The sequence below is a fragment of the Peromyscus maniculatus genome, chromosome 11 (assembly GCF_049852395.1).
Source record: "Peromyscus maniculatus bairdii isolate BWxNUB_F1_BW_parent chromosome 11, HU_Pman_BW_mat_3.1, whole genome shotgun sequence".
Taxonomy (NCBI): Eukaryota; Metazoa; Chordata; class Mammalia; order Rodentia; family Cricetidae; genus Peromyscus; species Peromyscus maniculatus.
In genome coordinates, this window is record NC_134862.1 from 20,486,264 (window position 1) to 20,587,528 (window position 101,265).

At 45.9% G+C, this 101,265-nt stretch overlaps 1 protein-coding gene across 3 annotated transcripts; it reads left to right on the plus strand.

The window, feature by feature from the left end:
• Window positions 1-1,859: 1,859 nt before the first annotated feature.
• Tnfrsf11a (TNF receptor superfamily member 11a) lies at window positions 1,860-70,888 on the plus strand. 3 transcript variants are annotated; one of them, XM_076547196.1, is made up of 10 exons: window positions 1,860-1,982; window positions 35,403-35,484; window positions 36,728-36,853; window positions 41,415-41,558; window positions 45,655-45,743; window positions 47,685-47,779; window positions 49,315-49,428; window positions 52,905-52,957; window positions 55,413-56,154; window positions 68,442-70,888. In XM_076547196.1, the coding sequence occupies exons 2-10, from the start codon at window positions 35,446-35,448 to the stop codon at window positions 68,792-68,794; spliced, it is 1,755 nt and encodes a 584-aa protein (XP_076403311.1). In that variant the 5' UTR covers window positions 1,860-1,982; window positions 35,403-35,445; the 3' UTR covers window positions 68,795-70,888. The 3 variants fall into 3 exon arrangements, with proteins under 3 accessions (XP_076403311.1, XP_042113838.2, XP_076403310.1); XM_042257904.2 differs by having other exon boundaries at window positions 1,866-1,982; window positions 41,415-41,573; window positions 45,650-45,743; XM_076547195.1 differs by having other exon boundaries at window positions 1,866-1,982; window positions 45,650-45,743.
• Window positions 70,889-101,265: the final 30,377 nt, after the last annotated feature.

The following is a 101,265-nucleotide window of genomic DNA, read 5'->3' on the forward strand; positions in this document are numbered from 1 at the left end:
AATTTTTTAAGGTGACACACAGAGATTAATTTCCAGGAAATGTAAAAGCTACTGGATAGTGAACCAACTAAGCTACACAGCAGAGAATTTAAAAATCAAGCAAGTATTGTGAGGAGATAGAGGATATCCCTAGGGCTCACTGGCCAGTCAGTCTAGCAGAATTAGTGAGGTGCTGGTTCAGTGAAAGACCACGTCTCAAAAATAAATAAATAAATAAATAAATAAATAAATAAATAAATAAATAAATAAATAAATAAAAATAAAAAAGACACTCAACATTGACCTCTGGCCTCCAATATGCACACAGCACACGAACACATAGGCACACGCGCGCGCGCACACACACACACACACACACACACACACAATTAAACAAGGAACAAGGATAAGCATAAAGTATGCTAATGATGGGAAACAAAATAGAAACCTTAAAAGTAACCCAAAAGATTGTTCTCTGGGAAAGGGTTTTGTAACCTGAAAATTTTCCCCTTCTCTTCTGTCTGAAAATCATATCAAATCGTTCTACTGTATTATTATTTAACACACGATTTGTATTGCTATGCAGAAATAGGACTGTTTTAAAGTAACCTAAAGGAATTCAAGAATAAAAATGGAATAAAGATGTAACAAATAGAAAAAATTAGCAATTCCAATTCACCATATATGGTGGTCACAAATGTCCGTGGCGTAAATGCTCGGATAGGATGGTGCTGACGGCCATCCCTGGATCTGTCCTCGCGAGCAGGCTTCCGTGGAAGAGAATCGGGTGTGCTGTTTCAATACTGTTCACAAGAAAGGTCACATGGCTACACCGACGTGTAAAGTGGACCAGAATGTGGAATTCTGCCTTGGATCAAGAAGGACTTGTAGTAGTGATAAAAGGTCAATTTACCAAGACATAATCCTAAATCTCTATGCCCTAAGGAGCCTCAGGGCGTGAAAAGCTGACAGAACTGAAAGCAATAGCAGACGAATCCAGTCTTCTGGTTAGAAATGTCCAGTTTTCTCAGAAGTGCACAGAAAGGCATTAACATGGTGGGCAATAGCTGGCAGAGATGGTTCTGGCACCCAAGGAGTTGAAAACGGTGTTTCTATTGACTGGAGGCAAGTATCTTTGTCTCACAGTTCTACACGGGGGCAGGGGTGTACCAGAGTAGCCAACACTGACCTGGAATTTGGAGGAACATAACCCCGAAACTAGTAATAAGAAGCCACAAACACAACAGGATCGCTGCATCCCAGACTTTAAACTAGTCCTGTATTAGAGACAGGCGGATCCGGTGAAGGGCTTCATCAAGCATGGTGCCAAGGGTCTAGCTGGGAAGCTTGCTCAGGGTGGCAGAGGGGGCGAGGGTCGGAGACAGGCGCGGTGACCTCGAGGAGAGCCAAGAGGACGCTGCTGTTGGAGGCAGCCAGGATAAGAGAAAGACTATGGCTGTGTAAAGGAGGTCTCGGGGAACCCTGGACACTACAGTGTGTAGATTCTTTAACTATAGTCAAGGGAACCCCAACGGGGATGCACCTTCTGCAGACCTGGTCAGGCCTGGCCGGGCTCAGCGCAACGCCCAAAGCGGCAACCTTGGCGGGGTTATCTAGGGCCTGCTCGCGGGAGGCTGCACCCCGAGAGTTCAGTTCCTGAGGACACCGGGGCGGAGCCCAGAGCTTGTCTGGAGCGAGCGTGGAATGTCAAAGCCATGCCCGCCCTGCGCCCCACGCCCCGCGCCGCGCGCCCCAGCAGCCCACGCTCCGGCACCCCCTGGTGGACGCGGGCGCGGGGCGGGAGGGGCGGGGCGGGGCGGGAGGGGCGGGGCCTGGCGAGCGGGCGGGGCGGGGCCGGGCGGGCGGAGGGCGGTGGCGCCCGCGGGGCCACAGAGGCCGCGCGCCCAGCCGGCCCGCACCGCGCCATGGCCCCGCGCGCCCGGCGGCGCCGCCCGCTATCCGCGCTGCTGCTGGCGATCTGCGTGCTGCTCGTCCCGCTGCAGGTAAGGACTCGCACCGCCATCTCCCGCCGCCCCTCAAGGTTCAGTTCTCCTGGCCAGCCGAGACTAGGGGGTCGGGGATGGGGGTGGGGACAGGTGCGGGGACCCCCGCTGGAACGTGGAGAGAGGGAAAGACAACTGGAGGGATTCTGGGGCTTGGAAGGAAGAGGTTTGCGGAACCCCGACACCCGGACAGGGGGTCTGCGGAGCGCGGAGCTCTGGTGGTACCTTGGTTCTCACCTACTAAGGTGCACCTAGTAGGCACCTCCGCCTGTAGCTAACCCGGATGGATCTCTGTGACACTCAGTGAGATCGTACCCACCACAGACCTTGTTAGTGATCCCTTCCTAAAGACTGCTCCCCTGGGGGGTCTGCTTTCAATTCGTGTGAGTCCCTGGGAGAGCAGAGTTCCTGACTTGGCCTTCACACCTTCCCCTATCTTAGTTTGCCTTCCATCTCCCCTGCGAGGGTGAAGAGGTGTAGGACGGATGTCCCGAGTGTGCAGAAGGGTAGAATTTGGAAGTTTCTTCGGCAAAGGTGACAGACACACTTTGCTTTTCGTGTCTTCCTTTTCCTCCCTCCTCTGTACAAACAGCTCGTGGACCGGCAGGAATTGCTTGTGCTTAGAAACCTTTGACCATGTTAGGATGAAATATGTCCTTGTAATGGGAGAAACTAGGATAGTGGTGCGCCTCGAGCCATTATTGGTGCCAGGAACAAGCCTTGCAGTCCTCCTGTGATGGGTCTGGGGCATGGTGATGGAAACAGAGGTTACAGGAGTACGCAGTACTGAGGGGCCAGGGTCTTTCTGGGGCTCCTCAGGCACCATCAACAGTCTAGAGGAGGAGGCGAAAGTTAGTTGTGGAGAATCCCCTCCTCACAGCCAAATCCCCACTCGTGAAGCGCTCCCAGGTCCCTGAACCCCCTCAGGGTCCATCCTCTGCCCCTTCACTAAGGAGCCCGCTGGTGTGTGATGAAGAGCTTGGGCTGTTGGAAACTTAGGGCTTCTATTGGTGTTCCCAGGAGTGATTTCTTTACCACATCATTCAGTGTGGTAGCCATCCAAAGCGTGCAGCCAAATGTTCTTTTCTATCCTGGTGGACCCAGCTGTTCAGAGCAGCGGAACCCGTACATCGAACGCTTCACTGGAAATGTCTAGTGCGTTTGGGAGTGCCTCTGAGGGAAGGGAAAAGGTCAGTGAGGTTTCTTGGCTCAACAGTTTTAGATTCTCTTTCTCCTGTTAAAACAGTCTTAGGCTTCTGTGAATGTCACTGCCCTGGGAGACCTAGCTGTGTTTGGGGTGAGGAGAGAGGAAGAAGCCCGCTTAGCTGAATCAGAACAGAAACGGTGCAAATGTGTTCGAGGTTGGAGCAGAACTTCAGTAAAGGTTCCCAGCAGAATGGGTCTCTTCACGTGGCTGAGGTCGAAGGCACAAGGACCTAAAGGAATTGATTGCTTTAAGTACTTCAGTTGTTGCTTAATGAAGTGTTCAACAGGTCAGACAGATGCCTCATTTGAATTAAAAAACTGGGTCTTCAGTGAACAGCTAGCTGCCTAGGAAAAACCCACCTGACCACACAGTGAAAAGGAAAAAAGAGAAAAAGCGCACACATTTGATTCCAGTAACAAAAGAGCAGAGCACTTGGGACGAGCCGGCACCTCCCATATTTTGTATGTATGTTTGTATGCATGCATGTGCTGGATGTGTTCTTGACTGTGCTGGGGATGGAACCCAGAGCCCAGTACATGAAAAGCCAGCATTCCACCACTGAGCTATCTCCCCAACCTCAGACGCTTTTCTCATCCGATGACAAGTGTGCATGCTGCATGGGTTGCTTGCTCTGCTGTCTTACTTAGTGAATAATAACATAAAAGTTGCTTCATGTTCAGCATGGTTACAGGTTTTAAATTGTGTCTTTGATCAGCAGTTGCTTGAATTGTGTGCAAAATTTGTGGGCACAATGGGCCGAGCGTATGTGGTATAAGTTGATCTCTCAGATCATCCTGTCTAATGTCTATTTCCCTTCTGCTTTTCTTAAGCCATTTTAATTACATACAATTTTTATTTGTAACGCAAAACATTAAAAAAACTATTTGTGAGGTATGGGTTAGAGGTCAGACTCACAGGGAGCAGTTCTCAGCTTGTGGGCCTCAACCCTTTTGTGGGGGTTGCATATCTGATGTCCTGCACATTAGATATCCCACATATCAAATATTTACATTACGATTCAAAACAGCAGCAAAATTACAGTTATGAAGTAGCAATGAAAATAATTTTATGGTTGGGGTCAGCACATGAGGAATTGTGTTAAAGGGCAGCAGTATTGGGAAGGTCGAGCACCACTGGGTCAGAGGATAAACCACCCAGGAGTCAGCTCTGTCCTTCCACCTGGTGGGTCCGCAGAGGGAGACCACTCAGATCAGCAAGCATAGTGGCAGGTATGTTTGCCTGATGAGCCATTTCACTGCCCAAGAGGACATTTTATTGTTTCCTAATAAGTCTCCTGGCAATATGTGCTACTAAAATTCAAGTTATCATGGCACTACAACAATGAAGATTCACACTGAGCATTAATTGTATGCATTTGGATCATACACAGACTTCTGCATCAACCATTTCCACTCCGGTGACCCTGGGTGCTCTTGGGTGCCTTGGTTGTGTCCAGCCTCCCCAGCAGAAGTCCCTGCTGTCTTATATCTGTCGGCCTGTGATTGCAACTGAATTTGTTTTCAGAGCTAATGAAAATGTGCCTTTAGAAAGCTTTAAGTTCCTATGTTGATAGTTTGGCTATTCAGTTGTCATTGAGATAACTATGCATACATACATCAGGTTACCTAAGCCTTCAGAGCTGTTACCTTCAGTGGACATTTCCAGGGTAAAGCATGCTGTTTGGAAACAGGGCAAATGCATAACTGGATCTGCGCGGGTTAGAGCCGGAGGGCAAAGGCAGTGGGAGACTCTGTGGTGGTGGTGGTGGTAAAGAAGTATGGGATAAAAGGTGTGGTGGGGGAGAAGGGAGCCAGCTGCTTGGGGAAGAAGAGTTTTCTCAAGCAGTCTTTGAAGGACAGGGAAAGCAAGCTTCAGAGAAGAAACGATCCAAGGGGTGGGTGAGGAAGAAAGCTTTCTAGGTCAGGGGACGGTGTGTGTGGTTTAGACATAAAGGGATCTTGCCAATGAGAAACCACCAGTGTTTATGACCTTACAGATTAGCACAAGGCCCTGAGTTCAGGAAACGTGCCAAACAGATGAGGCACTAAACTTTTATAGTTTTGAGATAACTCAGACATGGCCCTTACTGAGGTGGTAAAGCAGACTAATGAGCAAGTAGGCCCTGGAAAAGCCTATGGGGGACCCCTCCAAGGAAATCCCCTAGGGTGCGGCTACGTTTGTGCTCCATGCCACACCTTCTCATTTTAGCTGCGAGACCTGGGTATGGATTAGCTTTTGTTTGAGAACATGGACACACACTCACAAGCTTGCAGATCTTGGGTTTATAGGATTTAAGATGCTTCTCCTCACCCTTCCTTTTGGTCTCCTAGACTGTGATAGGATCATTGTCTGCTTCCATCGGGTTGTGAGCTTGCCTCTTTATTATCTACCCGGCAGTTGTTCCTACACCAGGAAAATGATACCAATAAAGTTGTGTCTCTGAAGGTCAATAAATCACTGTTTTATGAGGCCCTGGAAAGGGGAGTTCCAGACTCAGGTCTCTTGTAGAGAGTGCTGTTTTGAGAAGGTGTAGAGTGAGTTTTATCTGCAGTGGAACTGTCAGAAAATAAGTCCCTCGTTGAATTTTCTTGTTTTTGGAGTGCACGGGGGAAAACTGAGCGATTTTCCCACCTCGGATGTCTGGTGCACTGTAAACGCCTGTACTGTTTGTCCCCGACGTGTGTCTGTGCCTACCCTGCTAGCCCTCGGCTGTCCAGCTATTTCATGCCCTAGGCATTTCCCCTGGCCTCCCAAGAGCTGGTGGCTTCTCTCCTGCTTCCTGCAGCTTCCTGTCTTCACCTACAAGGGCATCCAGTTGCCTTTGAGCCCCGGGCCCCTAGCTCTGCCACTGCGGATCGCTGGCTGGGGGTAGGCTTCTGTCCCGGGCAGTTTTTTCTTCCTGAAGTTGTACACTTGCCCAAGTCTGCTGTAGGATTCTCTCTGGGTGCTTGAGTATCCACCGCTAGCCGTCTAGAAAGACAGTTTTAAACTTGGCTCATATTGTCTGCCCACAAACACTGAGGCTGGAGGAACCAGGAAGGAGCTGTGTGCTTCTGCCAACAGGCTGCGTTCTCCGAAGCTGGTCAGGTGCTTTGAAGTTGGAAGTCCTGTGGGTGTTTTCTGTCCTGATTCTGAGAGATGAACAAAGTGTGTTTCCTGCCAGCGCTGCCTTCCAGGCCCTATCCCCCTACCCCTACTGCTCCTCAGCTCCACCCCTCCCCACCTCCCTCTCCCAGCACTCCCAGCCTGCCTGTGTCACCAGAGGGCCGGCTGACACTGCTGTGCCCGCAGCAGCGTGTTCCCATTCCCTCTGGACAAGCAGCCCAAAGAAGCCCCAGTCAGCAGGTGGGAACACATTCTTTTCTGCTGCGTGATGACAGCTTGATGTCTGCTTTGTTCTGTTGGCTGCCATCAATCTTCAGCCTTTGGTTGCTGGGGGCTGCGACATGCAACACAGGGTCCTCGTCTGTGGGCAGTGAGGGGGAAAAGTGTTAAATGCAAGCACTTATTACAGCAAGATCAACACCCCTACCATTTTGACACATAACAGACTAAAAGAGAGTGAACAGGGGCCAAAGTCCCCAACCTTAAATTCTAGTCACCTGAAAACAGCGGGGCATTTTCAGTGTGGAGTTTCAGAGTGCCCAGAGAGATGGCCTGAGGGGCCAGGGAGGAGAGGTGGCAGTCAGCCTGTCCATTAGTGGGGTGTTCACCATTGGGGACTCGAGGGTGAGAGCAGGCAGGCAGGCTTTAAGTACAGGGTAGTTCAGATATAATCCTGCTAACACGTGATCTGGAGAGAGACGTGATCAGATTTGGTGTCAAGGGGAGGAGTAGCCAGGGCTGGTGTGGGCCAGCAAAGAGGCCTGCCTCTGCCTTGGTTCAAGGAAGAGCCAGAAAAGGCTCAAATCAGGTCAGGGCAATAGTGAGAGGAGCTGAACGCAGGGGCAGGGGCAGCTTCCGAGCTGCTGGCCATGCCTGAGGCGCGCATGGCAAAGGAGGCGACCCTCAGAGCTACTGAAACAGCAGAGAGGCAGAGCTGAGGCCAGGGCAACACGGTGCCACTTGGATTATATATTTCACAATTTACTAAGGAAATTGCTTGGTTCAAATCAAAGTCGTTTTCAGGTTCGTGTGAAAACAGACTTTTCCTTAAAAAGGGGGAGGGAAGGGCTGAAGTTTAAGTGTTGAATTGTAGCTTACTCAAATTAGAACTGAGTTTCCCCAGTGTGGAGGTAAACATTCTAAAGGCCCAGGGGCTGGTCTGGGGCACATGGGTGTTCTGGAATTGACAGAGCCATTTCCTGCCCTAGAGGTATTTTGTGATGAGACAACCAGGATGAAAGCCCTGCTCTGAAACCGGCTGGAGAGACAGAGATAAGCAGCAGCACATGATCTCCCAAGGGCACAGCATCCCAGCAGGTGTGACCTGACCCATGGCCTCCCTCGCCAGCCTCAGGGAGATCGCCTGCCTCCTAAAGACGCAGTGTTTATGTTGGACCCGAGCTTCTGGATTGTGTAATCACTTTCCTGGCAGGTTGCTGTTGCTTTCCTCTCTGCCTAGCCTCTCCTAGATTCCACCAAGAAAAGAGTTCCCAGGCCAGCAGGTATCATGGAAGTCCTTGGCAAAGTCTGAGCCATCGGGTTTCCAAGCTTCAGGAAGAACTGACTACGGAGGGGGGGAGCACAGGGCCGCTTCCATGCCCCAGCAGACATCTGAAGGCTTTCCATCAAGAATGAGGAAGAAAAACTAGCGTTTGGTGAATGTGCAGCCTAAACTGAGCAAGTAGGGAAATGGGGTGTGGCATGGCCTGCAGCCTGAAGTCTGCAAGCGCAGCAGGCTTGGCCTGGCCAGGGTTTTTGTCCTGTCTTCCAAGTGGGAACTGGACCACTTCCCTATAGTCTTGATAATTTTATTCCTATTTTACTTTATTTAGTTTTCCTTTTTGTGTGAGTGTGATGTATGTGTATGTAGTATACACACACATATATGTGCGTGTGCAGGCGAGAGGAGAACATTGAATGTCCTATTCTATCAGTCTCCACCTTATGCTTTTGAAACAAGAGTTTCTCGGGTAACCTGGAGCTGGGTTGGTTAGAAAGCCCAGGCAGTTCTTCGTCTTCTCAGCTCACACAGGGCTGAAGGCACAGACAGCTAAGGCCCTGCCTGGCTTTGTTATTTGGTGCTGAGCTCTGAACCCTGGTCTTCATGCTTCCGTGGCAAGCACTGACCCACCGAGCCATCTCCCAGAACCTCTTTTACTCCTAATGTAGTTCACACCCAACTTGGAAGGTCTGGCTTATAACACAGCAGTTGCCAAACCCGTTTCCAAGCCACTTAGCTTCAGACTCAGACAAGCTGTTTAAACTTGGTGAAGTTCTTCACATCCGCCCCCACTAACCCGCGACATTGTTTAACCATTCCCAGTGCCGGGAACTTCCCTAAAGCATGCCTAGCTCCAACACATTTCCATTTGATCCCTCTTCCTCAAATTTGTTTTTTAACAGGTGCAAAGGCTGGTGGGTCAGCGTCTTCTTTATGTTAATATTTTTACTGTTCAAGGTTATTCACCCACAACTTCCCTACCCCCAGGTTGGCCATGCTGGGTTTTTGAACCTCTTGGTAAGCTTTTTTCCCCTTCCAGGTAGTTGACACTCAATGAATACTGGCAGAACTAAAGCTCCCCAGGGTATTGCAGAAAGGATGGGAATCAGGGTGCAGCCACTTTTGAACCCCCACCCCGGAACCCAGGACCACCCTGCTGTTCTTCCTCCCCGTCTGAGAAACACCAGGAGCACAGAGAAGGGCGGCTTTGAAGCAGAGACTTGGGGTTTGGTGTGGGCTTCTCCTAGTTTGGTTGCTCTTGCTGTGATAGGACAGTTGGACCAAAAGCACCTTGGAGAAGAAAGGGTTTATTTGACATACCCGCCCAGCCACGGTCATTGAGGGAAGGAGTCACGGCTTACTTGGAGGAGTGCTGCTTCCTGGCTTGCTAGCGGAGGCTTGCTCACCCTGCCCAGGGGCGACACCATCCACGGAGAGCTGGGTCCTCCCACATCCATCATTAATCGAGAAGATGTCCCCACAGACATGCCACAGGCCACGCTGAGGAAAGCAAGTCCTCACTGAGGCTCCGGGATGACTCCAGTTTGGGTCAAGTAGACAAAATCTAACCAAGCGGCACACTGACCCAGTTCTCAGGCATGGCTTCTGAGGGGTCGGGGAGGGAGAAGGGATGGGGAGGGTTGTAGCTAGAGTTTTCCTGTCTTGCCCACAGTCAGGACAAATCTCTGTCACCCGCCAGTCCCACAGCCGCTCAGACCCAACCAAGTAAACACAGAGACTTATATTGCATACAAACTGTATGGCCGTGGCAGGCTTCTTGCTAACTGTTCTTATAGCTTAAATTAATCCATTTCCATAAATCTATACCTTGCCACGTGGCTGGTGGCTTACCAGCGTCTTCACATGCTGCTGGTCATGGTGGTGGCTGCAGTGTCTCTCCGCCTCAGCCTTCTGCTTCCCACAATTCTCCTCTCTCCTTGTCCCACCTACTTCCTGCCTGGCCACTGGCCAATCAGTGTTTTATTTATTGACCAATCAGAGCAATTTGACATACAGACTGTCCCACAGCACTTCCCCTTTCTTTTTTTTAAAAGGAAGGTTTTAACTTTTACACATCTCCAAAGTCAGCTTGGTATATTTGGGAATTTGGGCGTAGCTTCTCTTACTACTTCCTGCTGGAGGGGGGCGCTGTATCTTATGGGGACACAAAGAAAATTTTAGGATCATGGTGTAGTCCGTGAGACCGTATCGTCTGAGCCAGTTGCCTTGAAACAATTCTGGATGTTGGATCATCTGGACCATGGTGTCATCGGAGACCTTTCAGGTGGTCTTGGCTGGTCAAACCTGATGTATCTTAATCTGGAACAAATCCATAGCCTCTGGCTTTCTGTGGAAACAAAAGCAGAGCCTCCTTTCCAAAGCAACATATCCTTACATCCAAATTTTGAAGTTAAGGTACCTTTAAAACACACATTTTGGCATAACTCAACAGCTTTTGCAATCAAATGTTTCTCTTTAGTTACGAATATCAAAGAGAACATAATCCAGATTCTCTGTGTGGTAGCCATCTTTATGTGGCTTATTTTTTATATTACCTTGAGCCTATTGCTTTAAACTGCAGCCTTCTAAGCCTGAAACGGCGCTGTGGCTGCTGGCTCCGCCCACTTCAGCTTCCCAACATGGCGGTGGTAAGTTTTCCGCCAGCTCTGGGAGCCATCGTGGGTCTGTGCTTTTATCCAAGCAGCATGTAGCCCAGAAACCTCTTTTTTTTGTGTGTGTGTGCTAGCAAAGGCTAAATCCACCATGCAGCTTAATGTGCCACTTGCAGAGGCCTCATTCCCGCCATACTGCAGATCGAGTGCACACGCCAGGAACCCGCCAGGAACTCAAACCGGCAGCTGCTGGTCATTTGAGAGAGACAATTAGGAAGCTGTTTTTAGCTCCGTTTTAGAATCTTTTCTCAGGTTTTAGGTAGAAACTCTTGCCCTCTCGTTGGGCGCCATTTGTAGCTAGAGTTTTCCTGTCTTGCCCACAGTCAGGACAAATCTCTGTCACCCGCCAGTCCCACAGCCGCTCAGACCCAACCAAGTAAACACAGAGACTTATATTGCATACAAACTGTATGGCCGTGGCAGGCTTCTTGCTAACTGTTCTTATAGCTTAAATTAATCCATTTCCATAAATCTATACCTTGCCACGTGGCTGGTGGCTTACCAGCGTCTTCACATGCTGCTGGTCATGGTGGTGGCTGCAGTGTCTCTCCGCCTCAGCCTTCTGCTTCCCACAATTCTCCTCTCTCCTTGTCCCACCTACTTCCTGCCTGGCCACTGGCCAATCAGTGTTTTATTTATTGACCAATCAGAGCAATTTGACATACAGACTGTCCCACAGCAGAGGGTGGAGGTGAGGCCAGCAGAGCACACCTGAGAAATGTCTAGTCTGGTGTCTGACTGCCTAGTCAGAGAGAGGGACTGGTTTTGGTAGGCGCTAGACAGTGGAGAAGGACTGTGGGTCCGAGTTCTAGCAGGTTGTACGCTCCACGCAGGGGATTCTGCCTGGGTAAAAAGAATTCTCCCAACTGTGTTCCTCCTGAACCTCACACCTGACTCAGAAGCTGTAGGGTGGGTTCCAGCCACCTGTGCTTCATCACTTTCTTCTAGCGATTCTGATCAAGGTAGGGAGCTGCTGTGATAGACCATGGCTTTCCTGAAAAGGTTTGTGCTCACACCAGGATGTGACCACTGAACTAACTGGAAGCACTTGCCACTTCTGACCCCTCCTCCCTGCCACTCATGTACTGGCTTTCTCTGTCTCACCCACTCACTTGCCAGGAAGATAAGGAAACTGAGGCATACACAGGTTAAGAAACTGGCAAGGAGCAAAGGTAGAACTCCTCTCAGGGAAGTGGCCATGAGTTTAACCCCTCAGGTGATGCAGAGAGAGGCCTCCCGGAGTGGTGCAAGCTCACAGAGGACCTAAGTTCTGACCCCCTGGCCCCATATACAAAGCAGAGTGTGGTGGCATTTGCCTGTAACCTAACTTCTAGGGAGGCAGAGAGAAGGATCCCAGGGGTGGGCTGGTGATCTAGTCAACCAGTGAGCTTCAGGATCTGTGAGGGATCCTGTCTCAGAAACTCAGGGTGGGAACGGGAGAGATGACTCCAGGAGTCCTTCCTGAGTAATCATGAGGACCAGTACCACATAACCAGCCAGATATCTCATGCACACCTCTGACCTCAGCCGCACTGTGGCCCTGGACTCAGGAGGATAGTCAGAACTTGCTGCCTTCCAGTCTGGCTGAGAAAATGTGAGTCTGGGGTTCAGGGAAAGACATACCCAAGGAATAGGTGGAGATGATGGAAGAACACGTACGACACCTTCTTCTTGCCTCTGTGCATACATATAAGTGTGTGTGCCCACATGCACACTCACACTCATGTGGTAACATATATACACAAACAAATCTTTAATCAAAATTAAATAAAAATGGAAAGTGATCAAGGAAGACATCCAATGTGAACCTCTGGCTTCCACATGCACCTGTGTATACACACACACACACACACACACACACACACACACACACACACACACACACACCTCTCCCAGAATGACCAGACAGAATCGAGCTTGTCAGTTCTGGAAGATACTACCACCTGTCTGCATTTGTGGGATCTTGTTGTCTAGTAGAGAATGTGTTTATTGAAGGTTTTCTGGATGTGTTGATGAGCAGAAATGAAAATGCCCTGTTATGGCAGAAGGTACGTAAAAGACATAAGACATGGAGACAGAGGACGCAGTGTGCCTTCAGCCCAGGCTCTGTGTTCCAGTCTATCCCTGACTCAGAAGGAAAAGAAGTGTGACTCACTGAATCCTCCCTGCTACTTCCTCAGGCAAGGGACCCCGATTCCTCTCTGCCCCCCAATCCCAGAAGCAGCTGTGCTGAACCATAATGACTTTGCCCGTCTGCCACGGCCAGCACCTGCCACATTCCCTCCACTCTCAGAGACCAAGTCACCTGGGCGACGCTGCATGAGCCCTGTGCCTCCCTCCCCCACCCCACCCACACACACACACACGCTTGCAGTTATCCACTGCCACTGCTTGGGGTTGGATCTGGGACCTCAGCCCAGCCTCCTGTCAGAGGGTAAATGCTTGGGCTCGTGAGCTTCTGGAGGAAGTTAAATTACATTTTCCTTTGTCTTATAATTGCAGTGAATTTGAGTGCACAGCCTGAGGTCACTGCTCGTCATTGACAGTCTGACTGGGTTTAGAATGCCAGGCCTGTTGATAGCCACTAGGACTAGAGAAGTTCCAGAGAGACAGCAGAGGAAGGGCACACCCTGAAAGTGCAACACATTCTACGTGGGGAACCACAGTCCCTGTCCCATCACAAGCCGGACTGACAGCTGTGTTGCACCATGCCTTCCCAGCCTCAAAGGACCTCTGAACTGTGAGGGAAAAAGAATCTTTCCTCCCTTGAGTTGTTCTGTAAGATATTTTGTTCAAAACAATGATAAAACGTAACTAATATATCTCTCTTGACCCAAACCTCTAGGCTCTGTTTTGATGTCTCTGTACCGTGTACACTGTCATCCATCACTGACATTTTGTTTTAGTTCCTTGAAAGGCATTTCACAGGTAGTAGGAGTGTGTGTGTGTGTGTGTGTGTGTGTGTGTGTGTGTGTGTGTGTGAGAGAGAGACAGAGAGAGAGAGACAGAGAGACAGAGAGAGAGAGACAGAGAGAGAGACAGAGAGAGAGACAGAGAGAGAGAGACAGAGAGAGAGACAGACAGACAGACAGACACAGAGAATATTCTGGGTCACTCTGTCTTAAGCTCAGCTCTCTGGGTAACAGGTGATGCCCATGAGGATGATAATGGGTGTTACAAAGTGACTGGAAACCTAATGGTGAAGGGTGAGATGTAGACAGAGCAATCAAGTTCACTGGGGCCATATCTGGACTCGAACACAACTGTGCCTCAAAACTCAACCATTCATGTCTAATGGTCACAGAATCTAAAATTGAAAAGACAAGACTACAAAAATGTTGCCTCCTTCCCAACAGCCAGGTTTTACCTGAGAGAATCCGATGACCAAGATATTGGGGCACAATCTATGTGTAAAAATTATAAATGGCCAAAGTCCCAGGACACATAGTGAGCTTAACTGTACAGAGCTGTCCTTTTGGGTGAGGGGGGCGGAACTGGAGACGCAGCTCCTCTGTGCTAAGAGTAAGTGTGTGGCGTACAGGTTACAGTCGGAGCCAGGGGCTGGCTGTCCATTCCTGGCCCATGTGACACGCACAGAAGGCCCAGTAGCTGTGCAGTGTGTCAGACAGCCCATTACAAAGGAGACTGCAGGCCCTAGAAGAGAGTGCTAAACTGAATTTTGTAGCTCTCTTCCCAAAGTTGATGACTCTTTGCAAGTTTATGCTTGGGATGTGAACTTGATGCGAAGCGGACACCATTAGGGTTTCTGTAAAGGAAGATGGGAGCCCGCAGTGAAGCTTTGGAGAGGCATTCATCAATTGGCTACTTGAGCACTGTCCAGTCCAGGAATTACTCACCGTATGAGCAAGTTGCCGTCTTGCTTGTGAAGATGCAGAAGACTGAGGAAACCTGTCTTTAACATACTGCCTCGCCAATTCATTCTTAGTCCTGTTCAATGTAAAGGATGCCTGCATCCAAGGATGGTAGAAGTCTCTCAGCAGCTATTACATCAGTGGTCCTCAACCTGTGGGTCATGACCCTTTTGGGGGGTTGAATGAGCCTTTCACAGGATTGCATATCAGATATCTGCATTTTGATTCCTAACAGTAGCAAAATTACAGTTATGAAGTAGCAATGAAAATAATTTTATGGCTGGGGGTTATCACATGAGGAACTGTGTTAAAGGGTCTCAGCATTAGGAAGTTGAGAACCACGGTATTACATGGATGCTTGGTCCTTTATTTCAGCAGACATGTACATACCCAGATTCTGGGGGCTTTGGGGTGGCCGGTATGGTGTGAAGTGAGGATGTGAGTAGGAGCGACCCAGGGAGAATACTTTGGGGCCTTGGGGCTATCTTAATGGCTTCAGGAGAAATGGAGTGCTGAGGGGCTAGCCCAGGCTCACAGTTTACCAGGAGGGGTAAACAGATGAAAAGCAGTTGTAGACTTGGAAATGAACTACAGCAGGAGAAATCCCAGTGGGTTAGACCACCAGCCCTAGCATACAACAAGCTAGGTTCGGGGAGAGCCGAGTTAAACACAATGATGAAGATGAGCAATGTCACAGCTCAGCTCAGAAGCTGATATGAACCTGGAAGGCTGAGAAAGGCAGGAGAAATGTCGGGGTGAGAGGCCAGTCTGTGTTCTAGATCAAGAGCCCTGGCCAGGCTGCTAGGACAAAGTGAAAGGACTGACTAGAGCAGGTGTGCGTGGCGCTAGGAGTCTGGAGAGGCTGGCCTTTGTGTTTTCTTTGATGTCACCCTGACCTTGCCATTCAGACCATCAGTTTAGAAACACAGAGTCTCAGATCTCCCCCAAACCTACTGGATCAGAATCTACAGCTTCGTGATTTTCATGTACCATCCACACATTGGAGGAGATCTGAATTTCACCCCAGGTCAGGAGCGGCAGCAGTGGTGGACCGGTGGGACAGCCCTTTCCTTGGCCCCTTTGAGAGCCTGTGGCCTCAGCAATTGATGCATTTCCTAGAATGGAAGCAAAGCCTAGATGTGTCCTGGGCATCAGCAGGCCAGTGAGCTCCCAAAAGCCAACCATAGAAGACATTGCTTTTTACTGCACAGGAAAAACAGTCTTAATCTCAAATAAAATGTTAAAGAAAACAACTGAAGAATGGAAGGAAAGGAAAGGTAGGCTCTTAACTGGGAGAATAAAGGCGCACTCATGAAGCCATGGAAATCATGTTTAGAGAAACTCAAGTCCAGGTCCCTGATCACCATGCTTAGGAAACCCCTCCACGAACTGTCTTTTCAGGTATCACACAACTGCAATCTTTTCCACTCATTGTCTCTCTTGAAGACAAAGAACTTACATTGAAAGTTTGGAACTGCAAGGATTTCTTCATTTTCCCTTGAGCCATTTATTTTATTTGTGAGGAGCAGAGATAATAAAAGCATTGTAAAGAGTATAAGGCAGAAAGAAAGAGCCAAATCAATAGATCTTCAATGAGGTCCTGTCACTCTTTTCTTTAAAGAAGCATATTTGGAGTCAGAGTAGTCCAGGGCAAGGATGCTGATGGGTCCAAAAAATGCAACTCTCAAAGTAATGTATAAAGCCAGTAAGTTAGCAAAATGTCAACTGTGTGTCTTAGCTACTTTTCTACTACTGTGATAAAGCACCATGACCAAGACTTATAAAGGAAAGCATTTAACTGGGAGCTTGCTGACAGTTTCAGAGGATGAGTCCATGACCATCACGGTGGGGAGCATGGCAGCAGGTAGACAGGCATGGTGCTGGAGCAGTAGCTGAGAGCTTACATGATGATTCAACAACCATGAGGCAGAGAGAAAGCCAAACGGAATGGGTATGCTTCAGAAATCTCAGAGTCCACCTCAGTGACACACCACCTCCAATAAGTCCACACCTCCTAATCCTTCCCAAACAGTTCTGCCCACTGGGAACCAGGCATTCAAACATGAGCCTATGGAAGTCATTCTCACTCAGACCACCACACTATGTCAAGACCTTTAGTGGGCTGCAGTAACTCTTGGTAAGGATTTATTTTTTAAGTCAAATATGATCTTTTTTTTTTTTTTTTTTTGTTTTTTTGTTTTTGTTTTTTCGAGACAGGGTTTCTCTGTGTAGCTTTGCGCCTTTCCTGGAACTCACTTGGTAGCCCAGGCTGGCCTCGAACTCACAAAGATCCGCCTGCCTCTGCCTCCCGAGTGCTGGGATTAAAGGCGTGCGCCACCACCGCCCGGCATCAAATATGATCTTTATCAGATTTTTTTCTGTGCATGTTATATATTTCATGAAAACATTTTGGCAAAATAGTTGCGATAAAAGATTTTGTGTTATGTGTTTTGTCATGATTATTAATAATATTTTAAAATTTCGTGGCAAATCATCTTAGTCTATTTTGTGTTGTTCCAAGGAAATGCTTGAGGCTGGGAACCTTATAAGGAAAAAGATTCACTTGGTTCATGGTTTTGGTTGCTAGAAAGTCTCACTAGCATGACAAGTGCCCCCTGGTGTATCCCAGCCATGTAGATGGCATCCCCCAGCCAGGAGTGCTCCAAGGCAGTGAATGTCAAGTGACTTCAGAGGAGGCTCACAGCAGGAAGGGAACTGAGAGACCCAGAAGAGGCAGCCTTTGCTTTTGTAACAGCCTTCTCACTTGAGAACTAATCTGTTCCCATAAGACCCAAACCACTTATGAAACCAGTGTTAACATCTTCACAAACGCTGCCAGGACTCACCCTCCTCCAGGAGGGGAGTTGTATTGGAGAATTAAGCCTCAAATGACTTTTGGCAGGAACCAAGCACCTTCAAACCAGTGATTCCCTGCCTGGTGATGAAAAAGACCCGACTTGCCTGTGATATGCAGGGTGATGGCAACAGCTAGTATGATCTAAAGTCAAAAGCATACATTCCTGATACACTGTCAATGAAGAGAGGTCAGGGGAGGCCTCTGGTGAAGGTGCAGCCTTGGCCATAGTGGAGACCCCAGGATACTGAAGATGCCAGGATCATGGGTTATCTGCTAAGGATGGTGGATGGAGTAGAGCAGAGCTGAGCCTGTGAGCCAAGCTGTGTGTCCTGCAGTAGGAAGTGGTGGAGAACTGAGGCATCTGCCCTTTGCAGCCCAGAAGGTCATGAGTGAGTTCCAGATGTTGGAGTTTTAGTTTACACTGCTGGATTATGGTTTTGCTTAAATCTAATCATTTTTATGCCTTTTTTTTCCATTTTGGAATAAGAAAGTATGTGAATTGTTTGTTTTGATTTGTTTTTTAATTTTAAGAAGCCCTCAAATGAGAGACTTTGGATTCTTAAAGAGATTTTTAGACATTTCTAAATGTTGAATTTTTTAAAGACTGTGAGACTTCCAAAGTTGTGTTGCATTTGTATTCGGATATCAACATGAGGTCTTGAGGTCACAAAAGGAAAGGTGTAGTTAACAGTGGTGTGCATGTGTGTCAAGCTGACAAAGCGTGGGTGCTGCTGCTTAGTTGTATTGTCTAATTTACATGATCTGGAGTCAGCTGGGGAGGAGAGCCTCAACAGAAGAATTGGCTGGATTAGGTTGTCTGTGACTGTGTCTGTGAGGGATTGTTTTGACTGGTGATTAAGTGCCACCATGGGTGACACCATCTCTAAGCTGCTGGGCTGCATAACAAAGGCAGCGGAGGATAAGCTTGTGGGTGAGCCAGAGAGCAAGCCGTAAACAGCATTATTCTTCTCTGCCTTGAGTGCCTGCCTTGGCTTCTCTTGATGATGGACTGTGACTTCAGGAGCTATAAGCTGAAATAAACTCCCTTCCTCCCCCAAGTTGCTTTTGATCGTGGTGTTTATCACAGCAACAAAAGCAGACCAGAACAACACATATGGCTGTTATAAAACAATAGCAGAAGGTAACAAAAACAAATCGTTGAAGCCGTGGGAAACTGGGACTGTTGAACCTTGCTGGTGTGATGGAAAGTGGGATAGTCCCTGTGGGAACTCTTCAGAAATCTAAACCGAGACTCACCACGTGATGTCCAGGTATACTCCCAAAAGATTTCAAACACACTGGACTATACTTGTGTGCCATTGTTCTTCAGAGTGTTGCTGACTCTAGCCAAAATGTAGAAACAGCCCAAATATCCATCAGCAGATAGGTGGGTAAACAGAATGTGGTATATCCACTTGGTAGAATATTATTCAGTCACTAACATGAAGTTACATACGTGATACAATGTGGACAAGCCTTGAAAATATGCTGAGTGGCACAAGGCACACACAAAAGGACAGACATTGTGTGTTTCCACTTCTATGGAGGTCAGCCAGATGTTCCGAGGCAGGTAGAAAAGGAATGAGGAAGCGTTACTTTATGGTTACAGTGGTTCTGTTTGGGAAGATGAGAATGTTCTAGGAAAAGTCAAAAGTAATAGTTGCACACTGTTGGGGTTATAATTTGTGACAATAACTGTGCACTTCAAATGGTTAAAAATGACAATTCAAATAATTTATTTCATCATGATAAACTTTTAAAAAAAACTTTATTTGCATTTACTTTATGCTGAGTTTATTCCCATGCCTTTTTTGTTTTTTCCAGTTTCTCTGGAATGTATTTTTCTTCTGTGCAACCCATCTCATGGCTTAGGAACACGTGTTCCTTTCCAGTAGGATTGGCTCTCTGTGGCAGGGGAGGGCACGGGTGGGTCAATCCTGCTGTGAGCTCTGTAAGTTCACCTACGTAGAGACTGCAGAAGCTACATCCAAACCTTTAAGTTCCGCGTCATTCTCTGCATTCTTAAACACATGCAGCAATTCAGCATGCTTTTGGGGCCAGCAGCCCTGTGTCTAGCCTCACTGCTTGGTGTGGTCACACACATTCCAGCTCCACCATTGTTAACACCGGATCGACACACTTTGCTTTTGAGTAGCTTTGGCCATCCTGGAACTCATGTTGTAGCCCAGGCTGGCCTGGAACTCACAGAGATCCACCTGACTCTGCCTCCCGAGTGATGGGATTAAAGGCATGCGCCACCAAGCCTAGCTACACATTAATTTTTTTAAGTCACATCTTACAGATTTTTGGTGGCTTTTCAGATAACCATACCCTTGATAGTCTGAGCAGTTTCATGGGTGTTCTTAACGTGAACGTGAAGATTCATGGTGTTTGCATGATTTTGTAGGGTTTTCTTAGGGTCAAGAGAGTAGTGACCCGTCTTTATAAGTAGTGATGCCAATGGATGGGCAAACATGAAGAGCCGACTCCTGCACTTCACAGTGGGAGGCAGCCATTACTGCTGCAATGTTTGCTCTGTCCAGCCGTCCTCTCTGTTGGAGCTCGTGATCCCAGTTCCACTTGTCCGGGAGGACTGGCCACCTTCCTCCTGCCTGCTGCGTCCTGAATCCCTCCCTGTGATTCATGGAGTCACTCAAAGAGGAGACTCTCCCTCCCCGACATGTTGCCTTTGCTGCCCCTCCCTGGAGTAGCCTGTGCATTCTCTTCCCCGGTGAGAGCTCGCTGGTCCAGGCTAAGCCCTGTGTCTGTCTTCCTGTGCCACATCTCATTCTTCTTTCCTTCTCCTTCTTCCCTCTGCCCCAGCCCTTCCTCTCCCCGTCCAGGGTGTGGGTGGCCTCTTCTGTGAGTCCTTCTCCATCAGCATCCACTTCTGTCCTCTGGCTTCCAGCACTTACGTACCAGGGAAGGTTTGGATTCCAATCAGGTGCCTGGACCATGCTTCTCCTCCTTCCCCTGTACCCTTAGTAGGAACTGAACTTGGGGACCTTTGCAGTGTCCGGCTATTGTGAAGGCTGTATACTAGCTTTCTTTTCTGCCCTTGTGCCAGTGTCTGTCCGGTGCTAATTGTTTTGGGAGAGCAGAGACAGGCCTGTTATTTGATCACAATTCCAGTCAACACTGGGAGCTCAGCACAGACGCCTTTGATGGTGTGATGGTAACAATTTTAAGAGAGGGTGATCTCTGGTTAGACCCAGACGAGACCAACCTCAGACAGGAAAAACAAAATTAAATGAAAAAACAAAAACAAAAACAAAGCAACCATAACAACAAAACGGCCTTTTCCTGTTACTGCAGAAAAAGTATGTAAAGAGTGCCCAGGCCCTCTACAGAATGGTGGGGGGGTGGGGGTGGTTCACCTTTAGGGTCAGTGCCACCAGTAGGAGCTGCCCAGCTGGGCTGCAACACCTTCAAGCTGGAGTCTTGAAGGTCAGCCCTGGATACACATTCCTCAAAGGCATTTCCAAGTGCCCAAGTCTTTTAGGATCAGGGTAATTACAGGGTTTGTGAGGGTCATGACCCTCTTCACAACTATCAAGCAAACTAAACCTATCTGTTCATATTGTACTTAACACAAATACGTGAGTTACCCTCGGGTAGGAGATTGTCATCCAAGAGCTAGCTGTGTGTAGAAATGTGCTTATTTGAAATGGATTATATTTGAATACTCTGGGAGCAGTTCAGTTCTCGATTGCTTTGGTGTTTGTCGTACTGTGGATGGAAGCCAGGTTTGTAGCGTTAGGCAAGCGCACTCCTACCACTGTGCCAGTCACAGCCCAGCTCTCTCTTTCTGAATCCGCTTTTCTGTGGTTTCTCCCCTGCACCAGCTGGTATGACCTGGGGCTCCATGTTCCCGAAGGTCTCTCAGGTGGGCGCAACACTCGCAGAGCGGTACATGGGGTGCACTGGTGATCTCCAAATGCTTCCTGTCCTCACGGTGTCTTAGGTTCATGGCATGGTTTCAATGGACGCCTCTTCAATGCTCTTTGGAAATGTGAAATGCAGTTTTTTGTTTGTACAAAAGAAAAGTGAGTCTTCTATTTTCTCCACATCTGTAAGACTGAAAATGGACTTAAACGGTTTATTTAAAGTGAGAATGTCTAGACGGGCATCTGGTCATAACTCAATCAATGTCCTACTTAACAAGAGCAAGGGCAGATAGAATCTAGCAGCAGCTTTATCAGCAGATGTACTAGGTAATCTCTCGCCCACACCCAAGTACTCGCGTAACTCACTGAACCCCAGGTTCAAGACTACAGAAGTGATTCAAGCCACTTCTGAGGATCTGGGGAGGCAGGTCACAGCCCGGTGTGCTCCTGAGTCCTGTCTGCAGCCCCTGTCTGCTGGGACCCTGTTAAAGGAAGCAAGTGCATGGGACTGTCAGGCCTTTTCTGTCCTACGCTTTGTCCTCTCGGAGGGGGTGGGTGGAGGTAATTTATACCTGCTAGTTCTGCTCAGGTGAGTAAGGAAACACCCCTCTGTGGCAATCGGGTCCAACACGACAGCTGTTACGCAATCCTGTTCCCACCATTTACTGGAGAGGGCTTTCCATTTCTGGACGGTCACCGCCATGGATTATTGCACCTGACTCAGTGCAGCATGATGGGCAGAATTGTGAGCAGTGCTGTGCACATTTAGATTTTTTTTTTTTTTTTTTTTTTTTTTTTAGTTTTTGGCTTTTTGATCCTCGAATTGTAGAAATGTAACACCGGGTGTTGTTCTGTCCAGACTAAACTGAAAGTCCCATTCCAAGAACCACCAAGTCTGCCCTTGGAGACCCTCTGACCAGGCCTCAGTCACCATGCCCCTGCTCCATTGTGAATTCTCCAGCCACAGTCTCTCCATTTCATCTGGTCAAGCTTGACGTCCACCAGTGTTTCAGGTTTTGTTTTTTTTTTTCCTGGAAAAACTGATCCTATCTGACTTCTGGGCTACACAGACCCCAGTGCTGTTTCCATTTCCTTTTGAGAACATTTAACCAGGAAACACGATGGTGGGGTCCATCCTTCCACCCACAGACACCTGATGGAGCAGAACAAACCAGGGCTGGATGGAGCCTGTTGATGGGCGCCTGTCTGACCTTCCAGAGGCGGGGCTCCATCCTCAGCACTGCACAGAACAAACAATCAGGCAAACACAGCAACAAACCAGAAAGCTACATAACATAGAGGAGGCCGTGGAAGCTTCCAGAAGAAGCAGTCGGGGAGGAGGCACCTGGAAGGCCACCCTGACGGCCTCAGTTGGAGGGTCTGTGTGCTGGCTCATCAATAGAACTGCTGTCTCCTCAGCAGGTAGAGGGGAGAAAAGGAATGAGGAATGAGGACATTCCTCATTTGTTTGTTGTTCTTCTCACCATGTGGGGAGCAGAGGCAGGCAGAGCTCCCTGAGTTCGAAGCCAGCCTAGTCTACATAGTGAGTTCCAGACTAGTCAGGGCTAAAAGGACCCTGTCTCAAACAAAGAAGCCACAGCATTTGTTTGTAGGTTGTGTTGGTTTGTTTACTTCTAGGGACTGGGTGGTTTAGAGAGAAGCCCTTTCTCGGAGTGAGCCATTCCTACCGGGGATTCTCACAGTGTCTGGGCGCAGCCACTAGAGACTGCTTTGTATTCTGTTCCCAGGAGTGCCTAGAGAGGATTTTTTAAAACTTTTATTTATTATTTTTGTGTGTATGATGTGAAGGGTTCATTGCTCAGGCATGGAATTCAGAGAACAAATCTGTGGTGTCAGGCTTTTCCCGCCACCTTTGTGTTGGTTCTGGGCATGGACCCTCACCAGCCTATGAAAGGCACCTCCCACCCCCACCCCCCACCCCCACAAGGCCAGGAGGACTATGAAGCAAAGTGTTGCTTTCTTAATAGTTTCTCACAAAAAAAAAACCCCGCAAGATTTACTTCTACTATAACATTTAGAAATTTGATGCCACCCTTTCTGAAATTATGACCAAATTATGACCAACTCTCAAATACAGTCACGGACGATGACATTTTATAAAATATACTCTATGGAAAGCCCCTGTTGGTCCTGGACAAGGTTCTTTTCCCCTGACTTGACAGAGAGCTCCTGCATTGTTCTGTACCAGTGCTAATTCTCACTGGAGCAGGAAAGCAGTTTTAGTACACATCATGACCTCCCCTACAGTACAGACAGCTTTTCTTCAGGACTCTACACAGAGGTCCCCCTGGTTCGGAGACAGAAACACATTTCTTCAGCTTTTGGCTTTATTGCAGAGTAACATAGATCTACAGAGATTTATAGAGAATGTTTATTATACTTCTTTAGTGTGTATGTATGCCTGTGTGTGTGTGTGTGTGTGTGTGTGTGTGTGAGAGAGAGAGAGAGAGAGAGAGAGAGAGAGAGAGAGAGAGAGAGAGAGAGAGAGAGAGAGAGAGAGAGAGAGGCTTGGCAACAACCACCTTTACACTTTGTGGCCCCAAAAAACTTAATTATTATTTATTATCTTTTCCCAAGCCTTGTACAGACTGTGGACATATTTATTCTAGAAGATTCTGTCAGTGGTTAAGCCAAATACTGGTCTGTCTGCTCTGAAACGAAAGCATACCAACCAAAAAAGACATGGGAACAAGACAGGAAACGCTAAGCACAACTCACCACCTTGCCATGGGAGGCCCCATGTGGAGATGTTTGGTAGACTCTAATATTTCTTGTGAAGTCAGGGCCAGAATTTTTTTTTTAAGGTTAGTAGATGTTTATTTGTGAACCAAATAGAATTTTCTAGCTTATTAATTAAAATGTAGTAAGGCCTTCTCAATACACTGCCTGATAGTTTGGAGTTTTTTTTTTTTTTTTTTTAGATTTCTAAGAATGACAGGTCAGTTTATATTCCCCCCAAATACCCCCAATACAACTCACTGCAAACAGACTTGGTCCCTAAGGCAGTGATTCTGATGTGTCTCATCTCTCAAATGAGTCACAGTTCTTCTTGACTTCCAGAAGGGTGTGCCCAAAACCAGCAAACACTGGCTATGTTGGGGGTGGGGGGCCATAGGTGAGCAGAAGTGGGAGGAGACTGTTAACCAAGCCCTTAGATGCATCTCTTCACTCCATCACACACAAGACTGTATCCCTCCTCAAGGAACGCGCATTTCACATGTAGTCAGGGTTGATCAGCTTCATGAAAACAGCTGAGCTCCTAAAGCTCTGGCTCTAGGGCCATCTGGGAGAAGTTACTTCCCAAGGCCGGCCATTGTACCTGAGGAAGACATAGTTGTGTCAGGCTGTTAACATCAGCAGCCACTTGCCTGCCATTCCCTGGGGGCTTCCTCAAATCACACTTCATCAGGAAAATGCTTTTATCAATCTCTGACTTCAGTAGCATCCATCACAACCAGTAACAATAGCTGCCACTTGGCTACCAGGAGTACTTAAGTCCTGCCCTGGTCCTGGACAGCTGGAGAGAAGGGTAGGGCTGGTCGGAGGGGTCCTGAGTGGGTGGGTGGACTCTTGCCTACTGCTGATGGGCAGGGCAGCCAGTGGTCAGATGGTGAGGTCAGAAATAGAGTCCTGTAGGCAAAAGGAGAGGCCACAGCAGGTAGAGCAGGGACCCAGGTGTTTAACGGGAAGTCACTTGTACACAAAACACACACACACACACACACACACACACACACACACACACACACACACACACACTAATAAATAAAAATAAAAGTGTGTCAGGTTAGCTGGTAGTGCACACCTTTAATCCAAATACTCAGGAGGAAGAGGCAGGCAAATCTCTGAATTAAAGGCCAGCCTGATAGCAGGTTCCAGGCTAGCTAGGGTTGGAAAAACATGTTCTAGGACTGGACAGCAGTGATGCCTATGTGCCTGTGGGGATATACTAAAATCATGTCTGGTAGTCTTTAAATGGTTTGTGTTTATGATGTGAGAATTATGTGAAACCTCAGTTTTGAGAGGAACTCTGTGGATACAGAGCTGTAGACAGGCAAGTGCTTTTCTTGGGAGAAATGGGTTTGAAGGAATAACTTGTAAAGATCTGTGTCAGGTAGGGGCTTCGGAGAGCGGTGATTTGTGTGTGTGAGTGGGGAGGGATAAAGCCTGAGCTGGACCTGGGCCTGGCTGCAGAGATAATCAGTTACCTCCTGGATGTGGAATCAAGTTCTCCACGTATTGGGCTGGATGATGCTCAGTGGCCCAAAGCCCAGGCTGCACGGGCACAGTGCTTCTGAGCAGTTACTTCAGCTCTTCTGTCAAATTCCCCTAAAAAGTACCTTTCTGTGAGTGTCACCCAGGCAGTGTGTGCTTATCTGGCAGACACCATTGCTGCTTTCTTAATGGGTCAGAAGCTATTGATAACATTTGTTGTCTGAAGTGCAGCCCGCCCACACATCTGTCTTTGTCATCCGTGCTCACGAGTGTTCACATCCTTAGGCTCAGACAAATCCTGTCAGATGAAGTCTGCATCAGCCACATCCAGTTTTGCTATTTGCCTCTGCTTGTCTCTCTTACAAGGGCCACTGAGACCAGAAAAGAACCACAGCTCCCTCCAGGGAAATGGAATCCTATGAGAGAAGAGAGAACAAGGGGGCCCCACGGAGAACCGTGGAGTTGTTCCTGCTGGGAACAAGCTCTGCTGGGCTTGCTGTGTGCTCCCTGAGGACCCATCAGCAGGCGAATGTGTGGGGACACCCAGCTCATGGGACCTTACAGCCAGGAGAGTGATAGCCAGGTCCAAGAAGCAAGTCCGTGTACAGCTATCTTCTCACAGTCCTTCTAGTAACTGCAGGGGAGGGACTTCCACTGGGGCCCAGCCACTCTGTTCCCTGGTTCCACATGCCAGGCCAGGAGTCCTTACAAAACTTCTTTCATAATTGAGGCATTAAGATCAGGCCTTCCAAGTCTTATGACCTTCACATTTTTCTTCTAAGCTGACTTAAAGGCAGATAAACTCTCCTTGATTTTGATCTTGACCAAGGATAACTGTCTTTGTTCTTATCTCCCATCCTTCTTTTTAAAAATTCTCTAATCATTTCATGCACATGTATAATGGATTTCAGCCATTTTTACCCCATCAATATCCCCTTTCATCCACCCTCCCTGCCACACAGAACACTTGATTTTTCCTAACAAGCACCCACGTTCATGCATTTCTTTGTGTATGTGACCCACTAAGTTTCATTACAGTTGCCTGCATGGACATACACAGGAAGTTACTAGAACATGGGCACCTTAACAGTGACTACACCCTTAAAGAAAGTGATTCTCCTCTCTAGCCACCATTGACTCTCAGGGAGGGAGGGGGCCTCACAAACCCTTCCCTTCCCCTGACAAACCTTTGCCAGGCCCAGTCTTCTGCAGGTCTTGTGTGGGCAGCCACAGCTACAGTGAGTTCATGAGTGAGATGGCCACATCATGTCCAGAAGACATCTTTTGCAACATACCTCCTCATTCTCTGGCTCTTTCATGTCTGTCCCTCTCCCCCCACATTTTCTATGATGTCCCCTGATCCTTGGAAGGGGTGACATAGATATCCCATTTAGAGCTGAGTATTTCCTATCATCCCTTAATCTTGATATTGCAACCAGGTATGAGTCTCTTCATTAGCTGTTGTCTTTTGCAATAAGATGCTTCTCTGAGGAAGGCTGAGAGCAGTCCAAATCTAGGGGTATAAACAGGAAAGTTTAGGCTGGGTGGTGGTGGCACATGCTTTTAATCCCAATACTTGAGAGACAGAAGCAGGCAGATCTCTGAGTTCAAGGCCAGCCTGATCTACAGAGTGAGTTCCAGGACAGCCAAGGCTACACAAAGAAACCGTCTTGAAAAAACCAAAGCAACACAAGTGAATGTTTAGAAGAAAGTTTTAAGCACATGTCCATTTAACAAAGCAAAACTGTGGGTTCTCCCTAAAGCCTGTGCTCTCCAATCCAGTCAGATCATGGAGGGTTGCGTCCATGGCGGCTGTACCACTGCTGCATGAGGGGCATCTCTTGCCAGGCTTGTCCCCCACTTTTCCTCTTCTAACAACCGTTCTGTGTCCAACCTGATCACCGTGTTTACAAAGTTGTGCTTGACCGGTCTGCCTCCCTCCCTCCAGTTCCCAGTATCTACGTCCTAATCTGACTGGTGTCCATGTCCTGAGCTCACTGTCCCTGGCCTTCCTCTGCTAAGGTCAGGCTCATCTGCCTTCATAGCACCTGCCCAAGCACGTATTTAACCTTGAAGTCTAAACTCCACAACTTATCTGGAGCGGGCAGGAAGTACACCACGTGGTGCACATGCAGTGTGGGCATCTGTTCAGCTCTGTCTGGCTCTTCGGCTTTCCTTCTCACGTGACTGCTTGTCACTGTGTGTTGCTGCCTTCTCTCTCACACGGAGAAAGTCAAAGGAGACCGCTCCAAGACTGTGGTGATCGTAGAGAACATGGCCATTTTGTGTTGTGTTAGAATCATGCTGATTTGGAGCATGTATGAGTCAAATTTATTTTTTCTATGAGCACACTACCTGAGAGAAACAACCCAAAGGAAGAAGGACTCATTTTGGTCCGTGGCTTCAGAGGGATCACACCATCACGGCAGAGAGGGCAGTTCATGGAGGCAGAAGCATGTGACAGGGTGTTTACATCAGCAGACCAGGAAGCAGAAAGTGAACGAGAACCTTCAGAGGCTGCGCTGGTGATGGACTTCTACCAACTAGGCCCTGACTCCCCAAGTTTCTACACACTCCCCGAACAGCACCACGTCTGGGCAACAGCATAAGCATGAAGGGAGCATTTCACTTTTAAGTCATTAAGCTTGGAAAAGAGACAAACTCTCTGAATGTGCAAGCAGCTTGGCTGGACTCCACCAGGCAGCAGGTGGTCAGGCTTAACCCTCAAAGTGCCTCCAAGTCTTTGCCGCTTCAACTTTTTAAGTTTTTTGGCATTCTGGAAGGTAAGCATCTGGAAGGTTAAACATCCTCTAACTGTCGTAGGAAGCTTACAACAGTGAACCCCCTGGCTTAATCATATGATCGGCTGATTACATTCCTGTATGAGTTCCTGGAGCAGATCCCCACTGACACGGGCGAAGTGGGGTCCACTTCTTTTTTTTAAATAAATTACATTTATTCATTTATTTTTATTTTATTTTTGGTTTTTCAAGACAGGGTTTCTCTGTGTAGCTTTGCACCTTTCCTGGAACTCACTTGGTAGCTCAGGCTGGCCTCGAACTCACAGAGATCCACCTGCTTCTGCCTCCCAAGTGCTGGGATTAAAGGCGTGCACTGCCACCACCGCCCGGTTTATTCATTTATTTTACATCCTCCCTCCTCGTCTCCCCCTCCCTCCTCCCCCCTCCCCCTCCCTCCTCCTCTCCCCCTCCCTCCTCGTCTCCTCCTCCCTCCCCCACCTCCCCACTGCCTCATTCCCCCAACCCACTCCTCCATTTCTCTTCTGAAAGGGACAGGCCTCCCATGGGTATCAACAAAGCGTGGCATATCAAGTTGCAGAAGGATTGAGCTCCTCCCTTTTTATTAAGGCTGGGCAAGGCAACACAGTATGAGGAATAGGTTCCTAAAAGCCAGCCAAAGCATTAGGGACAGCACCTGTTCCCACTGCTAGGAGCCCCACATATAGACCAAGCTACATAACAGTCACACATATGTAGAGGGCCTACCTTCAGTCCCATGCAGGCTCCCTAGCTGTCGGTCCAAAGTCTGTGAGCTCCTATGAGTCCAGGTTAGTTGTTTCTGTGGGTTCCCTTGTGATGACCTTGACCCCCTTGACCCTCGTAAATTCCTTTCTACCTCTCTTCAGCAAGATTCCCTGAGCTCAGCCTAATGTTTGCCTGTGGGTCTCTTCATCTGTTTTCATTAGTTACTGGATGAAGCCTCTCTACTGATAAATTGAGGTAGTCATCAATCTGTAAGTATAGCAGTATATCATTAGGCATCATTACGTTGACATTTTTTTTCTCTTCCCAATCATGTTTAGTTCTATCTTAGGTCTCTGGGCCATTCAGCCTCTGGGTCCTGGCACTCCAGGTAGTGTCAGGAGAGGACTCACTCTCAGGGTATGGGTCTCTGGCTGGACCAGTCATTGGTTGGCTACTCCCACAATATCCACACCACTCTAACCTCCCTCAGCATCCCACACACCCATAGGCAGGACAGACTGCAAGTTAAAGGTTGTGTGGCTGGGTTGTCATCCCAATCTCTCCATAGGAAGTCCCACCTGGTAATAGGAGATGGCCAGTCAGGTTACGTATCCACCATTGCTTATCCTTGTAGATTCCTGGGAGTTTCCCTTGCACCAGGTTTCTACCTGATCCCGAAATGCCCCGTTTCCAGTCATCTCATTCAGTACTCTCCTCCTCCATCCATGCGCTAACTAGATCCCTCATGTTCCCATGTCTACCCACCTCCTGTCCACCCACGAGATCTCTTCTATTTCCCCTTCCCCAGGAGATCCATGCATCTCCACTTGGGCCTTCCTTGTTACCTAGCTTCTCTAGGTCTGTGTATTGTAGCATGTTTATTCTTTGCTTTATAGATAATATCCACTTATGAGTGAGTAGTTTCCGTGTTTGTCTTCTGGGTCTGGGTTACCTCACTCAGGATGATTTTTTTTTTTCTAGTTCCATCCATTTGCCTTCAGATTTCCTGATGTCATTGTTTTGAATGATACTCCGTTGTGTAAATGTACCACATTTTATTTATCCATTCTTTGGTTGAGGGGCATCTAGGTTGTTTCCAGGTTCTGGCTATACAAATAAAGCTGGTATGAACATAGTTATGCAAGTGTCCTTGTATGAATGAGCATTTTTTGGGTATATGCACAAGAGTGATATAGCTGGATTTTGAGAAATCACCATATTGATTTCCAAAGTGGCTGTACAAGTTTGCACTCCCACCAGCAGTGGAAGAGTGTTCCCCTTACTCCACATCCTCTCCAACATAAACTGTCATTTATGTTTTTTATCTGACAGGTATAAGATGGAATGTCAGAATCATTTTGATTTGCATTTTCCTGATGGCTTAAGATGTTGAACATTTCTTTAAGTGTTTCTCAGCCATTTGAGATTCTTCTGTCAAGAATTCTCTGTTTAGCTCTATAACCCTATTTTTTAATTGTGTTATTTGGTGTTTTGATTTCTAGTTTCTTGAGTTCTTTATATATTTGGGAGATCAGCCCTCTGTCAGATTGGTGTGGGGTTGGTGAAGATCTTTTCCCATTCTGTAGGCTACTGTTTTTTCCTATTGACAGTGTCCTTTGCCCTACAGAAACTTTTCAGTTTCATGAGGTCCCATTTAGTAATTGTTGATCTTAGTGTCTGCACTACTAGTGTTCTGTCCAGTAAGCTGCCTCCTGTGCCAATGCATTCAGAGCTATTTTCCACTTTCTTTTCTATCAGGTTTAGTATAAGCGGATTTATGTTGAGGTCGTTGATGCACTTGGACTTGAGTTTTGTGCAGGGTGATGTGGATCTATTTGCATTCTTCTATGTGCTGACATCAAGTTGTGACAGCACCATTTGTTGAAGATGCTGTCTTTTCCCCATTGTATAATTTTGGATTTCTTGTAAAAAAATAAGTTGTCCATAGATGTGTGGATTTATGTCTGGGTCTTCATTTCACTTTCATTGACCAAACTGTTTTTATGCCAATACCATGCAGTTTTTTTATTACTCTGTATTCAAGTTCTGTATTCATGCTTGAAATCAGGGATGGTGATACCTCCAATAAGTTCTTTTATTATATAGGATTATTTTGGCTATCCTGGGTTTATTTATTTCCATATGAAGTTGAGTATTGTTCTTTTAAGGCCTGTAAAGAATTACATTGGAATTTTAATGGGGATTACTTTGAATCTGTAGCTTGCTCTTGGTAAGATGGCCATTTTTACCATGTTAATCCTACCTATCCATGAGCATGGGAGATCTTTCCATCGTCTGATATCTTCTGCAGTTTCTTTCTTCAAAACTTGAAGTTCTTGTCATATAGGTCTTTCACTTGCTTACTTAATTACATCAAGATATTTTATATTATTTGTGGCTATTGTAAAGGATGTTATTTCCCTGATTTCTTTCTCAGCCCATATATCCTTTATTTAGTGGAAAGCTACTGATTTTTTTCTTTTAATCTTGTATCCAGCCACTTCACTAAAGGTGTTTATCAGCTGTAGGAGTTCTCTGGTAGAATTTTGGGGATTGCTCATCTATACTATCATATCATCTGCAAATAGTGAAAGTTTGACTTCTTCCTTTCCAATTTCTATCCCTTTGATCTCCTTTTGTTGTCTTATTGCTCTAGCTAGGCCTTCAAGTACTATATTGAATAAATATGGAGAGAGTGGACAGCCTTGTCTTGTTCCTGATTTTAGTGGAATTGCTTTGAGTTTCTATTTAATTTGCTGTTGGCTATAGGCTTGCTGTACATTGAATTTATGTTTAGGTATGTTCCTTATATCCCTGATCTCTCCAAGACTTTTATCATGAAGGAGTGTTAAATTTTGTCAAAGCCTTTTTCAGCAACTAATGAGATGAATATGAGTTTTTTTTTTCTTTCAATTTGTTTAAATGGTGGCTTTAATTGACAGGTTTTCATATGTTGAACCATCCCTGCATCTCTGGGATGAAGCCTACTTGATCTTTTTGATGTGTCCTTTGATTCGGTTTGCCAATATTTTATTGATTATTTTTCCATCAATGTTCATGAGGAAAATTGGTCTGTAATTGTATTTCTTTGTTGAGTCTTTGTGTGGTTTGGGTATCAGGGTGACTGGCCTCATAAACAGAATTTGGCAGTGTTCCTTCTGTTTCTATTTAGTGGAATGATTTGAAGAGTATTGGTAGAATTATGCAGTGAAACCACCTGGCTCTGGGCCTTTTTTTTTTGGTTGGGAGACTTTTAATAACTACTTCTATTTCCTTAGGGGTTATAGGTCTATTTAAATTGTTTGTCTGGTCTTGATTTAACTCTGGTATGTGGTATCTATCAAGAAATTTGTCCTTTTTTTTTTTTAGATTTTCCAATTTTGTGGAGTACAGGTTTTTGAAGTATGACCTGATGGTTCTCTGGATTCCTCATTGTCTGTTATTATTTCTCCCTTTTCATTTCTGATTTTGTTAATTTAGATACTATCTTTCTGCCCTTTGGTTAGTTTGGATAGGTTTTGTTTATCTTGTTAATTTTTTCAAAGAACCAACTTTGTTTCATTGAATCTTTGTATTGTTCTCTTTGTTTCTATTGTATTGATTTCAGTCTTCAGATTGATTATTTCCTGGCTTCTATTCCTCCTAGCTGAGTTTGCTTCTTTTTTTTTTCCTAGGGCTTTCAGGTGTGTTGTTAAGTCACTAGTGTGAGATTTCTCCAACTTCTTTATGCAGGCACTTAGTGCTGTGAACTTTCCTCTTACCACTGCTTTCATAGTGACCCATAAGTTTGGATGTGTTGTGCATTCATTTTCATTGGATTCTAGGAAGTCTTTAATTTCTTTATTTATTTTTTTATTGACCCAGTGGTGATTTATTGAGAGTTAATCATTTTCCATGAACTTCTAGGCTTTTTGCAATTTCTGTTGTTGTTGAATTTTAACTTTAATCCATGGTGATCCAATTAGATCTGAGGGTTATTCCATTTTTTTTTTGTATCTTTTGAGACTTGCTTTATGACCAAATATGTGGTCAATTTTGGAGAAGGTTCTTTGAGGTGCTGAGAAGAAGATATATTCTTTTGTGTTTGGGTGAAATGTTCTATAGATGTCTGGTAGGTCCATTTGAGTCATAATGTCTGTTAATTCTCTTATTTCTCTGTTAAGGTTCTGTCTGGCAGACCTGTCCAGTGGAGAGAGAGGGATGTTGAAGTGTGTGAGGTTTGATGTGTGATTTAAGCCTTAGTAATGTTCCTTTTACAAATGTGGGTGCCCTTGTATTTGGGGCATGTATGTTCAGAATTGAGACATCATCTTGGTGTATTTTTCTTTTGATGAATATGAAATATCCTTCTCCATCCCTTTGATAATTTTTGTTTGAAGTCTATTTTGTCAGATATTAGGATAGCTACACCACCTTGCTTCTTAGGTCTGTTTGATTTGAAATTTTTTTTCGAATCCTTTACTCTGAAGTAATGTCTGTCTTAGATATTGAGGTGTGTTTCTTTTATGCAGCAGAAGGATGGATCCTGTATTTGTATTCATTCTGTTAGCCTATGTCTTTTTATTGGCAAATTGAGTCCATTGATATTGAGAGATTTTTAATGACCGGTGATTTTTAATTCCTGTTATTTTTGTTGTTGTTGGTGGTGGTGGTTGTGTGTGTGTGTGTGTTTTCTTCCTTTGGGTTTTGCTGAGATTATCTATTGCCTCTGTTTTCATGGGTGCAGCTAACTTCCTTGGGTTGGAGTTTTCCTTCTAGTACCTTCTGTAGGACTGGATTTGTGGACAGGTATTGTTTAAATTTGACTTTATCATGAAATATCTTCTTTTCTTCATCTACTATGATTGAAAGTTTTGCTGGGTATAGAGTCTGGGCTGGTATCTGTGGTCTCTTAGTATCTGCAAGACAGCTGCTGTTCAGGCCCTTCTGTCTTTTACAGTCTCCATTGAGAAGTCGGGTGTAATCCTAATAGATCTGCCTTTATATGTTACTTGACCTTTTTCCTTTGCAGCTTTTAATATTTTTTTTTATTCTGTATGTTTAGTGTTTTGATTATGATGTGGTGAGGGGAGTTTTTTTCTGGTCCAGTCTATTTGGTGTTCTCTAAGCTTCTTGTTTCCTTCTTTAGGTTGGGAAATTTTTCTTCTATGATTTGTTGAGTATATTTTCTCAATCTTTGAGTTGTGATTCTTCTCCTTCTTCTATTCCTATTTTTCTTAGGTTTGGTCTTTTCCTAGTGCCCCGGGTTTCCTGGATGTTTTGTGTTAGGAATTTTTTAGATTTAACATTTTCTTTGACTGATGAATCTATTACCTCTATCATATCTTAAATACCCGAGATTCTCTCTTCCATCTCGTATTTTGTTGGTAATGTTTGCATATGTAGTTCCTGTTTGCTTTCCTAGATTTTCCATTTCCAGAATTCCCTTGGTTTTTGTTTTCTTTATTGCTTCTATTTCCATTTTCAAGTCTTGAACCTGTTTATTATTTTTTCCCTTGTCTTTCTTGGCATTCTTTAAGGGATTTTGATTTCTTCCATTTTTTTGTTTGTCCTTTCTTCAATTTCATTAAGAGATTTTTCATTTCATTTCATTTCATTTCTTTAAGGACTCTATCATCTTCATAAAGTTATTTTTAAATTTATTTTCTTGTGCTTCAGCTGTGTTGGAATGTTCAGGTCTTGCTGTTACAGGATAGCTGGGTTCTGGTGATGCCATATTGCCCTTTCTTTTATTGATTGTGTTCTTACACTGGTGTTTAGGCATCTGGATTTGGGGTGATTATAGGTCTAGGTGTTGATTCCTGTGCTTGTCTTTGCTGGATGGGTGTTTTGTTCCTTTGTTTTCTGTTTCTTCTCTGGTCTTCTGGCCTAAGTGGTGACTGGCCAGTCTTCAGGTCCAGTAGAGTGTCTCCACCAGGGTTTTGGGGGCCTTGGGCTCATAGATCCAGCCTGGCCTCTGATAAAGCTGAAGTCTTCTTCCAAAGTTGAAGACCAGAATATGGAGTCCAGGGGAGGCGGTGCTGTTCTTCTGACTGTTGTGGACTGTACCTGGGTCTATGGAGACTGCCGGAGTTTGGGGGCTGGGGGCTGGCCGCAGGGAGGGTGATGAGGTGGGATGGGTTGGAGCCAACTTCTTAAGTGTCTTTCATGCAGAAAATTTCACCTTCTCTTTACACACGGAAATTCCCTTTAATTCTCCCTACCACTCTATGTCACTGAAAGTGTTTTAACTGTCTAAGCAGGTCAAGCCCTGTGCTAAAAGGTTAGTTTTATGTATCCTTAAGGGAAATGGGCTAGCCTAGGAAAGTGAAAATGTAGAAGGTGGTAGCATGAGCATCTTATCGTATTTTCATATACTGTGTAGAAGTACAACTTGACAATTCATTTTCCTTATATTAACTTGTTTTGTGTGTTTGTGAACTCATGTGGGGGTCAGAGGACAGACTTTGGAGGTTGGTTCTCTCTTTTTTCATATGTTGTCGGCCTTGGCAACAAAGCCCTAACCACTGAGCAATCTCTCCAGCCCAGCCATTCACTGTTTGTGCTGTCCAGGGATAATTTGTGTGCAGTATCATCCTGATGTCACTTTTCTTTTCAGGTGACCCTCCAGGTCGCTCCTCCGTGCACCCACGAGAGGCATTATGAGCACCTTGGACGGTGCTGCAGCAAATGTGAACCAGGTACCCTGCACCTCAGGCTTTCTAGCTTTCTTTCTTTTCTGTTACAAGAGATGAAGGAAGAAATTCATAGGCCCTTCATGATAGTGGTATGTAATGATGTTTGCCACTCAGAAGACAGAACGCTTTCCCTCAATAGATGTCATAACCTATAAATCAAAGGCAATTTCAGAAACTGATCCTTTTTTTGTCCTGAGACGTCAAGGTTTCCTAAAATCACATCCTAGTAAAACACGAAGTGTAACTGACCCTTGAAAATACGTGCACAGAAATCTTATTTTGGAATAACCAAACTGGAATTGCTTAACCCTTGACAGACCTTCTCCCATGTGCCAGCCAGAGAACACAAAGGGGGAGTCCCAGCCCGCTGGGTCCTCACTCTCTTAGAGGGGCAGCAGAAGCTGGCTTACTTTATAACTACGGACTTTTGGATGTTTCAGTTACACATAGCTCTTGAATGTACGGGACACAGAACCAGTGTTTTTATCAAGTGCATGTGTATATGTGCACACATGCGTGCAAGCGTGTCGGTGTATAATGCCTGGTAAACTAGCTATTAGCTGATAGTGCACATAGAACACAGTGAGCCAGTTACCCATGGTGAAGGTGGGAGGGGAAAAGACCAGTCCTCTGCCTCAACCCTCTTCTTCCCTTGGCCCATTCCAGCAAACCCCTCAAGTCCCACAGGGCACAGCTTAATTCCTGAGTTCTTCTTCTCAGTCAGCAGAGTCTGGGAGTGCAAAAGATGGTGGATTGGTTGTTTCTTTAGACAGACAGAGACCATGGTCGTCACAGCGAACGTGGGCCGGAGCAACAGTAGGCACAGCAAACCTGGGGCAGGGATTTCAGCCAGCAGGGAGGGAGGGGCCTGAGGAGCCCAGGGGCTGCTCACCGCCTGGAGTGCCCTCATCTCGCCAGCTCACGAATTGCACTGTCTTAGTAAACCAGCCCAGCAGACTGCTGTTTATTTCTTTACTCAGTGTGGGGGCTTAACCCGGAGCCTCACACGTGCTGGGCGTCTGCTCTTGTCTTTTTTTTTTTTTTCTTTTGTTTGTTTTTTTGAGATAGAATTTCTCTGTGTAGCCCTGGCTGCCCTGGAACATTTCAGAGACCCGTCTGCCTCTGCCTCCCGAGTGCTGGGATTAAAGGTGTGCACTACCATGCCCAGCTTTGTTGTTCAGTTTTGATCAGCACATTTGTTGTCATGGTTTTGGTTTTGATTGGCCCCTTGTCTTCTCCGTTTAAGGAAGATACCTGTCTTCTAAGTGCACTCCCACCTCTGACAGTGTGTGTCTGCCCTGTGGCCCAGACGAGTACTTGGACAGCTGGAATGAAGAAGATAAATGCTTGCTGCATAAAGTCTGTGATGCAGGTGGGTCACACGCTGACACAGGTCACAGGGGTGTGCAGATGCACCTGGGTCTGTCACACGCTGACACAGGTCACAGGGGTGTGCAGACGCACTATCCAGCTTTTGTTCCTTACATTTGTCCCATAGAAGCGTGTTAAATAAGCCTGCTGCATTTCCTTTGAACGTGGTAGGGAAAGGTTCTTCTGCTCATAGTTTTACGTCTCCAGTGCCTCAGGTTAAAATTTTTCATCTTTCTGTTCCAGAATAGATGTTGCACTTTAATTGTGAACACATCTTACCATTGACAAAATGTTGCCACAGCGTTCAGTGTGTCTGTGTCAATTAATCCTGTACTTGTCCCATTTTAAAGATAGAGAAATTGAGACTGAGACTGACTTCCCCAGGATTAACAGATGAGAAACAGGACTCAAACTGATCTTTTGACTCATAAACTTTCCCCTAAACAGTAAATGTTTTATTGTTGCAGTTTATTGCTTCGCCAGGCTGCCATAATTTTGGGAAGGGGAGCAGGATAATAATACATACTTGTTTTGAGACAGGATCTCACTCTGTAGTTCGGGTTGGCCTGGAACTCACTACTGAAATTACAGAAATCTATCTCCATGCGCAACTCCAGTTTTAAAAATATAGCTTATGTTTAGGAATCAAGACATAAATATGTCTCATGGAATCCCTAAGAGATTCTTTTCTCTCTGTTTTCCATGTTCTATTCTGAGTACTAAAGCATCCCCATGTTCCTCTGGTGGAGCTTCTGGTGTGGATTTAATGACCGCATCCCCTGGGTGTCATTTATATATATAGTCTTCCCTTGGTATTTCTTGTACTGCACATTAAATTGTGAAGGCTGATAGAATCCTGGTTTATTTTGGCTAGGGTCTCATCCATAGTATAGTGCAGATAAATAAGAGTGGGAATTTTATTTTTGTAATATTTGCTGTGATAAGTATGGGTTGGATATTTTTTCCCCAGTTCTGGGGATCAACTCCAAGGCCTACACATGCCGGCCAGATGATTTACCACTGAGCGACATCCCCAAGCTCTTGATTTTTTAGAAATAGAGGCTTCCTATGTAGCCTGGCCTCCATCTTCCTGCCTCCGCCCCTCCGCCCCTCCGCCCCCGCCCCTCCGCCCCTCCGCCCCCGCCCCTCTGCCCCCGCCCCTCTGCCCCTCCGCCCCTCCGCGCCCCCGCCCCTCCGCCCCTCCGCCCCTCCGCCCCTCCGCCCCTGCCCCTCCGCCCCTCCGCCCCTGCCCCTCCGCCCCTGCCCCTCCGCCCCTCCGCCCCTGCCCCTCCGCCCCCGCCCCTCCGCCCCTCCGCCCCTCCGCCCCTCCGCCCCTGCCCCTCCGCCCCTCCGCCCCTGCCCCTCCGCCCCTCCGCCCCTCCGCCCCTCCGCCCCTCCGCCCCTCCGCCCCTCTGCCCCCGCCCCTCTGCCCCTCTGCCCCTCTGCCCCTCTGCCCCTCTGCCCCTCTGCCCCCGCCCCTCCGCCCCTCCGCCCCTCCGCCCCCGCCCCTCCGCCCCTCCGCCCCTCCGCCCCTCCGCCCCTCCCAAGCATTTGCATCTACAAGGTGAATTCATGAATGCGGTTGTGTCTAAGGTGCTGCAGTTTGTTGCAGACACTGTAGGTGGTCAGATTATCACACCACTCTGAGGTGAGACCAGGCTGTTCTTACACACACGCACACGCACACGCACGCACGCGTGCGCACACATTGCACCCAAGAAGATCAGAAGAGAACAGATCCCTCTGATGAGGGCAGTGAGAACTGAACTTGGGTCCTCTGTAAGAGCAGCAAGTGTTCTTAACCTCTGAGCCATCTCTCTGCCCCCTGGTGGGACATTGTATTTAGTGCTGGTGCTAAGGGGCACCATTATTAGTGACTTGATCCTCGGAGGATATGCCTAATCGAGCACGACCGGGAAACAGGCAGTTCTGAACACCGCCGTTCTTCTGACGGGTTTGAGACAGCTGGAAGATTTCAGGCTGGAGAAAGTACTGCGGAAACTCCACTGGGCACAAGCATCTGATCAAGTCTTTTTATTTCCTGTGATGACCTTGACTCATTGCTGTCTGTTGGAAATAAGGATTCATTCTGTCTACTGCCAAAATTAAAGCTGAACACTGAACACATCAGATTGTTCTGAAACTGTTGCCGCCCGCCCCCCCCCCCTCCGCTTACACTTGCACAGGATCCTGTAGTATTTTGCAGGAAAGTGGTGTGTGCTCCTGTGTGCTTGTATGTACTGCATCCATGCTTCTGCACAACTGCCCTTGTGCTGCAAGGGTTTCGGCAGCGGGCACAAGGGCAGGTGGGGCTCATGCTTGGGTCTAAAAAGCATAAAAATGGGAATGTCCCTTCTTAGTTGGCTCTAACTTGAGACAGCGAAGGGAGACACTGGTTTGATTTTTCCCCTGTCTCTTTTCCCCTTGGAAGTTAAGGTACAAGAGCCATGTAGAAGATCCAGATGAGATGAGGCCTTTCAGCATTCACAGGGTGGTTTTCCCCATTTTTGTTTGTTACCTTTTAAAGATTCATTTTATTTTTAATTATGTGTATGTGGATAGGGGGTGGTATGTACATGTGTGCAGGTGCCCAAGGAGGCAAAAAAAAGAAAAAGGCCAAATCCTGTGGTGGTATTGTGTTCCCCCAAATATTGTGCACCCTAATAAACTTTTCTGGGGTCAGAGAATAAGACAGCCACAATATTAAACATAGAGGATAGGCAGTGGTAGCACACACCTTTAATCCCAGCATTCCAGAGGCAGAAATCCATCTGTTCAAGGATACAGCCAAGCATGGTGACTCACGCCTTTAATCCCAGGGAGTGAGCCTTTAATCCCAGGGAGTGATGGTAGAAAGCAGAAAGGTATATAAGGCGTGAGGACCAGAAACTAGAAGCATTTGACTGGTTAAGCTTTTAGGCTTTGAGCAGCACAGTTCAGTTGAGATTCATTTGGATGAGGACTGAGAAGCTTCCAGTCTGAGGAAACAAGACCACCTGAGGAATTGGCCAGGTGAGGAAGCTGTGGCTTGTTCTGTCTCTCTGACCTTCCAGTATTCAACCCAATAACTGGCCTCAGATTTGATTTTATTAATAAGAACTTTGAAGATTCATGCTACAAAATCCCCTGGAGCTAGAGTTAGAGGCAGGAATGAGCTGCAGGCTGTGGATACCTGGAACAGAACTCACGCTCTGCAAGGAAACAATGGGCTCTTAACCAGTAAGCCGCCTGGACATGTAAACGCAGTTATGACTTCATGTCGCCTGCGTGTGCACACCTGTACAACTGAGTTTCCTTGTTCTCAGTAGCTGTATTCTATGAAGTCACCACAACCATTGCATTTGTGAGTCTGGAATCACTCACTGCTCCTAAGAGAATCCCGGCCTAGACACCTATGAACCCCCCCCCCCCCCCCCCCCCCCCCCCCCGCAGAAGGCCTTTCTCACATCCGCTACCCCCCTGTCCTGTGTGTTTCACTGTTCGCTACATAGGCTTTGTTGACTCAGCACACTACTCAAACTTACACAGACTTTATAATACACACGTTTTCTGGGCAGGGCACATCACTGCCTTCTTGTGTGTAGAACACGTGGGGCCATTTAAAATAAGGACATCGCCAAATAAGAGCACAAAAATGAGAAAAGTGCATTGGACAGACTGCAGCAAGAACAGGCATTTAGGCTGGGAACCCCGCTCCGTGGGAGAATGCTTCACTGGAAGGCATGAGTTGTCGTTTCAATCCCCAGTACTATACTGGAAGGTGGGGGGCAGAGAGAAGGAGGAAGGAAATCACTCTGTATGAAAGCTGAGACCCGAACCCAGACGCCCCTGTGTAGAATGACTCCAACCCATGTCCAGGAATGACTGCGAATACACTTCCAGTGTCAGTAGAAATTGTAGCGAACAAGGAAATTCATGTGACTCTGCGCAACAAGAATGATTGTGCCTGCTGGACACTCGTTTACTATATAATCAAGTTCCCATATTCAAAAACTGAGAGAAGCTGGGAAATTAGAGTAAGAAGGCAAGCTCTTTCCATCTGCTGGGAAGAGACGTGTGCGTGTCTGTGTCTGTGACCCTGACCCGTAGGACAGACAGACTGCTTCTGTGCTTCGTCCTCCTGGCTGAGCACCCCAGAGCCGTTCAGGACCTCAGAATGAACTCACATCCCCGGAAACTCCTCTAGGTCTTTCTAAACGTTGCTTAACAGTTTGTGTGACATCTGAATTTGCAATAAACAAACAAACAAACAGCATCAAGCAGCTGCGAACAGCTGTGCAATTCCACAAATAATTAAACCTACTAACACAAAACTCTAGAGAGCCCACACAGCTCCTGGTTATAGGGGGAAAAGGGTGTGCTGGACGGTTCCCTACCAACAAGGAAGTACAGGAAGGAACTCTGGAGTTCCTCAAACCCAGTGAGTCACCCTGTTGGCGGCCAGATGCAGCTGGCTGCCCTGCGGGCAGTTTGGAGCTGGGTGGGAACCGTGCTCTGGGTGGGCAATGCGTCTGTGTCTCCTGCCCCTGGCTGGCCGCTGATGCTGATCTTGTCTCCCGCAGGCAAGGCCCTGGTGGCGGTGGACCCTGGCAACCGCACGGCCCCACGGCGCTGCGCCTGCACGGCCGGCTACCACTGGAACCCGGACTGCGAGTGCTGCCGCCGCAACACGGAGTGTGCGCCAGGCTTCGGAGCCCAGCATCCCTGTATGGCACCCATGCGTACGTGTGTGCATGCGCGTGCGCGTGAGTGTGCGTGTGTGTGTGTGTGTGTGTGTGTGTGTGTGTGTGTGTGTGTGTGTGTGCACTCTCCTACAGAGCCCTGCCATTAACCCCTGCCCTTTGTCATGATTGTGTCAAGGGTGCTCCAGGGAGCCCAGCTGGCTCTGAGGAACCTCAGAGTGGACTAAAAACCAGTTTAGCCCAGCTTCAACAGTACATGGACAGTCATCCCAAATTCCCTTACCCCTCCGTTCTCTTTGTGGCAATGGGCCTCCGTCTCTGAAACCGGAGGGTCCCCACTAAGTAACAAACTGTGTAATGCTAAGGCACTAAAAAGCTTGCAGCCTCTTAGAAGGGGGCACACACCTCTGGACACGTTGTAAACTGATAGCTACAGATATTCATTTCAAATTTAAAGAGTTCCTAAAGACTTAGCTCTTGAGGAATGGTAGCTGCAATAACACTTTGAAAGCAGGCACTGGAGGGCTGGGGAGATGTCTCTGTCCTGTAAGGTGCATGGTGCTTCATAAGCTTGAGAACCTAAGCGCGATACCAAGAACCCACATTTAAAAGCTAATCCTAGCTCCAGCAAGAGGGGGAGCCAGGACACGTGGATTCCCAGAGCAGGCTGGCCAGCTAACCCAGGCGAAGCTTCAGGCTCCCGAGAGACTTGGACTAACAACACAAAAGCCCCTGAAGACAGACACCAGGGTTCTGACCTCCACCCACGCACACCAGTTGCTGGCCTGTGAAAGCGCTTCCCTCCCCACCACTGCTTACCCCGGCTTCCTTCTCTTTGTTTGGAAAGCTGTTCCCAACCACCGCTTCATAACCCTTCATATTAGAGTAAGGACTAATTGGAAATCTGTTCAACAACAACAACAACAACAACAACAGAAAGAGCTTAAATTGACCTGGGTTCGCAGGGTGAAATGAGGTTTTTTCCGGTCTGACCGGTCGCCCTGCTCGTTACTGTATAATTGACCACAAGAACGTATGCTTTTTAAACTCTCAGAGTTAGGAAAGTTCACAGCTCTTGAATTTAGAGTAGGATTGTCCCGACGTTCATATTTGGGCTGACTATATCACCAGTGTTACAAGTTAGCACACAGAGTTCACTCTAGTTCACTTTCTGAGCTGTTAATTAAGTAGCTGCTGAGGAACACTTACAGCCCCCCACCCCAGCAAGTCCGAGTGACATCCTTGCTCACAAAGTGATGTGAAGTTGGGGCTATTTTTAATGTTCTGTCATCTGAGAACTCTCCACTGTGTCCTTCAGCTTTGTTGAAAGCAAAGAAGCAGAAATCCTCTCGACTTGTGAAAGCGCTTCTGAGAGCCCTCCACGCTCCCAGCTTCCCGGAAGTGTCACAAAGCAGGTTTCAGGGTGCAGCAGACGGTTGCTTATGCTGGCCCGGCGTTCACTTGAAGACATGATTTTAAAGCCGGCATACGCGGACAGGGCTGGGAAAATTAAACTGTTATTCATTTGAATCCACGTGGAAGGAGGTATCTGACTGATGCCGTGGGCCTCTGCGTCAGCACTCTGATTCACCTGCACATGCGCTCTCAGAAAAGTCAACTCTCTACCATGGTCAGCTCCCACCAAATTCTGCTCCCAGATTAGACAGGGCCCAGTTTAGCCACCAATTTACCACCTTTGTGAACTAGGGCGCTGCCTTTATGATTTCTGGAAGATGTTCTTGAATGAAAAATTAAAAAAATAGGGCTGGAGAGATGACTCAGAGGTTAAGAGCACTGCTTGTTCTTCCAAAGATCCTGAGTTCAATTCCCAGCAACCACATGGTGCCTCACAACCATCTATAATGAGATCTGGTGCCCTCTTCTGGCCTGCAGGGATATGTGCAGACAGAATACTGTATCCGTAATAAATAAATAAATAAATAAATAAATAAATAAATAAATAAATAAATAAATAAATAAATCTTTAAAAAAAAGAAAAATTTAAAAAAATAAAAGGAGGGCGTGACTGTTCCTAGGCCTGGTGGAGGAGAAGGTTTATTGTAGATAGGAGGGAGGGAGCATAGAGTCAGAGTACAGAGTGAACATGACCCTGAGCCATGCCATGTGAGGAGAAGGGGGAGGGGAGAGCCAGGAGACCTAGAGGCGAGGGGGGAGAAGGGGGGAAAAGGCCGGTGCAGCCAAAATGACTGGATAATATAGGGAAGAGCCTCTGGGGGAAGGGCAGCCCAGCCCCTGGGCTGGAGACTTCAGGGTAGCGGGTGAGGCATGCTAGCCAGGAGGACCAAGTAACAGATAAGGGACAGAAGGATGCTGGGAGAAAGTGCTGGCGGCCAGCATCAGCTTTGATCTGTTAAGAGGCACCTGTTAGATTTTGTCCGGGGTTTGAGACCTAACAGTTCCCTCTGCCTTGAACCCTTGGAAATGATACATTTTTGACAGGAGGTGGATATGATTTTGACAGGCTGGGGATGTCTTAGTCAGTTCGTACAACACTCACCTAGCATGCACAGAGCCCTGGATTTGGTCCCCAGTACCAAATAAAACCTAGTGTGGCAGATAGAAGTGTAAGTTCTTGTGTTAGTGTGAGAAGCCTGGTTATGAACGGGAGAAGGGAAAGACTGCATTACTCTGTTATTTTTAATTTTTAGCTTTAGTGTGTGTGTGTGTGTGTGTGTGTGTGTGTGTGTGTGTGTGTGTGTGAATACTGGTGCCGGAGGAGGCCCGAGATCTTGAATGGATCCGTGGAGCTGGGCATTCCAGGCAGCTGTAAGCTGACTGATGTGGGTGCTGGGAAACAAACTCTAGCTCCTGTGTTCATCTTTTAAAATGTTGTTTCAATTAATGTTAGTTAGGCAATGATCCTGGCATTGTTAGAATTGTTTCTAACAGTCAGCCACACTGCCTGATTACTGTGGCAATGTATCTTATTTATTGCCAAATTACAGAAATCAAACGTATACTTCCTATCAGGCATGTACCAAGAAATTTAATTTCTTGTTTTAGGTTTGTATTCATGAAAATTAATTGTAGAAGTGCTACTAATTTCAAAAGTCATTTGCAGGCTTGGCACCAGCCAATGACCTGATGTTGGTTTCACATTGTAGTCGGTATTGTTCATTTGTGCCTACCAAATCGTTATGTGCCACTTGCAATAAAGACAGAAGTCACAGAAAGCTTGAGGCGCTAATTTAGGAGAAATCTAAGAGCTGAATCAAACTAGCCAAGATCAGCTTCTGCTCTGAGTACTGTGGATTCTGAAGGCAAGATCCTACTACATTGTCATTTGCATTTGTTTTCTTAGGACACAGTCCCATCCGTTTGTTTCACATATTGTCTGTAGTTACTTCTGTGCCGTGAGCAATCACAGCAGAGGCCCTAGGCATAGAAGGCATACGGTAGTTATGTCAGGCATAGTAGAAAAACTCGACACCAATCATTGGTGTAGGAGGAAGAGACTCACGAAGTTCCTCAGAGGGGGAAAAGTGTAGTTACCATGCCTTAGCCTGGTGAAGTGAAGCTGATCATTTCACTGTGCAGTGTACCGCTGACAGGCATTTCAGCTATTCTGGCTTTTGAAATAATAACTTCTGTAGTGAATAGTGTCGTATAACCCATATCCAAATTGATTGAGACCAGAAATGTTTCAAGTATTAATCCCACACACCTCCCACCCCCTGCCGATTTTGAAGTAATGAGATATCTTGGCTTTGGAAGGACACATTTCCCTTAAAGACAGAGATGGCACCTGCAGATGAAAGCTGATGCAGCCATGAAGGCTGGAAATAGGAAGACAGCAAAATTTAGTCACACAACACTGACGGAGAAATGTGTTGAAGCCTAAGACAGTGGTTCTGAACAGTAAGAGATCAGGCAGAGTTGGACTTAGCTGGACGTCAGATGTCATCTCAATGGCCTGATGTGAAGCCAGTTTCTGGACATAATTGTGTGCCTGGAGGAACTGAAGGCAGGAGATACAGGTGGCAGGCAGACACAGGGAAGACAGGGACAATGCTTCAGGGACACCATCCTGGCCGATCTCTAAGTGTCTCCTTGCTTTTATCTGTTGGCTTTCTTTTTGTATGTGTGTGTGACAGTGCAGCTCAACACGGACACGGTGTGCACACCCTGCCTCCTCGGCTTCTTCTCAGATGTCTTTTCATCCACGGACAAATGCAGGCCCTGGACCAAGTAAGTGACCATTGCAGAAGCCCTAGGACCTGTTCATGTTTGGACCGGTCAGCCCCTGCAGCTCCGGGTGGAAGGCGGGTTGAGTGTGTCAGGTTAGCCTCCTCTTGGAAAGTCTGTCCATCGCATGGTAGGGAGTGATTTCTGGCAAGCTCGCAGTCGGACCTGGCATGTGTCAGAGCTTTGTGCCACTTCTTAGATTCAGAAATATATGACCTTCAGTTCCACCTTCTTTTCCCTTTACCTCACTTTATTTAGTTCAAAGTTGTTTGTGACTTCTTTGTCTGGGGCAGGGGTGGGCTGCTGCAGATGGAACGTAAGCCCTGCAGATGGGCTAGGCATGTCCTCTGTGACTGAGCTGTGTCCCCAGCTTGAGTTAGGCCATGTATTGTCTGTCACTCACCACTCTCACTTCCCATCATCACCGGCTTGCTCACCTGGAAGTGTGTGCATATAGGTGGCCCCTGTCTGTGTAAGTGAGTGTACGCTGTAAATGATTTGGATTTTCTTGTACAATCCTGAAGCTCTTTACAAGCCAAATAACAGAAGTCCATTGGCACCTTTGATTTTATCCCATCCATGATCATCCTGTTTCATCGATATTTTAATTTCCAGTTTATTTATTGTTTTTGCTGCTGAGGAGGAACCCAGGGCTTTGCAATATGAAGTTACCTGATGATTTTTTCCTACACTGAAATGGGGATCTCTGGCTTCTCACAGCCGCCGTGTACCTCACTGGGGGAACTCACCACCCCCTCCTTACTAAGTTCTGAGTTTTCTTCCGAGATAAGTTTTGGAGAGACAGTGTGGTATACAAACTGAGCATCCCTTACCCAAAGGCTTGGGAAATGCTTCAGGTTTATTTCAGGTTCTGGCATACTTTCAGATGTGTACTGAGAACTTTTGGAGAAGGATGCCAGGTCTAAACACGGAATTGTTTTGTCTCTCATGTGTACCTTATACACAGAACCTGAAGACAATTACACACCGTAAATTATTTTTGTGAGTGAAACAAAATTTCATGATGTCTGATTTCCTAATTGAGATTTCATGTCAGTGTTCTAAAACTCTCCCATTTTGACTGTTGGATTTTGGTTAGGGACGCTTGACTAACGTATAGTATAGCACCTCCCATGAGTTACACGGAACAAGCTCCTAGGCTTTTCTTTGCATCCTGTCGTCTAATACTAGTGATAAATGCAATGAGTCCTCAGTTCCAAATATATTCTTCATTTTTAAAGAGCTCACATTACCCATCCCACAAGCTGCTGCTGTTGCATCTGCTTCTCCTGTTCCCATCATTCACTGTTTTCAGACAGGGTCTCGTTATGCCTCCTAGTACCCCGACTGTCAGGATCACAGTGTATACCACCACCTGTGGCTCAGTAGGTTCTTACTAAACACTGGTTCCCAATGAATTTTATTTAGGTTTTGTGTTGAGAAGATTGTATTTTTCATCTTCAGAACTGCACTCATCAAAACTCTGTCCGCACTTGAAGTCCTGTTTACTGAAGTTCCTTCTTCACTCTTGCCCTCTACCTGCCCCCATGTTCTCAGTAGTTCTAAGAGTGTTCCCCAAGCACTCCATCCACCCCTGAGGGCTTCTGCTCCCCATGGAAAGGTGGGGGATTCAAGCATCCAGACAGATATGGCTTCCCTTCCTTTTTTTTTTTTTTAAGATTTACTTGTTGTGTGTTCTATCTTCATGTATGTCTTCAAACCAGTAGAGGGCACCAGATCTCATTAGAGATGGTTGTGAGCCACCATGTGGTTGCTGGGGATTGAACTCAGGACCTCTGGAAGAGTACCCAGTACTCTTAACCTCTGAGCCATCCCTCCAGCCCTGAAGGAGCTGCCAAATCTAGCTCAGTATGACATTTCCTTCGTTTGGTTTTTAAAATCAAAAGTATTGATCCACAGCCATTGCCTGCTTTTTCCTCACAGCTGTACCCTCCTTGGAAGGACAGAAGCGCACCCAGGGACGAAGAAATCTGATGTGGTCTGCAGCTCTTCTCTGACATTGAGAAAACCACCTCAGGGTACGGCGAGCATAACCTGTGGGAGGCACATGGCCCCGGGGTGGTCTCTCCAGAACGACAAGCTGCTGTGGGAGGCACATGGCCCCGGGGTGGTCTCTCAAGAATAATAAGCTGCAGCCACAGGGATTCATTTCTGCTTTTCAGCTTATTCTGTCCATGATTGTCTTGGTATTATTTTTGTTTTTATCAGCATTTTATTTGCTTAAAAGATTTATTCTCTTTCTGTTTTATGTGTATGGATATGTTGAGTACATCTATGTGCACCACCTGTGTGCATTGCTCAAGGAGGCCAGAGGAGGGCATAGGATCCTCTGCTACTGGAGTTGCAGACAGTTGTGAGCTGCCGTGTGGGCACTAGGAATCAAACCCAGGTCCTTTGGAAAAGCAGCCAGTGCTTTCAACTGCTGAGCCATTTCTTCAGCCCCATCATTTTGTTTTGTCTTGTTTTAAACAGTATGAGCTTTTTTAAAAAATTTGTTTATTTATTTTGTGTATATGGGTATTTTGTCTCCATTTATGCCTGTGCATAACACACATGCTCAGTGCCCCAGGAGGCCTGAAGAGTGTTGGATCCCCTAGGACAGGAGTTACAGACAGTCATGTGAGCCACCATGTAGGTGCTGGGTATTGAACCTGGGTCTTCTGGAAGAGCAGCCAGGTCTCAAGTGCTGAGTCATCTCTCCAGCTCCCCTCCCCAATTCCAATTTTTTTCTTTTCTTTTCTCTTCTCTTCTCTCCTCTCCTCTTCCTTCCTTCCTCCTCCTCCTCCTCCTCCTCCTCCTCCTCCTCCTCCTCCTCCTTCTTCTCTCCCTCTCCCTCCCCCCCCCTTTCTCTCCCCCCCAATCTGTTGGGGATTTTACCCAGTGATAATCATTTTTTTTACACAGAGTTAGGAGTAAGCTGTAAACACAAATGTCAGTGCCAATGCCCAGGCATGGTAGGGGGTGATAGATTGAGGGCGCCTATGTGGAGATTTTGATCAAGCCAGATAAAGCCACTTGTTAGTTCTGGCTGTGATTATCTGTGAGCATTTGTAGATCAAGCTAATCTAAATATGGATTTGAAAGCTTGACAGAAAGCCGCTGGCTAGCAGAGGCCTCGATCTGGCTGCTTTAGGTGAGTGGTGGGTGAACCTCAGAAGCAAGCAGCCTGGGGAGAGACCTTTCTAACATGCAGAGAGCCAGGTCACAGAACAACAATAAGGCTGTGAACAAGAGGAGCAGGCGGTGAGTGACAGACTCAGAGAGATGAACCAGGACAGCGTGGTGGATGGCATTCCACTTATTCTCAAGCAGAGCTAGGACAGTGGGTCTGGGCTGGCCTCACCTGGAGGGGAGGCCCCTGAGCAGGGTGGGTTAAGCTTTGAAGAGTGTCCTCTAACAGCTGGGACCTCTCTGCACTTCCGGGTTGAGAGCTCTCCACTGCGGTTACCTAGACACCCACATCCTTGATTCTTGGGATGGATTTACAGGACTTTATCATCGTTTAACTTGGTAAACTGAAATGATCTTGAATACCGTGTTTTTTTCACAACAGAAGTCCAGATTTACCTGCCCAGTCTCATCATTCTGCTCCTCTTCGTCTCTGTGGTGCTAGTCGCTGCCGTTGTCTTTGGCGTTTACTACCGGAAGGGAGGGAAAGCGTTGACAGGTATTGTGTCCACGGTGGCATCTGAAAGGTGGCCTGGGAGAATACGAGTACTTTCCATGAAGGTATCGTAGGAGACGAGCATATTGTCCCTGACTGTCATGGAATCTGCTTTTTAAATTTCTCACTTGTGAGACTAGGGTGGTAGCTCAGTGGTTAGAGCACTGGTGGCTCTTCTTGAGGACCTGGGTTCAGTTCCCAGCACCCACCACATGGTAGCTCACAACTGTCTGAACTCCAGTTCCATGGAACTCGACACCCTCACGCAGACACATATGCAGGCAAAACACCAATGCACATAAAAAAAATAAATAAAATAACATTTTTGCTTATTATGTGTATCTATGATGTATGTGTGGGTGTGTGAGCCACAATGGACATGTGGAGGTCAGAGAAGAACTTGGTGGAATTTGACCTTTAAGTGAGTTTTGGGGGTCAAGCTCAGGTTCATCAAGTAAAGTTTATTTGCACCCTAAGACAAGCACCTTTGTGTCTGAGTCTTTGTTCTCGTCTAGCAACGATAATGACCAGAACCAAAGGACGACATTGTGTCTGTGTATGGGTAAACAACATTCGGCCTTTCTGAAATTGCTCCCGTGCCGCTGCTGGGGGCCCACACTGTATCTCTGTGCATCTCTGACACACAGGGGCTTATCGTCACCCCTGATGTGTCCCCTGTGGATGCACCCATCCAATACAGACAAATGCTCAGATACATGGCTAGATGGGGGAGTTTTGATTGGGGTACTGTTTTGAAATGTGAATCTAAAATTATGAAAATAGATGGCTTTGTATTTTTGGAATTTAGGGGTTTGTTTTTAAAATAGAGAAACCAATGTTACTTCATTTCTTAGGGATATCTGCAAAAAGGTAGATTTTAAACAAAAAGGTGTGTTTTAAACATCACATCATGGTTGACTTTTATATGACACTGCTAAACGAAGTGTGTTTTTTATTGAAGGGATGCCAGACTTCCTTAGTTTTTTTTTTTTTCAAATATATCATAATCATCTTAAAACTTGTGCTTATTGCGTGTTCATGATGTATGTAGGGTGCATGTGCCATGACACACATGTGGAAGCCAAAGGACAATTTGGGGGAGTTTGTTCTCTCTGTTCACCTTTAAGTGTGTTTGGGGGTCAAACTGAGGTTCAACAAGCAAAACAAACCTTGTTGAGCCACACACTTGCAGTCTTGGTGCTCAGAGGGTAGAGGCAGGAGAGGTTCAAGGCCAGCCTGGGCAACACAGGGAGATCCAAGGGCTGGGGCTATAGCCCAGTGGTCAAGTGCTTGCCTAGCATAAGAAAGGCCTCGGGTGTGATCCTCAGCCCTGGTTGATGGGGGTAGGGAGAAGAAAGATAGGAGGAGAAAGAGAATATAAGTTTGGGGGGGGGGCAGAGGGAGTAGGAGCAGAAGAGAAGGAGAGAGAGAAGAGGAGTTCAAGTCCACAGAAGCCAAGGGTTTGTAATCCAGAGGTTCAGACAATGAATCAGTGGAGGAAGCTTGAAGAAAATGGAGAATCCACACTTTGTCAAAGTATATAGTAGGAATTATTCACAGGGCGTCCTGTGAAGTGTGCTTCCTTCCTCCCCACCTGTGATCCCAGCACTTGAGGCTGCAGAGATTAGAAGGGCATCTCTTGAGCAAGCTGCTGGCTAGATTATCTGTTCTCGTGAGCCTTGGGTTTAAGTGAGATATCCTGCCTCAGTGTGTAAGGTGGAGAGTGACTCACAAAGATGCCTGGTGTCAAGCACACACACACATACACACACACAGGCACACCATGAACAGGCACACACCTATGGACATGTGTATGCACATGCATGCACAGCACACATACATGCAAGCCTACATACATACATGCACATCACATTCAAGCAAAAACAAAACCACAAGAATCTGCAGCTCCTGACTTCCCTGTTCATAGTAAAGAGAACATTGGATTTTCATAAGTTATGCAATAAAACTTTATCTTTGCATATTATTGTCACAGATACACCTTCGTACCCCTCTTGGTCATTTTGCTTCTCAAGTGCACAATAACAGTTCGAAGGGAATGAGAATGCCTGTAGCCTAACAGCATCATGGCAGACCCAGCTGTATCCATAGGTATTCGATGGAGTAGTTTGGCTTCTGTTGCTATGATAAACACCATGACCAAAAGTAACATAGAAGGAAGAGGCGTTTGTTTGCTTGTCTGTTCGTCTATCTTACACTTACAGCCCAGAAATCGGGGCAGGCGCTCAAGCCAGGAACCTGGAGGCGGGAACTGAAGCAGAGGCCATGGAGGAGTGCTGCTTACTGGCTTGTTTCCCATGGCTTGCTCAGCTACCTTTCTTTTTAACATCTTTTAAAATTTATTTTATGTGCATGGGTGTTTGGTCTACATGTAAGTCTGTGCACCACATGCATGCCTGCTACCCTCAGAAGCCAGAAGAAGGCATTGGATCCTGTGGCACTAGAGTTACAGATGATTGTGAGCCTACATGTAGGTGATGGGAATTGAACCCGGGTCATCTGGAAGAGCAGACAGTGTTCTTAACTTCAGAGCAATCTTTCCATCTCCTCAGCTACCTGTCTTAGCCCAGGGATGGCATTGCTCACAATAGACTGGGCCCTCCCTCCCACATCAATCAGCAGTCGAGGAATGTCCCCCAGACAGTCCACAGGCCAGTCTGATGGAGACAGTTCCGCCAGTTGAAGGCCCCTCTTCCTAGGTGCTTAGGTTTGTGTCAAGTTGGCAAAAACTAACTTTAACAGGGTTTTTTTCTCTAGAGATCAGCAAGTTCTGCTTTTGTTCAAAAGTAAGATGCCTTCAGAGCATTTAAATCAGTTAATTTATTAATTGTTTGGTTGACTCCCACCCCTGTGCTGGAGATCGAACCCAGGTCTTTGCTTTTGTGAAGCAAGTACTGCACCACTGAGTCATCTGCTAGTCCTGTTGCACCCCTGTGCTGAGGATGGACCCAGAGCTTTGTGCATGCCACACAAGCTTTCTGCCACGGAGCTTCACCCCCAGCCCTGGGTGAATTATAATCAAATACTTTGGCTCAGGAATGTTAACACCTCACCGTAACACTGAGAAGGGGTATGTTTATGTAGAATGATCTAAAATGGGAGAAAGTCAAATACACAGAAGAAGAGACTGAAACAGTGATGAGCGGGGCAGGAGGAAGGAAATGGGGAGAGGCAGGTCAAAGGCTACAGTAGCAGATGTATAGGATAAACACACCTAGAGGAGAAAATTGTACTGATGAGAAGGTTTGCTAAGAGAGTTGATTTTAGCTCTTCTTGCTACATACAAATCACCATGTGACGTGATGGATAAGTTAATCTGTTTTGTTGTAGTGACCACTGTGCCATCTATATTTACCTTATAATATCATGCTGTATAAGTTAAATATCTAAAATTAAAATTTATATTAAAGTAAGGAGAAATCATAACATGAAGTTCTTATCTTCGCTTTTTTTTTTTCCAGCTAATTTGTGGAACTGGGTCAATGACGCTTGCAGCAGCCTAAGTGGAAATAAGGTGAACGTGCTTACTGCCTCCTCTAAGTCCTGCTGTGGTCTCCAGAGCTGTAACTGGCTGACTGGGGAGCACACTGCCTATCAGGCAGTGAAACCTCTGTCCAGAACCGATCCCTGTTGAACAAGTCAGCGCCCCTTGTCTTCATCACGCCCCCTTCCCACCCCTTCCCTGACCCCAGGCTGGACACTGAATGGTCTTTACTCATGCCAGGCAAGCTTACGACCCCTGAGCCAGACAACAGTCTTTATTCCAATTCTGTTGTCTCTGTGCACGTATTTTTAGAACTGACCTTGATCACCTAGTGCAGATTCCTAGGAGGAACCATCTATGACTTGCTTTTACTCTGTCGTTATTTAATTAATCTTCTCCTTTGTCATAATTTCAAAAATTACTGAAAAGTATTAAGACTATTGTAATGAGAGGCCTGATGCCTGATGCCCAAATCCATCAGTAGCTTACACTTTATCACACGGATCTATTCTGTATGTGAATCAAGTGTGTGTGGAATCACTTTAGAGGTAATGGAGATGCTATATTCCTCTGTTTCTAAATATCTAAATGTACATTCCTTAAGAATAAATAGTCTTTGTCAAACAGTAAATTTACCAAAATGAAAAAATAACAAAACCGAAACAGACTGGAGCAATGGCTCAGTGGTTTAGAGCACGTCCTTCTCTTCCAGAGGGCCTGAGTTCAGTTCTCAGCACTCATGCTAGGCAGCTCACAACCACAGTGGTTACAGCCTGCAACTGTAGCTCAAAGGGATCCCATGCCCTTTTCTGGCCAGTTAGGACAACTAGACTCAGATTTAACAAATCTTTTTAAAAAGAAGAAAGCAATGAATGCTCATGTTCCGCTCACTCTCTCCTCTGAAGTAAGTAAATAAATGACTGAGCGTGTAGCTCAGTTGAAAAAGTGAAGTGCTAGGCCAGCAGGCTCAAAACTCTGAGCTGACCACAGCAGAGAATAAACTTGTCTGTAATCCAGGCTCCTGGGAGGTAGGGGCAGGAGGATCAGAAGTTCAGAGTCATCCTGTACTCCCCAATAAGGCCAGCCTCAGTTACAAAAGACCCTGTCTCAAAAGTCCAAAACTAAACAACAAAAACTGAACAGTGACTTAACCATTTTCCAATCCACATTTGATATTAAAATGCTAATTATTCTAGTTTGTCCTTTATCTGTTATAAGTATAAAATACATCAACTGCAGACATTAGACTGGTTTCTGTAATTCAGCTCCAATTCCACAGGATCCGCTCTCATCTCTGTAACGATACGGTGTGTGGGAGGTCTTGGCGAGTTGGGCCGAGGTGCCCTGGTGGGTAAGGGAGGGCGGGAGAGGGGAACACTCCATGCAGACCCTTGGGTGGGTGGCGTGACATGGTGGAAAGTCACTCACACCCCAGGCACGGCATCCACGTGGAAGTTTATTATAATAGAGAGAGAGAGAAAGGGTGAGAAAGGGAAAGAGGGAGAGAAGAAGAAAGAGAGGGAGGGAAAGCAGAGGTGTGTACACCTCATGATGAGGAAGGGAGGAAGCGGGAGAGGAAGACAAGGGAGGCTTTTTTTTCCTTAAAGGAGGATTTACATCAGGATGCAGGGCAGGTCCCCAGTGGGAGGGCCAGAATGCCAACACTCTCTCCCTTTTCCTGCTTGGATCTTCCCTTCCCAGCGTTACACCAGAGTCCTTTCATCCTGATAAGCTTGCTTGTTCGCTGAATTGAAGAACACGCAGAACTAAACCACGCCACAAACCGAGCCACTGACTGGAATCCGGCACCTGGGCATGTTGTCATTGTTTTGTTACAGACAGATGTGTGTAGCTAGAGTTTTCCTGCCTGGCCCACAGTCAGGACAAATCTCTCTCACCTGCCAGTCCCACAGCTGCTCAGACCCAACCAAGTAAACACAGAGACTTATATTGCTTAAAAACTGTATGGCCGTGGCAGACTTCTTGCTAACTGTTCTTATATCTTAAATTAACCCATTTCTATAAATCTATACCTTGCCACGTGGCTCGTGGCTTACCGGCATCTTCACATGCTGCTGGTCATGGTGGCGGCTGGCCGTGTCTCTGACTCAGCCTTCCACTTCCCAGAATTCTTCTCCTCCTTGTCCCGCCTATACTTTCTCCTGCCTGACTACTGGCCAATCAGTGTTTTATTTACTAACCAATCAGAGCAACACATTTGCCATACAGAACATCCCACAGCAGATGTGTTCAGGTGTTACTTGGATTATCTTTTCACTTGTCTAGTGTGCAGATACTATTCATCTCAGTAGAGATCCAGTCATTTCTGTTTGCGTCCTTTCTAGACTACTCTCACACTCTGTAATTTTAAACAGCATAGAGTATGGTACTTGTCAAGGTGGAAACCGTTCATATCAACACTTTTCAGCAGTGGTCAGGCAACCATGTTGTAATAACTCTGGATATTCTGAATTCACATCCCCAGGAGTCCTCAGGTGACTGCTGTGCCACCCCCAGTCAACGGGAAGTGTGTGAAGGTGGCTTACTGATGTCTCTGGAGGAGAAGATGCTTCCAGAAAACATGTGCTATCCGGAAGATGGTCCTAGGCCTGTGTGTGCAGCAGGCGGGTCCTGTGCAGAGGGTGGAGATGCCAGGATGTTCACATTGGTCAGCGAAGTTGAGACCCAGGGGGACCTCTCAAGGAAGGTTCCCACAGAGGATGAGTACACAGACCGGCCCTCACAGCTGCCTGATGGTTCCCTGCTCCTGATCCAGCCCGGAAGCAGATCCGCACCCCCTTTCCAGGAGCCCCTGGAAGTGGGGGAGAATGACAGTTTAAGCCAGTGTTTCACAGGGACCGAGAGCACCGTTGACTCTGAAGGCTGCAGCTTCGTTGAGCCTCCATGCAGGACTGATTGTACTCCTTTGTCCTCTGAAAAGTACTTGAAAAAAGAAATAGAGGGTGACAGTTGCCTGCCCTGGGTGGCCAGCTCCAACTCAACAGATGGCTACGCAGGCTGTGGGAACACTCCTGGGGAGGACCACGAGCCCCTTATGGGTTCTCTGAAATGTGGACCATTGCCCCAGAGTGCCTACAGCATGGGCCTTCCGGGCGAAGCAGCCGCCAGTGTGGCCGAGGCGGGAGAGCAGCCCCAGGAGCTTCCAAGCTCCGAGAGGGGAGCCTCAGGGTCTGGGAATTCCCCCAGTGAGCAGCCACCTGCGTCTGGTAAGTAAACCTTCCTGGGCTCCTGCTTTTCAGCAGAAGGGCCATCTTGGGTAAAGGTTTCAGAGGCGTGTTTCACAATTTTCCGGAGAACAGAAAACCAACAGGAGAGACACAGCCCAACTCCTTTGTCTGCTAATTGACACAGGGTCTCTTGTAGCCCAGGCTGGCCCCAAACTCACTATGCATGGCTAGGATGACTTTGCAGTCCTTCTCCTTCTGTTCCATCTCCCTAATACTGGACTCACAAGTGTAGGACGTCACACGGTTTGCTGGGGCTTCCTGTGTGTTGGCCGAGCATTACCGAGGGAGCAAATGTCCGGCCCCTTGCTAAGCGTCTTTACAGGGGCTTTAGGTCCTCGCTGTGCTTTGCGTTGTGCACTGTGCTGGCTGTTGTCATGACGTCATCCCCCAGGGAGGCTGCTGCTGCCTTAGGCAAGCCTGAGCCCTCCGCCTTCAGGCTTCTCAGGGTTGGGTTTGCGGTTAGCACTCCAACCACAGGACCAAACCCTGAAAGACAAAGTCAACAGTCATTTTAGGAGTGACTGAATCATGGTGTTCCCTCGTATTTGGGGAGGGGTGGGTAAGAGAAACCCAGGCTTCTAAATCTCAGGACAAAGAGAACTGTTTAGTTGCTCCCTAATTATTTATTTAAGTAGCAAGTTGGTGATGCAGTAAAAGTGTCTTTTGTTACTTTATAAGAACAGCCCCTTTTATAACCACCACATTTAATTTGTTTATAAAACCCAGATGATAATTTACAATTTAGCATCATTATAGAGATTTATTGCTGCAACATTGCTGAACACAAACAGCCCACCAGTGATAATATTGTGACTTTTTTCTTGCCTGAGGGTAGAACACCATCTGTTAAAAAACCATGTAGTATAGAGGACTTAACAACTGATAGTGAGGATGTCCTCTGGGTATTAGTAGCCTGGTCAGAGGCAGGCAGTTCACTGCGATTCTTTTGGAAGCTGTAAACATTCTCCAGAAGAAAAAATGAATAGATGGATATGTACCACTTCAGAGGCTTCTCAGAATCCCCCTGCTCGAAGGGAAGAAGGGAGGGAGGGAGGGAGGGAGGGAGGGAGGGGAGGGAGGGAGGGAGGGAGGGAGGGAGGGGAGGGAGGGAGGGTGGAAGAGATGGACTCAGGAAACCAAGCCCATGTGGGGTACCCTCACCAGAGGTGCCTTTCTTTCCTGGCTCTTGGTTGGGCCTCCAAGTGGTGCTAGCATCTGCATTTTACAGCTTGGAGGTGGCCGGATTGAACCCTGAAGCCAGGCTGTTTGGCCACCTGGTAATATAGGTTCCTGGCTTGACTGGTAGAACAGTGTGCCTTCCTGCCTCCGAGGTGTGGTCTGCTGTAAAAACACTGAATCTCAGCTGTCAGATTGAAGGAGAGGAGACGTTCTGAGAGAACTGACCTGGTTTTCCTCTTCAAGACTCTTCTAGAGCTTTAAAGAAAATGTGTGCATGGTGTGGGGCATGGAGGAAGAAAGAATTTGGAAGCCCCAAACCAAACTTTGTCCTCCTATCAGAGCAAAAACAATAGTCATGTGTATCTGCGACATACTCCTTGAGTATTGAACAGCTAGGCATAGAGGAAAAGACTGTCACGTGTCATCAACAGACAGTGTTAATTTGCAAAAAGTTGACACTGCTGTTTCCATGTCTGATGCTTAGCCATGCAGAACACCAGCAGAGCCAGCCAGCTCATCACCACTAGCAGGCCAAATTAATTCTCGCCTGAGGAGATGCAGCAGCCAGATTGATTTTTAAGGCCATCCCATTCTGTCCATAATTACTTCTACACAAACAGTCCTTATGGTCAAAGTGATAATTCTTAGCCTTTTCAAACTGTCATCATTCATACTCTAAAATGTGTGTGAAAGTGGGTGATGACGCTTGGGGACCTGTGCCCATCCTCCTTCAAGGCATCGTGCTCTCAGCACTTAAAGGAGGCAGCCTCTTCCCCTGGGACTTTAGATTTTATACCAGGCTGTTATTCTGTTTACTTAACCTGATAGCCAAATCAAGTGGTATCTGAAGAAATGATGGTAACTGGGGACTTCTGGAGGAAAGAGTACCATGCCATCTTTTTTTTTAAAAAAACTAATTTTATTTAGTGTGTGTGTGTGCGCGCGCGCGCGCGCGCGCGCGCGCGCGCGCACACACACACACACACACACACACACACACACACACACACACACACACACACGTGCGTGCAAGTGTGTGCCCATGCACCATGACTCTTGTGTAGATAGAAGTCAGCTTTTGGCAGTCTGTTCTCTCCTTCCACTGTGTGAGTCTTGGGGATCAACCTCTGGCTGGCAGCAAGTGACTCTTCCTGCTGAGCCAGTCTTCAGCATGTGTTGCCAGCCTTTCACAAAACAGGAATAGCTGTTCCAAGAGCTCCACAAAGAGAGGCAACCTGAAAAATACTCCTGGTTGTTAAGTCTACTCTAGTCATGCTCTGCCTCTTAACGAGCAGTAAGAATTAGTAGCAGAGACCAGTGAAAGGGAAGCATGCTTTACACTGTGACTAAACAACCAGGCCTTAATTCTTAAGTGATGCTTAATTCTGGTCTCATGATGGTTACCTTGGTTACAATCCCATTGGTAACAATCTTAATTTCTAGTTCATCGCTGCGAAGAGACACTGTGACCAAGGCACTTTATAAAAGGAAGTGTTTGATTGGGGGCTTGCTACAGTTCCAGAGTTTCCATAATCATGGCGAGAAGCATGGCAGAAGCAGGCAGATACTGGAGCAGCATCTGAGAGCTGATCTATAGGCAGGAGGCAGAGGCTGGGCCTGGCACGGGCTTTTAGAACCTCAAAGCCCACCCCTAGTGACATTTCTCCTTGGACAAGGCCACACCATCGCCGGCAAGGCGACATCTCCAATTCTTCCTAAACAATCCACCAAATGGGAACCAAACATTCAAATATATGAGCTTCTGGGGCCATTATTATTCAAACCCCCACACTACACTTCCTGGTCCCCATAGGCTTGTATCCCTGTCATAATGCAAAGTGTGTTAGGTCAAACTTCAAAGTCCCTGAGGTCTTTCACAGTCTCATTCCTGTTTAAAGGTCCAGAGTCTCACTGGGTGGTGTTGGCACACGCCTTTAATCCCAGCACTTGGGAGGCAGAGTCAGGCCGATCTTTCTAAGTTTGAGGCCAGCCTGGTCTGCTAGGGCTACACAGAAAAACCCTGTCTCAGAAAAAAAGGGGGGGCAAAGTTTCTTCTGAGACTCAAGATGACCTCTTAATTGTAACACGCCCCCCCCATAAGAGCAAAAAAAAAAATAAGTCACATACTTCCAACAGAGGAAAAGAAGTCATATTGAGGACATACTGGACCAAAGCAAGACTGAAACCCGGCAGGGCAAACTCCACATATTGGAGCTCCATGTCTGATGTCAAAGCGTTTGTGCTCTGGTTCTCCCACTCTTTCCGGCTTTGCTGACTGCAATACCCCCTTTTTCTGGGGCTGGTTCACCACCCTCCATGCAGCTCTCCTTGGCAGATATCCCACGGATCTCCAATGCAATCCAGAGTTCACCTTCACAGCTTCACACAGTGGCCTCTTTGGTCCCCACTTAGGGTCTCCCCTGCCACATGGCCTATGTAAGCATGGAGGAAGATTCCATGACCCTTTACACCTGTACTCTTAATTCCACAACTGTGTGGCTGCAATGGCCAAGTTTAGCTGCTTACTGGAGCTGGAAACTGCCCTATCCTTAAGTTGTTTTTGTACAGAATCTTCTTTGTTGTAGCTCTTTAGGAACAAATAACTCCGTAGGTCTGTTCTTTTCACAAGCCTAGCTGGGTGGGGTCTTGCCCTGAGTGTACCACTCCATTTATTCTACTAAGCATCTGGCCTTTCTTTTAAACTTCTCATTTCCTTGAGTACAAGACTGGGATCCATCGTTACATTACATTTCCTGGTTCTTTTTTTCTTTTCAAACTGTATGTTTTGTATTTCTTTTTGCCTTGCTTGCTCTTTTTCATTATAGATTTGCATAAGAGTGACTGTTAATAACCACACGACACAGTCAATACTAGGCCGTCTCGAAAGCTCCACTGCTAATGACATTAGCCTAAGGCTCTTCCAGTTTGTCTCCAGCAGACTTTTAGGACAAGGGCATAAAGCATCCACATTCCTTGCTACAATACAACAAGAATAGTCTGTAGCCTAGCCACTAATGTTGTTATCATCTGAAACCTCTTCAGTTGGGCCTCTATATTTGCTCTCCACTGTCTCCACGTTCCTACTAGGACAGCCCATTAAGCCCAGTTACAGCATTCAATCAAGTTTTTAGTCCAAAGTTCCAAGTGTTACCAACCCTCTAAATAGCATGGTCAGGCCCATCATGGCAATACCTCAGTCCCTGGTACCAGCTTCTCTCTTAGTCACTGTTCTAGTGCTGTGATGAGACACCTTGACCAAGGCAACTCATACAAGGAAGCATTTAATTGGTGATTTGCTTACGGTTTCAGAGTTAGTCCATAATCAGCATGGTAGCAAGCAGGCACGATGCCAGAGCAGAAACTGAGAGCTTGCATCCTGATCTACAAGCAGGAGGCAGAAATAGAGCAAGAGAGAGGCTGGGCCTGGCTTGGGCTTTTGAAACCTCAAAGCCCACTCCCAGTGACACGCCTCCTTCAAGAAAGCCACACCTCCTAATCCTTCCTAAATAGTTCCACTAACTGGGAATCAGGCATTTAAACATCTAAGCCTATGGGGGCCATCTTGTCCAGACAACACACCTTCCTACAGGGAGTTAGGAGAATTTTCACTGTCCTGCTAGTGAGTTGATATTCTAGAGAAAAGATAACAGCTGCTGTGTTTACTGTGTCTTCTGCTGACCTGTCACTTGGCTTCAGCTTCCAAAATCATCCATTTCATTCAACCATTGCTGAGCTGGAACGGATTGCTTGTTTACAGGACACCAACACTTCTTGATAAACTTCAGTACCATGTTCTTTTCTACCAAACCTTTAGGGACTGTCTGGAGCTTTGAAAATAAGAATGGACTGATGATAAGGAATGTAAGAAGAACCTATCATTTCAGAAGTGAAGTCCTTCTGCAGCCTGGCTGCTGAATCTGTGATTCTAGAATCCTAGATAACTATCACAGCCTTTATCAGCAAGCAACCCGTCAGCAATGCATTAGTTGTCTTTCATGTTTCTATGCAAATACCTGACAGAAGCAGCTCAGAGGAGGGAAGGTTTGGCTCATGGCTCAGTCTGGCATGTTGGGGAAGTGTGGCGGGGTGGATCAGTTTGTGTCACATGACCACAGCTTGATGGTTCTCTCCCTTTCCGATCTATTCCATCTGCCCTGCCCACTACTGTGAGTTGGTGCTACCCACATTCAGGACCTTTCACTCTCAGTTAATCCACTCTGGAGATGCTTCCACCAATACATCCAGAGATGTGGTCTGGAGTCCTAGGCAATTCTCCTGTCAAGGTAACAGTGAGGGTTAACATTGCCAGCAGCCACAAGCAGTCATTAGGAATTTTCATAAGTTTCTCACCCTTCTGCTTTTGAGTATCTCCAAAGGTGGCTTGGTCTCTGTAAATCCATGAACATCTATTTATATGCTCATTTGTTTAGACAAAATAAACGCATGAACAGGAAATTATCATTTCTATGTTTACCAATGGATTCTCAGCCACCCATGTCTATGGTCTGCTCTTGGAAATGAGGGGAGAAGGGGACTGAAGAACTGGCCCCGACCATCCTGGACACTTCTACCTGCACCAGGTAGAAGAACCAGAAACAGCAGACCAAAGTCAAGCTGCTGTAACCACTGGTCCAGACCCTCCCTAGCAGAGTCCTAGGTGCCAGGGCACTGGAGGAGGAAGATACCTGCAGGCCTTTCTCATCTTCATTCCCGTCCCTGAGCCACTTTAGGAAGGACATTTCCATCCTGAAAGGCTGGGGAAAGGTTTTCCTGTTCAAATTTTGCTCCTTTTCCCTCCCTGCAGCGTCAAGGACAGCCCTCTGTTTCTCATGTCACTCACTGTCAATACATGTCAGCCACCAACTTGAGTTCCCCTTTGATCTAAGTACCATAAAGTAGATAATAAGGAGTTATTGGGCCCTGACGCTTCAAGTTAAAATTGGCATTTTATAATTTACTTGCCACTAATATTTGGCATTCATTAATATTAAAAGTCAACACATTATTTCAAAATATATGAAAAAGTTGGTCTTGTTAGATGTCTCAGTGGTTAAAACACATCAGCACAAGTGTGAGAACCAGAGTTCAGATCCCCAGACCCACATAAACACCAGGTTCACGTGGAAGTCTGCTTGTAATTCCAGGTCCAGAAAGCAAAGACAGAGGATCCCCAAAGCAAGCAAGACTAGCCATGTAAGCAAGCGCTGGATTTGACTGAGAGTCTCTGCCTCGGTGAGCGAGGTGGAAGAGTGATATTCTCAATCACCCTTCTCAGAGACTCAGCTTCAACCTCGAGCCTCCACGTACCCTGTACTCATGCACACCCACCCATACCTGTATATATGTGCTCACATACATACAAATACATGCATATACACATACATACTACACACACATATGAAAGTGGAAAAAAGAAAAACTTGTTCATATTTTTCTTTAGTGCTATCTTCTGTTCTGAGCCAATAGGCCACGTTTGGGAAGCGTTTGCTCCATAAGACCTCTAAATAATTCTTAGCATGATTCAGAATGGAACTGTTATGCATTACTTCCTTCCCGTGTATCACATGCTCAATTTCTCCCAAATGCTTGAACCAGAACTTGCATTGCCATAAAAAGGAAAGCCGCATGAGGAGCATATGGGTGAAACAGAAAATGTTTGAGGTTATTTGTGTTTATTTTTAGTTCTCGTCATGGAGAAATCTCCATGACAATTTGGTAGTCTTATCTGGCATGCCTCTTGTGATTTAATATTCATATGATATACATCTTAAACAACATAATATGCTTCTGAGAAGAAAGGAGTGCATTCCCTTGCTTAAGAATGCAAATTCTGCCAGGAAGTGTTTTCTCAGAACCAACCTATTCTCTCTGCCTGAGAAAGCCATTTTCTAAAAGGAAATATAGAAAGAGCCTTCTGTGTAAAGCATGGATTTAGTACAGTGTAAACATCTTTCTGATTAGGAGGAAGCTGATCATTTGTTCATTATTCCCATTGTTTTGGTGCCGTTTTTAACACTGTCGTGATAGCTGCATGTTTATCTAGCCAAGTCCCATTAAATTAGTGTTAAGTCAACTAACCCATTTTAAATGTAATAAAACTTCCCCACGTCATTCAGGCTTTAAAGTCCTAATTTTGAGTAGCCTTCAAATACTGTTTACCAGCTCCATCGCATTCAGACAGCGGTGAGACCACCTAAAGCTTACAGTCCCATCAGTGACACACACTCATTACTAGTGTCAAGTGGATCCCAGCACTCACTTGAAAAGCCGTGTGTGGCAGTGTATGACTGTAATCCTAACGCTGGTACGTGGAGACAGCTGGACCCTAGGAGCTCCCTGTCCAGCCGGTCCAACCAGGGAGCTCCAGGCTCAGTGAGAAATACTGTCTCATAAAATCAAGTGGAGTGTGAAGGCACTTGACTCTGGCCTCCGTATGTGCACCCACCCACATGTTATCCATGCATACATTCAGTGTGCACACAGAGGGCTTTTCTTTACCGTGTACTAAGGACTTTGCATGTATTATCTTAATTACTTACAGAAGTCCTGTGGAGTAAGTTCTTCATGCAGGATCACGAAGCTAATAAGCAGTGCAACCACAATCCAGTGGTGAAGCTTAGAGCGCCAAGCCATCACCTCTGAAATCGGTGCCCGTGGCAGGGATTTTATTTGATTGCTCTGCTTGGAAAGGGCTTGCTGCTCCATAGAATAAGAGGAAACACAAGTCTGGGTGAATGGCTACTCTGGCTCCGCTAGGTGCAGTGGCCAGGCCAAGCCAGGTCCAGAAGTTTCCACAGGCAGGAATAGGGTGTGCAGTAAGTGACAGCTACCAGGCCTGGGACAGTTTTCTCCTTCCAGTTGTCTCTGGAAGCTTCTGTTTTCCCTGACATTGATTCTTTCTCTCACATGCTTCCCACCATCTTTCATTATAAATACATTCAGCCTAAAGTAGATGTGAGAAGGAAGCCCCGGAGGAGAAAGGCAGGCAAGGGGAAGGACAGGCCTCCCTTTGCTTGCATTCCTGGAGGACTCGTGAGTCTTCTGTAAAAGCACCAGGCCTCTGGAGAAACACAGGCTTTAGGGGCGAGGGAGGCGGTTCACCTGGCAAGCACTTCCTCCTCAGGGATGAGGACCCGAGTCCAGATCCCCAGCACACATGTAAACGCAGGGTGCAGCAGCGGCCAGCAGGGGAGAGAAACAAGAGGATCCCTGGAGTTCATTGGTAAGCCAGCCTGGCCGAACCGATGAGGTCTGCATTCAGTGAGGTAGCTCATTTCAAAAACAATGTGAAAAGTAAGGCAATTGGAACCCAGCATCAACCTGTCCTTTATGTGCACACACACGCATAGTCATGTATAGACACCTGTACACAATCACAACACAAACACACCACGTCACACACCACACCTGCTCCCACCAGTGAAAGGCCATGCTTACTAGAACCCAGGACTGCGAGTGTGAGCTGATCTCATTGTACTTTAGGACCTAACTGTTATATTTGCTTTCAAAAAATAGTAAGTTTGATAGGCAAGAGGATTATTGCTATAAAAACTATTGAAAGCTTTGGTACTATTCAAAGAATGAGTTGCTAAAAATATCTTGCCATTGGTTTTGAAGTAGATGAGAGGGCTGGGCAAGAATGGGGGAACTAACTCTAGGTGTCTGAACTCAGAGCTTCAGAAATAATCTTTCATTCTCACTGCTTTAAAGAAACTAAGCCAAACATTGTATCAAAACATTGAAGATCTGATTGGCACACTGTGTAGACCCATTCCCAGAGGTGCAGACTCAATTCTCCATCATCATAAAGTTCCTGAGAGTCTTCCAGCAAGTGGCAAGAGGCTTAAACGTCAGGAAAACTTATCTTAGGGTCTGTGTTTTAAGAGCAATGGGCTGGAGACATAGTTCAGATGGCAGTGTTTGCCTGGCTTGCACAAAGCCGGGGTTGAGTGCACAGCGCTCTAAAACCAGGCATAGTGGTACATGCCTGTGGCCACAGCAAGCCTGCCACTCAGCACACAGGATGGAGGCTGGAAGGTCAGAAGTTCAAGGGCACCTTCAGCTGTGTAAAAAGTTTAGGGCTAGCCCAGGGAAAGACAGACAGAGAATAAGAGAGTGGGGTTATCAACCGATATCTACAATCCACTGTCTTATTGTGTGTCTGGTTCACTGATAGAGAAAATTAGATTGGCAAACACTTGTGCAATATTGAAATATGGCCATCTTATTAGATGTTACTGCCTAAAACAGCGATACTACATCAGAGCATCTGTGATCTTACCACACAGCATCTCGGGACCACTGACATAATTAGCAGAGCCTACTGAAGAACAAAGACGCAGTATACTTGGTGTAGAAATTAATAGGAATCTCAAGGTGGTGATGGCAGCAAAGTCTTCTGTGCTTGTGGCCCTGGCAGGTGACGCGTCCACAGTGGCATTCTTCTGCCTTTTACGTACTGACAAATCAGTAAGATTCTTTAAAGTTTCTCTTCATTATTATTATTTTTATTTTATTTTCACTGATGTTTTTACCTGCATGTATGTCTATGTGAGGGTGTCAGAAGCCTTGGAACTGGGGTTACAGACTGTTGTGAGCTGCCTGTGGGTGCTGGCACTGAACCTGGGTCCTCTGGAAGAGCAGCCAGTACCCTTAACTGCTGAGCCATCTCTCTAGCCCTCGGATTTTTTTTTTTTTTAAGTTTAGTCTGGATTTTTTTTTTTAAGTTTAGTCTGTACTAGTTGATTCCCACAAATGTTTGCCTGGTGAACTTCATCAAAGATTGTTTGTGTCATAAATCATTCCTTTACATTTTTATTTTATGTATTGTGTGTGTGTGTGTGTGTGTGTGTGTGTGATGTATGTGGTGGATGCACACATGCTACAGTGTAAATGTGGACATCAGAGGACAATTCTCAGAGCAATTTGGTATTCTTGCATCACAGGATTTGAGGATTGAGCTCAGGTCATCAGGCTTGGAAGAATGCTTTTACCTTGAGTCATCATGCTGGCCCATAACCTTTGATTAAAACAAACAAACAAACCCCCCCCAAAAACTGACAAATAACATTGATAATCTCTTTCTCTTTCTAGGTAACTTTTTTTTTTAACTCACTGTCAGCAATTTAAAAGGTCTTTGTTTGTTCCTTCTGCCTGAGCCATGCCTCCCAAGAATGACACTCATTATTCTATGAAGCAAATGATTGTTCTGTGAGCTAAAGCGACTGAGTTCCACACTGAAAACAAAAACAGAACACGAGAGTGTATATTAGGGTTTTTAGGATACTACTGTCAGGGTAAATTTGTTAAGGTGAAATGCTCAAGATGCAAAGTGTTACACTTTTTGTGTGTGTGGGATGACACAAGAAAGCTCAGGTTTTTACTGAGCTCAGATGAACTGAGACCCTGACAAAGGAGAAATAAACAACGTGGCCTCATCGCACTGATTTGTTGAAAGATAAACATATAAATGATAAATAAATCCCGTGTACCATGACACCACCAGATAAATCTAAGTATGACGTATGACGAGCAGAAAGAAGAGATGAGATTAAATCCAGAATTATAAATCAGTCCTGCACTAGCTAGAGAGGCCCTCTGTGGTTTAACACAGCGAAGAACAAAAGCGGCAAATGATGTCATAATAAAACAGTAGAATGACTGTGCCCAGGGAAACCATACTTCTAAGCAACTCACAATTACCGATTTTATTAAATACATATGGCGTGCGTTTAGTTAGAGTGTAACATTCACGGCATGTATGTGTTACCTTGGTTTCCTGCTTGACTTTCCTCTCATGAGTTTATCTGGTAAAAACAGAGGACTGACAACAGGTGCAAGAGAAAGTCGTCGATGACGTCTGTTTGGTGCGCACTTCCGAGTGAGCAGGGGGGGCAGAAACACGAGCTAGGTTCCCTGGTGTTGTTGTTGTTGTTGTTGTTGTTGGTGGTGGTGGTGTGTGTGTGTGTGGGGGGGGGATAAGTTCCTAAAGCTACTCACCCTGTGGGTGAACAGCAGGAACCACAGACCTTCTGTCTTTGGATTTGTTGCTCACATTTAAAATCTTTATCTTCCCATGGGCTTGTCACTGTGCCTCCACACTGGCTTCTCAGGAGGTACCCCACCTGCAGCAGGAAGGCTACGCTAAATGAGTTTCCTGGCTGCCCATAGCACAATACTCACTGTCTAAAAAAGACCTTCTAAATTTAGGGAAACTTCATTCCGGGAGGGTGATGCAAACTTCATCGTATTTGTATAATTACTGTTGAGCTGGTTCACAACAGAAGATAGGTGTGAATGGTGAGTGCTGGAGACCTGGTGAGAGACCACTTTCACGGCCCCTGAACAGACCAAAAGGTTCTGTTTGTGATGCTGAATGCTGGGGGCTTGGGCAGTTATTTTCCACCTGGGAGATTTCTGGGAATTTGATCTTTAAATGAAAGAATAATAAAAGGAAACAGGTTCCTGGAGTCTGTTAGACTTCCTGCTTGCCAGAAGTTATTATTAATCTAAGACTGATTACTTCCAGTTATCCACCAAGGAATGATAGAACTGCTGCGCCCCCTACCCCTTTAGAGGGGAAAAACTGAACTTTGTTAACATCCACTAAACTCTGACCCCACCTAGCTCCGTGGCCATCCTGCAGGGCTGAGACACCAAGACCCGTTTGGACGGGGGTGTGAAGGCGATGCCTCAGTTACCCCAGTGAATAGGTCCGTGCTGCCTGTACTCCGACCTGCTGACATCCTCCCTCTGCCTTCCCTTCCCTCTCCTCTCTTTTCCTCTGCTACTATTCCATCCCCACCCCAGAAGCTTTCTTCCTGCTCTTCCTTTCCGCTTATCTCCAACCGATTCCTAGATTCCAGAATCCAGGTGGGTTCTCCTGCCCGTGTCTGGAGTTGTGTGGGATCCCCGTGAGGTATGAGAAGATGAAACACAAGAACGACCCATAGGCTTGCATCCTTATCATCTCTTCACTTTTCCTCCTGCGCCCCTGCTGCCACAGGGGGCCCGCTAAGGTGATCCAAGCTTTCCAAATGCCATGCTGTAGTCCCTGATGCAGCTTCTCTATGCTCTGTCCCTTGTAGGGAACGTGACGGGAAACAGCAATTCCACGTTCATCTCCAGCGGGCAGGTGATGAACTTCAAGGGCGACATCATCGTGGTGTACGTCAGCCAGACCTCGCAGGAAGGCCCGGGCCCTGCGGAGCCGGAGCCGGAGCCGGAGCCGGTGGGCCGCCCGGTGCAGGAGGAGACGGTGGCGAGCAGAGACTCCTTTGCGGGCACGGCTCCGCGCTTCCCCGACACGCACGCCACGGGGGCAGGGCTGCAGGAGCAAGGCACGTCCAGGACGAAGGACGGGACATCGCGGCCAGTGCAGGAGCAGGGCGGGGTGCAGGCCTCACCCCGAACCCGGGGATCCGGACAATGCGCAGAATGACCTGCTTGCCCTGGGCGCAGGGCACCAGTGGCTTTCCCCAACAGATGTGTTGTGGCTAGCCATTGCGCACCTCATCACAGGTGCGGGCTGCTGGTGGTGGAGCCCACCTCTCACTTCCTCCTGTGCCGCTCTCCCCTGACTCCCACCACCCGGTGTCATTCAGTTCCCCCCACCCTTTCCAGCGTTGGTGACCTACCTTACTGAGGTCTGTACCCCACCCCACCCCGTATTTATATTTCACTTGCTTTTGTAGTGTGCTTCTCGATACTTTCTCCCTTTTCTTTCTATCCTGACTATTTAAGGGTTTTCATGACAATTCCGAAGGTGCTGTCTCCTTTACATTATTTTGCACTCCGCCCTACAGTGGTCCGGTGATGGTTTTGCCAGTGTCCTCTAAGCACTTTCAGAAAAGGCCAGATGTGTAAAGCTGGGCAGTGAAGTGCAAGAAATGAGTAGAGAGACTTTTATTTTCTGGAAATATTCTGTGTCTCGATTTTTCTCAGAAGAAGGAAGGCCTCACCCCCAACAACAAGAAGCAAGGTTGCCAGCCTGTATAGATCCTGGAGAACTAAGTTCAGGGTGTGGCCTTGCCTCCTACCTTTTTTGTTTGTTTGTTTGTTTTTTGCCAGGGTAACAGATACTTGGCCACTAAATCTCAAGAAATCTAGCTTTTGTGGTTTGGCATTCTTATTGTTAAATGATTAGCTGTCTAGAAAAGATGGAAAAGGTGAATAGGACATGGGGCCAAAGAAAAAAAGAAGGTGCCCAGGAATTTCCAGAAAGAATGAATAAAGTTGACATATCTCTTTCTGCATAAGAATGTCTGAAATGTGTTCAGGCAGTAGACCCTCCATCCTTCCCAAGTATTTGTGCATGAGTAATCCAGCCTTGTGGAAGTAAAAAACAATCCTCCGTGCGTGCGTGTGTGTGTGTGTGTGTGTGTGTGTGTGTGTGTGTGTGTGTCGCTCATGCATTTAAATCGCAAACCAGGGGATCTAGAGAGAGGGTTTTGGTGAAGAAGACTAAAGAGTCTGAGTTCAATGCCCAGCCCCTCCTGGGCTGCTCACAACCACTTTTAACTCCAGCTCCAGGGGATCCCATGCCCCCCTCTGGCCTTCACAGGCAACTGCACACTTGTGCATATACACACACAAAATAAATTACAAATCAAGTTCCCATGATGTGAATATAAGAAAATTAATTATCCTCCAGGTGGTTTTCTTTTGGCCTGGGTCCTTTTGCAAGGAAGCAGTTTAAGACTGAAAGCGGCCACTGGGTGGTTTTTATCGTGGGTACTGGCTCTCAGATCCTGAGGAAAAGCGGGATCACTGAAGCAAACTGCACAGTTTTGTAATCTGGGGCGTTAGAAGCATGTTGATAATGGTCACTGTACAGCCATGAATTCCCAGCTGAGCAGAAGGCCCATCTGTCACTGGGTTCCTCCTCCTGACTTCAGTCTCCCTGGGGTCACAGCAGCTGATTGTGATTTTTAATGCAAAAGTGGAGAATGGCTCTGTGATTTACAGAGCTCTTTCACTAGCATAAAGAACTGCAGGAAATAACTGCAGTGCTGAAATGATGCAGCGATGGAGTTCTGTTAGTATCCTTCCAAAGAGATGTTACTAAAGTCAACAAAACCATTGTACCTTTTGGTATGGGATGTATCAAATAAACTCCACAAAGTAGGATGCAGAGGTAAACCCACATCCACCATGACTGCCGTCACCTCTCTGCACCCACGTCACCTTTGCACTTCCGTTTCCCCCCCAACAAAGCCAATAATGACAGTTTAACATCATTTTCCAACCCGAGATATCAAAAGGATGCTTCAGGGAAGTTAAAGTACCTTGAACCCCTAAAATCAAAAGTGCCAACGGCATTAAGAATCTACTTTGGGGGAGGGGTAACACGGTTCCCCACATTGATCCCTGCTAATGTTATATTGGTTCAAAGCCAATCAAATGATAGGAAATACATAATGAAGATAGATATATGCATGTGTGTAGTCAAAATGTTTGTGACAAATATAAATGATATAATGAAAAATTATTTCAATGTAAAGAGACTATTAAACCTTTATTTGTTCATAAAAGATTATTTTTCATGTCTTGTTAAAACAAAGATTACAAAAACTATGATCCAGCCAGGCGTGATGGTACACTCCTGTTGCTCAAATCGTAAATCGGTGTTTTAATAAAAAACCCAGAGCCTGATATTGGGGTAAATGCTGAAAGATCAGAGAGACAAAGGAACAAGCCACAGCCACCTGTCACCTCACCAAACCCCACGAATCCTCTGAAAAGCCTCAGCCAATAGGCCTCTAGCTGAATGAGGTTCCTCAGCCCAAAAGGCTTCTAGTTCCTGTCTCCTCATGCCTTATATACCTTGCTTCCCAAGTACTGGGATTAAAGGTGTGTGCCACCAGTGTCTGGCTCTGTTTCTCTCCTAGACTGAGTCAACCTCATGTAGTCCAGGGTGGCTTTGAATTCACAGAGATCCAGACGGATCTCTGTGTCCTGAGTGCTAGGATAAAGGTATGTGCCACCACTGCCTGGCTTCTATGTTTAATCTAGTGGCTTGTTCTGTTCTCTGATCTTCAGGCAAATTTTATGAGGGTACACAATATATCACCACACACTCCTTTAATCCCAACACAGAATCAGACAGATCTCTGTGAGTTCAAGGCCAAGGTGGTCTGATGTTGTTCCTAAGGATGCTGTCCACGTTGTAGCTTTAGACAGGATCTCTCACTGACCTGGAACTGGCTGAGTCAGCTAGGCTGGCTAGTGAGTCAGCAAGCCCCAGAAATCCATTCTACAGCACTAAGATTACAAGCCCACAGTACCACGTCTGGTTTCACAGGTCTCCTGTAGGTAGAACTCAGGTTCACATGCTTGTGTATACCAACTGAACTGTCTCCCCAGTTTTAAACCAGCTCTTTGTGACATGCTTGGCAAAAGGGATGAACGTGAGCAGAGGTCTGTCTTTAGTGGGAGAAATGAGTTGTTGAAACGTTTGTTCTTTGGTGGTCTGATGGCATGTGACCTCCCACTCCATTGTCTATTGACTGTGAGGAGCTGTAGGGAGCACTAAATATGAGTTGTATGACTTACTTTTAATGTTTGGGCCCTGAGTGTCGAGAGAAAGGAGATACAGAGAGCTGGAGAGCCAGGACCTGAGTGGGGGGACTGCCAAAGGAGGCTGCTGGAAAGGGGTTGTCTGTGGACTTCCTGGGCCCTAGGGCAGTGATGATCAACAGGCTAACTCTCACTGCTAAAGCCATACCAGAAAAGAGGTGGGACTTGACACTGGATGATGGGAGTGTCCAGGGGTAGGCTCAGCAAGAGTTTAGCTATCAGTGAAGCTGAGCTCATTGAGTCCTGGAATCCTTTAACAGACATATGGAAACCACCCCAAGAAACTGCCTTTCCACATTCCTAAGGTGACAGAGTCACCTGCAAGACCTCAGTGTCTATTGACACCCTCGTCATGGCTTCCCATGGCTTTTCTAAGCCTGACTGTCTCTCTCTTTCTCCTTACCTACAGTTATCGGGGTCATTGTTGGCCAAAAGTATACTTTCAATTCCTGTTAGTAAATTTAATATACAGAAATGCTTCTCAAGTTAAAGGAAATGAGAAAAAAACTTCAACAAGATTATCAATACTACAGAAGGTAAAATCATCTGTCCTGTAACTTATTTCTGGCCAAAGAGCTGGTAACATGATCGCTTTTGTCTATGTGATGGAATAGGCTGACATTTCCAATCAGGCCTCACTGAAGCTTCATCTCATGCACATGCCTCACTTTCTATTTGTGCTGGTGGGAGACAGCAGTCCAGTAAGTGTGGGGAGGACCTGAGATGAAGTGCAGCCACACCCTATCCAAGTTCCCACAGCTCTCTTGGTGTCCCTCTTGATGACTGGCATCTTCTAGACTTGGAAGGCATGCATACTTCACGCCATTGCTGTGGATATCACTCTATATAAATAAAACACTGATGGCCAGTGACCAGACAGGAAGTATAGGCGGGACAAGGAGAGAGGAGAATTGGGGAGACAGGAAGAAGGAGAGGGAGACACTGCAGCCACTGCCAGGACAAGCAACATGTAAAGATGCCAGTAAGCCACAAGCCATGTGGCAACGTATAGATTTATAGAAAAGGGTTAATTTAAGATATAAGAACAGTTAGCAAGAAGCCTGCCACGGCCATACAGTTTATAAGTGATATAAGCGTCTGAGTGATTATTTTATACTTGGATTGTGGGACTGTGGGGCTTGGTGGAACCTGGAGAGAAGCTCTCCAGCAACACGCCATCTTCCTGAGTCAGAACTCATACCTGGGTTGAGCTCTGCTACCCACCACAGACTCTGCTACCCAGCACAGACACCTATCCATTTCTGAAACTGGAACAGAGGGACACATCTTTCCACAAACAGTTGGCAAGACACCTGACCCAAATGCTGTCACCTGCTGCTGACATGTACATAGAGGCTATCTGCTTAATTTCATATTATCTTGCCCTGAGAGCCAACAGTTAAAATGGTCCCTATTGGTCTTTCTGTCATAGCTAAGGACCTGCAAGGAGAGTGAATACCCACATGTGGCTGAAAGACTGTCTTGTTTTCATATAAGTTGTCTCTCCAAGTTCAGGAAGAATAATAAATTGGCTATCAGCTCAGAAGAGGTTACACTAGCAAACCAAATCACTGTGTGAGGAGATTGGAGTCCAATCAAAGTTTCCAGTGTGTGTTGGGATTCCGGATAAAGTGCTTACCTTGCATGCATGAGTCCCATCTCCAGAACCTATGTAGAATAAAGCCAGGAGTGTCTCTTGTTATCATAGGGCTGGGGAAGCAGAGGCAGGCCAAACCCTGGGATCATTGGTCAGCCAGCCTCGCCTACCTGGTAAGTTCAGACTTCAAATGAAAGACCTAGCCTTAGAAAGGTAGATAGCCCCTGGAGAATGGCATCAAGGCATCCTCTTACACACACACACACACACACACACACACCCCACAACCCCCTACACAAAGCTGTCACTGTGCCCAAGCTCTTGGTCTCCCAAGAGCAAGGAGGCAGGATGCAAAAGCTTTATGAACACTAAAGTTACAAGGAAACCCACATTCTCATGATGAGGTTCTTGAAGGCTACCTTCAAGGGCAGAGGAGTGGCACAGATTCATTTTTACTGATTTTTGTGATCTATTTCAATGGCTAAGAAGTTGTGAAAATTCATATTTATTTACCATATCTGTGGAAAATAACATTTTTAACATCAGCTCTCTGTAGAGTTTTTTATATGGAAATGAAGCACATTCTTTTTAGTTATAGCTTTGTGAGTTCTGACAAAGTGTGGTTGTGTGGTTAGCACCATTGCAAACAAGATGCAGGATGTTTTCAGCACCCCTGCACCCTATCTCCCTTGAGTGAGACCCCCTGCCTGCCCCATGCCACTGACAACCCTGTGCTCTCTGTTCCTGCACTTTCACTATGGATGGGTGTAGCCGGAAGCCATTTGAGCCAGACTTCTTCCAAACAGTGCTTCTGCAAGCCATCCAAGTTGATATCATAAGCTTTTGTACGGCTCGACATTTACTCACTGACATTTAAAGTTCTTTTCTATTGGAGACAATTACCAATAATTGTCCAACTCTAAAAACTGTCGTGGACATGGAATGGGATTTCATTTCTCTTGGGTAAGCATCAGGAGTGAGATGGTGAGGTCACATGGCCATTATATTCTACTTTTTAAGAAACCTCAAACTATTTTCCGGTGTCTATAGGATTTGGCATTCCCATCAGCAACAATGAGAGGCTGGGTTGCTCCACATTCTCCTTAGCACTTACAGTGTCAGCCCCTTGGGTGTTTGTTTTTATACTAGTCATTCTAATGGACATATAGTATCTGAGTATGCTCTAACTTGCAAGCTTAGACTTGGTGTATTTTCATGTGCTTGCCCGGCCTGGCCATCTTTATCCCTAAACTGGGTGAAGTGTGTTCAGACCTGGAAGCTGTGCTAACTTCTTTCCCTGCTGATTTTGTGTGTTCATGCATTGTGCCAGCTGAGTTATCTCTCCAGCCCTTCCTCGGTGGCCTTTGAAAGTCCTCTTATTTACTGAATACATGTTTGTAAAACTTGTCTATTTTTTTTATTGAAAAAAAAAAAAACTTTTCAATCATTTTCCCCTCCTCCAGTTCCTCTCAAATCAAGCCAACTTTGTGTTCTCCAAAAAAAATCAAAACAAGGAGCTGGGGAGATGGCTCAGTGGTTAAGAGCACTCGCTGCTCTTCCAGATGTCTTGAGTTCAATTCTCAGCACCCTCTTCTGGCATAAAGGTATACATGCAGATAGAGCAGTCATATACATAAAGTAAATAAATAAGTCTTTTTTAAAAAAAAAGAATAAAAAATAAAAATCCTTCCTGGACCAAAATAGTCCTTTGAGGCTGGAGGGATGGCTCAGTGGTTAAGAGCAGAGCTCTTCAAAAAACTGGGATTCAATTCCCAGAACCCACAGGGCAGCTCACAACTGTCTGTAACTCCAGTTCCAGGGGACCTGACACCCATGGCAAAACACCAACAAACATAAAATAAAAATAAATAGATGTTAAAAAATCAAAACAAGCAAAAGACCAACAAAACAAAAAATGTCCAAACAAAGCAAAATGAGTTAAAAAATAAAAAAAAAGCCCACAATAATCCCACTGAGTTTGTTTTGTGTTGGACAGTTGCTCCTGGGCATGGGCCTGCCCTGGAGTGTGGTTGATGTACCCACTGAGACGCCACTGGAGAAAACTGATTTTCCCTTTGCCAGTGGGTATCAATTTCAAAGGGCTCCCTGGTTATGGGGGGACCCCATGTCCACTTCCTCCTCTCACTGCTGGGCCCTCGATGTGTCTTCAACCTGTGCAAGTCCTGTGCATGCTTCCACAGCTGCGGCAACTTCATGTGTACATCAGTCCTGTTGAATCTGGATGGAAGACACCATCTCCTTGGAGTCATGCTTTGGCTTTTACAATTTTTCTACATCTTCTTCCACATAGTTCCCTGAGCCCTGAGGGAGGTATTTGAGGAATTTCACATTCAGGAAAAAGTACTCCAAAGCCTTTCACTCTCTGCACACTGTCTGTTGTGAGTCTCCATGCTGATTCCCTCTATTGCAGAAAGAAACTTCTCGGGGTGGATGGATTGAGTGATCTGTGGGTGTAGCAATATGTCACCAGGAGTCATTTCATTGCTATGTTCCTTTAGCAAATATGAGTATAAAGCTTCTCCCTAGGCAGGTGACCTATCTAGTCTCAGGTTCTTGGCCACTTTTGCAGTGCTGGTTTAGCGGTGGTTGGTTTCTTGCATCACATCTGTGCCTCTTGTACCAGTGTAGCTGCAGGCAGGTCATGGTTGAGATCACAGGGCTAGTAGCTGGGTAATACTGATGACTGGCTTTCTTCCCCAGGAGCCTGGAGAGCATCTTCCAATACCATGAATGCTTGTCAGGAGGGGTGAAGCTGTTAGGCAGTAGCTCAGCTTCTCTGCGTTTAATGAGACGTGTAAGGGCTGTGTTCGGCAATAGGGCCTTACCATCAGGTTACAGAGAACAGCTAACAGCCTTGGCAATAGCTGTGATGTTTTTGTTTTATACGTTATTTGGTCTTTATCCCTTGTAGCTTTTAATATCCTTTTTATGTTCTATAATTTAGTGCTTTGATTATTATGTGTCATGAGTAGTTTCTTTTCTGGTCCTGTCTATTTGGTGTTTTGTATGCTTCTTGTTTCTTGATAGACACCTTCTTTAGAGTGAACAATTTTTCTTCTATCATTTTGTTGAAAATATATCCCATGTCTTTGACCTGGATTTCTTCTCCTCCTTCTATCTCTATAATTCATATGTTTGGTATTTTCGTAGTGTCTCAGTTTTTTCTTTTTAGATTAACCATTTGCTTGGACTGCTACCTATTCCTTCCATCTTGTCTTCAGTGCCTGAGATTCTCTCTTCCTTGTCTCGTACCCTGTTGGTGAGACTCTGAGGGTTTTGTTTGATATCATAAGTTTTTCCTTTCTGGTTTTTTTTCAGTTTGGGTTTGTTTGTTTGTTTTTAGTGATTCTGTTTCTACTTTCATGTCTTAATATGTTTTCATTATTGTATTACACTGTTTATGCTTTCATAGTCTTCATTGAGGGACTTATTCATATCCTCCTTAAGGTCCTTGAGCATACTCATAATTGCTATTTTAAAGTCCTTCTCTTGTGTTTCAGCTAAATTGCAGCGATTGCAGTCTATTGCATTGGGGTTGCTGGCTTTCTGGAGGAGGCATGTTGTCTTGACCAATCACATTTGTGTTTTTATGCCAGGATCTCAGCCTCTGGAATTGCAATACTTTAAGTGTTTCTTGGTGTAGTTATCTGGTCTTGTCTTTGGTGGTGGGTGCTCTGTTCTTCGGCTTCTGTCGCCTATTCTGGATCCTAGGTAAGTGTGGTGGCTACAGGGTCCCTTATAGAGAGTGCTACAAGGTGTGTGGGTCAGTGAATGTCACAGAGGGATGGAGATGGACCAGAAGGAAAGACTGACAGGGCAACAGGAAAGAGCTAGGGGGACCAGGGTCTGCACTCAGAGGCAGAGTTGCCAGGGAATCAAAACTTGTCCATTTCGGAGACAAAGAAACCATGGGAAAAGCAAATTCAAAGGTTTTAGTACATTTTGCAAATGTTCACTATTAGGAAAAACTAAAACTTTACAATTTTTTATTCTTTAGAAGTTTATGTTCCAGGATGCATGCTCCAGTAGGTTATTTTTTTGAGTAAATATTTCCACAATTAAGCCTCTTTTCACAGCCTGGAGCTCTGCTTGCTCTGTGGAATTGCACAGGCTGTAACCATCTCTGAGACGTGGAACTCACCCTTCTCAGAGACCCATCTGTTTGTGATGACTGTGAGTTTGTAACGAACATATTGATATAAAAGTCTTTTGTTGGTCAATGAAGCATGACATGTCCTTTTATTATTTTCTCATTTCACTGTTCTATATATTGATAGTAATATAATAATAAGATGGTGATAGATGAAGGAAAAATAAAATTAAATCCAAATGGTATCATTCTCTAAACCTGAAAATGGACAAAGTGAGTGTTTAGTCATATAGATCTGAAGGTAGTTGATTCTCGTAGGCCTGAGACATAAAGGGAGATTCTGTATCCTGTCAAAAAACCCACCATAGTTGCCACCTTGGTCTGTGGAGATAGTGTGGGGGGATGTGGAGAGCAGACTGTATGTAAGGCCAGGAGTCCTCACTCAAGAGGGTCACTAGGCCAGGCTTGATTGTGCATGACTTTACCAGCACTCAGGATGCAGAGTTAGGTGGATCCCCATAGGTTTGAGGCCAGCCTGATCTACACAGGGAGTTCCAGGACAGCAAGGGCTACATAGAGAGACCCTGTCTAAAAAAAGAGCTTTAGGCCACCACTGACAGACCACCCCTGACTCAGCTTGGCAGACCATGGCAGATCAGTGAGGTCAGTGGGGTTGTAGCTCTGGAGGCCAGGCCTCCCCTTGGCTGCAGGTAAGTGTCCATGCAGGTCTGGGGATAAGTAGGTGCTCAGCAGAGTCCAGAGGCAACAGCTGGAGGACATCTGTGGTCATCAGACTTTCTTTGCCTTCTGAGCATTTAGAAGGAGAACATGTGCCCTGTGGACTTAGCAAGGGTTCTGATGACTAAAACAGAAGCATTAGATACGAGTGATGCCATATCTGCAGGCTCTGTGCTTACAGGAAAACCGAAGAAGTGAAGTAGACCGGGCCAGGGATGGGCAGATGAGAGGAAAGGAAGGATCAGAATATTCTGCATATGGTCACGACACCGCTCCCAAGAGTATGTATTGTTTTCTTGTGTTGTGGAGGAGAAGGTTTCTATTGTAGACATGAGGGAGAGAACATCCAGAGGCATCTGGAAGAGTCCACAGCAGGGAGAGAAAACAGTAGACTGAACATGGCCAGCAGACTGAACTGCGCCATGAGAGGAGAGAGGTGGGGAGAGTGAGAGACAAACAGGGCAAGAAAGGGACCAAAAGGGAGACAAGAGAGCCAAGAGAGCCAAGAGAGCCAAGAGCAAGAGTGGGTGTTCTTGAAAATATAAATGAGAATGAAACCCATCATATCATTCCCGCCTCAAACTCCATCACTCCCCACTCACTGCCTTTGGAACACAGACCAAACTATACAGTATGCATGTGACCCTTCACCCACGGCTACATCTCACCCAACTCCCCTCACCGTCCATGGCATTGGTCTTCTCTCCCACCTCCAGGAGAAATGCCATTTTCTCTGATTACAGTCTCCTTCACCAGTTAAATCCAAAGGTCAGACACTTGGCAGGGCATCCACCTTCTCTCCCACAGACCAGATCAGGACCATCACAGAGCACAGTGATGCAGGAACTCTCCCTTCACAAAATGAATTCCAGATTATAATGGGAAGTTCATATGTTAGAGCACTGTGTGGCCACACACCGGCCACCACAGCACATCCAGCTGTCACCACACTCAGCAGGCCCCGCAGCATATATGTCAATGTTCAGTCAATACATGATGAATGACTGAATGCAAATGATATTCCAAAGCCTTCAGCAATGCTCTCCAAGCCCTCTATAGCTTGGATAAGAAATGTTCCTCAAAGGCCTATGTGTTCAAAGTTGGGTCCGCACACAGTGACATTGAGGTGACTTCATCACAAGGGTGCTAACTTCGATAGCAGATAAATCCACTTTGAGTTCATAGCTGAGTGGATTATTGGGAGAATGTGATCACTCAGGGCATGCTATTAAAGGGTAAATCTTGTTTCTACTCTTTCCCAGAGATCATGACATAAGCATCCTATCCACCACATTCACCTACCACCATCATAATATGCTTTGCTTCCGGTTCAAATCAACGAAGCCAACCAACTGCGGCCTAAGACCTCGGAACCACAGGTCAAAAAAGCTCCCCTTGAGCTTGTTTATTCCAGGGATTTTGTCATAGTGATGGAATCTGACGATCTCAGTGACTGGTTGAGGTCCCCAGCATATGGTTTCTCACTGAGTTTCACACACTGACAAAAGTTCACTCACAGCCACAATGGTTTGAAGGAAAGATCTGAGAGCTGAATGACCAGGTCAGCAAATGAAAACAAAGCTAAAGAGGTCTCATGCAGGTGAGGGCAAGGCAGTGTCTGTGAGGAAGATAACACAGGGCAGACTGAAGCCTAAGAGTGTTGCAAGATCCTTTAAGACAAAACGAGCCGTGAGCTGACAGACCTGGGGGGTCCTGCCGCACCCCATCACTGCTGCTCCTGAGTTCCCACATGGAGCACTTTATGTCAGGAGGACTAAGACTTTGATCATTCTAGAAAACTGTTCATGGGAACAGTTTTATCCCAGGAGATCTCCAAACGGCCCAAAAGGAAAGCAAGAACCAGGGATGCTTCAGGGGGACAGGAAATGCCAACATGAGACAAGCCAAAGTCACCTGAAAGGAGGGAACCTCAACTGAGAAAACGCTCCATAAACTCGGGTTGTAGGCAGGTCTGTAAGGCGTTTTCCCAGTTAATGATTGATGGGGGAGGGCCCAGCCCATTGTGGGTGGAGCCATCCCTGGGCTGGTGGTCCTGGGTTCTATAAGAAAGCAGGCTGAGCAAGCCAGTCAGCAGCATCCCTCCATGGCCTCTGCTTCAGCTCCTGCCTCCAGGTTCTTATTTATTTATTTATTTATTTATTTTTTGTTTTTCGAGACAGGGTTTCTCTGTGTAGCTTTGCGCCTTTTCCTGGAACTCACTTGGTAGTCCAGGCTGGCCTCGAACTCACAGAGATCCGCCTGGCTCTGCCTCCTGAGTGCTGGGATTAAAGGCGTGCGCCACCACCACCCGACCTGCCTCCAGGTTCTTATCCTGACTTCCTTCAATGATGAACAGTGATATGAAAGTGTAAACCAAATAAACCCTTCACTTTGGCCATGGTGCTTCATCACAGCAATAGAAACCATATCTAAGACTGGAAATAAAGGAAAATCAACAGCAACAGAAAAAAAAAAAAACAATCTTGGGCTACAGACAAGGACTCCTGACGATTGCTCTCAAAATTCATTTCTATAAAAAGATGATATGGATTTCCCCCTTTCAGCACCCAGGTCAAGTGTGGGTCCATGTGCCAAGACAAAAGGGGCGTGGCCCTGCTTGTAACAGCTGAGAGGTGTTGACCTATTACTGCATGCTGCTGGCTGTGCTTCGGGGCCTTGTGGACTTCAGAAGAGCTATCACATGTGAAGAACAGCCACAAGAAAAGAGCTCTTTAAAATCAAGAAAACAAAGACAAGCCTAGTGGTTGCCTGAGTGACCCATTGTACCCAAGCATACATGGTTGGTGTGGACAGTGGCCAGATGTCCACAGTATGGAGGACATCTACCAAACGCTGTAGTCAGCCGTGGGTCTCTGTCACCCACAGGCACTATCTCACACTCACGCAGGCAAAGCAGCCAGAGAGTGGATGGTCCTTTACAGAGCAGAGGAGAAACTGCCCCTCCCTCAATGGATGGCCTTCCCCAAGCCTGTTTATATCAAGCGTTTTATTTTACTTTAATTTTTGTTTTTTTTTGAGACAAGATCTCACTATGTAGCTTTGGCTGGCCTGGTCCTCAGCTATGTAGACCACGCTGGCCTCAAACATATAAAGAGATCTGCCTCATTTTGCTTCCTGAGCTCTGGGATTAAAGGTGTGTGTCACCACATCTGGCTACATGAGGCCTTTTGGCGAAAGCTTACTTAGCAATTGCAACAATACCCACGAGGTCTCAAAATGACTCATTTTTTAAAAATCACTTTTACTGAGTCAGTATCATTTACATATAGTAAAATTTGCCTTTTTAAGGTCTGCACTTCTGTGGATTCTGACTAATATATGGAGTCCTAGCACCACCAAGGCAAGACAGGACATTCCACCACGGCAGAACGCTCCTTCCTGCTCCCTGGTAGTCAGCTGGCCCCTCTACCTCCACACCTGACAGTAGTGTTCTGTTCTCTGTTTCTGTGGCTTGGCTTTGCCCATGCTCTTAGACAGAATGTGGCCCCCTGGGTCTGGCTCTTCTCACTTAACGCAGTGTGTGTGTTTTGCATGTTATCTCTTATTTGTGTCAGTTTTATTACCTAGTGGTGTTGTTTGAGGTTGGTTTGCTCCCCTCACCCTGGTCTCACTGTGTGGTTTGTTTAGCTGTTCATGAGTCTGGCTGCATTAGGGTTACTTCAGTTTAAGGTACTTATAACAAGACTGTTTTCAACATTCCTGCAGGCTTCTGTGCGGGCAGGTGTGCCCAGGAATAGGAACAATGGATTGTTTGCTCTGGTCCTTCGAGCTGCCAGAACAACACGACACAGTCCGGGTGAATGTTTTTGTTTGCTTGTTTCATAAAACTGAAGTTTAAAAAAATTATCTAATGAAAGTTAAATTTTCTAGTAACTACATCTGAAATTTAAATTCCTGTATTCAAACTTCACTCAGTGGTTTATAAGCAATAAAAATTTATTTCTCACAGTTCTGGAGTCTGGGAAGTTGTCTTAGTCAGGGTTTTACTGCTGTGAAGAGACACACAGCAACTCTTGTAAAGGAAAACATTTAATTCGGGCTGGCTTAAAGTTTGGAGTCTAAGTCCATTATTGTCTTGGTGGGAAGCATGGCAGCATGCAGGCAGATATGGTACTGGAGATGTAGCTGAGAGTTCTACATCCTGATCCACAGGCAACAGGAGGAGAGTGGTACTGGGCCTGGCTTGGGCTTCTGGAAACCCAAAGTCCACCACCAGTGTGGTGGTTTGAAAGAAAATGGCCCCCAAGGGAAGTGACACTATTAGTAGGTGCAGCCTTCTTGGAGTAGGTGCGGCCTTGTTGAAGGAAGTGTGTCACTATGGGGGTGGGCTTTGAGTTCTCCTATCAATCTTCTCTCAGTATCACAGTCCACTTCCTGTTGCCTTCTGATCAAGATGTAGCCAGCACCATGTCTGCCTGCACACCACTATGTTTCCCACCATGATAATAATGGACTGAGCCTTTGAAATTGTAAGCTACCACAATTACATGTTTTCCTTTATAGGAGTTGCCATGGTCATGGTGTCTATTCACAGCAATAGAAACTCTAGATACCCAGTGACATATTTTCTCCAACAAGGCCACACTGTTGTGGGATGTCTTTCTGTACACTGTGAATTTGTGTTGCTCTGATTGGTTGATAAATAAAGCTGTTTGGCCAATGGCAAGGCAGAATTAGGTGATGCATTCGAACTGAAGAGACAGAAGAAGAAAGGAGAGTGGGGGAGATGCTGCAAACCACCACCCGGAGAAGCAAGATGTGAAAGTATCTGTAAGCCACAAAGCTACGTGGCAAGACACAGATTAATAGGAATGGGTTGAGTTAAGTTATAAGAGCTAGCCAGCAAGAAGCTTGAGCCATAGCCATGCAGTTTGTAACTAATATAAGCCTCTGAGTAATTATTTTATAAGCGGCTGCAGGACCTCAGTTGGGAGAGATTTGTCTGGACCTCAGGGCTGGGCAAGACCACAGAAACATCGGCTACATCACACCTACTCCAAAAAGGCCACACCGTCCAATAGTGCCACTTCCTATGAGCTTACGGGGCCATTTTGATTCAAACCACAGAAGTCCAAGACAGGATGCATAGGATTGAGTGGGTTGTTTGGGCTGGGTGGGTTGATTGGATCGGTTGGGTTGGGACCATAGGGTGCTCCTGTGGGTCACAGACTGTGCAGCTCTTGCTGTGTCCTCCCTCACACAATGAAAGGAACCAGGCTATCCCTTCAGGCCTGCTTCATAGGGGCACTAATCCCGTTCACAGTCCAATCATCTCATAATCCAGTCACTTCCCCAAGGCCCCACTTTCTGATACCATCACTCACTTTGGGGTGAGGTTTCAACTGGAAATTTGGGGGGTTCAAACATCCAGCAAAGTTTACAATAGCCATGCAGGAGAGGTCTGATTGCCCCATATCCTCCCAGCAACTGGAAATTTCTATAAACGACTGCAAAGAGCCATCACAGTTGCTAATGATGGGTGGAGTTGGTTTCGTTTCGTTTTCTAGAAGTGTGGAAGCATAGAAATGGGCTTCAGAGCAATCTAAAGAAATGAGTAGGGCTGGGCATTTAGCTCAGTGGTAGAGCGCTGGCCTAGCAAGCACAAGGCCCTGGGTTTGAGCCTCAGCTCCAAAAAAAAAAAAAAAAAAAGAAAGAAAAAAGAAAAAAAAGAAAAGAAAAAGAAATTAGTAAAGAGATAAAGTATTCTTTTGGGTAATTCATAGAATTGTGCCCTTAAGTGACATCTTTTTCCTTCTTGTTAGTCTTCCAGACAATACCCTTGTTACACCAGTAGATAGGATAGCAACTGATCCAGAGTATTTTTACACATTTAAATTAGGCTGTTTTTTCATGAACAGGAAATGTTCCACTTCCTTAATACTGCTTTGAAAAAACTAAATGAAGATTCCTGTGCTCTGGGGAAAAACAAAGCCATGATTAGAACAAGGGCAAACTTGGGCTGGTCTCATTTCTCTTCTAGGAAATGGCTTGTTTTTTGTTTTAAGTTATCTGTCTATATGATACATTATCTGCTTTTAAAATGACATATGGACAATCAGCACAATGAGTGCCTCAAATTTCCCTCCAGCTCCCTCACAACCTAAACAAACCAATTCTGTGTTTCAGTCACTACAGGCATATTACCAAGTAATTTTAAATAATTAGCATTGGCCCAAATGTAGCATAATTAGAGAATTATCTTGGTAACAAAAATAATTCTATAAACCAGTCTGAAGACTAATGCTCACAGCTTGAAGCGCAGCCTCTTTGTAGCATCGTTCCACAGTTCTTCATTAGCCTGGGAAATTGAGAATAAAATGAAAACACATTCAGCAATAGTGTGACAATGAGTGATTCTGAGGAGGCCAGCTGCCCTGGGCAGGGCTCTTCCACCCTCCCTGACCTGCTGCCCAGCATCAGCTCACAGACCAGTAAACAAAATGACGTAAAATCAGACTTTACAAATGAAGACTAGGTTTTTCTGTGAGGATTTCAGCTCACCGACTCAACCCCAACTGCGGAGTGTCTGGAGTACTAGGTGGAGCAAGGCCTTTGGGGTTATCCTCCCCTGTGTGGCCTCTTGAAGTGTGGAGGGGCTGAAAGGCTCCCCGGGAGTAAGGGCAGTGTATTTGTCAGCTCAGTTAGGAGCTGCTCAAGAGCCCTACAGACTGAAGACAGAAGATGAGAGCTGTACAAAAGGCTAAACTAGTCACCATTTCCTCCGTGGCTGAACCCAGCAGGGGAGACGATCAACAGGAAGAAGCCCCTGCTGTGCGAGCCTGACAAGCTAAGTGTACACCCCGAAAAGCCCGTAGAAGGATACAGCCATGCAAGCCCATGATCCCATCACCCCTGCAGCAAGAGATGAGACACAGAGGCAGAAGACCCCCCAGAGGCTCGAGGGCCAGATACCTGGTGCGTGCATCTTCCAACAAGGGTTGAAGGCAATGCCCAACACCCGAGACTGTTCTCTGACCTCCACGCAGGTGTACAGCATGCATGCCCCTGATGCAAACACGTGCACAAATCATAAACACAAACATACACTAAACAAATATTTTAAAAAGAGGAATAACAGAACGAGGGGACGGAACCGACATTTTCTTAAGCAACTACTATGTGATCATTTGACCACTAGAATCTGTTTTGTGAATCTTCAAATGTAATCTTACAGAGGGCTACCAAGAAAGCTGTGGAACCAAGGGTTGGACAGGTAAAGTGAGCCATGGTTCCAGTCAAGGTGTCAGACCCAAAGTCCTTCCAGATGAGCTTAACTCCAGCATTTATCATCTTCCCAACACTCCACAGTTGCCTCCCCAACGATCAGAAAGAGCCCTCTAAAAAGGCTCACTAGAGTTCCCAGGAAAATTCAAGATGGCCCAGTGGATTTTCAGAAGAACAATTGCTACATTTTTAGTATTTTTATGTTGCAAATATTATAAAATAAAACAATTTCTCCTTCCTCTGAGCTCTAGACTGATCTGGTCTCCATTTACTTTGATTTACTGAGCCTGGCCCTCCTTGATGCACTCTGGCCACATGGTGGAGACTTCCATATTCTAAGTCTGTTCTTCCTTGTGTAGTCATTAATAATTAAATCTTGCTGTGGCATTTTCTTGGGTGGTGGCCACGAGGAAGGGTTCTAAGGGAGGGGTCCACTTGAGCACGGTCAGGAAAATACCAACCACTTCCTTCTTTAGGGTCATTAACTGTAACGGAACTGGAAACACTGGGCTGGCCGGGTACATTTCCACACAGTTGTATGTGTTTAGTTCAGAACTTTCCAGGTTGCTGGGGAGATTGCTCGGAGAGCCTGCAGTGCGAGTGTGATGCCCCAAGCCCTGATTCCAGCTGCCATGTGAAGGGCAGGCCTTGCTGCAGGCTCCTGTGACCCCAGCACTCAGGGCAGGGACAGGCAGACCCCAGGGGCTCCTGACCAGACAGCTGTGGGTAAAACAGCAAACTTCACGTTCAGTGAAGAGGTTCTGTCTCAAAAATGAGGGTGGAAAGTAACTGAGGAAGACAGCCGTGTTGACCTTTGGTCTCCACATGTGCATGCATATGCATAAACCAGAGAGAGAGAGAGAGAGAGAGAGAGAGAGAGAGAGAGAGAGAGAGAGAGAGAGAGAGAGAGAGAGAGAGAGAGAGAAGAGAGAGAGAGAGAAGAGAGAGAGAAGAAAGAAACAGATTACCTGTTTTGTGGAGTCATCACCCATGAACTATTTATTTTGTGGTATCAATAAATTTGGGACCAGTCCTCAGGGTCCTTCTGAGAGAGCTTTTGAGACACTTTAATATTTGTTTATATTTGAGGGGGGCCGTGGTATAGAGTCGAGTCAGTAGGACTCAGCTGCCCGCACACTGCTGACTTTGGTGTGTGAATTAGGAGAGCTACCAGCTCTTTGGGCTGGACAGGCTGCCCTTTTCACCACCCTGAGATGTCATTCCTCGGCTGCTGGGCCGGCTCTTCCGTATTGATTGTAGAGGTCAGAGGACAACCTGGAGGGGTCACTTTTCTCCCTCTGCCTTGGGGTCATCAGGCTTGGCAGCAAATGCCCTTCCCTGCTGAGTCAGCTCACTGGCCCAATATTTTGAATTTGTCAGGGATTTGAACACAGCCTCATCTGGCTGATAGCCAGCCTGTTCTTGTTCTGTAACAATGTGACCAGACTTAGTGGCCTAAAATAGCACGCCTGTTTTTGTTGTAGTTGTAGAGGTTAGATATCCACACCGTGTCTCCCGGCGAAGTGCTTGGGACCTGCAAGCCTGAGGGACCGAGGGCCCTGCTTCTCCTCGGGTCCTTCTGAGCGCCCAGGGGCTGTCTACCTCTCTTGGCTCGGCACTTCCTCCACCTTCAAAGCTAACCTCACATCACTTCAGCCTCTGCTGTCTTCACTACCTCTCCCACTCCCTCCCATCACTGCAAAGAACATCAGCAATTACACCGAGGCGCCCCAGTTCAGCCGGGATCAATCGCCTGTCCACCCCGAGTCCGAGTTTAATCTTTTCCTAGAATCCCTTCCCATCAGGCTCCCAGAAGAGCGCCTGTCCTGCGGGACCCAGGTTATCCTGGGGACAGAAACCTTTACTCCAGGCCAGTGGGGTGGCTCAGTGGGTGGGCGCTGGCCACCAAGCTGGAAGATTTGAGTTCCCGTCACTCCGTCACTCCAGGAGACCCACGTGGTGGAAGGAGATGACTGACTCCCCAAGTTGTACTCTGCCCCCCACATATGCACGGTGGCATGCATGCATGCACACAAGAGAAATAAGAAAAATGAATCTTTAAAAGGAAAAAAAAAATCTTTGTTGGCCTGGGTGGCATTATCGGGAGGTAGCAGAACCTTTGAAAGTGGGGTCTAAAGGGATGTCTTTAGGTCACTGAGAGCATCTCTTCATGGATACTACGGGACCCCAGCTTTTCCCACTTTCTTTCACTCTGTGGTCACGAAGTCAGCAGTCCACACCATCCTATGTACCCTGCCGTTGCCACTTGGCTCATCCAGTAGGAGCCAGAAAAATGGGTGTACCGGATCTTAGGATGGAAGCGGATCTTAGGGAGGAAGTTCCAAAATTATAAGCCCAAACAACTCTTTTGTCAGGTAAGTCAGCTATGCCAAGTTCTTGGTTACAGTAACCAAGGCTAACACAGCTGTTACATCAAGGACCCGTTTGCCGCCTACCACAGCAAGTGCATTTACTAAGATTTACTAAGACCCAGCTCCAAAACATCTGTGAAGAAAAGTGAAGGCCCCGGTCAGTGCCTGGCACAAAGCAGCGAGTGGACATTTTGCTTCTTTCTCTCATCAGGCTTTGGGTTTTCTCTGCGGTGTCCATACAGTCACTGGTGAGGCTCTCCAGTAGACAGTTCTTACAGGAAGTTGCTGAAAAACACCCGCATGGAAAGCTTCAAAGGCTCTGGGCGGGGCTGGGGGCGGGGCTGGGGGAATGAGAATCCTGGAGCCTGCTCAGGAACTCCCTGAAGCACTGGGAATCTGTGATTGGCCCTCAGCAGCCAATGAGATTTTTGCTCTCTTTTCTCTCAGCTCCCCCTCCCCAAGAACTCTTCTTCATGGACTGCTTGGTGCCTTCCTCAAAGAGCCCTCTACCTAGCTTGCTGTCTTTGCAAGACCCCCTTGTGCTGGGACAGAGAAGGAAAGGAAGGCCGTGAGAGGTTCAGCCTCCCACGACATAAACAGTTGGATAAAGAATTAATTAAAAGAATGAGTGCATAATCCTATGTCTCTATCCTCCCGCGGTCTCCCGCCTCACAAAAGACCAAGACCTTGCCGGGAAGAATTTACCTTGATGCCAAAGGTCAACCAAGACCCGCACCTGCTGAGACTTCGTTCTTGCTCCAGTCCATGCCGTATTTTTGCCCTGAGTCTGGACTTTTAATCTAATAAGAGATGTCCTTTCTTTTGAAATGTTTGACTATATGAGATTCCCCAAATGTCAAGCTGGAAGGTAATTTCATAATTCATGTTCCAATCATCTCAGTATATTTTCTCAACTGCACTTTTCAAGAGCTCCACAATTGCTTCTGCTCAAATCTTTTCATTTCCACGCCAGTCATATTTCTGAATATTAATTGAAAGTCATAAAGCATGCCAGCACCTTCCTGTGTAAGATGATGTATTCTAATTATTAGTTACCAAGGTTAGCGTGTGCTGGAATGTCAAACACGTGCCAGGAATATTCTGTGATGTTTTTTTTTTTTTTTCAGGGAAATTCTGGCTCCTTAAGCAAACATTTTTCTCTCCTTTCCCTTTCTTTGCGCTCTCTCTCTCTCTCTCTCTCTCTCTCTCTCTCTCTCTCTCTCTCTCTCTCTCTCTCTCTCCAAGGTTTCTCTGTGTAGCCCTTGGCTGTCCTGGAACTCGCTCTGTAGACCAGGCTGGCCTCCAACTCAAGGATTCACCTGCCTCTGCCTCCTGGGTTCTGGTATTAAAGGCATACGCCACCATGCCTGCCTGGGCAAACCTTCTTAAAAAGGCTTTTCTTAAAGAAAAGCAATCTCTCAGAAGTGTCATTGGTGGAGTTTTTCTGTGAATTTCCTGGGCAAGAACATAGTGCACTCTTATGTGACAATTTCTGATCTTCCAGGGCAAGTTTCCTTCTGTCCCCCAGGAGGCCTGGACTTCACAAGCTGCCTCAGAGCTATGGCAATCCTGGATTTTACAAACTGGCCTCCCATAAGGTTCAGAGGAAATGCTGAGGAAAGATGCCAGACTTTAATAGGATGCAAGAGCAAAGAATGTTTATTAACATTGCAGTATGCATGCGGTGTCCTTCACCTGTACAAAATGGCAATGACCCTGAGAGGAGCTTACAGGCTCCTTTTAAGCATAACTAGTGAAATTTTAGGGACATTAGGTCATCTCAAACATAATTAGTTAAGCAAGCAGCAGTTACATTAGTACTTTTAACTGGCTGAGGTTTATCTTTGGACATATTTGGGTAAGTTTCAAGGGAGTTGCAGGAACTGTCCGTGAAACACTGTGGGGCTGACTCAAGCCTCATCCCTAAACATAATTTGTTGACAAATGGCCCTTAATTGGAAGAGACACCTGTTTGCCCCTCTCAGAGAACTGAAACTTAAATTTGGTTGTAGAAGTGGGAAAGTTACCCCCCCCCCCCCACTTGAGATTGGTTCCATCTTGAATTCTCGAGGCAGGTCTAGGGGCTGATATTGGGATCTAATAATTATCAGTTTAATGGTACCCAGATAGGAATTATCATTTAGTTAAGGTATCAGTGATGTAAGAACCAATAGCAATTAGCAGAAGCAGAAGGGCCCAAGGCCCTGTGATGGCTGACAGAGTTCCTTATCTAGAAGGAACTTGGAAATGAGAATGGGGACCAGTTATTATTTTATCTAAGGCCCCCTATGACAGGGAGTTTTCTCTTGATCTAACATTTCATTTTGTTGGGGGGCAAGGGGTGACATACTCCTACTTCCTGCTGAAACGAGGGCATTGTTGTCAGGGCCCACGAAGGCTGGAAGTCATAGGCAATGAGAGAATTCAGGCAATGGGGCATTTATCAGAAGCATCTGATTCGCTGATCCAGCTGAAGAGACAGGGAGCATTCACATCGGCTGGACTGGTCCACATCAGCTTTCAGCAAGTCCAGGGCTTGTAGTCATTTGGAACAGGTTGTAGACAGCAGCTGATCCTATGCTGTGTCTGCCAGCCAAGTGGGAATCTGCTGAGGTAGATATAGACTAGGGACAGAGGTTAAAATTTATGAACTTAAAGGAAAATATTACATTTGGAACTTTTAGGCCCATAGTCCTAGTAATTGGGAAGGAGAGAAGTCCCATGATCAGGAAAGAGAGAGAGAGAGAGAGAGAGAGAGAGAGAGAGAGAGAGAGAGAGAGAGAGAGAGAGAGAGAGAGAGACCATCCTCAGGAATAGACAGGTAGAAACTTAGGTTGTACTTATCTGGAGTCCTTTTGATCTGTGAGAGGTAGATCCAAGTTTTATATCTCTCTCAATTTTTTTTAAAGCTTATATGAATTTTTAGTCTATAGAAAGACATAAAAATTTTAGATATATTAGCATTACCAATCTGTATTTGTGGGAGACCAGCTCCCATATTTATTTACCCCCAGGGACTCTTGAGGAATGAGGGATTAGAGACTTAGATAGAAATAGAGAGGAGAGAAAACAGAGAGAAAACACAAGATAGCCTCAGGTGGGACTGGATCCTTATCAACCAGCCCAGAACTTTATTCCAAAGGGCTATTTATAACAATGCCAAGGGGTGGAGGAAAAGACTTCTTCCTTACTAGATATAGCCAAGTGTAGACCCTTTCAATCACCTGGTACTCAGGCCCGTGATCCAATCAACCTCGTATGCAGTCCTGCTGGGTGAATCCACTAGGAAACCTTGGTTGAGCTTCAACATGTATTGAAATCCATATTGTAGAAAAAGCAGGTAGTAGGTGTCTATAAAACAGCAGAGTAGACTCACACCCTTGGGTCAGGCTTTTCCTGTCTCCATTCCTCTGGTCCAGTCAGACATTTTTATGTTAGACAAATTTTTCTTTTCCTTTTTTTATTATTTTAGTTTTTTGACTTTTTTATTTCTCAGATAATAATTTTTTTTATCAAAGTCCTGTGTGTGTGTGTGTGTGTGTGTGTGTGTGTGTGTGTTTTAGTTCAATACATTTTAAGGTTTTTTTTTTTAAGTCAGTATTTGCAGGTATGAGAAACCAAAGCAAACATAGTTCATATCCCCTCTGGCCTTTTCTAACTTCCCATATATCCTCAAAATTTGTATTTAAGAGATTCTTAGACCTTTAAAACTTGTATAGACTTTAACTCTTTTTTTAATTTAGTCAGTTGCTAGGGACATAAGCAGTTACTATTGAGAACTATCCTTCTAAATCATGTTCCTTTGGTGGAAAATTACACCGGAAACTTGTTCATATTTTTTATAGGAATCCTGGTAGCTTTAGAAAAAGCAAGGGTTGATTTATATATTAACAAGCTGGCTATAGCTTTGTGGAAGAATCTGGTTGTTGGATGCTGCTGAGCCTAGCCGTTAATACCATCAGAGATCTGAGAAGGATGAATTGTAACATGAAGTATAATCTAAATGGCCCATGTATCAGTTAAAATGACAGAGACTAGTCCATTACCTAGATAGCCATCCCAGGCTCCTGTGGTTTCCATGGCATTGGGAGCAGAGGTTCCAGGACAGCATCAGACTTCAGCTGCCAGGTCTATAAGGCGAGAGTTTTTTCAATGGAGGAGGAACGGGGGAAGACCGACTTTATTTGCTCTAGGCAAAGTGGGGCAATCAATTCTCCAGTCCACAGTCTGGGCCAGGTCTTGGTGGCAGGTGTTGGCACTGGGGCATTTTGTCCAGTGGTCAGTGGTACCAACAATCCAGGTAGAGTCATCATGGTGTTCTATTATCTTCTTTGGAGACCTTTGGGTTATTGCTAGGAGCTGGGAGTCTCTGTCATAGCAAGCTTTTTTATTAAATAAATTAAATGTCATATTTATCAGATCTTGACAGGGCCATTATCTATTAAATATATCTGAGCTAAACAAACCAAGGCTTAATCTTGAAAATATATGTAAGTTTGGTAACAACAACCAGGTCATCATGTTACCATGTAGATACATTAGTCAAATGGACATCTGTTGTAGAATATCAGTTTAAGGTGTGTTACTTTTGTTTATGTTGCATTTGTTTAACTCTGTGAAGCTGTGTTACTGTGCCTGTCTAAAACACCTGATGGTCTAGTAAAGAACTGAATGGCCAGTAGTAAGGCAGGAGAAAGGAAAGGCAGGGCTGGCAGGCAGAGAGAATATATAGAAGGAGAAATCTGGGAGGAAGAGAAGTAGCCAGAGAAGGAAGAGCACTTCAGGGGCCAGCCACCCAGCTACACAACCAGACATGGAGTAAGAAGGAAAGAAAGGTATACAGAAATAGAGAAAGGTAAAATTTGCCCAAAGGCAAAAGTTTGATGGGATAATTTAAGAAAAGCTGGCTAGCAACAAGCCAAGCTAAGGCTGGACATTCATAATTAAAAATAAGCCTCTGTGTGTGATTTATTTGTGAGCTGCGTGGCAGGCCCCCGAAAAGAACAAGAACAAAGAACAACAGACCTCTCAGGTCTTGCTTTTTTTTTGTCAACATCTTGTTGTTATAATTAATGACTGAGATTTTGATTCTGCCATTTGCAGAATTCATTAAATTGATGGCAATAATTTTTTATATTAAATACAAAGTTAGATCCATTTTTTTTTCTGAAATGGTTTCTTTAGATGTATTTCTTTTTGTAGGTCAAAGTTTTGTTTTTATCTTATAGGCATTTTTTTCTGTTCATAGACATAAGTATATCCTTAGACAGTACAGGAGCAGTTAGACTGCTGTTTTTATTTATAGACCATAGATGTGATGTTGACAATTATTAAGAAACAGGCTTGGACTTCTTTATGAAACTCTGAACTGCTAAGAGCTTTAGTCTTGCCATTTCACAGAACACCAATTGTATAGAACCCTGCAACCTGGAGGGCTGTGTTATGATGACTAATTATTAACTTTTTTTTTACTTATACATTATATCTTTATAATTATTATAAATATTTAAAATATTAAATATATTTATATATATAAAATAACAAAATAACCTTGAATTTGTATCAATATATAACAATCCATACCAATGCGAAATATTTGAGACTACTAGTAGTTTTTTCTTTTCATGACTAATAATAATTTGTAACCAGCCCCTCAAATGATGACAAATATTTATAACCTACTAAATCCAAATGACCAAAAGTCATCTATCTCATCTTTTGGGAATATGGGTGTCATGTTTTTTAGACTTTTTCCTTCTATCTGTGGGCAAAGGCATCTTTTGGGAATCTCTGAGAAAATTTGAGATAATGGCCAGGTCCTGAGAAAGCTAGCTAGAAGGTCTGTCCTGCAGTCTCAGACCTGCTCCCATGCACACGTCACCTGTCCGGTAGTCTTTTCTGGCTTCTCCCCTCATGTCTGTGGCCAAGATCCTCAGGAGGTCTCCCCCAGTCAAATCTGATCTTTATTAATTTTGAAGGAAACCATTTTTTTCCTCTGTGGAAACAAAAGCATAATTTTTCCAAACGTAATATATTTTTTTTTTACTTTTATTCTGAAGCCAAGACATCCTAAAGTACATAGGCTGGTTTAATTTAGCAGTTCCTTCTATAATTTAATGTTTTTTAGCAGCTGTCATTTGTTTGTTAAGGATTTTTAAATTATCTTTAACCATTTATATTGTAGGCAGTATCAGGACAGGAAGGTTAAGGTGGGGAAGTAGCAGCTCCTTGGTGGAAGGAGATGTTCTCACAAGGCTGTAAACTGTATGATGTGCAGAACTTGGCTTAGGAAGGGAGGGGAGCATGGCTGCGAGGGCAGTGAGGCAGCTGGTGGGCGCAGAGTGCCCGGCAGTCAGGATTCCTGCCAAAGATCGTTAGCTTCCCTGGATGAACGATTAACCCAGACTCCCCGCTTGGCATTGAAGTCCCTGAAATGTGACTGGACTAGGTCCAGGGGAGCTGGAGCTCACTGCCTGCCCTGTAATAGTATTTTCAAGAACACAAAAGAGGACGAACAGAACATAAACATACATACATAAAAACAAACAAACCAAACAACCCACCGGCATTCAAAAACGAAACTGAGAAGATGAAGATGGTAGCCTGTCCCATGCTTGGGCTCCGGTGGGTGGTAGACTGTAGCCACCGACCCGTAAGTAGTTGAAAGGACCAGATTCAGACTGGAGTTTTCTAACTCCAACAGACTGGCACTCTCCGGTTCTACCAGAAGGGAGTTCTGAGTGTCCTCGGACTCCCCAGCTAGGAGGAAGTTAATGGCACATCTGCCCTGCCTCAGTAGGTCTCCAGTTGGTGTCCAGACACCAGATCAGAATAAGACAAAGACTAGACATAGACACACCCAGACTCACGGATCAGTGGAGGACAGACGCATTCCCAGCACTCTGCTGTTGGACTGGAGTCCCCAGTGTTTCCCAGCCAATGCACCGAATGTAAGGGTCTGAGGAAATGCTGAAGGAAGACCCTAGACTCAAACAGTATGCAAGAGCAAAGAATGTTTGTTAACATTCCAGGATGCATTCGGTGTCCTTCGCCTGTACAAAATGGCAACGACCCTGACAGGAGCTTGCAGGCTCCGTAAGCACGGCTTGGGGAATTTTAGGGATGTTAGGTCATCTCAAACATAACTGGTTAAGCAAGCAGCAGTCACATTAGTATACTTTTAACTGGTGAGGTTTATCTTTGGACATACTTGGGTAAGTTTCAAGAGGGTTGCAAGAATGGTCCTTGAGACATTGTGAGGTTGACTCAGGCCTTGTTCATGCTCTCTCCCTTATCTCAGAATGTCATTTGTTGATAAATTAATTAATTGGGAGAGACACCTGTTTGCCCCTCTCAGAGAACTGAAACCTAAATTTAATGATAAAAATGGGAAAATTTAAACCCTTTACTCCTGCCTCTGCTTCCCTGGGCCTAGGTTTCACAAACTGGCCTCAGATTTACAGCAATCCTCCTGCCTCTGCTCCCCAGGAGGCCTGGACTTCACAAGCTGCCTCAGATCTACAGCAATCCTCTTGCCTCTGCTTCCTAAATTCTAGGATTACAAGTGTGCACAACCATACTTAACACTTTGTGTTTCCAGAGGCCTGGTGAGGCCCCAGAAGAGGCAGCACCACATTAAGTTATCTCTGCAGTCTGACATGCTTCCTGGGGAGACACAGAACCAACAACCAGCCAACTGCAGACCAGTGTGCAACCACAGCTTTCCTACTCTGGGACTGAAATCTTAACTGGGCAAAGTCTCCTTCATTTCCAGTTTGCTTCATTGTCAAGCTATAGAGGATTAAATCAATTCTGTTGGCTGCAGTCACCCTAGCACATGTCAACTTCCTGTGATTCTTGCCAATACATTAATAATATCATAATTTATATCATCACTAATAACCAAGTTGTTATTCACATCTGCCTAATAACCAGACATCAGAAACTGGTCATGTCAGCCACTGTACCTCAGTGGACATCTCTCAAATATCTCTTTAGTGTTTGTGTATTTTTCTTCTCACTTTGACAGTTTTCATTCACCACTGTGACTGTAATAAAGAAACACAGGGCATAACATATGAAACTCACAACAAGTCAGCAGAGCCACCAGGTAAGAAAGAAAGTGCAGCCCTCTACATCACATTTGTGTATCAGTTTCTTTTCTCGTTGTTGGGACCAAATACCTGACAAAAGGCAACTGAGGAAGAGCGGGTCTGTTTCAGCTCATGGTCTGAGGAGAGATGGTCCATGGTGGTGGGGAAGGAGTAGCAAAGGAGTTCATCTCCCCGCATCTGCAGTCATGGAGCAGAGGGGGTGCCGGTGCTCAGCTCCCTTTCTTGTTATCAGCCTAGGGCATGGTGCCACCCATATGAGTTTCCCCTGCTTAGTTAAACCTGTCTGGAAACACCCAAGAGATGCCCTCAAAGGTGTGCCTGAATTAATGCCTTAACGTTCCTTAATCAGGTAGTCTGTTGAAATTAACCATCACGGTTGGCAAATGTGGACATCACACTCAGACACTGGCACAGAGGGTGGTGAGGCCTGTGTGATGTCAGTGGGACTTCACTTCTTTAGGCTAAAACAGGAAGTTATGCCAGCTAGGGTACATGAGAAAGACTGGGAATACTGTCAAGGCTGGGAGCAAGTGTCTAGACCACAGCTGTCCTACAAACTGAGCTGAGGTGTGGGAATACTGTAATGCTGTCTGTTGTCCCCATTGTCACCACAGGTTGCAGGTGGCTGCTAAGCACTTGAAATGAGGCCTATGCCACTGAGAAAATGAATTTTCTTTTAATGTTAAAACGTAAAACCCAGATCTGGACCATAATATGTCCATGAGAGAGAGGTATGTGTGCATGTGTGGGATAGGTAAGCTGTTAGGATTGGGATAAATGCACCCCCTGGTCAATGTATTATAAGAGGTGGGGCTCTTCAGGTCACCAGTGGCATGCCCTCAAAGGGGAATGTGGGACACCAGGCCTCCCCTGGCTCTCCTTCACTGTCTGGCCATGATGTGATTTTGCTCCACCAAACACTCTAGTCATCATGTGCTCCACAAGTCCAAAGCGACATGGCTGCCAATCACGGACTGAGATCTCTAAGGCTAGAAGCAAAAATAAATTGTCTCTTTGAACACTGACTATCTCAGGTATTTGTTTACAGACAGGAAGCTGAGTACAGCAAGGTCTGGGTAAATGGAGGTCATGTCACAGCTGCTGGAACCTAATATTTATATATTAATATATAGCTAAAGATAGATCCTGGACTATATAAGGATGGGGCAAGAGGGCTGGAGAGATGGCTCACTGGTTAAGAGTTAACTCATGGAGGACCAAGTTCAATTCCCAGCAATCAGATAGTTCACCACCACCTAGAACTCCAGTTCTAGGAATCTGACATACTCATCTGGTCTTGAGGGGCACCAGCACTCACATGAACATGTCTTCCCCCAAAAGAAATACACATACTTAAAAATAAAATTATCCTTAAAGAGTGGGGAAACCAAGCTGAGTCCAGACAACCAGGAGAGCATTCATTTCTCTGCTTTTGACTGAATCCTCTTGAGCAGCTGCCTCAAGCTCCTGCTGCTGAGACTTCTCCACACTGGTGGACAGTAACCCGGAACTGTGAACTGGCACAAACCCTTCTCCCAAAGCTGACTTTTGTCTGGATATTTTATCACACCAACAGAAATGAAATGAGGACAAGGGGCAAACATCTCACCCATTGCAGATCGATTCCAGACGTAGTATCAGCATGTTCAATTACATAGAGTGACTCAGCACCCTGAGACTCCAGGCTGCCCCGCTGGGTTCAAGGACTGTCTGAACTCAGTGCCAAGGGACTGGACAAAGGTTCAGCTGACTATGTTCAGGAGCCATGCTGACAAGTCTCTTGGGGAGCCAAAACATATTTGTGCTTCTACCTGGCAAGAGGTATCACTCTTGACTTTGCAACAAGAAGCCTCCTGGTTCAAATAACTCCACTCAGCTGGAATCTTTGAAGACCCACAGCAGTAAACAAAGTGTTTTTGTCTCTAGGTTAGAAAATGAAACATGTTTTCAATGGACATGAAACACTTTAGACTCTAAGCTTTAGAAGCAGGAATGAAAGATGGCTTGGTCACAGGTTGATTTATTATTACAGATTCAGGGACAAGCATGGTCTCAGGAGCATTAAGTAATTAATATTCCAGGAAAATTCTTGGGAATCATGAAAAAGAAAAGCTAATGTTCATTACGTTTCCTTAAGAAACCTTCTAACTTAGAGTCTATAACATAGAAAAGTAACATAGTAAAATAACATAGAGCCCCTTTGAGGACATCAGCCAAGCCTGATTATTTACACTTGACCAATCTCATTTGTTCTGTACTTTAGCAACTTCTCTTCATCACTGACGCATTATTTTAAAATTTTATTTTTATTTGTGTGAGTGTGGACATATATGTGCAGGTGTGCATGGAGCTGGAATTAAAGGTGGTTGTAAACAACCCAACATGGGTATTGGAACCAAATTCCTGTCCTCCACAAGAGCAATCCACACTCGTAACTGCTGAGCACTAACAGATCATTTTAAAGAAAATCCCTGTGATAGTTTGAATAGGTATGTCCGCCATAGACTCATGAGTTTGAATGATTGGCCCATAGGGAGTGGCATTTTTAGGAGATGTAGCCTTGTTGGAAGAGGTGGTTGGAGGAAGTGTGTCACTGTGGAGGCAGGCTTTGAGGTCGTATAAGCTCAAGTCTGGCCAGTGTGACACAGTTTTTCCTTCTGTTGCCTGCAGATCAAAGCTGTAGGACGCTGAGCTCCTTCTCCAGCACCATGTCTGCCTGCATAGCACCATGTCCTGCCAAGATGATAATGGACTAAACCTCTGAAACTGTAAGCCAGTCCCAGTGAAATGTTTTCCTTTATAAGAGCTGCTGTGGTCATGATGTCTCTTCACAGCAATAGAAACCTTAACTCAGACAATCCCACATATAATTTCCTCTAAACAACATTTTCATTTGCATCTCCAAAGACAATGTCATAATCATATATAAAATATAACAACTCTTTACCATCATCAGATAATTATTGCTGAGATATCCCTAATTTCTTATCAGTAGTTAACAGTGTAGCCAGCATAGAACCCAAACAAGACAGATTCACACTTTGCATTCAACTGGCATGCCTTTTCAGCAGGCTTTGTTCCATATACCCCATCCCACTTTTTTTCTTGTCTTGACGTTTATTTATTAAGGAATAATGGTTCTGTGGCTGGAGATGTGACTCAGTGACAGGGAGCACTTACTGTAAACCATGAAGGCCTAAGTTCAGATCCCATCATCTACCTAACAAGCTAGCTGTGATCTTTCAAGAGCCTGAAAACCTGGCACTCTGAGTGGAGAAGGGGAGGGTGGAGACAGGAGGATGGTTGGGGCTGCCAGGTTAGCAGGAAAGACAAGGAACTTCAAATCTTAAGAGAGACCACACTTCAAGGGAATACATGGAGGGCTGTAGATGAGGGCACCTGAGGCCCTCCCCTGGCCTCCTTATACACACATCCATGGGTGCCCACAGCTGCACACGTAAGTGTACATACACCATATTCATATGCAGAGAGAGAGAGAGAGAGAAAGAGAGAGAGAGAGAGAGAGAGAGAGAGAGAGAGAGAGAGAGAGAGAGAATGAACAAATACATTAGTCTTACGTGTCCTACAACTAATGGGTAAAGAAAATGAGATCTGTATATACAACAGAGTTTTATTCAGCCATGAAGAACAAAATCATGTTATATGCTTGGAACTGGAGATCATGTTCAGTTGAAATGAGCAAAACTCACAAAGACCAGTGCTGAACATTTTTTCCCTTTTCATATGTAGAGTCGGTGGAAAGTCAGAAAGGACACGAAAGGAGAAGGAGACTATTAAGATGTGAAAATGGGCTGGAGAGATGGCTCAGTGGTTAAGAACACTGACTGCTCTTGCAGAAGACCTAGGTTCAATTTCCAGCATCCACATGGCAGCTCACAACTGTCTGTAACTCTATTTCCAGGAAATCTGATGCCCTCACACAGACATACATGCAGGTAAAACATCAATGCACATAAAATAAACAAACCTTAAAAAACAACAACAAAAAAACCCCTCATTTTAAAAGCCAGGTAACTGTGGCACACGCCTTTAATCCCAGCACTGAGGAGGCAGAGGCAGGCAGATCTCTGTGAGTTCGAGGCCAGCCTGGTCTACAGAGCAAGTTCCAGGACTGCCAAGGCTACATAGAGAAAGCTTGTCTCAAAAATAAAAAAAAATAAAAAAATAAAAAAAAACCAAAAACAACAAACAGATGTGGAAGCAGAAATGGTACAAAAGATGGAAGGAGATGAGGGCCTTCGAGGGGTGAATACAATCAAAGTACATTGTATGCGTGCATGGAACTGACATAATGAAAATGATCACCTTGTACAATTAATAAACAGTAAATAAAAACAATACCACGGGGCAGCTGTCCTGTATATTTCCCACAGTTCTGAAGAGATTGTTGCTCAGTGTCGTTGAGTGTATTTCTTGGTCCTCTATTTTCTGTAAGGTTCATTCCTTTTGTAAATCTTAACAGGTGTTCTCCTACATAGAATAGCCTTTCCTAAATGTTTTGCTCCCTGGAGGTGTCATTTACACAGAGAAGGTAGAGTAAATAGTTGACTCTTTTCCTTATTTACCAGTTTTTAAAATAATGAGGGGTACCTACCCTAGCCACCTCCTAAGATGACTAGACTTTTAAATAAACACATGGATTTTAACATAAATTGATTTGTTTTTATTTTATGCACATATATGCACCTGAACACATACATGTGTACCCACAGATGCCTTTGTTGAGATCTCCTGGAGCTGGAGTTACAGGTGTTTGTGAAACACCTGATGCAGGTGCTGGGAACTGAACCTGAGTCTTCTGCAAGAGCAGCAAGCACTCTTGCCTGGTAAACCATCTTTCTGGCCTTGTAGGCTGCCACAGCCTCCTCCTCCTCCTTCTCCTCCTCACCCTCCTCCTCCTCCTCCACTTGATAGTCAAATAGTCTCTTCTTAGCATGTTGGGCCTTTCCCTTCCCTCCTGTGCTCTTTAAGCAGAGCCGTTGACATTGCCCAGTTACTTTGCACAGCTCCTATCTCTGAAGAGAGATGAGTCACTCCTCAGAAGCCTTCACCCCATGCATGTGGAATAGAATTTAAAGAGCACAGTCTGGGCCCTGTGACCATTCTTCATGAGTTGGCCATTCACAATCATTGTTT

Coding starts and splice junctions, on each gene's coding strand:
- Tnfrsf11a (XM_042257904.2), top strand. CDS start 1,905: ATGGCCCCGCGCGCCCGGCGGCGCCGCCCGCTATCCGCGCTGCTGCTG. Junction 1,983..35,402: donor TGCTGCTCGTCCCGCTGCAG/GTAAGGACTCGC, acceptor TTTTCTTTTCAG/GTGACCCTCCAGGTCGCTCC. Junction 41,574..45,649: donor TCCCTGTATGGCACCCATGC/GTACGTGTGTGC, acceptor TGTGTGTGACAG/TGCAGCTCAACACGGACACG.